This window comes from Leptodactylus fuscus, chromosome 7 (genome assembly GCF_031893055.1).
Source record: "Leptodactylus fuscus isolate aLepFus1 chromosome 7, aLepFus1.hap2, whole genome shotgun sequence".
NCBI lineage: Eukaryota > Metazoa > Chordata > Amphibia > Anura > Leptodactylidae > Leptodactylus > Leptodactylus fuscus.
Genome location: NC_134271.1, coordinates 34,750,325 through 34,894,503, shown reverse-complemented (window position 1 = coordinate 34,894,503; position 144,179 = coordinate 34,750,325). Strand labels below are relative to the sequence as shown.

General features: G+C 44.7%; 1 protein-coding gene across 2 annotated transcripts; it reads right to left on the bottom strand.

Annotated features, from left to right (window-relative positions):
• Nucleotides 1-45,220: 45,220 nt before the first annotated feature.
• On the bottom strand, nt 45,221-136,745 carry CNIH2 (cornichon family AMPA receptor auxiliary protein 2). 2 transcript variants are annotated; one of them, XM_075281606.1, is made up of 7 exons: nt 135,855-136,745; nt 73,941-74,009; nt 73,586-73,633; nt 52,822-52,934; nt 48,625-48,768; nt 46,007-46,058; nt 45,221-45,561 (listed from the first exon to the last, which is right to left on the bottom strand). In XM_075281606.1, the coding sequence occupies exons 1-6, from the start codon at nt 135,933-135,935 to the stop codon at nt 46,025-46,027; spliced, it is 489 nt and encodes a 162-aa protein (XP_075137707.1). In that variant the 5' UTR covers nt 135,936-136,745; the 3' UTR covers nt 45,221-45,561; nt 46,007-46,024. The 2 variants fall into 2 exon arrangements, with proteins under 2 accessions (XP_075137707.1, XP_075137708.1); XM_075281607.1 differs by lacking the exon at nt 46,007-46,058.
• Between the last annotated feature and the right edge of the window lie 7,434 nt (nt 136,746-144,179).

Sequence of the window (144,179 nt, the reverse complement as noted above, 5' to 3'; positions counted from 1 at the left end):
ATTGATTTGCTGCAGGCTCGTCTTTGCTAGTCGGGAGAGCTGGCAGCTTGCGGTTACGAGGGAGCTTACTTTTTATCAGCGCAACTGCAAGCGCCGTGCAATTAAAGCGCACGGACCCCATAGACTATATTGGGGTCCGTGAGCTTTAACTGCACAGCACTCCTCCTAAACACTCTCCTCCTGCTATTCATGGACTTGGTGACTCTCCTTTAGTTGAATAGTGCTTGCCCCTGAAACGAGCATTTTTTTCTGATAGATTATAATGGGATTCGATATTCGGTCGAGTAGTCGAATATTGAGGCTCTACTTGAAACAAATATTGAATCTCGAATATTTCACTGTTCGCTCGTCTCTAATCATCATATACACAGTTACATAGTGGATGAGGTTGGATGAAGACATCAGTCCATCAAGTCCAACCTATAACCCTACAATCCCTACAGTGTTGATCCAGGGGAAGGCGAAAAAAACCCAATTATACAATGTTGTCATGATGCAATAACATGCTAAGATGTTAAACTCAATAAATTAAAGCTGAATACTTTTATCTGTAAATAATTTCATAGAATTTTGCATAGAATTATAGATCAAATAATCCAATACGTTTAGCTCAGTCCCATATTAATGAATATTAATGGTCCATATGTGGCCTGGAAGAGCAAACAATATATACCGGACTCCTGATGCCTAGTAATAGTACTAATATCTTCCATAATTTAGTACAAGTAGGATATGAAGTAAAATGAATGCATTGCTTGTTGGATCTAGCCTAGGTGACAGGTCACATTACATATGTGGTATATACTTTCACTCTATCCAGAAAAGCAGTATACATAAAACATGTGTTTTTCCAGTGGGACCCCATGGGTGATGAATGCCGCTGCATCACATCCATTTCAGGAATCTTTTAAACATCACAGCAATACAATAAACAAACATCATAAACAATGTGAACAGAGTCCTAGTTACCTCCATCTGTCATTTTCCATCTTCCATATCAAGGCCTGGGCTACATTGATATAGCTCTGAATTGTACAAAGATTGTATACAACACAGCCGGGTCTAAGTTTTCCTGACAAATATTTGTTAGGTTAACAACAAGAAGAGCACAGAATAACGGCAATATACCGGTAGTAGTTTTTATGACGCACAGGCAAGATAAGACTGTCATTGTAATTTTATTTAAGGCTATCTGCAAAGTTCCTGAATCACTCTGTGTTCTTGAATTATTATTGTATAAATTGAACTTGCACAGTGGCCTGGTAAACTGCAAAGCACCAGCTTATGAGATAGGACTGTACTGCCTAATGGACTATAACACTAGTTTATATGTCTGTACCTCTAAATGATGGAGGCTCAGATAGTGCTGTCTCCTAGTGCGGTGAATCATGCTTCCCCATTCTAATCATATAGACATTGTAGGGTACCATGTGCAGGGACACAAATACTAATAATTTATACCGTACTATATGTACAATTGTTTTATTGTGCATGAAGTAGTATGGTCTTCTGGTCTTCTCATATCTTATTTAAAATTAATAAAATCTTTAAGCTTGTGATAAATGTAGAAGCTTTTAGTTTTATTTACGCTATATATCAACCATTGCAGTTCATTCACTATCGGAATGTCATCATTTATTATGGTATATATTGCGGATTTATTTATTGATAGATTTTTGTATTTTACTTAAAAGGGCTCTATCAGCAAAATTATGCTGATAGAGCCCAACATATATGTGACTAGCCATTAAAAATGGTGCGGGTGCATGCGCAGTAGCATGCTGCTACTACTACTACTACTGTTACTGCGCATGCACCCATGCCATTTTTAATCAATGGCAGTTCGCGAGCGCAGGAGGAAGACAGGACCCAAGGACATCGCTGGAAGAGGAAGCGTGGCTGAAGATGATGTCGGACCCTGAATGCCCGCCCACGATAGATAAGATTAACATATTCTTTTTTAGGGTTTTTAACGGGGGGTGGGGGGGTAGTTTAATATAACTTTACCGGTGCCTGAATAGCCTTTTTAAAGGCTATTCACGCATATGTGGGACTCTAGCAGCTCCTTTAAACTTATATATTATTATCTGTGTGTTCTCAGTTTTTTTATTTTACGTTTTTATCTCAGTTTTTATATTTTATTAGACTATTAGGGTATGTTCACAATTAATTTTTGCAGGAGGATTTTGAGGTGGAATTTGCCTCAAAATCTGCTTCAAAAAACACCTCCATTCATTTCAATGAGAATTATCAGAATTTTTTTTCCTCTAGCTGTTTTTTCAGCAACCTTCGACACTCCAGATGCTGTGAAACTACAACTCCCAACATGCTCCATTCCCTTCCATGGGAGTACCAACAACAGCAAGTATGCATGCTGAGAGTTGTAGTTTTACAATATCTGGAGTACCGACGGTTGCCAACCCCTGAGCTAAAGGAAAAAAAAAAAAAAAGCAACATGACCTATCTTCAGGTGGATTCCCCATTGAAAACAATGTGAGATGGAAATAACATACTTTTTTCTCGCGGTTTTTGATGTGTTTTTTTCAAGCTGAAATTTCCAGGCCCATACAGTGTGCTGGAGCAAAAAAAAAATATGCATAAAAAAAGCGTCAATAAACGTGTGAAAAACCAGATCGTATTAAAAAATGTATTAAAAAAAAACACATTTCTTATTTTCAGAAGAAGACTTTTTTTCAGCCTGCAAAAAACTCAGTGTGAACATACACTTACCATTTCACTTAGAATGAGTAAAGTTTTCTATCTATCTATCTATCTATCTATCTATCTATCTATCTATCTATCTATCTATCTATCTATCTGATATGTATAATACAAGCAATGAAATAAAACCTTCATTAGCGATCTGATGGCTCATGTATAGTAAATGTGAATGTGCCCACCCTTCACCCCTGTATATGTGCCACTTCCTCTTAGCCTTGTTTTTGCCATATGCCTCTCTTTTGCTTCCTTCGTATTCCCTCGCTGTCTCTCGTTCACACCCACTCTCTCTCTTTCAGTCTCTCTCTGGGTGTCTTCTGTAATTATGTTAATTTCAGGTCATTTTCGCCCCCACACAGCAAAGTGAGAATAATAATAGAGGGAGAGAGTACGAGAAAGCGAGAGAAGGGAGAGACAGGAAAGAGAAAAAAGGGAGAGCATGTGAAAAAGGAAGGTCAGTGAAATTGAAGGAGACGGGAAAGTATGTGAGACTGTCCCTCTAGGATAGAGATCAGTGTCGCAGCTTATGTATCTGTCATCTGTCACCTCCCCCCAAGCAAGAATGTCAAGAAAGGGACACCAGCTGCTCTGTCACATATATTACTATACCAGCAGTTACCAAGACCGTGCCAGCCATCAGCACTCACATACAGCTACACCATGACATGTGCACACAGCACTGGAACAGCTGATGCAGCAAGGTGAAGCATCTTAGCACAAATCCTTGGTCCAGGTACAATGCCGCCAGCTGCCGAACAACACATCTTAGTCTTCTTTATACACACAACAAGCCAACATGAGTCCAGTCTTACCTCTGGTAGATTATAAGGCACAAGACATTTCTGTGACCCTTCCCAGCTCTTTACTCTGTGTGCTTGCCATTGATTTTCTGTCTCAGCCCCCCCACAGTACTTTTCTTATAGCTTTTCAGAATTTGGACCCATGTGTTCTAGTTTCTAGATTATTAATCTGTATCCGGTCACTACAGGCCCCCCAAATATAAGGCTATTTCACATCTGTAACCATATCCTTATACATTGTGCACTATAGCAATTACATACAAAAAGTCAATGCAATGATGTACCGTATATACTCGAGTATAAGCCGACCCGAATATAAGCCGAGGCCCCTAATTTTACCACAAAAAACTGGGAAAACTTATTGACTCGAGCATAAGCCTGGGGGGGGGGGGGGGGATGCAGCAGCTACTGGAAAATTTCAAAAATTAAAATGGTAGGAGTTTTTGGGTGCAGTAGTTGCTGGGTGCTGGGGAAGGAGAGGGGGTGTTTTCGTTGTCTGTCTGCCCCTTCCCTGAGCTTGAGGACTGTTTTTTTTCCCCCCAATTGGAACTCAGTCTGGCTGAATATAGGGTATCTGCAGTGCTCCTATTAACCCCTTCCCGACAGAACAGGAGCTCTGCAGATATATTCAGTAGACCGGGCACTCTCAGACACAGGGATACCTAATGTGTTTCACAGTAATTTTCTACTTTTGCATGTATTCTAGAGAAAGGAGGGATTTAGAACTTAAATTTTTTTTTTCACTATTTTATGGGAGATTCTATACATTAATATTGTGGCTGGTCATAGACACCCCCTCCTAAAAGAAAAAAGAAAGAAAAATTATTTTTTTTGCTGACTCGAGTATAAGCCGAGGGGGGCTTTTTCAGCTCAAAAACTGGGCTGAAAAATTCGGCTTATACTCGAGTATACAGTATACAGTACACGGTAATAAGAGCAAGGCATTTCCTTGTAGAAAATGCGTAGTCACCTATCTGTTAACCTATAAGACACCACTGCAGTTATATAGTGCCAGAGAGGCAATATGAAAAAATGTCATATTAAACAGTAAAAAAACCCATAATACTGAAATGAAAATCTTTGCCCTAAGATCTATTCTTATGTAGTTCTGCGTTTTACTAAAATATATCAGCAACGTATCCGGCTGCACATTTACAGATATTATCGTCATTCACTGTTCTAAATAGTGTTCAGAATGAGAATTCCCTATCAGAATGTCTTTGGAGTGTGGGAGGGAAACTAGGGTACTTGTAGGAAACCCACACAAACATGTGGAGAACATACAAACTCCATGCAGATGTTTATTTATAGCTATTTCTTTCTCTCAAAGAAAAGGAGAAAAAAAACATCTTCAAAGATCTACTATATAGTGTAATTTCTTAGAAGTCACATATATATATATATATATATATATATATATATATATATATATATATATATACAGTATATACGGAGACATAATATGAAATTCTTGGGCACCAGTACAGAATCCCATACAAGTCCCCATGTGCTATCTATAAGACTGATGACTCATGGCTATGTTCACACTACCATTGTTAATGTCTGTTGCTGTTGTCCGTCATTGGATGACAGCAACGGACATTAACTGTAGCAGAGTGATGGACACAAATGGAGCCCCCATTGACTCTAATGTAAATCACATGATGGACACGGCTTTCTTTCTCAGTTTATTTTTTACATTGGGGTGAAAGCAGGTGAACACCCAATAGAGAGGACCGCATTTGTGTCTAAATTAATTTGTGACAAGTGAAAGCAATGGATATTAATAACGATGGTGTGAATCTACCCTTACATTGTAGAGAAGCCTTTGGGCCCCCTCAGGCACTCTCTAAAGCTACGTTTGTGGTAAATATGGATATTATGAAGTAGAAACTGTGATGCATGGAGATGTCAGAGCATGGAGAGCCAGGATCAGCGATGAGCATGGTCAGTCAGGACTAACCTGGAGAATCTTGTTTAAGGCCCATTAATACTGTTGGGTCCAAACTGTACAGAATTTGTCTAGGGAAACATTGTGCGTATAAATTAGTTTTTACATCAAATGGTGGAATTAATACAATGAGTTCACTGAGCCAAATTGGGTGTCTGGTCATTTGTCCAATATTTGGCGATCAGCTACCTTGCTTGGGATAATGGCTTGTGTAGAAAAGGACACAGTTCCCAGGTAGGAGTATATGAGAGCACATGATTAGAGGTGAGCGAGTAGTTAAATACTGGAGATTTGAATATTCGATTTGAGTAGTCCTCAATATTCTACTACTTGATCGAATAACGAATCCCATTATAGTCTATGGGAATCAAATGCTCGTTTCAGGGGAAACCACAATTCGATAAATGGGACTCACCAAGTCCACGAGTAGCAGGAGGAGAGTGTTGAGGAGGAACGAAGGAGAGTTCGGTACTTGGGCAGGAGTGTGGAGTGCGGTACTGGTTCTGCAGGAAGCTCGTCTTTGACGAGGCAGAGTCTAAGTTCAGATACAATGTAGACTGCATATTTAACATTAGAGCAGTCTACATTGAGGTCCGATCTTAGACTCCGCCTCGTTAAAGACGAGCCTGCTGCAGAACCAGCATTGATCTGGGGTTACACGGTGGCTCAGTGGTTAGCACTGCAGCCTTGCAAGTGCAAAAAACCATCTGCAAGGAGTTTGTATGTTCTCCCCATGTTTGCATGGATTTCCATCCCATACTCCAAAAACATACTGATAGGGAAAAATGTACATTGTGAGCTCTGTGTGGGGCTCACAATCTACATAGGAAAAAAAAAAAAGGACCATCATTGATCTAAGATCGGACCACAATGTACAGTGTATAGCATTTGGCCAATTAACGCTGGTTCTGCAGGAGGCTCGTCTTTGACGAGGCGGAGTCTAAGATCGGACTACAATGAAGACTGCATATTTAACATTAGAGCAGTCTACATTGTGGTCCGATCTTAGAATTACACCACCAAGTACCCCTGCCTGAAGTCTACAGGCGAGCTGACTACCTGCTTCAGGTAAGTTCTCTGCTTCATGTAAGCGGCTGTGCGAGCACCACTGGTGTGCAGGGCTCTACACATGGTGGATTAACCCTTCTGTGGCCCTGGGATTTCTGCAGGGATGCCATTGATGCTGAAGTTTTGACTGTCAAAGACGAGCCTCCTGCAGAACCAGTGTTGATTGGCCAAATGCTATACACTGTATAGGATTCAGCCAATCAATGCTGGTTCTGCAGGAGGGATGCTGGGGATTGCTACTCAAAGGTATTATCCTGCGGGTCTATCATTCTCTGTATGTAGGCCCGGACTCCTTCTGCTTTGCTTTTACTCATCCTGCTCCTTCGTCCCCCTGATAAAGCCGTTGGGCGAAATGCGTGTCGGGGCGCAGTACGGGTGGTAGGTGCTTTACACTATAACTATGGTCTTAGGGTTGGTTCTTTACCTTCTATGTATATAATTTTCACATATGTCTCTCTGTTGTGCATTCTTACCTATGGGATATTTTTATCTGCTTTGGAACTGCCACACTTGCAACAACATGTGAACCCTTATTATTTGACTGTGATATACATACTTTTTTCACCCTAGACCTATATACTATTTATTACCACACACCACCAGCCTTTTTGTGAAGCATTTATCCCCTGTTGTTTATGTGTAATTTATGTTTTCATATTTATTATCACTTAATAAAAATTGTCAATTTATTTATTGTGTTGCTTCTGTGCCTTCTTGGACATTGTCATACTCCTAGTGCCATAAGAGTGTCATCCTGCTGCTGGCCCTAATTTAGTGCCCCCAATGCTGTTTTACTATAAAGATACCCCCTGAAAATACTATTACCACACAGATAGTGCCCCCCCCCCCCCACAGTTGTATTATTAAAAAAATATTTTCTTTTCAAATCCACCTTTTTCCTACAGACAACAGGCACCGAAATGAGTTGTAATGTGGCACCGACCTTTGCTGTGACTTTTGTGAATTTTTCGAAGGAACATTTGTGTATAACAATAGTTTGTTAAAGCATGGTTTAGATATAACAATGACATTTTTGTTATTTGGTTGTTGTGTTAACCTAATTCCATCAATATTTGAACTCCTGCCTCTCTACTATTGAATTGTCCTTCAATTATACAGTATTGAGAGCGTAGCATTCCTGGACATTGTGGTTCTAGTAACGCAGAACGGAGTGATATTCAATTTATATGCCAAACCTACCGACAGAAACAGCTTGTTACGTTTTGACAGTTTTCACAACCAAGGCCTTATTAGATCACTCCCTAAATCTCAACTCATGCGGGTCAAAAGAATCATGTTTGATGCCAACTTGGCCCTTACCCACATGACTGAAATGTCCAATTAATTCTAACAGTGAGGTTATCCTAACTGCTTAGGCCTGGTTCACATCTGCGTTCAGTATTCCGTTCAGAATGTCTGCTTGGGGACCCCTCGAATGGAATACCAAATACATTGACGAACAGTGAGCAATGAAAGCAAACGAACCCCATAGACTATAATGGGGTCCGTGTGTTTTCCACACAGTGTCCGCACGAGTCATGTCGAGAGGAAAGTAGTTCATGAAGTACTTTTCTCTCCGCATGTTCCGTATGGACTCTATGCAGAAAATGCACGGACCTCATTATAGCCTTTGGGGTCCATGTGCTTTCCTAAGCTCACCACTTGTCACTGCATTCGGTATTCCATTTGGGGGATCCCCAAGTGGACTCCCCAAACGGAATACCAAACGCAGATGTAAACCAAGCCTATCTTGAGAAATGCGTACGCAAAGTGTCCCAGATTGAACGTCAATCAATGCTACACTCTGTACCTCACAATAAATGTCTTGACCATACAGTATGTATAACCACCTATTCCACTGAAAGTAACATGGTCATAATAAATCACCATTAAAGGGATTCTACCATTAAAAAAAAATTTTTTGTCGTTGACACGTCGAAATAGCCTTAAGAAAGGCTATTCTTCTCCTTCTCTACCTCCTACTCCACATTTACCCTCCCCACAAGAGGTCAGTGTATTGAAATCTGGGGTCACTTCTCATGTGAATCAAGAATGTGATCTACCTTATTAAATGCCCTTGTGGGCTTGGCTATGAGGGGAAAACTACCAAAAAAATAAACCAAAGGATTTCAAAATACAAGTCCACAATCCACAGCAACCTTCCCATCCCAGCCCATTATACCCAACACAACCATTTGATAGTGTTGGGTATATAATGGTTATTGTACATTGATAAATTTTGATCTCTCCCTTCCTATAATGTCTATTATTCTCAATAACTGTTTCATTATCAATTATTATATGCTCCTGTTTTATTTTTTATTTTTTTCCTTTTCATTCTTGCTCATCCTATTCCTTCCCCTTCTTAAGACCCATTTAAGTGTATATTGCCACGACAAACACATAGGTTTCCAATTAGTTCCAGTGGGGAAACGACTGCGCATATGCATATCTGCCGTAACCTTCAGTTGTGGAGCAGCTGTGCATGCGTGAGCTGCGCTTTTCACCCCACTCCTTGACGTCAGGTTATGTGCTTCCATAACCTTAACAGTGCTGGAGAGCTTCTACTATTTAGCATATGCTGCCGTGAATGAGCTCCATGCCACCTTCCAGTCCTACCAAATAGGTAAACCAACTAGGTTTATTTGGGTCAATTGTCTTTTTCTTTCCTCTTGTGTTCTCCTGGACATCTCTTCTATGCCCATTTACCCATCTACCAGTTTTTCAGCCCCTTTAATCCTGCTCTGTTCCCTTTAGCCACCACTCATTGAATTGGTACCTGTTTGTACTATATCTAATGGCCTTCCTCTTTCACATGTTTTTCATGTGACTAATGGCACTCACATCATTCAGTTTTAGTAGTTGTAGTAGCTTCTATTTCATGGTTTGCTGCACAAAGTTAACATAACATATGTTCGTTCTTCCCCAGGCTATTTCCATGATCTGCTACCTATATCCTATGATGCACAACCTCTGGAATAATATGGTATATGTCATGTTTAACAGTAAATATGCTAACTAGTTTGCATTAGCCCTCGTCTTTTGATACATCTGTTCAGAATATCTTCATAAGTTATGTTGAAATTACTGTTATGCATCTTTGACTACGCACCTCTAACATACAGTATATGTGAGTTGTCCTAATACATGAAAATTGATGGAATTTTTCCACTTTATTGCATGTTGATCTTACTTGTACATTTTTCCCCCTCTTTTTGGTTTCCCCCATCCCTATCTTTATGTTGCTTCATCATTTATGGCAAATAGAAACCCCTTTGTAATTGGTCTACATGTTACTGGCAATGTATGAAATCCGGTATTCTATAGAATGCCTAGGCATTGTACATAATGCTGAAAAATGAACCAGCAATGTATGAAACGATTCATCATTTCACACATTTCCTAGGCATTCTATAGAAAGCCGCAATGTATGAAATGGCATCTACAAACGCTTCGTTCCGGCAAGGCACATGACTTTGAACCCGCTGCGCGTCGCCTCAGGCTTAGAGAAAGACTTTGAACCTGCGCAATACCTCAGGCTTAGAATTAGTTGGTTGTTCATGAATGTCCATGAAAATGGTGGGGGAGGAGCAGATGAAACAACGATTCGACGATGAACTGTCCGAAATTCGAATGAATGTTGCCAAAAACAGTATTTTCTTAAGCAATACTACTCACCAGAAGTTAATCAATGATGTCCAAAAAGCCAAACTGACTACTAAGAAGGAAGAGCTGAATCGCTATGATGTGATGATTGTAGGAAACAAAAGTCAACTCATTCATCCTGTTAAAGAAGGCGTCAGTAACTACTATCCAGTATTACGTCACAGAATCCGAGTTATTTCACATACTTCATGAAGCTCATTTGGCTATTGGACATGGAGGACGTGACAGAATGTTGAAAGGACTTTCAACTAAATACAAAAACACCATTACACGTCATCATATTGAACTGTACATCCACCTTTGTGAACCTTCTTGCCAAAAAGAAAAACCACACCAGCAGAAAGGTACTCTCAATCTAGTTTTGTTTTTCATACTTTGCCTAAATAGCATTTGTCATTCTATACAATGCCTAGGCAAAGCATGTAACAATTCTCCCATTTTATACATTGCATAAAAACGCCGGGTATTCTATACAATGTTTAGGTATTCTATAGAATGCCTGCTTTTCATACATTGTCTGTGTTAGAGTTAAGTCCTCCATCTTTGTATTTTGGCAGCCATCTTGTATTCTTTCACATATAAACTGTATAAGTATGTGTTTTTTCTTCTTAAGTCAAGGAGGCCCTTTGTTAGACTTTAAGGAATGTGATAATGAACGTTAATGCATAGGTTGCTAATCCTTATCTCTCAAGGGCCTCATTTTGAGAAGATGCAGCTGACTTTGTATATCTCTTACCTCCTTTACATGATGTATGGACACATAACCAACAAAAGTATTAATCTTATGGTATCTGGGCACTCTGCCATATTTTATGGTTTATGAAGGTCACTTAGAGTGTGTATAGACAGAATCTATGTAGCTCATTGTTAATTAAGTTGGAACATGTCATCTTATTTCTTTTGCCATGATATATACATATAGACAGTCTGGGATGTTAGCTCACACATAAGTATTTTGAATCCTTCTTTGTTTCATGGGAAAGTCCATCCCAGTTTGGAAAGCTATAATAAGATGCAGATTATAATGAGCCTCAGCCAATAGTCACGTGCCAGGCTTATCTTATATCTCTATGACCAATCATGGTATACTAATTAGAATAGCCAAGCCAGCTCTTTGTCTGTAATGTATTTAAACTACCTTTTTCTTACAATAAAATTAGAATGCACTTGGTACACCATCAGCTGTGTGCGTGTGTCTTCTGCAGGCCTGCGATCTAATCTCTAATTAGGACCTCTACAACATACGGAGGGATCCATTGATGTCCCTATCATCTGTAACATATACACTATGTTAACTGTACATGTTTCTTTTACAACTTGATAAAGGGTAGTAACTAGAGATGAGCGAGTAGTATTCGATCGAGTGGGTATTTGATCGAATACTACGGTATTCGAAATACTCGTACTCGATCGATCACTACTAGCTGTTCGAAGTTAGGATTCGATGCAGAACCAGCGTTGATTGGCAGAATGCTATACATTGCCAATCAACGCTAGTTCTTCTCTTACCTTTAGAAGTCTTCTCCCTGCACAGCGTCCCCGCGTCCTCTTCCGGCTCTGAATTCACTCTGCTTAGGCATCGGGCCTGGGTAGGCATGCGCAGTCGGCTCTCCCTAGGCCCGATGCCTAGCAGAGTGAATTCATGGCCGGAAGAGGACGCGGGGACGCTGCGCAGGGAGAAGGATCCAGCCCAACCCTCACTCATGGACTTGGTAAGTAGAATTTGATCGAATGTTGCCTACCCCTGAAACGAGTATTTCTCCCCATAGACTATAATGGGGTTCGAAACCTGTTTGAACAGTCAAACAGTGTGCGGCTGTTCGAATCGGATTTCGAACCTTGAACATTTTAGTGTTCGCTCATCTCTAGTAGTAACGCCCAAAACATTACACCCGGGGAGTCAGTCCCTCTGGAATTGTACAACCCATCTACTATGCAGAGTGTGCTACCCTACTCACTTATTAAAAGAATAGTAGTAACACACATAGTGCCTAGCAAATAATGTACCCCTCAATTGTGCTCATTAGTAAAAGTGGCCCCTGAACGGAATACTGAACTCATTTACAAGTGGTGAGCAATGAAAGCACACAGACCCCATAGAATATAACGGGGTTCATGTGTTTTCTGCATGCTGTCTGCACAAGTCATGTGGAGGGAAAAGTATTTCATGAACTACTTTCCTCTCCACATGACTCATGCGAAGACCGCGCAGAAAACACACAGACCCCATTATAGTCTATGGGGTCTGTGTGCTTTCATTGCTCACCACTTGTCAATGCCTTTGGAATTCCATTTTGGGAGGGTCCCCAGGCAGACTCCCCGAACGGAATACCGAATGCAGATGTGAACCAGGCCTTACAATGCTCCCAAAGTGTGCCTAAGGTTACATTTTTCATCCAGAGATTTTGAGAAATAAAAAAAGATTGGGGGGGTGTCCTATTTTGGCTACATGACTTAACATGGGGCAGTAGCTGCACCACGCAGTATAATGTCCCCTCAGTGGCCCTCTACACAGTATAATGTCGCCTCCAAACACACTACAGTGACCCTTCAGTAGTCTCATACACAGTATAACACCCCAGATTAGTATAATGGCCCTCAGTGGCACCCACACAGTATATTAAACTTCAGTGGCCCCTGCACACTGTATGTAAAAAAAAAAAAAATACTTTGCTCACTATCATTCCCAGCTGCTGCCAGGGATGCAATGTATGCCTCAGTCCTCTTCCATCCATGGTCTGTTGGTTGTGTCACAGCACAGCTCAGACAATGCAATACCTTCATTGTACCAGCAAAGACGGCAGACAGGCGTTGGGCTAGAAATTCTGCATAAATTTTGAAGGATTCTCCAAGCAAGCCATCAGAGCCTGCTGATTTCTCTTTTTGAAGAAAAGGAAGCTATAGCTTCACATATTTTCTCCCCTGTTATATGTCTAGAAATGTCTGACACCCTACAATTGTATTGTACTAAGAAAGTTATAGAGGTGATGGCAGTGGAAGATATTATTTTAGTAATGCGGTGATTGAGATTTCTTGTCCCATTTAATTTGCAGGATACCTGAAGAGTGATCTGATGTGGAGATGGCAGCATAGATATAAAACACCAAGCCTACAGTCATCAAGCCTACAGTCACCCGTAAATTATATGTCCCCCCTCTATCTTTCCCCCAGCTTCATATACACCCTTCATCTGCCCCCAGTTTCATGTCTCCCCTCCATCTCTGCCCCCAGATTCATGTCCCCTCCATCTCTGTCCCCAGATTTATGCCCCCATCTCTGCCCACAGATTCATGTCCCCCCATCTCTGCCCCCAGATTCATGTCCCCTCCATCTCTGCCCCCAGATTCATGCCCCCTCCATCTCTGCCCCCAGATTCATGTCCCCCCATCTCTGCCCCCAGATTCATGTCCCCTCCATCTCTGCCTCCAGATTCATGTCCCCTCCATCTCTGCCCCCAGATTCATGCCCCTCCATCTCTGCCCCCAGATTCATGTCCTCTCCATCTCTGCCCCCAGATTCATGCCCCTCCATCTCTGCCCCCAGATTCATGTCCTCTCCATCTCTGTCCCCAGATTCATGTCCCCTCCATCTCTGCCCCCAGATTCATGTCCCCTCCATCTCTGCCCCCAGATTCATGTCCCCCATCTCTGCCCCCAGATTCATGTCCTTTTCATCTCTGCCCCCAGTTTCATGTCCCCTCCATCTCTGCCCTCAGATTCATGTCCCTCCATCTCTGCCCCCAGATTCATGTCCCTCCAACTCTGCACCCAAATTCATGTCCCTCCGTCTCTGTCCCCAGATTCATGTCCTCTCCATCTCTGCCCCCAGATTCATGTCCCCCCATCTCTGCCCCCAGATTCATGTCCCCTCCATCTCTACCCCCAGATTCATGTCCCCCCATCTCTGCCCCCAGATTCATGTCCCCCCACCTCTGCCCCCAGATTCATGTCCCCTCCATCTCTGCCCCCAGATTCATGTCCCCTCCATCTCTACCCCCAGATTCATGTCCCCCCATCTCTTCCCCCAGATTCATGTCCCCCCATCTGTGCCCCCAGATTCATGTCCCCTCCATCTCTGCCCTCAGATTCATGTCCCCTCCATCTCTGCCTCCAGATTCATGTCCCGTCCATCTCTGCCCCCAGATTCATGCCCCTCCATCTCTGCCCCCAGATTCATGTCCTCTCCACCTCTGCCCCCAGATTCATGTCCTCTCCATCTCTGTCCCCAGATTCATGTCCCCTCCATCTCTGAACCCAGATTCATGTCCCCTCCATCTCTGCCCCCAGATTCATGTCCCCCCATCTCTGCCCCCAGATTCATGTCCTTTTCATCTCTGCCCCAGTTTCATGTCCCCTCCATCTCTGCCCTCAGATTCATGTCCCTCCATCTCTGCCCCCAGATTCATGCCCCGCCATCTCTGCCCCCAGATTCATGCCCCGCCATCTCTGCCCCCAGATTCATGCCCCTCCATCTCTGCCCCCAGATTCATGTCCCTCCATCTTTGCCCCCAGATTCATGTCCCCTCCATCTCTGCCCCCAGATTCATGTCCCCTCCATCTCTGCCCCAGATTCATGTCCCCCCATCTCTGCCCCCAGATTCATGTCCCCCCATCTCTGCCCCCAGATTCATGTCCCCCCATCTCTGTCCCCAGATTCATGTCCCCTCCATCTCTGCCCCCAGATTCATGTCCCCTCCATCTCTGCCTCCAGATTCATGTCCCCTCCATCTCTGCCCCCAGATTCATGCCCCTCCATCTCTGCCCCCAGATTCATGTCCTCTCCATCTCTGCCCCCAGATTCATGCCCCTCCATCTCTGCCCCCAGATTCATGTCCTCTCCATCTCTGTCCCCAGATTCATGTCCCCTCCATCTCTGCCCCCAGATTCATGTCCCCTCCATCTCTGCCCCCAGATTCATGTCCCCCATCTCTGCCACCAGATTCATGTCCTTTTCATCTCTGCCCCCAGTTTCATGTCCCCTCCATCTCTGCCCTCAGATTCATGTCCCTCCATCTCTGCCCCCAGATTCATGTCCCTCCAACTCTGCACCCAAATTCATGTCCCTCCGTCTCTGTCCCCAGATTCATGTCCTCTCCATCTCTGCCCCAGATTCATGTCCCCCCATCTCTGCCCCCAGATTCATGTCCCCTCCATCTCTACCCCCAGATTCATGTCCCCCCATCTCTGCCCCCAGATTCATATCCCCCCACCTCTGCCCCCAGATTCATGTCCCCTCCATCTCTGCCCCCAGATTCATGTCCCCTCCATCACTACCCCCAGATTCATGTCCCCCCATCTCTGCCCCCAGATTCATGTCCCCCCATCTGTGCCCCCAGATTCATGTCCCCTCCATCTCTGCCCTCAGATTCATGTCCCCTCCATCTCTGCCTCCAGATTCATGTCCCGTCCATCTCTGCCCCCAGATTCATGCCCCTCCATCTCTGCCCCCAGATTCATGTCCTCTCCATCTCTGCCCCCAGATTCATGTCCTCTCCATCTCTGTCCCCAGATTCATGTCCCCTCCATCTCTGAACCCAGATTCATGTCCCCTCCATCTCTGCCCCCAGATTCATGTCCCCCATCTCTGCCCCCAGATTCATGTCCTTTTCATCTCTGCCCCCAGTTTCATGTCCCCTCCATCTCTGCCCTCAGATTCATGTCCCTCCATCTCTGCCCCCAGATTCATGTCCTCTCCATCTCTGTCCCCAGATTCATGTCCCCTCCATCTCTGAACCCAGATTCATGTCCCCCATCTCTGCCCCCAGATTCATGTCCTTTTCATCTCTGCCCCCAGTTTCATGTCCCCTCCATCTCTGCCCTCAGATTCATGTCCCTCCATCTCTGTCCCCAGATTCATGTCCCCTCCATCTCTGCCCCCAGATTCATGTCCCCCCATCTCTGCCCCCAGATTCATGTCCTTTTCATCTCTGCCCCCAGTTTCATGTCCCCTCCATCTCTGCCCTCAGATTCATGTCCCTCCATCTCTGTCCCCAGATTCATGCCCCTCCATCTCTGCCCCCAGATTCATGTCCTCTCCATCTCTGTCCCCAGATTCATGTCCCCTCCATCTCTGCCCCCAGATTCATGTCCCTTCCATCTCTGCCCCCAGATTCATGTCCCCCCATCTCTGCCCCCAGATTCATGTCCTCCCATCTCTGCCCCCAGATTCATGTGCCCTCCATCTCTGCCTCCAGATTCATGTCCCCTCCATCTCTGCCCCCAGATTCATGTCCCTCCATCTCTGCCCCCAGATTCATGTCCCCTCCATCTCTTCCCCCAGATTCATGTCCCTCCATCTCTGCCCCCAGATTCATGCCCCTCCATCTCTGCCCCCAGATTCATGTCCTCTCCATCTCTGTCCCCAGATTCATGTCCCCTCCATCTCTGCCTTCAGATTCATGTCCCTCCATCTCTGCCCCCAGATTCATGTCCTCTCCATCTCTGCCCCCAGATTCATGTCCCTCCATCTCTGTCCCCAGATTCATGTCCTCTCCATCTCTGCCCCCAGATTCATGTCCCCCATCTCTGCCCCCAGATTCATGTCCCCTCCATCTCTGTCCCCAGATTCATGTCCCCTCCATCTCTGCCCCCAGATTCATGCCCCTCCATCTCTGCCCCCAGATTCATGTCCTCTCCATCTCTGCCCCAAGATTCATGTCCTCTCCATCTCTGCCTCCAGATTCATGTCCCCCCATCTCTGTCCCCAGATTCATGTCCCCCCATCTCTTCCCCCAGATTCATGTCCCCCCATCTCTGCCCCCAGATTAATTTCCCCTCCATCTCTGCCCCCAGATTCATGTCCCCTCCATCTCTGCCCCCAGATTCATGTCCCCCATCTCTGCCCCCAGATTCATGTCCCCCCATCTCTGCCCCCAGATTCATGTCCCCTCCATCTCTGCCTCCAGATTCATGTCCCCTCCATCTCTGCCCCCAGATTCATGCCCCTCCATCTCTGCCCCCAGATTCATGTCCTCTCCATCTCTGCCCCCAGATTCATGTCCCCTCCATCTCTGCCCCCAGATTCATGTCCCCCCATCTCTGCCCCCAGATTTATGTCATTTTCATCTCTGCCCCCAGTTTCATGTCTCCTCCATCTCTGCCCTCAGATTCATGTCCCTCCATCTCTGCCCCCAGATTCATGTCCCCCCATCTCTGGCCCCAGATTCATGTCCCCTCCATCTCTGCCCCCAGATTCATGTCCCCTCCATCTCTGCCTCCAGATTCATGTCCCCTCCATCTCTGCACCCAGATTCATGTCTCCACATCTCTGCCCCAGATTCATGTCCCTTCCATCTCTGCCCCCAGATTCATGTACCCTCCATCTCTGCCTCCAGATTCATGTCCCCTCCATCTCTGCCCCCAGATTCATGCCCCTCCATCTCTGCCCCCAGATTCATGTCCTCTCCATCTCTGCCCCCAGATTCATGTCCTCTCCATCTCTGTCCCCAGATTCATATCCCCTCCATCTCTGCCTCCAGATTCATGTCCCCTCCATCTCTGTCCCCAGATTCATGTCCCCTCCATCTCTGCCCCCAGATTCATGCCCCTCCATCTCTGCCCCCAGATTCATGTCCTCTCCATCTCTGCCCCAAGATTCATGTCCTCTCCATCTCTGTCCCCAGATTCATGTCCCCTCCATCTCTGCCCCCAGATTCATGTCCCCCCATCTCTGCCCCCAGATTCATGTCCTTTTCATCTCTGCCCCCAGTTTCATGACCCCTCCATCTCTGCCCTCAGATTCATGTCCCTCCATCTCTGTCCCCAGATTCATGCCCCTCCATCTCTGCCCCCAGATTCATGTCCTCTCCATCTCTGTCCCCAGATTCATGTCCCCTCCATCTCTGCCCCCAGATTCATGTCCCTTCCATCTCTGCCCCCAGATTCATGTCCCCCCATCTCTGCCCCCAGATTCATGTCCTCCCATCTCTGCCCCCAGATTCATGTGCCCTCCATCTCTGCCTCCAGATTCATGTCCCCTCCATCTCTGCCCCCAGATTCATGTCCCTCCATCTCTGCCCCCAGATTCATGTCCCCTCCATCTCTTCCCCCAGATTCATGTCCCTCCATCTCTGCCCCCAGATTCATGCCCCTCCATCTCTGCCCCCAGATTCATGTCCTCTCCATCTCTGTCCCCAGATTCATGTCCCCTCCATCTCTGCCTTCAGATTCATGTCCCTCCATCTCTGCCCCCAGATTCATGTCCTCTCCATCTCTGCCCCCAGATTCATGTCCCTCCATCTCTGTCCCCAGATTCATGTCCTCTCCATCTCTGCCCCCAGATTCATGTCCCCCATCTCTGCCCCCAGATTCATGTCCCCTCCATCTCTGTCCCCAGATTCATGTCCCCTCCATCTCTGCCCCCAGATTCATGCCCCTCCATCTCTGCCCCCAGATTCATGTCCTCTCCATCTCTGCCCCAAGATTCATGTCCTCTCCATCTCTGTCCCCAGATTCATGTCCCCTCCATCTCTGCTCCCAGATTCATGTCCCCCCATCTCTGCCCCCAGATTCATGTCCCCTCCATCTCTGCCCCCAGATTCATGTCCCCTCCATCTCTGCCCCCAGTTTCATGTCCCCTCCATCTCTGCCCCCAGATTCATGTCCCTCCATCTCCGCCCCCAGATTCATGTCCCCTCCATCTCTGCCCCCAGTGTCATGCCGTCCTCTCCATCTCTGCCCCCAGATTCATGTCCCCTCCATCTCTGCACCCAGATTCATGTCTCCACATCTCTGCCCCCAGATTCATGTCCCCTCCATCTCTGCCCCCAGATTCATGTCCCCTCCATCTCTGCCTCCAGATTCATGCCCCCTCCATCTCTGCCCCCAGATTCATGCCCCTCCATCTCTGCCCCCAGATTCATGTCCTCTCCATCTCTGCCCCCAGATTCATGTCCTCTCCATCTCTGTCCCCAGATTCATATCCCCTCCATCTCTGCCTCCAGATTCATGTCCCCTCCATCTTTGTCCCCAGATTCATGTCCCCTCCATCTCTGCCCCCAGATTAATGCCCCTCCATCTCTGCCCCCAGATTCATGTCCTCTTTATCTCTGCCCCCAGATTCATGTCCCCTCCATCTCTGCCTCCAGATTCATGCCCCCTCCATCTCTGCCCCCAGATTCATGCCCCTCCATCTCTGCCCCCAGATTCATGTCCTCTCCATCTCTGCCCCCAGATTCATGTCCTCTCCATCTCTGTCCCCAGATTCATATCCCCTCCATCTCTGCCTCCAGATTCATGTCCCCTCCATCTCTGTCCCCAGATTCATGTCCCCTCCATCTCTGCCCCCAGATTAATGCCCCTCCATCTCTGCCCCCAGATTCATGTCCTCTCCATCTCTGCCCCAAGATTCATGTCCTCTCCATCTCTGTCCCCAGATTCATGTCCCCTCCATCTCTGCCCCCAGATTCATGTCCCCTCCATCTCTGCCCCCAGATTCATGTCCTTTTCATCTCTGCCCCCAGTTTCATGTCCCCTCAGATTCATGTCCCTCCATCTCTGTCCCCAGATTCATGTCCCTCCATCTCTGCCCCCAGATTCATGTCCCTCCATCTCTGTCCCCAGATTCATGTCCTCTCCATCTCTGCCCCCAGATTCATGTCCCTCCATCTCTGTCCCCAGATTCATGTCCTGTCCATCTCTGCCCCCAGATTCATGTCCCTCCATCTCTGCCCCCAGATTCATGTCCCATCCATCTCTGCCCCCAGATTCATGTCCCCTCCATCTCTGCCCCCAGTTTCATGTCCCCTCCATCTCTGCCCCCAGATTCATGTCCCTCCATCTCCGCCCCCAGATTCATGTCCCCTCCATCTCTGCCCCCAGTGTCATGCCGTCCTCTCCATCTCTGCCCCCAGATTCATGTCCCCTCCATCTCTGCACCCAGATTCATGTCTCCACATCTCTGCCCCCAGATTCATGTCCCCTCCATCTATGCCCCCAGATTCATGTCCCCTCCATCTCTGCCTCCAGATTCATGTCCCCTCCATCTCTGCCCCCAGATTCATGCCCCTCCATCTCTGCCCCCAGATTCATGTCCTCTCCATCTCTGCCCCCAGATTCATGTCCTCTCCATCTCTGTCCCCAGATTCATGTCCCCTCCATCTCTGCCTCCAGATTCATGTCCTCTCCATCTCGTCCCCAAGATTCATGTCCTCTCCATCTCTGTCCCCAGATTCATGTCCCCACCATCTCTGCCCCCAGATTCATGTCCCCCCATCTCTGCCCCCAGATTCATGTCCTTTTCATCTCTGCCCCCAGTTTCATGTCCCCTCCATCTCTGCCCTCAGATTCATTTCCCTCCATCTCTGTCCCCAGATTCATGTCCCTCCATCTCTGCCTCCAGATTCATGTCCCTCCATCTCTGTCCCCAGATTCATGTCCTCTCCATCTCTGCCCCCAGATTCATGCCCCGCCATCTCTGCCCCCAGATTCATGTCCCTCCATCTCTGTCCCCAGATTCATGTCCTCTCCATCTCTGCCCCCAGATTCATGTCCCCCCATCTCTGCCCCCAGATTCATGTCCCATCCATCTCTGCCCCCAGATTCATGTCCCCTCCATCTCTGCCTCCAGATTCATGTCCCCTCCATCTCTGCCCCCAGATTCATGCCCCTCCATCTCTGCCCCCAGATTCATGTCTTCTCCATCTCTGCCCCCAGATTCATGTCCTCTCCATCTCTGTCCCCAGATTCATGTCCCCTCCATCTCTGCCCCCAGATTCAAGTCCCCTCCATCTCTGCCTCCAGATTCATGTCCCCTCATCTCTGCCCCCAGATTCATGTCCCCCCATCTCTTCCCCCAGATTCATGTCCCCCCATCTCTGCCCCCAGATTCATTTCCCCTCCATCTCTGCCCCCAGATTCATGTCCCCTCCATCTCTGCCCCTAGATTCATGTCCCCCATCTCTGCCCCCAGATTCATGTCCCCTCCATCTCTGCCTCCAGATTCATGTCCCCTCCATCTCTGCCCCCAGATTCATGCCCCTCCATCTCTGCCCCCAGATTCATGCCCCTCCATCTCTGCCCCAAGATTCATGTCCTCTCCATCTCTGTCCCCAGATTCATGTCCCCTCCATCTCTGCCCTCAGATTCATGTCCCCTCCATCTCTGCCCCCAGATTCATGTCCCCCCATCTCTGCCCCCAGATTCATGTCCTTTTCATCTCTGCCCCCAGTTTCATGTCCCCTCCATCTCTGCCCTCAGATTCATGTCCCTCCATCTCTGTCCCCAGATTCATGTCCCTCCATCTCTGCCTCCAGATTCATGTCCCTCCATCTCTGTCCCCAGATTCATGTCCTCTCCATCTCTGCCCCCAGATTCATGTCCCCTCCGTCTCTGCCCCCAGATTCATGTCCTCTCCATCTCTGCCCCCAGTTTCATGTCCCCTCCATCTCTGCCCCCAGATTCATGTCCCCCATCTCTGCCCCCAGATTCATGTCCCCTCCATCTCTGCCTCCAGATTCATGTCCCCTCCATCTCTGCCCCCAGATTCATGCCCCTCCATCTCTGCCCCCAGATTCATGTCCTCTCCATCTCTGCCCCAAGATTCATGTCCTCTCCATCTCTGTCCCCAGATTCATGTCCCCTCCATCTCTGCCCTCAGATTCATGTCCCCTCCATCTCTGCCCCCAGATTCATGTCCCCCCATCTCTGCCCCCAGATTCATGTCCTTTTCATCTCTGCCCCCAGTTTCATGTCCCCTCCATCTCTGCCCTCAGATTCATGTCCCTCCATCTCTGTCCCCAGATTCATGTCCCTCCATCTCTGCCTCCAGATTCATGTCCCTCCATCTCTGTCCCCAGATTCATGTCCTCTCCATCTCTGCCCCCAGATTCATGTCCCCTCCGTCTCTGCCCCCAGATTCATGTCCTCTCCATCTCTGCCCCCAGTTTCATGTCCCCTCCATCTCTGCCCCCAGATTCATGTCCCTCCATCTCTGCCCCCAGATTCATGTCCCCTCCATCTCTGCCCCCAGATTCATGTCCTCTCCATCTCTGCCCCCAGTTTCATGTCCCCTCCATCTCTGCCCCCAGATTCATGTCCCTCCATCTCTGCCCCCAGATTCATGTCCCCTCCATCTCTGCACCCAGATTCATGTCTCCACATCTCTGCCCCCAGATTCATGTCCCCACATCTCTGCCCCCAGTGTCATGCCGTCCTCTCCTTCATCTGCCCCCAGTTTCACATTCCACCTCAGTGTACACGACATTACACTTACCTTCTCCTCCGCTCCCCCGCCGCTCTCTGCGCGCCTCTCTCTCTCGCTGACACAGTTGTCATAACATCACGTCTACACAACCAGTAGCAGCGGAGGCGGTGAAGCAAGGAGCTGAGCTGTAACAGCTCCTTGCTTCTGCCACGTATGTGTTCAACTCAGATCTGCGTCCTCTGGACGCAGATCTGAGTTGAAATAGGACATACAATGACTGCTGCGGGCGCCAGGGGGCCGGCACACGGTGGCGGGCCAAAACCGGGCCCCCCCCCCCCTATTTTTCAATTTGGCCGGGCCCCTGACGCCAGTAGCAGTAGTACTGGCATATCAGCGGCCCTGATCGCGGTCGTAACAACCAGGCATGGAGTGGAGATGGCCGGGGCCCTGGAGCACCATTATAGCGATCGGGAAAGCCGACCACTATACATATTGTTAATTGACCTAGCATTCGCCGGGCTCCTTTATAATAGTAGCCCGCCCAGGGGAGCTGATTAAAAATAAATACTTATACTCACCTTTCCTGGAACTCTGACCATGTCCAGCATAGTCTTTGGGGATCTTCAGGCCTGTGAATAACATCAGCATGCCATTTACAGGCCCCAGGAGTAACCTCTGACCGCATGACCACAGTCGCAGACAGAAGAGAACCAGGGAGGATACTGCAAAAAACCCGAAAGGAGCCAGGATGCCTAGGAGAGGTGAGTTAAAGTGAATATAAGTGTTTTTTTTGTTTTCCCTCACCTCCCCTGGGTGCTGATTATTATTATCTGGGGTCTGAGGTGACCCCAGTGTATAAAAATAGCGCCGAATCTTGCGAATGTTTGTTTAATTTTGTGGGGGTTCGCTTGAAGCGGCTCAAGGGAGACTCTACTCTTGGGAGCATTTACACTGACTGTGTGGGGGTCACTGTGGAGCATATTATACTGTGTGTGGGCCACTGCGGAGCATAAGGTACCATGGGGGGCTACTGTGGTGCATGCTGTATTATGTGGGGGTCACCGTGGAGCATATAATACCGGGGGGGCACTGTGGAGCATATCATACTGTGTGGGGGCCTCTGTCGAACATATTGTACTGTGTAGGGGCCACTGTGTAGCATATTATACTGTGTGTGGGCCACTGTAGAGCATAAGGTACCGTGGGGGGCTACTGTGGTGCATGTTGCATTGTGTCAGGGGGTCACCATGGAGCATATAATACTGTGTGGGGGGCACTGTGGAGCATATTATACTTTGTGGGGCCACTGTGGAACATATTATACTGTGTGTCGGGGGTCACTGTGGCACATATTATACTGTGTAGGGGCCACTGTGGAGCATATTATACTATGTGGGGGCCACTGTGGAGCATTGTACTGTGTGGGTGGCACTGGGGAAGATATAACATTGTGGGAGCCCCCTTCACTATTAACATTACACCCTGTTATATTGCAGACATATGATATTATTACAGGCTGTAATTACATTGCATGGTCAATATAAAACAGATCCTGAGTAATGTAAATAGTGAAGAGGTGAGGGTGCTCAAAAAAGCAACATGGTCCCTTCAAACAGTTGATCAGCAAGAACACTAGCCTTCTCAATTTTGCATGGGATTTCATATACTGAAAGAGTAGGGCTCTTGTTACTTCGTCATTTAAAGTTCTGACATTCCATGTCATGGATCTCAGATGAATTCTCTCACAGTTTGCACTTAGCTACAGTATATTTTGCCTGGTCTTTTAGCCACAGAAACTCTGGGTAAAGTGAAAGATTGGCATTTTGGATGTTTTGGTGTCTAACATCTCTAGTTATACAGACAAAAGCATCTCAGTCTCTGCAGTTAAAGAGGACCTTTCATCAGATCGGGCACATGCAGTTCTATATACTGCTGGAAAGCTGACAGTGCGCTGAATTCAGCGCACTATCGGCTTTCCCGATCTGTGCCCGGTGTAAAGCGCTATCGGTCCCGGTACCGTAGCGCTTTACAGTCAGAAGGGCGTTTCTGACACCTAGCCAGGGACGCCCTTCTTCCCAGCAGTGCCTATCGCGCTGTACAGTGTGAGTGGGGAGGAACGCCCCCTCCCCTCCCTCCCCTCCTGATAATACTCGTCTATGGACGAGCTGTGTGAGCAGAGGGAGGGGGCGTTCCTCCCCGCTCCACAGTACAGCGCGATAGGCACTGCTGGGAAGAAGGGCGTTCCTGGCTAAGTGTCAGAAACGCCCTTCTGACTGTAAAGCGCTACGGTACCGGCACCAATAGCGCTTTACACCGGGCACAGATCGGGAAAGCCGACAGTGCGCTGAATTCAGCGCACTGTCAGCTTTCCAGCAGTATATAAAACTGCCTGTGCCCGGCCTGATGAAAGGTCCTCTTTAAGTACCTTAGCGATAAATGTCCTGGCTGCAGTATACCATTCAATTTGTTAAGAAATGGATTCCACCCAAAATTTCCAAAAGTACCAATACATACAAGGTGCAGTTGTCATGGCAAAAACCAAAAAAACCAACGTGTTCTAGTGTAATACTCACTGACCAGGTCACCCTTTCAGTGTTTTCAATGCTTAAATGCTAATTTTCTTGAAATAATTTTTTGTGCAAGAATGGCCGGCTGTCTACTGTGCTGCTTACATAGTGACAAGCATATTATTAGCATCATGCAGAGGGATGAGTACAGGATTGTCTTGCTTTTAGACTCTCGCTATGAAGCCAACATGGGGGAATTTCCTGACTCCCAAAGTGAGGCGAAATTGGCATATTATTAGGATAGGCTGCATACCCAGCTCGCCAAAGCTTTCAGGGAGACCATGGTGAACCAGAAGTGTTACATCTTGCATCACCCACCAGACCAGACCCACAATAGGCAACTGACACCCACCAACTGCACCAGTAGATACAGTTTTAGCTAGAGTGCTCCAGCAGATAACTCTGACCCCATGGAGTTCTCCCCAATAGGCCACAGTGTTGGCATAAAAATTTTTTTAATTATATTGAAAAAAGTTTTCACATCAAAAAAATCTGTTCCATTGTATTTTTCAGTGCCAACACCATTTTGATTTCATATCTGCTCACAGGAAAGGATACTTTTTGGTGGCTTTTTGTTTTGGACAACAACTTCTTCTTCATCACTTGTCAATCAGGTACACAATTTTTTCTCCAAATAACAAACCTATTGCACATACGAGTCTATTGTAATGGGCTATTTTTTGTATATTATGAGAAGGTGACAGGCAGATTGCTGGAATCACGCTATATCTCCCCCAGGTTTCTGACATATGTGTGGTCCAAAGCGGATCTGGAGTAAGCCTCAGCCCAGGCGTAGGTCCTTGGCTCATTACTTGGCCAGAAATAGGCTGCAGCTCCTGCATTCCAGTACAGATTCAAGGAGTGAGCGGAGGCAGCTGGGTCTGTCCTGAGTCCGGAGAGACAATATTGCGCTTGTTTTGTTCATGTGGCTGGTAGTAAGCTACATGTATAGTTAGATTATCATTTCTGTGTAGTTATTCGCCCAGACGAGCAGGATTTTGTTTTGTTTTTGCCTGAAGTTAAGGCTATATTTTATTTTGCTCCTTTTTTGTGCCTGAAGTTAAGGTTTATTTATTTTCCAGGTTTTTTTTCTAAATAAACTTGTTTGCTGCATATTTTGTGTCCCTGTTTTTGTTTGAGTCCGCACCTTTGCTGCTACCAAAGTACTTCCCTAACGATGTATAAAACCATTAGGCTTAGTTCACACGCAATTCCGCGTGTGCATATTCCGTTGCAGCTGCCGTAACAGAATGCCGATGCAGTGCACGGCATCCCGTCATGACTTTCCGCTGAAGATTAGGCCCAAATGAATGGGCCAAGTCCAGAGCATGCTGCCGCGAGGCAGACGCCGCTGCTGAATCAGGCATTTTTTGGAGCGTTTTTTGGTAAAAACCACCTCAAAAAACGCCATGTCCCTCCCGAACAGTGAATGGACCTTAAAAAACCGCGGTTTCTGCCTCCTGTTCATCTGTATTGACTTTCTGAGGCGGGATCCGCCTCAAGAAAGGTCACGTCGCTTCTTTTTTCCGCTAGCGGCAAAAAAAGTTAACGGAAAAACGAACGCTAGCGGTCTACATAGACCACCATTGTGAGGGGGTGGATTATGATGTGGATTCCGCGCCAAAATCCACCCCCTCCTGCCCCGTGTGAACGGGGCCTTACTCTGAAATATAACCATAATGTGTGTATAAAAAACCACAGACAAACACCTTTCCCCAAAAAAAGTCTTACTTTTGGAGCATTTGAAATGTTAACATTCCTAAAAGTAAGTATAAAAACTTGGGAGTTTGCATTGACTGCTTACTATCTGTTTTCCCATAGACATGCATGTCACTTTCACTTTGACATATCTTTGGCTGTGTTTGCTTCAGAGGCCTATAAAATGACTAGATAGAGTCCTAGGAGCCCTGACAGTGTCATACACTATGTTTTAAGCCATTTTAAGCTCAAACTTATTCGACCTGAAACAAATCTTTGGACCAAACCACCCGAATCCAAAACAAAATAAATGTTTAGAGGTTTGTCTAAGTGTAATGAATAGTTTTACACAGACAAGTTCTTGGAATAACGCCAATGCAGTTTTTATTTCCAAAATCCAGAAATGGATCCAGGAGGAATGAGAAGTAGAATGTTTCCTTTATATTATATCATCAATATATTATATATTATATATCAAAAACTGTCAGAAAAACCTTTAGAAAAAAAATGCCCCGTGGCTTCCCATACACAATTTTTTTTTCATTTTATTTGATTTTCTTCTTATTACACCAAGAGAGTGGCAGTGGCTAGTGGCACTGCCAACTATTGAATTTGAAGAAAAATTTGTGGCATTGTCAGTGGGTTAAAATGGCCCTGATCCCTAAAGCGGCTCCCATCACAGCTCCGGCGATTAATCTTTTCCCCCTCGGTGAGGGGACCCCGCGGCAGGCTAATGACAAGGTACTGCATCCCCCCTTGGAAATCAAGATGGCGGAGACTGCCTCGTGGCGCCCCCACTCCTCTGCTTGCGGCCTAGCTCCTGGGGTACCTCTGCCTGCACACATGCCTTCAGTGTCCCTGCACAGTGGAACACCCCCTGCTGCTGCCCAGCCTTCCTCTCTGGGACCCCCTGCAGCCTCCCTCTCTGTGGCCTCCCTGCCCTCTCCTCTCCATATTTTGGGCACTGCGCAAGGGGGCACCCTGCCCAAGCCTCAGGAGCCTCCCCTGAACCTCCGTTCTTCCCTGCTGGAGACTACCTGCTACCCTAAGGGGGCTTCATCTCAGTCCTCTGAGGCTATGGACCCCGCATCCTCGTCTCTGACACCACAATCCCTTCCTCCAAGGGGTGACTTCCCCCTGGCTGCCTATCAAGCTGACCGAGTTGTGGACTTCTCTGATGCCCTGGCTGCCCTGCGTGCGCCACTTTCTTCAGATTCCTCCGATTCTTCACATGCCTCTCCTTCGTCCCTCCGCTTTAAGCGTCCCAAGCTGTCGGACATTTGGTAGCTTCTCCATTCCATGCCTACTAAATCGGACTTAGAGGCTTTGGTCCGCAGAGTTGAGGAAAGACAGGACAAGATTTTGTCGAGCTTCAAATCTGACCTTCAATCCTTGTCGATTCCACTCAACAGCAGAGAACGGACTCTATTGACCAACGTCTGTCTGCAGTGGAGCAAACCCTGTCTACCCAACGCACGCTTAACCGCCATCTGTTGCTAAAAGTGGATGACCAGGAAAATAGAGGCCGCCGGAATAACATTAAATTGCGTGGTATTCCAGATGCTGTTCCAACTGTGGAACTCCACTCCATTGCCATCTCTGTCCTTAACACAGATCTCTCTAGACCGATGGACAAATGGAGAGGTTAACATTGATAGAATCCAACTGATTTTGGACTCGGGGGCCACGTACCGATGAGGCCACCCCTTTCACCTTCAAGTCCGTCGCAATAGAGCGGTGTTCACTCTTCACTCACCGGATCAGGCGTGGCCCTGGCACAATTCCTGGATGTATCTGATTTGTCTCTGCCGGACTGGTTAGATTATCCACTCCCGACCGCTCCGCCTATTGATCGGTCCTCTTCCTCCCCTTTGCTACGACAGAGGCGTCAAGAGGTGGACTCTCTCTCGACTAGGATTTAGGAAAACCTGCACTCGCAGGGGGTTGGACCCGATGGCCCTTGAGGTCCCTTCCAACTCTACCAAAAAGTAAAAAGTACTACCTGAGGGACTGTATCCTTGTCTGCTAAGTTGCCCTATTTGGGACTCATGTGAACTGTTGTTTATGCCGTGCCTTACTGTCTCTGAGATCTTCCTGTTGCTGAGTTTTTTCTCCTTAGACCTTGTTATTGCCCAGACTTGTGCCCCGCGGGCGGTCGGCGTGGTCCTTACTGGTGGCGTGTTTCGCCACCCTCTCCCTTGCTGGATCAGGGCGCCCCACGGCCTGCTGTCCTCTACCTCCTGTTGTGGTGACCCTGTATTTTTCAGCACCTCGGCTGGGAACGTGGACCGGTGACATGCCTCTGATCTTGGCTGGCCGCAGTGTGCGTCGCTCTGTTTTGGGTTGGGGGGCCCATGGATTGGAAGGTGCTCGTGGCCCGGTCGCCTGTCCCTGGCCTTGACCCCTTCATTCAATTTCTTTACTGCATTTTTTTATTGCTATTCGGGGAATGGGTAGCTTTGGATTTCTGAACTACCATGCCCCCCTGTTGGGTTAGGCTTCACAGCTCTTGGAGCGCACACTGCAGTGTGCCTTCACGACCTGCTTTAGTGGGTTTCCCCACTGTTTGGTGTTGTCCGATCCCGGACTAACTGGGTTTGGAACTGTTTAACTGATTTGTATGTTTCCCTCCCGCCCCTCTTTTTTTTCCATCTTCCTCCTCTTTCTCCTTTCCTCTCCTTCCTTCCCCTTTTTCCCCAGGGTTCCTGTTGCCCGCCTTGGATGCCCTCGTCTTTTCCTCCATCAGTGTTGACTATCCCAACGCTCCTGAAAAGAGACCCCATTGCTCCACCTCCTCTGGGGTGAGAGGCCCTATGTTGCTTTTACTCAGCAGACCCGTTTCCATGCAGGAGCGGCTCTTACCTTTTAGTCTCCTAGGTTTCCTGACTTCCCTCTCCGTTCCTACCAAAAATCCTCCCCACGATGCACGCTTTATGCAGTCAGGGCGTGCTTTGTGGAAACCTTCCAACACCCCTTCCCTTCGTCGACGGATTAGTACATTGGAGGACTTCACGACTATGGGGGATATCACTGCCTCTCTTACTCTCAGAGACGTGTACGTGGCCTATGTAGATGCCTAGTTGCCTTGGCTTCTCTTTCAGGGTACTCTGATGTATAGTGATCTGATCGGCTGAGGCCCGGAGCTGGTCAGGGAGTCTGGTGTGGGCCTCCGGTCCCCTCCCCCCCCTTTTTTTTCTCTCTCTCTCTCTTCCCTTCCCCCCGTTATTGTCTCATTTTTTGTGTGTGTGTGTCTCTGCCTGTAACATTTGTTTTTTTTCATTGTCTTCTTGTTATGTCTGGGGGCATGCTGGGCCATGTGTTCTGCTCCTGCCCTGCCTCGTTTTTGTATTTTGTTGTTGTTCATTTATAAATAAAGAATTTATATAAAAAAAAAAATTAGATTATTGAAAATGAAAGGATTAACAATCCTTTGTCTGTTAATCGGTTGTATAATGTATATGATATACCTATTATCTATTGGCTGAGCGGCTGTCAGCTGATGTCAGATGGATGCCAGAACATTATAGTGACTCCTTTTTCCTGGTCAATACATGTGGTGGCTGCTATTTTCAGCTACAAAAAATGTTTGTGCTGAAAAAAGAATTTTTCAAAAAAATAAATAAATAAAACACAAAAAAAAAAAAAAAACCACGGCATTTTTTACCATATTCCCTCTAAATAAAACACTGTGTCAGACTGGTGCACACTGATGGTCAAAAGGCTGGTGTGAGTTATAATAAATATTTAATTTGTGGAAAGTGGTGAGTGAGGTGTACAAAGGGGGACGTGGCACATCTTTGGTGCAATAAAGGACCTTGTGGCTAGGATGCGCCACATTATCACACATCCATGCCAGAAACCTGATGTAGATGTTTTGATAAATTCTCCCCACTGTGTGCAATTGTTGGGGGCCCCACCCTTCAGAAACTGTGGTGGTTAATCCACTGCAATGCAAAGTAGAAGTATTGTGGATGAGATTCAAACCTACAACCCATTATTTAGAGCAGGGGTAGGGAACGTACGGCTCTCCAGCTGTTGCAAAACTACAACTCCCAGCATGCATACTTGCTTTGCTGTTCTTGGAACTCCCATGAAAGTGAATGGAGCATGCTGGGAGTTGTAGTTTCACAGCAGCTGGAGAGCCGAAGGTTCCCTACCCCTGATTTAGAGCCTGGTCCACCCCAAGTTGTCTGACCAGTATGCATTTATCATTCAGCCCATTAGCCCCTAGCCCTGCGGCCACCTATAACTTTCGTACTTGGAGGCTGGCTCCTAAAACAAGAAATGGATAAAAAAAAAAAAAAACTCTTTTAGGGCCCCTTCACACAGAGGATACGCTGGCTGATTCTGAACGTGTAAACGTTCCGAATCAGCGGCGTTTAAAACAGGTCCCATTGCTTTCTAAGGGAGCTGGCATACGCGCGCTCCCCATAGAAATGAATGGGCTGCTTTCTCCCATTCATTTCTTTGGGGAGCGTGCGTATGCCGGCTCCCATAGAAAGCAATGGGACCTGTTTTAAACGCCGCTGATTCGGAAAGTTTACACGTTCAGAATCAACCAGCGTATCCTCCGTGCGAAGGGGCCCTTAGGCCGTGGCCCCACGTTACGAAAACATAGCATCATGGCTGCAGCATTGGCAAAAAACACTGCGCTTTACATTACCTACAAAGTGGATGGGATTCTGGCTAATCCTATCCACACATTTCTGAAAAAAAACTGCAGTGGAAATGCTGAAATTTGCAAAAACGCAAGTGTTTTTGAAAATCATAGCCTGTCACTTATGCCTACAGAAACGCTGGCGTTTCCATATAGGCATAATAGAAGAAGAAAGTCCGCAGAAGAAAACTCTGCAGACTTTCTCTGAAAAACACTGCTTAAAAAATCCTGATATGTTTCCACCACAGTATTTTCCACAGCAGATTTTGCTGTGGTTTTTTGAGCCAAAGTTATGAACGGCTTAAAGCTGAGGTCCTACAGTGCAGAAACGTTGATATTTTGTAGTGGGTTTTTTTTTTGAGCCAAAGCAAAGAATGGCTACAAAAGGAATGGAAACTCTATAAAAAGTTCTTATACTTCTACCTTTTTCTTAATCCACTACTGGCTTTTCTGTTTTTCGGAAACATGGGGCTTTATTTACCAGCGTTTACCTTATGCTAGGAGAGGGACTCTTAGCATTATAGTTATGTAGGAGCCTCCCAGCATATTGTCAAAATAAGGACCAAAGTAAAGAATCCACGCTTCAACCGAAAAATAAATTTCAACGCATTTCGGGCATTGTGGTTTTCCCTTACCCAAAATACTACACCAGATACAGCTCGGTGCTGTTCTATCTTTTTTTGTTTTCCCTGCATATAGTGTCCTGTACTGATTACAGTGGCTGGGAAATAAGGCGCTCACATCGAGACTCATTAGTGTGAAAGCAGCCTAACGGTGCAGTCACACTTCGGATACGCTGACTGATTCTGAACGTTAAAACACGTTCAGAATCAGCGCGTATAAAGCAGATCCCATACATTTCAATGGGAGCCGGCATACGAGCGCTCCCCATTGAATTGAATGGGCTGCTTTTTTCTCTATGGGCCCTTCACACAGCGTAAGCGCTCGGCTCATTCCGAGCCGTACACACGAGCGCTTCTAAACACTTCCCATTCACTTCAATGGGAGCGCTCGTAGAGAAAAAAGCAGCCCATTCATTTCAATGGGAAGCGCTCGTATGCCGACTCCCATTGAAATGAATGGGATCTGCTTTATACTCGCTGATTCTGAACATGTTTTAACGTTCAGAATCAGTCAGCGTATCTGAAGTGTGAATGCACCCTTAGACTAGACTCAAGATACTCTAATATTTTAGTGTTTCTTACATACTCTAATGTAATGTCCTGGTACTGCTCGTCTCATTCCCTTTAATAGTCCTTGCAGACCGAGATGGTATGGACATTTGCATATAAGGTAAAGAGATTCCTCCCCCTTCATTCCTTCTATATATTTCTATTCTACCGGAGCCAGCACACAAGGGGTCTATTAATGCGCCATCTTGTGGATGTTTTTTGTGAACTACACCTGCCTATACTTTGCCATTGTAATTTGAGTTGTCATTGTGAAGGAGTGTCCATTATGATCAGGTGACCTTCAGGACCAATCAAGCTCCCTTGACTGGCCTGGAGGAGGAGGAGTTACAGCCCCCTCTAGGGGGGTTGGGGACCTTTTGTCTGGTCCTTTGTGTAGACAAGACATGTGGAACGAACAGCACATGGAGAGCTGAAAATGGCAGCCAAGTCTGAAAGCACTTCCAGCAGAGATGGCTTTTCCTCTGTACTCCAGATTCTCCTCAGAGAGTGTTTTCCTCTGAAGCTCCAAGCCTACAAGCACTAAAAGTTGACGGACCTGCTTATCCATACATCTGGGAACCTCACACGTATTTCTCTATTCAAGTAAGTCTTTGGGACAAATCTATATTTAAGAAGCCCATAGCTAGTCTGGCAGAAATTGAGGGTCCCCCGCTGCTGAACTGTATTTCCTCTTCTACATACGTATACCCAGTTTGTGGAGGACTAACCCCCTGGATACAGGCCATCTTTACAAGTATATACAAGTTTAACTACCCAAGCAACTACTAATTAAACTATCCAAAGTATTCCTGCTCCAAACTCTATCACCTGCTAACTGGACACTACCTACAAAGATTGCTGTATTGTATGTGAAGAATTACTCCATATGTACATTTGTATTACCTCGTCCTGCTAGTAAAAAGAGCAACGGCTACCCCCGAGACCTGGTTGTCTGTTGTCATTGTCAGATATCAGAGTGGGGGTGGGTAGTCGGGGACATCAAAAAGGAGATTTTGTGCACATTTGGGACCCAGGGACCCCCTGAAAGCCGGCCACATCTGATATATTACCCGTGATACCAGCCCTGGCCCTCCTGAGTCTTACACTTACAGTACTCTTTTCAAGTTTTCTAAAAAAAAAAAAAAAAACAACCTTTTTCCCATAGGGATTAACACAAAGTTAAGAGTGCAAAGCAATGTCTGCATTTCTAGCAGTGTCACAAATGTCACCTTGTCACAAATGAGAACTGTATGAACTAATTCACTCAAAGAAGCCGCCCACAAAAACTATTCACTGAGATCTGCATACAGGTGACTATAAGAACTAGGACAAAGCAAGGTGCAGCTGTTCTATCTATATCTCATAGACTTAATAAAAAAATCCAAATATTAAATAAATTCTTGAGAAAAACTCCCTGTAACCCACTTCCTAATATAAACAAACCACATCCCATCATGTTAGGCGATATATGAATAAGCATATGTAGGTTTATATGTATTACCTTCAAATTTTAGTTATGAGAGTCGGGAGATTGTAGTGTTTAGAAGATGAGTAAAAGTTGTCATTTATACTCAAAAGATTTTGTAGCCAGCATTGAGATGGATTTCATATATAAATCAATAAACTCCCCGTCGGACACTTTGCCCCCTATTCTGCTCGTACTTCTATAGTAAGATTCAATCTTTTCACAGACTGTTTACTTTCCTTTATCCACTTAGATGGTAAATGGGAGCAAGCAGGTGATAGAGAACTCGCAACGTTTATTTTCCCATTCTTCTCTGTTGTGCCATTGATCACACTCAAACCAATTCTCCATTTATTGTGTCGCTTTGGCCTTGCTCCCATTTTCCAGATAGCCTGCAATAACAAGCGTACACAGAATATCCATTGCTTTGACCCTATTGCTTTGTAACTTCTCTCTCTCCTCTGACTGGGACAATGTGTCCCCTCCTTGTGTCATTTGCCCTATTCTTTTTGTCCTTTAGCGATCTACTTGCTTGCAAATAACTTTTGGAGGTGCCCCCTATGCCTTGCCACCACTTGTACTTTTCGCTCAACAAATTAATTTTCCGCTTGAACCACCCTATTTGCCACCTGAGTCATTATCCCCATGTTAAAAGGGTGGGGGTGATTGGTAACTTACTGTATCATCGACATTGGACGCTGCAGATATTCTGAGAAATAAATGTTTTAATTAACTTCAGTACTTTGTGCAAGTGTCTTAGACAGGTGTGGGAAATTGCTGCAACGTAAGAATGATTTAAATAGAGGAATTCTTAATTTATCTTATGTTAATTAATACAGATGAGTGAACAGTGAAATGTTCGAAGTTCGATTCGAGTAGCCGCTCAATACTCGACTGTTCAATCGAACATCGAACCCCATTATAGTCTATGGGGGAAAGATATTCGTTTAGCGGGAAACCAATGTTCGACTCAGGAGGGTCACCAAGTCCACTATGGCATTTCAACAAATGATGACAACACCTCTGGAATGCAACTGGGACAGCAGGGGAAGCATGTCTGGGGGCATCTAACAAGCCCAAGTCACAGTTTTACCCCAACATCACAGTCCATCAACTACACACTTTCCACACTCAAAAAACCCACTATGAAAGTGGAAAAATACCTGGAAACCTTTTTTCCTCCCCAATTGGATGGACAGAAACCCAAATTTTACTCTAATGAAACCTTAACAAACACCCCTTTAAATCACATTGCCCATGACAACCACAGATGGAATAGGCAATGGGAAATCCAACAGTACCCACCCTGAACTGTCATTGTGGATATGTGTGTGTGTGTGTGTGTGTGTGTGTGTGTGTGTGTGTGTGTGATGTGGTAAGACATTCCTAAATTCACTTTCCTGGCCCTTAACGTGAACCCTTCCAAATTAAGTTAGAGGCCCATAAGCTGAGTTACCAGCAGAGATTCAGGTCCTTCAGGTGACTTCAGCCTCTTACCAGCAGAGTTTTAGGCACTTTAACTTAGTTGAGCCTTGCACCAGCAGTGTTTTTGTCCATTAGGGTTAGTTGAGCCTCTAACCAGCAGAGTTTGGTGGAGTCAGGGTGGATTCAGCCTCTAACCAGCAGAATTTGGGGGAAATCAGGGTGGATTCAGCCTCTAACCTGCAGAGTTTGGGGAAATCAGGGTGGATTCAGCCTCTAACCTGCAGAGTTTGGGGAAATCAGGGTGGATTCAGCCTCTAACCAGCAGAGTTTGGTGAAATCAGGGTGGATTCAGCCTCTAACCAGCAGAGTTTCACAATCTGGATGAAGCGTATATAGCCTGAGAATTAGAATGAATATCCCACTGCTTTGAATGCATCTGACTCTAGGTTCACACCTGCATTTTGGTTTACGTTTTTGGGTCTGCACGGGGACCCAAAAAACAGAAACTCAATCCACTTGAAAAAAGGTTAGCGGTGGAAACGAACTATAGACTATAATGGGGTCCACTGGGTTTCCTCCCAAAAAATGTGGAGAAAAAAGTCCTGCTTTGACGGAATATCCGAATGGAAGTCAATCGCTGGAGTGAACCCAGCTTTATTCTGCAAGTAACTAACAACTGTACTTCTCTAGTAAGGCCCCGGTCACATCTGTGTTCGATATTCCATTCAGGGAGTCTGCTTGGGGACCCCCCCGAACGGAAACCTATATACATTAAAAAGATAATCCTTTAATAATAGTCTCACCATGAGGAAATTCAGTGTGTTACAGTAGCATGGATAATACCGTAATATAATTTAAGAAAGAACACATACAAACTCATAGCAGATAGAAAATATACAGTCCTATGAAAAAGTTTGGGCACCCCTATTAATCTTAATCATTTTTAGTTCTAAATATTTTGGTGTTTGCAACAGCCATTTCAGTTTGATATATCTAATAACTGATGGACACAGTAATATTTCAGGATTGAAATGAGGTTTATTGTACTAACAGAAAATGCGCAATATGCATTAAACCAAAATTTGACCAGTGCAAAAGTATGGGCACCCTTATCATTTTATTGATTTGAATTCCCCTAACTACTTTTTACTGACTTACTGAAGCACAAAATTGGTTTTGTAACCTCAGTGAGCTTTGAACTTCATAGCCAGATGTATCCAATCATAAGAAAAGGTATTTAAGGTGGCCAATTGCAAGTTGATCTCCTATTTGAATCTCCTCTGAAGAGTGGCATCATGGGCTACTCAAAACAACTCTCAAATGATCTGAAAACAAAGATTGTTCAACATAGTTGTTCAGGGGAAGGATACAAAAAGTCGTCTCAGAGATTTAACCTGTCAGTTTCCACTGTGAGGAACATAGTAAGGAAATGGAAGACCACAGGGACAGTTCTTGTTAAGCCCAGAAGTGGCAGGCCAAGAAAAATATCAGAAAGGCAGAGAAGAAGAATGGTGAGAACAGTCAAGGACAATCCACAGACCACCTCCAAAGAGCTGCAGCATCATCTTGCTGCAGATGGTGTCACTGTGCATCGGTCAACTATACAGCGCACTTTGCACAAATAGAAGCTGTATGGGAGAGTGATGAGAAAGAAGCCGTTTCTGCACGTACGCCACAAATAGAGTTGCCTGAGGTATGAAAAAGCACATTTGGACAAGGCAGCTTCATTTTGGAAACAAAAATTGAGTTGTTTGGTTATAAAAAAAAGGCGTTATGCATGGCGTCCAAAAAGAAACAGCATTCCAAGAAAAACACATGCTACCCACTGTAAAATTTGGTGGAGGTTCCATCATGCTTTGGGGCTGTGTGGCCAATGCCGGCATCGGGAATCTTGTTAAAGTTGAGGGTCGCATGGATTCCACTCAGTATCAGCAGATTCTTGAGAATAATGTTCAAGAATCAGTGACAAAGTTGAAGTTACACCGGGGATGGATATTTCAGCAAGACAATGATCCAAAACACCGCTCCAAATCCTCAGGCATTCATGCAGAGGAACAATTACAATGTTCTGGAATGGCCATCCCAGTCCCCAGACCTGAATATCATTGAACATCTGTGGGATGATTTGAAGCGGGCTGTCCATGCTCGGCAACCATCTAACTTAACTGAACTTGAATTGTTTGTCCAAAATACCTTTATCCAGGATCCAGGAACTGATTAAAAGCTACAGGAAGCGACTAGAGGCTGTTATCTTTGCAAAAGGAGGATGTACTAAATATTAATGTCACTTTTCTGTTGAGGTGCCCATACTTTTGCACCGGTCAAATTTTGGTTTAATGCATATTGCGCATTTTCTGTTAGTACAATAAACCTCATTTCAATCCTGAAATATTACTGTGTCCATCAGTTATTAGATATATCAAACTGAAATGGCTGTTGCAAACACCAAAATATTTAGAACTAAAAATGATTAAGATTAATAGGGGTGCCCAAACTTTTTCATAGGACTGTACTAGTCATAGTAACTAAAAAGAAAAAAAGAAAGACTCAGGATCATTTAGTTCTCTGTGCGGAGTGATCATCGCTTAGCCTGATGTTGATTATACAGCCGGACCACAGTTGGGAGGAAGGACCTACGATAGCGCTCCTTCTCACACTTGGGGTGAAGCAGTCAGTCACTGACAGTACTCCCCACTCCAAAGGCCCTCAGCCTCCTGAGAAGGTAGAGCTTGCTGTTTCCCTTTCTGTGCAGCGCCTCCAGGTGATAAGCCCAGTCCAGCTTATTATTGAGGAGCACACCCAGATATTTATAGGTCTTGACTATCTCAATGCCTGTCCCTTGGATGTCAACTGGTTTTGGTGCAAATCTCTGCCTACTATAGTCCATCACCATCTCCTTGGTCTTCCCGGCATTAATCCTGAGGTGGTTCCGCTAGCACCATTCCACAAAGTCCAAGTTTAAGTCTCTGTACTCCCTGTCGTCTCCGTCTGTGATGAGGCCTACTATTGTAGAGTCATCGGAGTACTTTTGTAAGTAACAGCTAGATGAGTTGCACCAAAAGTTAGCAGTGAACAGTGAGAAGAGGAAAGGGGCAAGAACTATACCTTGTGGTGCCCCCGTACTACAGATCACCGTGTCCGATACTTAGCCCTGGGCCCTAACATACTGAGTTTGGTTTGAGATAGTCTAGGATCCAGTTGGAGAGGTGGTGGTCAACTACAGCAAGGTCCAGCTTGTCTCTCAGTAGCCCTGGTTGAATGGTGTTAAAAGCACTGGAGAAATCAAAGAACATTATTCTCACAATGTTCCCTGGTTTCTTCAGGTGAGAAAGAGTTCTGTGAAGACGGTGGATGATGGCATCATTCACCCCAATGACCAGCCGATAGGTGAACTGGAGGGTGTCCATGGCAGGCTTCACTAGAGGCTGAAGATGTTCCAGGACCAGTCTCTCTAGGACTTTCAGCAAAAAGCGGTTAGCTAAGAAATTACACGGAACCCATAGACTATAATGGAGTCTGTGTGGTTTCCGCTTGGTTTCCACACGAAACATGTGGAGAGAAAAGCGCTGCTTGCAGTACTTTTTTCATCCCATGATTCGTGCGGACACCAAGTGGAAAACACTTGGACCCCATTGTAGTCTGTGTGGTTTCTTAGCTAACCGCTTTTTAATGCGTATAAGTTTCTGTTTGGGGGATCCCCAAGCGGACTCCTTGAACGGAATCTCAAACGCAGATTTGAACCGGGGATAACATGCAGTAAACAGCAAATTAGCTAGAAGCAGTTACCTAGAGGCAGCGCCTTTAGGCTGAGGCCCCACATTGCGGAAACGCAGCTTTTTTTGTTGCAGATTTTGTTGCGGTTTTTTGAGCCAAAGCCAAGAGTGGCTACAAATGAAATTGGATATATATAGGAAGTCTTTATACGTCTAACTTCTGCTCAATCTAAGTCCTCAACCGCAACAAAATCTACAACAAAAAAAGCAGCATTTTCGTAAGGTGTGGCCCTGGTCTTAGAGTTTTTTCAGGCAGGAAACAGCAATATTTTTTAATAAGGTAAATTACATTTTGGTGTGACCATTTAAATCTGCCTTAGTATACGAAAGAAGTCAATGGTATAGTATACTTCCTTTATAGTGCATGGTTAGTGTCACGTGTAGAGATGAGCGAACACTAAAATGTTCGAGGTTCGAAATTCGATTCGAACAGCCGCTCACTGTTCGAGTGTTCGAATGGGTTTCGAACCCCATTATAGTCTATGGGGAACATAAACTCGTTAAGGGGGAAACCCAAATTCGTGTCTGGAGGGTCACCAAGTCCACTATGACACCCCAGGAAATGATACCAACACCCTGGAATGACACTGGGACAGCAGGGGAAGCATGTCTGGGGGCATAAAAGTCACTTTATTTCATGGAAATCCCTGTCAGTTTGCGATTTTCGCAAGCTAACTTTTCCCCATAGAAATGCATTGGCCAGTGCTGATTGGCCAGAGTACGGAACTCGACCAATCAGCGCTGGCTCTGCTGGAGGAGGCGGAGTCTAAGATCGCTCCACACCAGTCTCCATTCAGGTCCGACCTTAGACTCCGCCTCCTCCGGCAGAGCCAGCGCTGATTAGCCGAAGGCTGGCCAATGCATTCCTATGCGAATGCAGAGACTTAGTAGTGCTGAGTCAGTTTTGCTCAACTACACATCTGATGCACACTCGGCACTGCTACATCAGATGTAGCAATCTGATGTAGCAGAGCCGAGGGTGCACTAGAACCCCTGTGCAAACTCAGTTCACGCTAATAGAATGCATTGGCCAGCGCTGATTGGCCAATGCATTCTATTAGCCCGATGAAGTAGAGCTGAATGTGTGTGCTAAGCACACACATTCAGCACTGCTTCATCACGCCAATACAATGCATTAGCCAGTGCTGATTGGCCAGAGTACGGAATTCGGCCAATCAGCGCTGGCTCTGCTGGAGGAGGCGGAGTCTAAGGTCGGACCTGAATGGAGACTGGTGTGGAGCGATCTTAGACTCCGCCTCCTCCAGCAGAGCCAGCGCTGATTGGCCGAATTCCGTACTCTGGCCAATCAGCACTGGCTAATGCATTGTATTGGCGTGATGAAGCAGTGCTGAATGTGTGTGCTTAGCACACACATTCAGCTCTACTTCATCGGGCTAATAGAATGCATTGGCCAGCGCTGATTGGCCGAATTCCGTACTCTGGCCAATCAGTGCTGGCCAATGCATTCTATTAGCTTGATGAAGCAGAGTGTGCACAAGGGTTCAAGCGCACCCTCGGCTCTGATGTAGCAGAGCTGAGGGTGCACAAGGGTTCAAGTGCACCTTCGGCTCTCCTACATCAGAGCCGAGGGTGCGCTTGAACCCTTGTGCAGCCTCGGCTCTGCTACATCAGAGCCGAGGGTGCGCTTGAACCCTTGTGCACACTCTGCTTCATCAAGCTAATAGAATGCATTGGCCAGCGCTGATTGGCCAATGTATTCTATTAGCCTGATGAAGTAGAGCTGAATGTGTGTGCTAAGCACACACATTCAGCTCTACTTCATCGGGCTAATAGAATGCATTGGCCAGCGCTGATTGGCCAGAGTACGGAACTCGACCAATCAGCGCTGGCTCTGCTGGAGGAGGCGGAGTCTAAGATCGCTCCACACCAGTCTCCATTCAGGTCCGACCTTAGACTCCGCCTCCTCCAGCAGAGCCAGCGCTGATTGGCCGAATTCCGTACTCTGGCCAATCAGCACTGGCTAATGCATTGTATTGGCGTGATGAAGCAGTGCTGAATGAGTGTGCTTAGCACACACATTCAGCTCTACTTCATCGGGCTAATAGAATGCATTGGCCAATCAGCGCTGGCCAATGCATTCTATTAGCGTGAACTGAGTTTGCACAGGGGTTCTAGTGCACCCTCGGCTCTGCTACATCAGATTGCTACATCTGATGTAGCAGTGCCGAGTGTGCATCAGATGTGTAGTTGAGCAAAACTGACTCAGCACTGCTAAGTCTGCATTCGCATAGGAATGCATTGGCCAGCCTTCGGCCAATCAGCGCTGGCTCTGCCGGAGGAGGCGGAGTCTAAGGTCGGACCTGAATGGAGACTGGTGTGGAGCGATCTTAGACTCCGCCTCCTCCAGCAGAGCCAGCGCTGATTGGTCGAGTTCCGTACTCTGGCCAATCAGCGCTGGCCAATGCATTCTATTAGCCCGATGAAGTAGAGCTGAATGTGTGTGCTTAGCACACACATTCAGCTCTACTTCATCAGGCTAATAGAATACATTGGCCAATCAGCGCTGGCCAATGCATTCTATTAGCTTGATGAAGCAGAGTGTGCACAAGGGTTCAAGCGCACCCTCGGCTCTGATGTAGCAGAGCTGAGGGTGCACAAGGGTTCAAGTGCACCCTCGGCTCTCCTACATCAGAGCCGACGGTGCGCTTGAACCCTTGTGCAGCCTCGGCTCTGCTACATCAGAGCCGAGGGTGCGCTTGAACCCTTGTGCACACTCTGCTTCATCAAGCTAATAGAATGCATTGGCCAGCACTGATTGGCCAGAGTACGGAATTCGGCCAATCAGCGCTGGCCAATGCATCCCTATGGGAAAAAGTTTATCTCACAAAAATCACAATTACACACCCGATAGAGCCCCAAAAAGTTATTTTTAATAACATTCCCCCCTAAATAAAGGTTATCCCTAGCTATCCCTGCCTGTACAGCTATCCCTGTCTCATAGTCACAAAGTTCACATTCTCATATGACCCGGATTTGAAATCCACTATTCGTCTAAAATGGAGGTCACCTGATTTCGGCAGCCAATGACTTTTTCCAATTTTTTTCAATGCCCCCGGTGTCGTAGTTCCTGTCCCACCTCCCCTGCGCTGTTATTGGTGCAAAAAAGGCGCCAGGGAAGGTGGGAGGGGAATCGAATTTTGGCGCACTTTACCACGCGGTGTTCGATTCGATTCGAACATGGCGAACACCCTGATATCCGATCGAACATGTGTTCGATAGAACACTGTTCGCTCATCTCTAGTCACGTGCTGATAAGATGTATACAGTACATACCAGCAAACTAAAAAAAAATGTATAAAATAATATAAAATACTGTACTTAAAAATGGGCAAGAGCAAAAGCTTTATATTATTCACAAGTACATTGTACATGGGAACAAGAGAAAGAATAGATCACATTAGAAAATTGACTATAGAAGTAGACACAGCAGTGTGTGGGAGATTAGTACAGCTAATGTTACCCATAAGAACTTCACTCAGCCAGACACAGAAGTGTGGGAGCAGGAAGCTGGAATATTACATCCTAAGAGAGCTGCAAATAGCCAAGGACTGTAATGTGGGAGAAAGGAACAGAATGTTATAGCAGGGAGAACTAACAGGCAGGCGCTGCAGCAGAGGATTAGCAAACGCTTATGATGAAGTCATAATTTACTGCTGCATTAATTTTTATGTCAGGTTCTGTAATCCTTTCCATTATGGGATATTCAAGCTGTTGATATTTATCGTCTATTCACAGCACAGGTTATGAATGTTGCATTGGTGGGATCTAACTAGTGAGACCGCCACATATTACTAGGAAGGAAGATCTCAGTCCCCTATCCCTAGCCATCGACTCATTCAATAGAATAATGGCCTACAACTCTATAGGAGGTACTAAATCGTGGATATGATGAATTCTAATGGCCTGAATACTCTTTAATGTCTTTGTGTTTCTACCATTCAGACTAGCAGAGCAGTGGGATTATCGCCTGTCTTAGATTATCCAGCCCTCCTGGCTATTTACTGATACAAATCTATTTTATCTTTCATGATTTCCCAGTTGTGTTTTTAGTCAATCATTTAGTCTGTCGGGTCCGTCGCCGCTCATTATTCCAGATTTTAGTCGCAGAAAGAGTTAACCTTAAGCCCACTGGCTGCTCAGCGATTGTAACCTGATGTTTTATGAACTTTTATGACATTTAGTAGGTTTAGAAAGGTCAGTACATCTAACCATAGAGTACAGCAGTTTTGTCATATGAAACAAAATAAAAGTACTTTGTACTTGCATAGAGTAAAGAAATGTATAGTAATAAATACCTGCTTCAAAAGACATGTTCTTTTACTTTACACTAGGGAACATATATCTGCCCCTAAGCTATAATAGATGTATATACGTATATATGATTACATATAGAGATGAGCGAGTAGTACTCGATCGAGTAGGTATTCGATCGAATACTACGGTATTCGAAATACTCGTACTCGATCGAGTACCACTCGCTGTTCGAATGTAAAAGTTCGATGCAGAACCAGCATTGATTGGCCGAATGCTATACAGTCGGCCAATCAACGCTGGTTCTTCTCCTACCTTTAGAAGTCTTCTCCGTGCAGCTTCTCCGCGGCGTTTTCCGGCTCTGAATTCACTCTGCCAGGCATTGGGCCTGGGCAGAACCGACTGTGCATGCCTGCTTGTAGTGCCTGGCAGAGTGAATTCAGAGCCGGAAGACGCCGCGGGGACACTGCACGGAGAAGACTTCTCGGAGGATCCAGCCCGACCCTCACTTGTGGACTTGGTAAGTATAATTTGATCAAACGTTGCCTACCCCTGAAACGAGCATTTTCCCCCATAGACTATAATAGGGTTCGATATTCGATTCGAGTAGTGGAATATTGAGGGGCTACTCAAAACGAATATCGAACCTCAAACATTTTACTGTTCGCTCATCTCTAATTACATATGATATGAGCAGTGTTTTTTAGGCTGGTGACACACGTAGCATAATCCCCATTTGACTTTGACTAACTAGTGATATTTTACATTTGGTACGAACTATGCAGATTGGCATGAGCGTACATCTTGTTATGTTCACATCTTCCTCAGAGGCTCCATTGGGCCATCTAACGCCATGCATCCACTGTTGTTTGTCATTAAACAAATCCATCTTAATGTTTACCCGTTCTTCTGTTCCCTATGGATATTTGGCAGGATTTTTGCTATGTATGGCTTTAAAGGAATTCTATCATTAGAATCCCTTTTTTAGCTAATACCACGTAGGAATAGCCTTAAGAAAGGCTATTCTTCCCCTTCCTTTAGAAATCTTCTCCGTACCGCTGTTCAGTAGATATTCCGTTTTTCTTGATATGCTAATGAGTCTACAGACAGCACAGGGGGAGTTCCTCCATGCTAAAACAGCACTGGGGGTGTCCCCTGTGCTGCTTGAAAACTCTCCTGCGCTGCCTCCATCTTCTACAGCCACGCCTCCCTGCCATGGCTTCTGCGTTGTCTTCTTCTGGCGATCCTGTCTTCGGGATGTAAATCTGGCGCATGCGCAGTCGGCTCTGCCATCGCCATTTTACTGTGGCCGCTTACAGGAACAGTACGCTCAGCCACAGTAAACTGGCCAAACAGACATGTACAGGTGGCTCTGCCTGAAGCCCGATGGGAGAGCCGACTGCGCATGCGCTGGATTTAGATCCTGAAGACAGGATCGACGGAAAAAAACACAGAGGGCATGACTGTAGAAGATGAAGGCGGCGCTGGAGAGTTTTCATGCAGCACAGGGAACACCCCCTGTGCTGTCTGGAGACTCATTAACATACGGAGAAAATCCAGGCTATCTACGGAATGGTGACGCAGAGAAGAATTCTAAAGGTAGGGGAAGAATAGCCTTTCTGAATGCTATTCCTACGTGGTATTAGTTAATAAAGGAATGGGTTAAAAAGAAATATAATCCCACAATGCTGTGCCATGCCTATTCCACCATTTCCTGGGTCCCTACTGAGGATTCGGAGAGGTGAGTAATGCTTTTTTTTTCTTTTACAAGTCATTCTGAGCCTTTCTGAATTATATCCCTGCAGAAAAACCTATTTATCCAAATGTGAATACATAAATGACAAAAGTTTAATTTATATAGATATATCTTTTATTGACAGTAAACGTCGCACAGTTTCTAGAGAAATAAAGTCACAGACTTCAAACAGACGAATAAGAGCTGTAAGCCAGCAGCAGTCTAAAGTAAGGGGTGAAAGAAAAAAAAGACTGGAAAGAGAGGGCAAGAAAGAGAGAGATGGCCAGGGGAAGAGAAATGAATCTACTATAGGCATACTGGAGGGAGTTATGCCTTTCAGGTCTTTTTCATCTGCAGCGATCTCCAACCCTCTCTTACTTTTCAATCCTCTGTCTCCTGAATTCGTATATCCGGACTGGCAAGATTCAAAAAGTGACGAGTGTGTATATCATACTGAAAAGCGGGAACCAGAGGTGGGCGGCCGCCATGCAAGATGGGGCGAAAGACAGTGACATGACAATGACATAAGACAAAGTAGGAGAATTTATAATATGGACACATTAAGACATGGTGGAGCAGTGAGGAACAAGTGGGTAAGGTCAAGTAGTGGGGAGGTAATAGAAAATGAGGAGAAGAGGATGCAACGAGAAAGAAAGAGAAAAAATTGTTAGAATTCAGGAATTCTGCAGAAAAAGACATTGACATTTGAAGGGGAAATTATGGGAATGTATATTAAAAGATATTCTCAGTAGATATGTCAGTATATCATTGGGACTGTGTTTCTCAAGGACAATATATAGGATGGAATACTGAAAAAAAAAACATGCAGAAAGTGGAAGTGCAAAGGAGGAATTCTAGAAGTGGGGGCATTTATAGGGGCTGGGGGCATTTCACTCACCAGAAGAGGCACAGCATCCTACGCGCTGACATAACGTACAGTGGCCCCCACCCTGCGTGCGAGGAAGAAGTGGGATTAGTACAGGATGCTGTTTGTATGCAGGGACGGTATAGGTTGCTGTGTATTTATCATAACAGGTTAACTTTGTCTATTAATGCATTTGATATTTCATGTAACACAAGTGCATGCACTAATAAACCATTGGCTGATCCTCTGAATTCACATACATTGCATACACCAATTTGGTTTTGAACTGTACAAGATGGTATGAGCATACATCCTGCTATTGGAAAAGGATATATTAATGTTAACTGAAAGTTATACGTATGGCTGATGTAGTATACATATATATATATATATATATATATATATATATATATATATATATATATACATATATCTTAACTGAAATAGAAATCTTAACTGTAAAGGTCATTTTTCAGTGGGTCATGAGACTTCTTATGCAGGCCATACATTCATATGCGCGCCGTGGCAAATTTAGCTCCACCCACTTTTATGTTGACTCCGCCCATTCTGATTAATTTTTCATGTGCCCCTACACAGTATAATTCTCCTACAGTCACCCGTAAATTATGTCCCCCCTCTATCTCTCCCCCAGTTTCATATACACCCTTCATCTGTCCCCAGTTTCATGTCCCCCCTCCATCTCTGCCCCCAGTTTAATGTCCCCTCCATCTCTTCCCCCAGATTCATGTCCCCCCCATCTCTACCCCCAGATTCATGCCCCCCATCTCTGCCCACAGTTTCATGTCCCCCATCTCTACCTCCAGTTTCATGCCCCCATCTCTTCCCCAGATTCATGTCCCCACATCTCTGCCCCCAGATTCATGTCCCCTCCATCTCTGCCCCAGATTCAAGTCCCCCATCTCTACCCCCAGATTCATGCCCCCATCTCTGCCCACAGTTTCATGTCCCCCATCTCTACCTCCAGATTCATGCCCCCATCTCTTCCCCAGTTTCATGTCCCCCATCTCTTCCCCCAGAATTATGTCCCCTCCATCTCTGCCCCCAGATTCATGTCCCCATCTCTGCCCCCAGATTCATGTCCCCCATCTTTGCCCCCAGATTCATGTCCCCCCATCTCTGCCTATAGATTCATGTCCCTACATCTCTGCCCCCAGATTCATGTCCCCACATCTCTGCCCCCAGAATCATGTCCCCCCATCTCTGCTCCCAGATTCATGTCCCCCCATCTTTGCCCCCAGATTCATGTCCCCCATCTCTGCCCATAGATTCATGTCCCTACATCTCTGCCCCCAGATTCATGTCCCCTCCATCTCTGCCCCCAGAATCATGTCCCCCATCTCTGCTCCCAGATTCATGTCCCCCCCATCTCTGCCCCCAGATTCATGTCCCCCATCTCTGCCCCCAGATTCATGTCCCCCCATCTTTGCCCCCAGATTCATGTCCCCACATCCCTGCCCACAGATTCATGTCCCCCCATCTCTGCCCCCAGATTCATGTCCCCCCATCTTTGCCCCCAGATTCATGTCCCCCCATCTCTGCTCCCAGAATCATGTCCCCCCATCTCTGCCCCCAGATTCATGTCCCCACCTCTGTCCCCAGATTCATGTCCCCCATCTCTGCCCCCAGTGTCATGCCGTCCTCTCCTTCATCTGCCCCCAGTGTCATGCCATCCTCTCCTTCATCTGCCCCAGTTTCATGTTCCACCTCAATGTCTACACACAAAAACCACTTAAACTCACCTTTTTCTCGCTCCCCCGCCGGTCTCTCTGCAGTCTCACTAACACAGTTGTAGGTGCGATGTGACGTCATCACATCGCGCCTACACAGACACTAGCTCAGATCTGTGTCCTCCAGAGGCAGATCTGAGATGAAATCGGGACATACCTCCCTCCAACTGGGACCGCGGGACACGTCACCGAAATCGTGAATGTCCCGCGGAAATCGGGACGGCTGGGAGGTATACATATGGGATAAGAATGGGCAAATAAGTTCTCCTTGATAGGAAAAGGAAAACCCAAAACAGACCCCTCTGACCTGGCTTTTATCCCACGTCACAAAGTTTCTAGAAAACGTGTCAAATGTCGCACTAGAGCAAGTTTTCCTTTTTATCCACCAAGGAGAACTTCTTTGTATTTTCTTTTTCTACATTTTTGCAGGATAGTAGCAGCAATGTTTCCAGTACCCGTATAGATTGTGGTGGACAAGAAAGAAGATGATTTTTTATTATTATGATTACTATTATTACTACTATTATTGCACAGAAATCATGTAGTTTTCCAATATAATAGCTTTAGTCTTGGCTTGTACCATCTGCTTTCTATCATTCTGCAGCTAACATGCTAGCATTACGTCTGCAGTAAGAGGCCATTCCAAAGGATTCATGGAAGTGATCCTGCTGATGAGAATGACACGGTGATAATTATTTCTACCGGATGTTATGGTGGCAGCAGAAATAAGAGATTATTAAGTTTGATTATGAAGTGTCACTGAGGGTAAATAAAATGTGCCCTCACTTCTAGTCCCCGCATTGCTCTACCCTGTCTTCTATACAAGGCTTGTGGTGTCAGCCTCCTGGTGTATCCTTATTATTCACTATCTTGTTTACGCCAGTGGGATAACCAAGGACTTACCTGTACAGGTAGTAAAAGAAGGACAGCAAATAGAACGCCAGTTTACACCAAGCCTCCTTCTGGCAATAATTCAGAATGTCCACATTCATTATGGACACTGGGTCAAACATAACTTCTGAACCGTCAGCAGGTCGGTGGAAATACCTATAACAAGCCAACCAAATGCATTGTATTAGCTGATCTATTATAGTAATAGGAACTATTTTCTATTGTATCAAAGTTTACAGTCTCCTTTGCAATAATACACAGGATAAGCAGCAATGTCCTTGATGGTGTCTGCTGTCTGTAATGTCTGAATTCTTATTGTGTGGTACTTACAGTAATAAAAATGTCTGTATTCAACTGCACAACAAAAACCTAAAAGGGATGTTCAGGGAATAGCAGACTAATGATTTATGCACATGGCTGCATTACTGTTCTGTACAAGTACTTTTCTCTCCACATGATTTGTGCGGAAACCGGGCGGAAACCACACGGACCCCTTTATAGTCTATGGGGTCTGTGTGGTTTCTTAGCTAATTGCTTTTTAATGTGTATAGATTTCTGTTTGGGGGGTCCCGAATGGAATGCCGAACACAGATATGAACCGGGCCTGACATGGCTGTGCAATAGTCAATGATTGTCTAGGTACTATGGCATGACAACATTTGTACTAGATTTGAGCACTGATCATTTAGGACGTTTTCACATTGTGTGTACCTAAACATCCTGATATGTGGGATATATGATGAGATCCCTTTATAACAGGGGTAGGGAATAGAGATGAGCGAGTAGTATTCAATCGAGTAGGTATTCAATCAAATATTACGGTATTCGGAATACTCGTACTTGGTCGAATACCACGCGGTAAACACAGTAAAAATTCTATTCCCCTCCTACCTTCCCTTGGGCTTTTTTTTTTACACCAATAACTATGCAGGGGAGGTGGGACAGGAACTAGGCCTTAAAAAAAATGTATATAGTATAGATGAGCGAGTAGTGAAATATTCAAAAATTCGATTCCGTAGACCTCAATATTCGACTATTCGATTGAATACCTACTTGATCGAATACTGCTCGCTCATCTCTAGTAAGGAACCTTTGGCTCTCCAACTGTTGCAAAACTACTACTCCCAGCATGCATACTTGCTCTGCTGTTCTTGGAACTCCCATGGAAGTGAATGGAGCATGTTGGGAGTTGTAGATTCACAGCAGCTGGAGAGTCGAAGGTTCCCTACCCCTGCTCTATAGCAGCAAAAATATGGCTCTACACTTTTCATAATGGAAGGCAAATATGGGAATCTCCTTTATACCAGTCACGTATTCAAATAAAGCATATCTGGACTGAATGAAACATTGTTTACAAACAGCCCACAGATTCATAGAATTCGTAGACTGGGTTTATATTTGTGGTCATCTGCTAGAGAAAAAGAATTATGTATCAACAAATCCTATGAGAGTATAGCTCGTCTTATGAAAAATGGTGATTTTCTCACCGAAGTTTACAGCTGATATTAGAAGATGCTGCAGGGCAGGCTGGACATGGTGACAGTCAGACATCTAAAGTTCACAGTTCTTGGGCAGGTGCGAGCTTGCCATAGCAACTATCCTGCACCTCTACCGATGTCAGGTCCAAACTTCGGACGAGAGGACATTAGTTATTTGTAAGTAGTAATCTTTAATGGAATTCTATTTGGATGCAAAGTACATGCAATTCCATTGGTGTTTGTTTATTACCAATAGGTCATGTTCACTACTTCTCAATACCGCTGGGCGCTGGGCCCACTCCTGGTTTGGAATGGATTACAAATAAGGCCAAATACTAACCGAAATTCTGCCATGTTCTTCCCTAAGCAATAACTTATAAGAAAAATAGAAAGGGGGTATTTATGTTGTAATACATCGATCGTATATGGTTACTTACAGATCGGAACTGCCTGTTTATACAGGGCTTGATCCAGGGCTATTAGTAGGCAGGTAGCTGCACATATGTAACGTATGGCTTGTTTGGATATTTTTCAGTCTTAGAGAAGAAATATCACTGGCGAACCAGTGAATAAATGCTGAACACACAGTATGGTGTCATTATGGGAGAAGACCTTAGTGCCATCTGTTAGGCGAGAGTGATAACTACAATATACTCCGAGAAGAATTTTTTGATTGCAAAGCTGCTAAATCAATCATGCTGTCTCTACTTGACTTCTACAGATAAAGAGAGCAGCAGACGTACCCCTGTACACAGTAATATATAGGCCAAGAACAAAAACCTGACATGAAGGAACACAAAATCCATTTCTCCTATTTTCTATTCCAATTATAGCGTCTTGGTATTTGATACGGTATATTTTTATGTAATACAGTCAATGAGAGTGACTATATTGTTATCTTATTCTCCTGTTGTAATTGTTTTTCAGATACTTAAGGAGATGTGAATGAGTTGAAAAAAATATAAAATCTTTATCATATTGTAAGATTGTAAGATGTAAGGTATGGGTCACACTACATCGGTGTCCGCTCAGAAGGTATTTAAAAAAGAAAAACGGACACCTATCATAACGGACATAAGCTGATGGCTATCAGTTACTGCCCATTATATGTCCGTTGCCCCTAGACCTCAATATTAAAAAAAAGGACACTTAGGGTGCATTCACACTACTGATACGCTGCTTGATTCTGAACGTTAAAACACGTTCATAATCAGCGCGTATAAAGCAGATCCCATTCATTTCAATGGGAGCTGGCATACGAGCGCTCCCCATCGAAATGAGTGGGCTGCTTTTTTCACTACGAGCGCTCCCATTGAAGTGAATGGGAAGTGATCGCGTGTACGGCTCGCCGTGTGAAGGGGCCCGGCGCTCAACTCATTCCGAGCCGTATACGCGAGCACTTCCCATTCACTTCAATGGGAGTGCTCGTAGTGAAAAAAGCAGCCCATTCATTTGAACTGGTGGTAAGATAAGTGTTGCATTGGCAATGTGCAAATCTGATATGTGTGAACATATCCAAAGAAAAGCACAGCTGTAATTTTTACCAGTTAAATCCACTCACTGGAGGGAAATTTACCAAGCTTTCTAAGTCAGAAAACTGGCGTAGAAGTGGTACAGAAATTGATCATGGCCCATACCAATGCTATTCCACCCTGCTCACCTCTAAGACTCACTCACCACTCTATTATTGTAAGAAAAAAAAAGGACTTTAAAAAGCTCTGCAGTAGTAAAAATAAAGTAATTTATTAAAAAATATAGTGATAAGCAAGTAGAAGACCTAGACAATGCATTTCAGCAGTGACCAACTGGCTTTGTCAAGCCTATATCGCCTCTTTAAGACAGTGAGTGTAGTAGGCCAGGGACCAAGGCGCGCCAGAGGTGGGATGCCTCAGCTCATCATATCTCCTGTAACTCATACTAGAAAATTGATGTCAGTAATAGTGGAGATGTATAGATGACAGGACCTCGAAACCTTCTAAATATGGCAGAATTATTAAGAAGACTGAGCCTCCTAATAATCCTGGTGCATCTGACACCAGTGGGGGAATAGCTTTGGGAAATCCCAGTCTTAATAAATTCCCTCCATTGATTGGATCTTCTGGTGATACGTAGCGATGCTTGTAGATTGTAACTTCAATGCTGTCGCAAGAACGGCAAAAGTATTGTAACCCTAGGCCGTTGCAGAATGAGGAACTGTAGTTGATCATTTTTCTACAGATTTTTTTTAGTCTGCAAAGTGACTACTTAATATGTGTGAATATGAAAACTTAATTTAACTACTTCCGGACTGCCCATTGGGTACATACGTCCAGATAGTAGCTTCTGTGTTCTGCAAGGATGTACCGGGACGTGCAGCTGCTGAAACGGGGAGCACGCTGCAAATACAGCCGGAGCTCCCTTAGGGCCAGTTCACACGGAGTTAACGGGCGCGCATTCTGGCACGTATACACGTGTCAGAATGTGAGTGCTCAAAACAGAATCACATTCATTTCAATAGGTCGTTACGGGCGTATAGCGCGCTTAATTTTATGGCCGCTGGGTTCTCAGTCTGTTAGAGCTACTGGGTCCTACAGAATCCAGAGCAGCTTTATAGTAATGAGAATGGCTGTATTCCTGCTGCAACTGGGGCTAAACATACCAGCCCCAGATACAGGAGAAATTAGCCGTCCATGAGAGAGTCATTAATGAACAGTTTTAATATATAGTCATTATATACAGCATAACCACTTACCTCCAGAGGTGGTAAAATAGCAGTGGTATATTGAGCCCCAGAGTAACCCATTCAGCAGCACACATAAACATGAGACAGAAGAGGCCATGAATGCAATATTCTGGTACTACGAGCTGGTAGAGAGATAAAAGCAGCATGAGAAACATGATGTAATGGTCAGTGAAAGACATAAAGACACACAAGGACAAAACAGAGGATGACAGAGTGTTTTTACACTTGCTTTTGCATAGATTAACCTTACATTTCAGAAGTAGGACATCTTTCAAATGCCCTATAAAAACTGAACAAGTAGATACAACTAGATTAGACTAGCAAGCACTGTGGATATGGTGTGCTGGGAGATTCTGCAGGGAGAGAGCTTTGTCCAATGCTGTATTCACATGTTGTAGTCATATGACTTTTTTTTTTTTTTTACATATTTTCAAAACCATGATAAGGAGCAGAGGCTCAACTGCTGTGAAAAGAACAATGGGAGAAATTTATCAATTCCTCTACGCCAATTTTTAGGAATGGAGTGGTGATGGTGCCGCACATAAAGCGCTTTCTTATGGCAAACGTGCACCACAAGTCCTGTTCCTCACCTTGCTCATCCCACTGTATGAATGTGAGACCTTGTTCACGTCTGCGTTGGTAATCCGTCAGGGGAGTTTGCATGGGGACCCACCAAACAGCCTACCGAAACGCATTGGTAAGCGGTATGCAGTGAAAGCACACGGACCCCATCCTACTAATATTATAGAGGTGAAAGTTTGTGAGTTTGGATGTTTGTGGGTTTGTGTGTTTGGATGTTTGTTCCTCAATCACAGCCAAATGGCTGAATGGATTTTGGGGAAATTTCACACACACACACACACACACACACACACACACACACACACACACACACACATATTTGCCAGGAAAAGGTAGTAGGCTACTTTGAATGTGGGTCACTCACATCAAATCGCCACCGTGACCCTCCAAACAATCCTCCGGCTCAGCTGCAGCAGCTGGCATTCTGCAAGCGCTGGTCTGTGCACGCACCTCCCATTGGTGCATGGCAGGCTGTGGGCGGGCTCTGGAGCCGGGGCTGCGGCACCATAGGTTGGGGCTGAAGGTGGGCGTGCCGATTCAGCAGGGAAACACTGAGGAAGATGGCGGCAGCCCACATGCAGCGCCGCACCTCCCATGAGGCGACCTGAAGCAACCGCTTCAGGCGGCGCTATGCCAGGGCCCCAGGGAGGGCGTCATTTTTGCTTACCTAAGCCAGTCCATGACAAGCTGTCCTGGACTGGCTTAGTACCGAGCGGTGGATTGGGGAGGCCGCTGGAGCAGCGCTGCTCCAGCGGCCTCACCTCACGCTCAGGCAGAGAGCAGGTCCTCTCCCTGCCTGCGAACGCCTCTAAGCCCTGCCCCCTTTGCTTCGTCCTACCCCCTTCGCTCCACCACGCCCCCTCCGCTCCACCCCCTCCTCCCGGGAGGGGGGGTGGTTTTCTGTCGTCCGCCTCGGGTGGCGAAAAGGGCAGGTTCACCCCTGCCCACATGGTCCCGGCGCCGCAGCTGTCCCAGCCCACCTACACAGCTCTCGGACAGAGGAGCCGGCTGCACCCGACATACCACAGGTAAGTGCAGTGGATACAGGGGGTTGGGGTGTCCCGGAGAGGGGGTGTCCCGGGGGGGCAACCACATTCCCCGGCTTCATGTACCCCCCCCCTTCATTGGCCCCAGTGTAGTTGGACTCACCTTGCCACGCTCCCCCGACGCTCTCTCCGCTCGCTGCACATAGGTGTCCGGCAGCTGGCTGCGTATGGCAGGTACCCTGCAATACAGGCACCGGTATTCGGCAATGCACTGAATGGCAGATGAAGGGGGGACAAGCACCTGGAGGCAGAGATGGGGGGGCAACAAACTGAGGGCAGAGATGAGGGGGAACAAGAAACTGGGGTCAGATGAAAGGGGGACAAGAAACTTGGGGCAGAGATGGGGGGACAAGCAACTGGAGGCAGAGATGGGAGGACAACAAACTGGCGGCAGAGATGGGGGGACAACAAACTGGGGTCAGATGAAGGGAGGGACAAGAAACTGGGGGAAGAGATGGGGACAAGAAACTGGGGGCAGAGATAGGGGGTCAAGAAACTGGGGTCAGATGAAGGGAGGGACAAGAAACTGGGGGAAGAGATGGTGGACAAGAAACTGGAGGAAGAGATGGTGGACAAGAAACTGGGGGCAGAGATAGGGGGACAAGAAACTGGAGGCAGAGATAGGGGGACAAGAAACTGGAGTCAGATGAAGGGAGGGACAAGAAACTGGGGGCAGAGATGGGGGGACAAGAAACTGGGGGCAGAGATAGGGGGACAAGAAACTGGAGGCAGAGATAGGGGGACAAGAAACTGGGGGCAGACATGGGAGAACAAGAAATATAAGGGGTTCAGCGCCACCGCCAACCCCCGGAGGAAGTCGCAGGTAACTGCTAATAGACTATAATGGGGTCCGTGTTCTTTCCGCACAAGTCATATTCCGTTCCATTATAGTCTATGGGGTCCATGTGCTTTCACTGCACACTGCTTGCCAATGCGTCCAGTAGTCCGTTCGGGGAGGGGGGGGTCCCCATGCAGTCTCCCCAGAACAGATTAACGACGCAGATGTGAATGAGGCCTGAGTACAGAAGAGTGGGGAGCAGGACAGGCCGCGGATGCCTCAGCTTGACATATTTATTAATTTTCTTGTGTGAATTGTAATGGAAATCTACACTAACTGGTATAGATCTCCATTCTGGTGCACGAGCGCATTACTGACATGCGTATGTTATTAACAATACAGTAGCCAGATGTCTTTGCAGTGTGGGGAAAAAAATTAGATTGTGGCATTGGGGTCAGTGGTATTCCTTATAAAATTCAATATATGTGTATCTCATGCCTTAGGGTATTACTTCCCACACAATGCAGAATCGCATTGCAGTTTTTGCCACATCGTTTTTCATTTCATTTTCGTAGAGTTTTCCTCTTTGGACTTTCTGCCCTTATTATATCTTTACGGAAACGCCAGGTATAATTGACATGCTGCAATGGTGAACATGCAGCTTTCTCACTGCAGATTTTTCTCTGCAATGTGTGGATGGGTTTAGCCATAATCCCATTCCCTTTGCAGGTACTGTAAAACACTGTGGCAAAAATGCTGCATGTTCGCAACATGGGGCTTAGCCTTAAGAAGGCGAGGGCACATTGCTGTATATTGCTCATAGAGAAACATTGCAGCTGCATTTTGGTTGCAGTAATTCCAGGAATTTTCAGGACATTTCACGGGCCCCCTACTGGTCTCTACTTCTTGGCCCCTCTTGACACACAAGAAAAGACTGAGGCCGATTAATATGTGCAGCCTGTGATCTGTGATTGTCACTTATTTTATTGTTTTCTTTGTTTTTTTTAACGCCAATCTGACCCCTTAAAAATGGCATTTTAAGTATTGTGGTAATGGTATAAATGTTAATTTCATAGTAAACATGTACCGCCAATAACATATACTATACAATATCCACATGTGGACAAAATTGTTGGTTCCCTTCATTTAATGAAAGAAAAGTCCACAATGGTCACAGAAATAACTAGAATCTGACAAAAGTAATAATAGATAAAAATTCTATGAAAATGAACAAATGAAAGCCAGACTTTGCTTTTCGCTTCAACAGAATTTTTTAAAAATAAAAATCATGACACAGGCCTGGACTGAAATGTTGGTTTCCTGAACTTAATATTTTGTTGCACAATCTTTTGAGGCAATCGCTGCAATCAAATGATTCCTGTAACTGTCAATGAGACTTCTGCCCCTCTCAACTGGTATTTTGGGCCACTCCTCATGAGCAAACTGCTCCAGTTGACTCGGGTTTGACAGGTGCCTTTTCCACGCCGTGTTTCAGCTCCTTCCAAAGATGCTCAATAGGATTTAGGTCAGGGCTCATAGAAGGCCACTTCAGAATAGTCCAATGTTTTCCTCTTAGCCATTCTTGGGTGTTTTTAGCTGTGTGTTTTGGGTCATTGTCCTGTTGCAAGACCAATGACCTGCGACTGAGACCAAGCTTTCTGACACTGGGCAGCACATTTCTCTCTAGAATCCCTTGATAATCTTGAGATTTCATTGTACCCTGCACAGATTCAAGACACCCTGTGCCAGATGCAGCAAAGCAGCCCCAGAACATAACAGAGCCTCCTCCATGTTTCACAGTAGGGACATTGTTCTTTTCAAGATAGGCTTCATTTTTCCGTCTGTGAACATAGAGCTGATGTGTCTTGCCAAAAATTTTATTTTGTCTCATCTTTCCATAGGACATTCTCCCAGAAGCTTTGTGGCTTGTCAACATGTAGTTTGGTTATTATTACTTTTGTCAGATTCAAGTTATTTCTATGACCTTTGTGGGTTTTTCTTTCATTATAATAATTTTGTCCACGTGTGTATATTTTTCTAATGGTCCTGTACATATAAATATCATTGTAATATATTATAGTAAGCCTGCACAAAATATTGACAGTGACAATGGTGAATTTCATTAACCTCCACTATTACAGTATTTTATGGTCAATGGCTTATGGCATTAGGGCACAGGTCCTATTTGTAATTTGCACCATCCTAAGCGATCACCAATGTAACAGAAGTCAGAAAAGTCAGCACCTTAAATAGTCAATTCCATAAGGAGAAATAAGTAAGTAGCAAAGAATGGCCTATGGCTATAAGTCTAAGGTCCATTTTCTGCCACATCACCTGCTACTATGTGACAGATCAATAATACATTAGCAGAAGTCATTTTACCATTATAACAGTATCATGAACAAATGGGGTCTTGGTGAATTAGGGTCAAATGTAAATATGTTCATATAAGAAAAGATATTCATGTGCTGAAGAACTGTACAGTATATCATTGGCTTCTAGTACAATGTCTGAAGAGCTGCAGTTTTCACATGAAAATACCTCCTGTACATCCATGGATTACAGATCGCTGTTCTATTGAAAGAAATACAGTATATGCGTTCATCTTGTAACTCCAATTTCACATAAAGAAAGACGGAGTTTTATTTAATTGGTTCATGAGCTAATCTATGCTGTATTATCTTATAGAAGTGTCAATGTTAGGGGAGAATATGGCATCTCACCTCCCTGTAGAACTACATGTGCTCATTTGTCATCTGCACAGCCACAATACAACGTTTACTATTAATATTATTATTGTTGTTATAGCAAGGAAAAATATTTATATATACAGTCCTATGAAAAAGTTTGGGCACCCCTATTAATCTTAATCATTTTTTGTTCTAAATATTTTGGTGTTTGCAACAGCCATTTCAGTTTGATATATCTAATAACTGATGGACACAGTAATATTTCAGGATTGAAATGAGGTTTATTGTACTAACAGAAAATGTGCAATATGCATTAAACCAAAATTTGACCGGTGCAAAAGTATGGGCACCCTTATCATTTTATTGATTTGAATTCCCCTAACTACTTTTTACTGACTTACTGAAGCACAAAATTGGTTTTGTAACCTCAGTGAGCTTTGAACTTCATAGCCAGATGTATCCAATCATAAGAAAAGGTATTTAAGGTGGCCAATTGCAAGTTGATCTCCTATTTGAATCTCCTCTGAAGAGTGGCATCATGGGCTACTCAAAACAACTCTCAAATGATCTGAAAACAAAGATTGTTCAACATAGTTGTTCAGGGGAAGGATACAAAAAGTTGTCTCAGAGATTTAACCTGTCAGTTTCCACTGTGAGGAACATAGTAAGGAAATGGAAGACCACAGGGACAGTTCTTGTTAAGCCCAGAAGTGGCAGGCCAAGAAAAATATCAGAAAGGCAGAGAAGAAGAATGGTGAGAACAGTCAAGGACAATCCACAGACCACCTCCAAAGAGCTGCAGCATCATCTTGCTGCAGATGGTGTCACTGTGCATCGGTCAACTATACAGCGCACTTTGCACAAATAGAAGCTGTATGGGAGAGTGATGAGAAAGAAGCCGTTTCTGCACGTACGCCACAAATAGAGTTGCCTGAGGTATGAAAAAGCACATTTGGACAAGGCAGCTTCATTTTGGAAACAAAAATTGAGTTGTTTGGTTATAAAAAAAGGCATTATGCATGGTGTCCAAAAAGAAACAGCATTCCAAGAAAAACACATGCTACCCACTGTAAAATTTGGTGGAGGTTCCATCATGCTTTGGGGCTGTGTGGCCAATGCCGGCACCGGGAATCTTGTTAAAGTTGAGGGTCGCATGGATTCCACTCAGTATCAGCAGATTCTTGAGAATAATGTTCAAGAATCAGTGACGAAGTTGAAGTTACGCCGGGGATGGATATTTCAGCAAGACAATGATCCAAAACACCGCTCCAAATCCTCAGGCATTCATGCAGAGGAACAATTACAATGTTCTGGAATGGCCATCCCAGTCCCCAGACCTGAATATCATTGAACATCTGTGGGATGATTTGAAGCGGGCTGTCCATGCTCGGCGACCATCTAACTTAACTGAACTTGAATTGTTTGTCCAAAATACCTTTATCCAGGATCCAGGAACTGATTAAAAGCTACAGGAAGCGACTAGAGGCTGTTATCTTTGCAAAAGGAGGATGTACTAAATATTAATGTCACTTTTCTGTTGAGGTGCCCATACTTTTGCACCGGTCAAATTTTGGTTTAATGCATATTGCGCATTTTCTGTTAGTACAATAAACCTCATTTCAATCCTGAAATATTACTGTGTCCATCAGTTATTAGATATATCAAACTGAAATGGCTGTTGCAAATACCAAAATATTTAGAACTAAAAATGATTAAGATTAATAGGGGTGCCCAAACTTTTTCATAGGACTGTATATATATATATATATATATATATATATATTATATTTCCATTTTATTCACTCCTTGTCATGCTAGAAAAAATGCACTGTGTGTACCAGACCCTACTCAGAAAAGGAGAAACAACTTTTAAAGTCTGTCGTTTTATTTTGTTTTATTTTAGGTGTAAGACAAATAATTTTGAGGATTTTGGCAATTTTTTTCATTACAGTGGTCCCTTGATGTTGTCTGGTCCGACCTTCACGGAAGGGCTATACTACGGGTTTTAATATTAATAGGATACTCCGAAGGATACTCCGTTGTTTTTTTGAACACCACGGGTTTTCCAGCGGCCGCTCATCAATATCATCCGAAAAGTTTTGTGTATCTTCTACAATGGTGAGTACCCATATCATTATATATACTGTACTGTACTGTACTGTATGTAGACTATTTTGGATATGAACAGTATTGCAGGACATTCCCTAACATTCCCTAATAGTTACACAATTTCTCCTCAACACAGCAGTACCCCATGTATGGTCATAACATGGCTTTTGGAGGACAGATTTTGCTGGAATAGTTTAAGGTGCCTTATCTCATTTGCAAAGCCCCTAAAATACCAGTAGAATGAAAATAGCTCAAAAGTGACCCCATTTTGGAAGCTACATTCCCTAAAGGAATGTACCAAGATGTATAGTGGCCATTTTGACCATACATGTGTTTCACAGAATCTATTAATAATTAGAGATGAGCGAACACTAAAATGTTCGAGGTTCGAAATTCGATTCGAACAGCCGCTCAATGTTCGTGTGTTCGAATGGGTTTCGAACCCCATTATAGTCTATGGGGAACAGATACTCGTTAAGGGGGAAACCCAAATCCGTGTCTGGAGGGTCACCAAGTCCACTATGACACCCCAGGAAATGATGCCAACACCTCTGGAATGACACTGGGACAGCAGGGGAAGCATGTCTGGGGGCATCTAACACACCAAAGACCCTCTATTACCCCAACATCACAGCCTAACAACTACACACTTTACACACTCAATACCACCTCTCTGACAGTAGGAAAACACCTTGAAACATGTGTATTTGGCACTTGCAGTGAGGAGAGCTTGTCACCAGCAGTGAATTTGGCCCTTGTAGTAAGTTGAGGTTGGCACCAACATTTGTTTTGAAAATCAGGGTGGATTGAGCCTCTAACCAGCAGAGTTTGGGCAAATTCATGGTGGAGGGAGCCTCTAAACACCCCAGTTTGGGCAAATTCATGGTGGAGGGAGCCTCTAAAAACCCCAGTTTGGACCAATTCATGGTGGAGGGAGCCTCTAACCAGCCCAGTGTGGGCAAATTCATGGTGGAGGGAGCCTCTAAAAAACCCAGTTTGGACCAATTCATGGTGGAGGGAGCCTCTAACCAGCCCAGTTTGGGCAAATTCATGGTGGAGGGAGCCTCTAAAAAACCCAGTTTGGACCAATTCATGGTGGAGGGAGCCTCTAAAAAACCCAGTTTGGGCAAATTCATGGTGGAGGGAGCCTCTAAACAGCTCAGTTTGGGCAAATTCATGGTGGAGGGAGCCTCTAAACAGCCCAGTTTGGGCAAATTCATGGTGGAGGGAGCCTCTAACCAGCCCAGTTTGGACCAATTAATGGTGGAGGGAGCCTCTAACCAGCCCAGTTTGGGCAAATTCATGGTGGAGGGAGCCTCTAAACAGCCCAGTTTGGACCAATTCATGGTGGAGGGAGCCTCTAAAAAACCCAGTTTGGACCAATTCATGGTGGAGGGAGCCTCTAAACAGCCCAGTTTGGGCAAATTCATGGTGGAGGGAGCCTCTAACCAGCCCAGTTTGGACCAATTCATGGTGGAGGGAGCCTCTAACCAGCCCAGTTTGGGCAAATTCATGGTGGAGGGAGCCTCTAAACAGCCCAGTTTGGACCAATTCATGGTGGAGGGAGCCTCTAAAAAACCCAGTTTGGACCAATTCATGGTGGAGGGAGCCTCTAACCAGCCCAGTTTGGACCAATTAATGGTGGAGGGAGCCTCTAAACAGCCAAGTTTTGGGAAATTCATGGTGGAGGGAGCCTCTAACCAGCCCAGTTTGGACCAATTCATGGTGGAGGGAGCCTCTAAACAGCCCAGTTTGGGCAAATTCATGGTGGAGGGAGCCTCTAAAAAACCCAGTTTGGACCAATTCATGGTAGAGGGAGCCTCTAACCAGCCCAGTTTGGACCAATTAATGGTGGAGGGAGCCTCTAAACAGCCAAGTTTGGACCAATTCATGGTGGAGGGAGCCTCTAAAAACCCCAGTTTGGACCAATTCATGGTGGAGGGAGCCTCTAACCAGCCCAGTTTGGGCAAATTCATGGTGGAGGGAGCCTCTAACCAGCCCAGTTTGGACCAATTAATGGTGGAGGGAGCCTCTAAACAGCCAAGTTTGGACCAATTCATGGTGGAGGGAGCCTCTAAAACCCCCAGTTTGGACCAATTCATGGTGGAGGGAGCCTCTAACCAGCCCAGTTTGGGCAAATTCATGGTGGAGGGAGCCTCTAAACAGCCCAGTTTGGGCACATTCATGGTGGAGGGAGCCTCTAACCAGCCCAGTTTGGACCAATTAATGGTGGAGGGAGCCGCTAAACAGCCCAGTTTGGACCAATTCATGGTGGAGGGAGCCTCTAAAAACCCCAGTTTGGACCAATTCATGGTGGAGGGAGCCTCTAAAAAACCCAGTTTGGACCAATTCATGGTGGAGGGAGCCTCTAAAAAACCCAGTTTGGACCAATTCATGGTGGAGGGAGCCTCTAACCAGCCCAGTTTGGACCAATTAATGGTGGAGGGAGCCTCTAAACAGCCAAGTTTGGACCAATTCATGGTGGAGGGAGCCTCTAAAAACCCCAGTTTGGACCAATTCATGGTGGAGGGAGCCTCTAACCAGCCCAGTTTGGACCAATTAATGGTGGAGGGAGCCTCTAAACAGCCAAGTTTGGACCAATTCATGGTGGAGGGAGCCTCTAAAAACCCCAGTTTGGACGAATTCATGGTGGAGGGAGCCTCTAACCAGCCCAGTTTGGACCAATTCATGGTGGAGGGAGCCTCTAACCAGCCCAGTTTGGACCAATTAATGGTGGAGGGAGCCTCTAAACAGCCAAGTTTTGGGAAATTCATGGTGGAGGGAGCCTCTAACCAGCCCAGTTTGGACCAATTCATGGTGGAGGGAGCCTCTAAACAGCCCAGTTTGGGCAAATTCATGGTGGAGGGAGCCTCTAAAAAACCCAGTTTGGACCAATTCATGGTGGAGGGAGCCTCTAACCAGCCCAGTTTGGACCAATTAATGGTGGAGGGAGCCTCTAAACAGCCAAGTTTGGACCAATTCATGGTGGAGGGAGCCTCTAAAAACCCCAGTTTGGACCAATTCATGGTGGAGGGAGCCTCTAACCAGCCCAGTTTGGGCAAATTCATGGTGGAGGGAGCCTCTAACCAGCCCAGTTTGGACCAATTAATGGTGGAGGGAGCCTCTAAACAGCCAAGTTTGGACCAATTCATGGTGGAGGGAGCCTCTAAAAACCCCAGTTTGGACCAATTCATGGTGGAGGGAGCCTCTAACCAGCCCAGTTTGGGCAAATTCATGGTGGAGGGAGCCTCTAAACAGCCCAGTTTGGGCACATTCATGGTGGAGGGAGCCTCTAACCAGCCCAGTTTGGACCAATTAATGGTGGAGGGAGCCACTAAACAGCCCAGTTTGGACCAATTCATGGTGGAGGGAGCCTCTAAAAACCCCAGTTTGGACCAATTCATGGTGGAGGGAGCCTCTAAAAAACCCAGTTTGGACCAATTCATGGTGGAGGGAGCCTCTAAAAAACCCAGTTTGGACCAATTCATGGTGGAGGGAGCCTCTAACCAGCCCAGTTTGGACCAATTAATGTTGGAGGGAGCCTCTAAACAGCCAAGTTTGGACCAATTCATGGTGGAGGGAGCCTCTAAAAACCCCAGTTTGGACCAATTCATGGTGGAGGGAGCCTCTAACCAGCCCAGTTTGGACCAATTAATGGTGGAGGGAGCCTCTAACCAGCCCAGTTTGGGCAAATTCATGGTGGAGGGAGCCTCTAAACAGCCCAGTTTGGACCAATTCATGGTGGAGGGAGCCTCTAAAAAACCCAGTTTGGACCAATTCATGGTGGAGGGAGCCTCTAACCAGCCCAGTTTGGACCAATTAATGGTGGAGGGAGCCTCTAAACAGCCAAGTTTTGGGAAATTCATGGTGGAGGGAGCCTCTAACCAGCCCAGTTTGGACCAATTCATGGTGGAGGGAGCCTCTAAACAGCCCAGTTTGGGCAAATTCATGGTGGAGGGAGCCTCTAAAAAACCCAGTTTGGACCAATTCATGGTGGAGGGAGCCTCTAACCAGCCCAGTTTGGACCAATTAATGGTGGAGGGAGCCTCTAAACAGCTAAGTTTGGACCAATTCATGGTGGAGGGAGCCTCTAAAAACCCCAGTTTGGACCAATTCATGGTGGAGGGAGCCTCTAACCAGCCCAGTTTGGGCAAATTCATGGTGGAGGGAGCCTCTAACCAGCCCAGTTTGGACCAATTAATGGTGGAGGGAGCCTCTAAACAGCCAAGTTTGGACCAATTCATGGTGGAGGGAGCCTCTAAAAACCCCAGTTTGGACCAATTCATGGTGGAGGGAGCCTCTAACCAGCCCAGTTTGGGCAAATTCATGGTGGAGGGAGCCTCTAAACAGCCCAGTTTGGGCACATTCATGGTGGAGGGAGCCTCTAACCAGCCCAGTTTGGACCAATTAATGGTGGAGGGAGCCGCTAAACAGCCCAGTTTGGACCAATTCATGGTGGAGGGAGCCTCTAAAAACCCCAGTTTGGACCAATTCATGGTGGAGGGAGCCTCTAAAAAACCCAGTTTGGACCAATTCATGGTGGAGGGAGCCTCTAAAAAACCCAGTTTGGACCAATTCATGGTGGAGGGAGCCTCTAACCAGCCCAGTTTGGACCAATTAATGGTGGAGGGAGCCTCTAAACAGCCAAGTTTGGACCAATTCATGGTGGAGGGAGCCTCTAAAAACCCCAGTTTGGACCAATTCATGGTGGAGGGAGCCTCTAACCAGCCCAGTTTGGGCAAATTCATGGTGGAGGGAGCCTCTAACCAGCCCAGTTTGGACCAATTAATGGTGGAGGGAGCCGCTAAACAGCCCAGTTTGGACCAATTCATGGTGGAGGGAGCCTCTAAAAACCCCAGTTTGGACCAATTCATGGTGGAGGGAGCCTCTAACCAGCCCAGTTTGGGCAAATTCATGGTGGAGGGAGCCTCTAACCAGCCCAGTTTGGACCAATTAATGGTGGAGGGAGCCTCTAAACAGCCAAGTTTGGACCAATTAATGGTGGAGGGAGCCTCTAAACAGCCAAGTTTTGGGAAATTCATGGTGGAGGGAGCCTCTAACCAGCCCAGTTTGGACCAATTCATGGTGGAGGGAGCCTCTAAACAGCCCAGTTTGGGCAAATTCATGGTGGAGGGAGCCTCTAAAAAACCCAGTTTGGACCAATTCATGGTGGAGGGAGCCTCTAACCAGCCCAGTTTGGACCAATTAATGGTGGAGGGAGCCTCTAAACAGCCAAGTTTGGACCAATTCATGGTGGAGGGAGCCTCTAAAAACCCCAGTTTGGACCAATTCATGGTGGAGGGAGCCTCTAACCAGCCCAGTTTGGGCAAATTCATGGTGGAGGGAGCCTCTAACCAGCCCAGTTTGGACCAATTAATGGTGGAGGGAGCCTCTAAACAGCCAAGTTTGGACCAATTCATGGTGGAGGGAGCCTCTAAAAACCCCAGTTTGGACCAATTCATGGTGGAGGGAGCCTCTAACCAGCCCAGTTTGGGCAAATTCATGGTGGAGGGAGCCTCTAAACAGCCCAGTTTGGGCACATTCATGGTGAAGGGAGCCTCTAACCAGCCCAGTTTGGACCAATTAATGGTGGAGGGAGCCGCTAAACAGCCCAGTTTGGACCAATTCATGGTGGAGGGAGCCTCTAAAAACCCCAGTTTGGACCAATTCATGGTGGAGGGAGCCTCTAAAAAACCCAGTTTGGACCAATTCATGGTGGAGGGAGCCTCTAACCAGCCCAGTTTGGGCAAATTCATGGTGGAGGGAGCCTCTAAACAGCCCAGTTTGGGCAAATTCATGGTGGAGGGAGCCTCTAACCAGCCCAGTTTGGACCAATTAATGGTGGAGGGAGCCGCTAAACAGCCCAGTTTGGACCAATTCATGGTGGAGGGAGCCTCTAAAAACCCCAGTTTGGACCAATTCATGGTGGAGGGAGCCTCTAAACAGCCCAGTTTGGGCAAATTCATGGTGGAGGGAGCCTCTAACCAGCAGAGTTGGTGGAAATCAGGGTGGAGGGAGCCTCTAACCAGCAGAATTGGGGGAAATCAGGGTGGAGGGAGCCTAGTATTAGCAGAATTGTGCAACGCTTATGGTGGATGAGTATGAGGATGCGGAGGAATTGGAGAGGTTGAGTACAGACATGGAGTTTCATGTTGGGGTGCTTTACACAGGTGGGCACAAAAATGACGGCTCTACCCAGTGGTGGTTCATTTTTATCAAAGTGAGCCGGTCGGCACTCTCAGCTGACAGACGGGTGCGCTTGTCAGTGATGATGCCACCGGCTGCACTGAACACCCTCTCAGATAGGACGCTGGCGGCAGGACAGGACAGCACCTCCAAGGCATATAGGGCAAGTTCAAGCCACAGGTCCAACTTCGACACCCAATACGTGTAGGGCGCAGAGGGGTCGGAGAGGACAGGGCTGTGGTCGGAAAGGTATTCCCGCAACATGCGCCTATACTTCTCACGCCTGGTGACACTAGGACCCTCCGTGGCGGCACTTTGGCGAGGGGGTGCCATCAAGGTGTCCCAGACCTTAGACAGTGTGCCCCTCGTTTGTGTGGACCGGTGAGAACTTGGTTGCCTACTGGAGGAACTGCCCTCCCTGCCGCCAACGTCACATGCTGGAAACATCTCCATCATATTCTGCACCAATTGCCTGTGGCAAGCATTGATGCGATTGGCCCTCCCCTCTACCGGAATAAAAGACGAGATGTTGTTTTTATACCGGGGGTCAAGGATAGCAAAGATCCAGTACTGGTTGTCCTCCATGATTTTGACAATACGCTTGTCGGTTGTAAAGCACCCCAACATGAACTCAGCCATGTCTGCCACAGTGTTAGTTGGCATGACTCCTCTGGCCCCACCGGAAAGTTCAATCTCCATTTCCTCCTCATCCTCCATGTCTACCCATCCGCGCTGCAACAATGGGACGATTCGAAGTTGCCCGGAAGCCTCCTGTATCACCATCACATCATCGGACAACTCTTCTTCCTCCTCCTCCTCCTCCTCCTCCATTAAACGCAGTGAAGCGGACAGATGTGTGGACCTACTCTCCAGCTGTGACGGATCGGATGCTATCCCTAACTCCTCTGTGTGATCTGAGTTATCCCTGATGTCAATCAGGGATTCTCTCAGAACACACAAGAGCGGGATTGTAAGGCTCACCATCGCATCCTCAGAGCTCACCCTCCTTGTGGACTCCTCAAAGACCCGTAGGATGTCACAAAGGTCTCTCATCCATGGCCACTCATGGATGTGAAACTGAGGCAGCTGACTTTGTGGCACCCTAGGGTTTTGTAGCTGGTATTCCATCAAAGGTCTCTGCTGCTCAACCACTCTATTCAACATCTGAAACGTTGAGTTCCAGCGTGTGGGGACGTCGCACAAAAGCCGGTGTTGTGGCACATGCAGGCGTTGCTGGAGAGATTTTAAGCTAGCAGCGGCTACTGTCGACTTGCGAAAGTGGGCGCACATGCGCCGCACTTTCACCAATAGCTCTGGAACATTGGGGTAGCTCTTTAGGAAACGTTGCACCACTAGGTTGAAGACGTGGGCCAGGCATGGAACATGTTGGAGTCCGGCAAGCTCCAGAGCTGCTACCAGGTTCCGGCCGTTATCACAAACGACCATGCCAGGGCCCAGGTGCAGCGGCTCAAACCATATTGCCGTCTCATCGAGGAGGGCATCCCTCACCTCGGAGGCAGTGTGCTGTCTGTCCCCCAAGCTGATCAGCTTCAGCACAGCCTGCTGACGTCTACCAACGCCAGTGCTGCAACGTTTCCAACTCGTAGCTGGGGTCAATCTAACAGCGGAGGAGGAGGCGGTGGCGGAGGAGGAGGCGGTGGCGGAGGAGGAGGCGGTAGAGGAGGAGGAGGAGGGGGGTGTTCTTCTCGTGTCCCTGCCAGGAATGTTAGGCGGGGAGACGAGGTACACCGGGCCAGTTTGGGAAGCAGTCCCAGCCTCAACTACATTCACCCAGTGTGCCGTCAGTGAAATGTAGCGTCCCTGTCCGCATGCACTTGTCCACGCGTCGGTGGTCAAGTGGACCTTTGTGCAAAGCGCGGAACTAAGGGCCCGCCTGATGTTGAGTGACACGTGCTGGTGCAAGGCGGGGACGGCACACCGGGAGAAGTAGTGACGGCTAGGGACGGCATAGCGAGGTGCCGCAGTTGCCATCAGGTCCAGGAAGGCGGGAGTTTCAACAAGCCGGAACGCCAACATCTCCTGGGCCAGCAGTTTAGCGATGTTGGCGTTCAAGGCTTGCGCGTGTGGGTGGTTAGCAGTGTATTTCTGCCGCCGCTCCAATGTCTGAGAGATGGTGGGTTGTTGTAAAGAAACGCCTGATGGTGCCTTTGATGGTGCAGGAGAAGGAGATAAGACAGGACCAGGGGAGGATGAGGTAGAAGTCAACAAAGTGGCGGAGGCAGATGAAGTGGTGTCCTGGCTCGTCCTCTGGAGTGCATCGCCAGCACAGTCAGCAGTGGCAGTGGCAGAGGCAGAGGCAGTGGCAGAGGCAGTGGCAGTGGCGTGAACGGCAGGCGGCCTTTGTCCTGCCGTTGCTGCCTGCCACTGATTCCAGTGCTTGGATTCCAAATGACGGCGCATTGAAGTGGTGGACAGGTTGCTCTTCTCAGAGCCCCTAATCAATTTCGAGAGGCAAATTGTGCAGACAACACTATATCTGTCCTCGGCGCATTCCTTGAAAAAACTCCACACCTTCGAGAAACGTGCCCTCGAGGTGGGAGTTTTTCGGGGCTGGGTACGAACTGGAACATCTTGGGAGATTCCGGGTGTGGCCTGGCTTCGCCTAAGCTGCTGACCTCTGCCTCTGCCTCTAGCTACCCTTTTTGGTGCTGCACCTGCCTCAACATCCACACTACTTTCCCCGCTTGACATCCCCCCTGTCCAGGTCGGGTCAGTGTCCTCATCATCCACCACTTCCTCTTCTCCAACTCCTGTCTCATCTCCTCCTCCCGCACAATGCGCCGGTCAACTGGATGCCCTGACAGCAACTGCGTCACATCATCGTCGATGAGGGTGGGTTGCTGGTCATCCACCACCAAATCGAACGGAGATGGAGGAGACTCTAGTGTTTGAGCATCTGGACACAGATGCTCCTCTGTTAGGTTCGTGGAATCGTGACGTGGAGAGGCAGGTTGAGGGACAATGAAAGGAGCGGAGAACAGCTCTGGGGAGCAGGGACAGTTTGGGTTATTGTTCTGTAAAGCTTCGGAATTTTGGGAGGAAGGAAGACAAGACTGTTGGGTAATAGGAGGAGAGGAGGCAGAGTCTGACTGGCTGCTGGACAATGTGCTGTAAGCGTTCTCTGACAGCCATTGCAAGACCTGTTCCTGGTTCTCGGGCCTACTAAGGTTTGTACCCTGCAGTTTAGTTAATGTGGCAAGCAACCCTGGCACTGTGGAGTGGCACAATGCTTGCTGCCCCACAGGAGTAGGCACGGGACGCCCTGTGGCTTCACTGCTACCTTGCTCCCCAGAACCATTCCCCCGACCTCGCCCACGGCCTCGTCCACGTCCCTTTCCGGGAGCCTTGCGCATTTTGAATTCCTAGTTAGAAATTGGCACTGTATACCAGTAGTAAAAATTGTGGGTGCACGTAACCCCAATATATTCTTTGAATTCCCAGTCAGACACTGGCACTATATGGCAGTAGCAAGAAATGAGGGTATTTGTATTCCCAATATATTCTTTGAATTCCCAGTCAGACAATGGCACTGTATACCAGTAGTAAAAATTGTGGGTGCACGTAACCACAATATATTCTTTGAATTACCAGTCAGAAACTGGCACTATATGGCAGTAGCAAGAAATGAGGGTATTTATAACCCCAATATATTCTTTGAATTCCCAGTCAGACAATGGCACTGTATACCAGTAGTAAAAATTGTGGGTGCACGTAACCCCAATATATTCTTTGAATTACCAGTCAGAAACTGGCACTATATGGCAGTAGCAAGAAATGAGGGTATTTGTATTCCCAATATATTCTTTGAATTCCCAGTCAGACAATGGCACTGTATACCAGTAGTAAAAATTGTGGGTGCACGTAACCCCAATATATTCTTTGAATTCCCAGTCAGACACTGGCACTATATGGCAGTAGCAAGAAATGAGGGTATTTGTATTCCCAATATATTCTTTGAATTCCCAGTCAGACAATGGCACTGTATACCAGTAGTAAAAATTGTGGGTGCACGTAACCCCAATATATTCTTTGAATTCCCAGTCAGACACTGGCACTATATGGCAGTAGCAAGAAATGAGGGTATTTGTATTCCCAATATATTCTTTGAATTCCCAGTCAGACAATGGCACTGTATACCAGTAGTAAAAATTGTGGGTGCACGTAACCCCAATATATTCTTTGAATTCCCAGTCAGACACTGGCACTATATGGCAGTAGCAAGAAATGAGGGTATTTGTATTCCCAATATATTCTTTGAATTCCCAGTCAGACAATGGCACTGTATACCAGTAGTAAAAATTGTGGGTGTATATAGCCCCAATTCTATTGCTAGGGGACTTGCAGGGTATTTCTGGGGTGAAGGTGGGGGGGCACACCGTTGGAACGGGTATCGGGGTATATATCGGGTATACGGGAATACACTGACAGTGTATTCCATTCAGGATCCTGGGAAAGCTGGGTTGCGGCGATTGAGCCCGTCAGTGCCACGTTACACTGACAAGCTTCTCCCTGGAATTTAGCTCTTATAAGAGCTGTTGGTTGTCTTCTCCTTCCTATCCTAGCCTGTCCCTGCCTACCCAGAATCTAAGCCCTAGCTAGCTGGACGGAAACCTCCGTCCTCGGTGAATTGCAAGCTCAGAATGACGCGAAGCTGGGCGGCGCTGTTCTTTTAAATTAGAGGTCACATGTTTTCGGCAGCCAATGGGTTTTGCCTACTTTTTTCAACGTCACCGGTGTCGTAGTTCCTGTCCCACCTACCCTGCGCTGTTATTGGAGCAAAAAAGGCGCCAGGGAAGGTGGGAGGGGAATCGAGTAATGGCGCACTTTACCACGCGGTGTTCGATTCGATTCGAACATGCCGAACAGCCTAATATCCGATCGAACATGAGTTCGATAGAACACTGTTCGCTCATCTCTATTAATAATGGGCCGTGAAAATGAAAAATTCATTTTTTTGCAATAAAATGTTACTTTGGCCCTAAAACAATTTTCATGTTCACAAAGGGTTGAAAAAAGTAAAATGCGCCTCAGAATTTGTTATGCAAATACCCCACATGTGAACGCCAGTGCCCACAATGTTCTGCCCCTTTGTGTCAACAGAAACAAGTACTCCTAAAATTTTAAACAGTAGTATGTAAAATCCAGCTCCAGTTGTAGTCGGACAAATCACGTACCGTGGTAGAATAAAATTTAACTTTTATTGTATCAAAATAATAAAACCGTCACACATAGTGACATAGGAGTCAAATTTTAAGTGAGTTATCTTGGGTACAAACAAGTTGTATATGTGGGTGTAAACTACTCTTTGGGCACACAACAGGGCTCAGAAGGAAAGGAACATTGTGCTTTTTAGCTTTTGGAGTGTAGATTTAAAAGGATTGGTTCTTGGATGCCATGTCACATTTGCAGAGCCCTGAAGGTGACAGTAAAGTGGCATTTCCCAAGAAGAGACTCCATTTTGTAATGGAGTCAAGCAAATTATCAAGGGAAATTATCAAGGGGCATAGTGAGCATTTTAGTTTCAAGAAATAATGAAAATTATAAAATTTCTATTTTTCCAGACATACACCATTTCAGTGCCCAACATGTTGTACCCAGCTTGTGCCAGCAGAGACATGCACTCCAAAACTCCATAGTGTGTTATCTTGGATACAAGAGCTCTTGGAGTATTCATCTCTGACACAAGTGAGGCACAATTTATTGTTCACTGAAATTACGTATTTCTGGAAAAATTGCAATTTTCACTTTCCAACAACAGTTGTGCATTCATTTCTGGACAATAAATGAATGCAGTCTAATAATAACAGTCTAATTCTGTACTTTACTGTACCCTACTGGGTACCTAAACAACAGTACCCCTACATGACGTTAATCAGTACTACAATGTCATATATGTTGGAGACAGGATTGTTAAAAGAGAGGCCTCAGGCAAACCTGGTGCAGTGGATTTGCCATCAGGCTGCCATGACCATGGCTTGGCACCTCCTGAACATGCTGTGGGTGTTATAGGTGGGGGTCAGCTATATCTTACAACTGACACCCACTCTCGATGGCACTAGCTCTGCTCCTGAAAGGATGTCATTGCCATGACATGGAAAGTTACACAGCTCCATTATGTACTATTAAATCATGGTAAGGGATGGGGTTGATAGGCGCCACTTCACTGATTCTGGTGCAGTTAAATTTTTTTCTATATCCCTTTATCTATACCACCTCCAACTCCTGGTTTGACTCTCAGGGTGCATTCACACGGAGTAACGTGCCGCATGACCTGGCACGTATACGCTGTGTGAGATTTTGAGCACCGTATACGCTCCCATTGATTTCAATGGGAGCCTGGATCGCATACGCCGCGTTATTTTGCGGCTTTAAAATGACGGCCGCAAAATAACGCGGCGTATACGAGAATAACTCCCATTGAAATCAATGGGAGCGTATACGGCGCTCAAAATCTCACACGGCGTATACGTGCCAGGTCCCGCAGTACACATGAATAGTTTCAGTAACAAGCTAGTGAATGGATTCCTATGAAGGTAGATATGGAACAAACTATGTATCTAATTAATTATACAATTTCAATAATTATGGAATATAATTAAAAAATAATTAACCATTTTAAGTTGGTAACTTTTTTACCGAATGCAGTGTCAGAGCTTAGAATCTCACCCTCTTGTTTGCTGTAGGGTCCTCTATAATGTCACATTAATATCCTCCTGATGTGCTAGTTTTATTGCTAAGAATAGTTGGTTGCATCTGACCGTACCCTTGTGAGCCCTTTACACTGAGGCGACATAGAGGTCGCGTGGCACATTCCCTGGAGCTCTGACTACTTACATTAGTTGATTCACTTTTACTCACTAGTTTAGCTGGGATAAGACGCCATATAGAAGCTGCAACCTAAAGAGACCAGTTGACAGTTTCCTTGCAGCAGATAATATGACGTTACATTTTACATATACAGAACCTTCGAATGGTTGCAAGGTGTGCTGTAACCAAGTGACAAGATTTAAAGACTGCGTATACCTTTGCATCAATTTTTTAAAAATGGAAATATAATTATTTTGCTAAATTAAATAACAACATTAATGAAATATTTAGCTTTCGCTTCTATACGTTGCATTATAGCAGCACAGATACCAGTCTGTTGGTACATGTCTATAAGGTCAGGGCCCCGCATGGCATAAAGGCTGCGCCAAAAACCAATGTATTTTACAGTGGCTGCAAAGTGGAAGGAATTCTAGTGATTTGTATTCTTTTTTTATGTGCTTCTTTAATGCGGTGTCACTTACACATACAGCACAAGATACATCTGATAATATCTAACAACGCACAAAGTACAATACAATACACATGTATCTGACCTTTCTGAGCAAACAGCAAATCCGTTCCACGTTCTTAACCCTTTCTCTCTGCAGAAACGTTAAGCGAGGTAGAAAAAGAGAATGGAAAAATAGAGGACAGGTTTAAGAGCAGAGAAAAGTTATGACACGGACAAAGCAATAGAAAAGGGCAAGTAAAGGCAAAGATGAGAAGACAAGGAGAGGTGTATTATAAAGGGTAAGGGGTAGAGAGACGCATGACAAGCAGGAAGATACATAGAGGTTAATGAAACGTTACATTGGCCCCCTTGCACTGCCCCACAGCTGTTCATGAGAATCCCGCTCTGCAAATCAAAAGCAGGAATATAACATCTGCAAGGAGTTCACAGTCACTTACTGCTCGGGATGGATTTCCCTGTTCGATAGGATTCTTAAAATCTGTTCGAAGTTCATCAAAGGCAATAATCTGCAGCGAGAGAGAAAAGCATATTAGCAAATAGCACAGCAGGTGCACAAGGAAAGTAAACTACAAAGAGAAAGATGCTACTGCCACGGACGTGGAAGGAATACACATGAAAAAAAGCCTGGTCAGGAAAGGTAATTTATACAGAGAAAACCTCGGGTGGCAGATGTGTATGGAATTAGCATTAGTCTTATGCCTGTGCTACTGTATATATTTGGATTACTCATCACCACCAGTGTATATTGAGTTTGGAATTGCATCATATCCTTTATCACCATATCATTTTACTACTTTGCTGTCATAAAACCTTTTGTGAAGATTGATTTTGCGAATATAGTTGCCAAGGATCCATAATGTAGGTGGGTGTGTGGAGAGATGGTACGCTCAGTAATGGTGCCCTACACTTGGGGAGATAGGAAGCCCAGTGCAACTGTATTCCAAGGACACACACAATGGCAAACACAAGCAGTACAGTTTATGGGCCCCTTTATATTCCATATCTTATCATCGATCACCACTCTTATATCTCTCTGACAATGTATTAGTAATTGTTAGAAATTCAATAGTTCAGGTATTTATGTTATATAATACACCAGGGGTCCTCAAACTTTTTAAACAGCAGGCCAGTTCGCTGTCCCTCAGAACACTGGAGGGCCAAAATATAGTTTAAAAAGAATTAAGATTATGTGCTCCACAGTACTTCCTACCACAGTATTATACCCTCCACAGCAGGCCCTCCCACAGTATTATATGCTCCACAGTATGCCCCCCCCCACAGTATTATGTGCTCCTCAGTACGCCCCCAACACAGTATTATCTGCTCCTCAATACACCCCCCTACACTGTATTATATGCTCCTCAGTATTCCCCCCCATACACACAGTATTATATGCTCCTCAATACGCCCCCCAACACAGTATTATATGCTCCTCAATACACCCCCTACACTGTATTATATGCTACTCAGTATTCCCCCCCCCATACACACAGTATTATATGCTCCTCAATACGCCCCCCAACACACACAGTATTATGTGCTCTTCAGTACACACATACCCCCCCCCCCCCAACCAACACACACACAGTATTATATTTACCCATGAAGAACTGCCGAGCGTCGTCCTTCTTCTGATTGCAGGAGGTGATGACTTACACCATGCTCCTTTGTTGGGGTAGAGGTCACACTCTGCAGTCAGTGTAGGCCTACACTGACTGCTTTCAGCTGCATGTGCATTTGCACATACAACTGAAAGCAGTGACCGCTCACTAACGGGGTACCCGGATACCCTGCTAGTGAGCTATCCGGGTGACGGATGCCCAAGGGCCATAGTTTGAGGACCCCTGTAATAGACAGTAAGAAAATGATTTAAGATGACAGTGGGCCTCCTCACCTGCTGGGCCCCTGTGCAGCTCCACAGGTTGTATTAATGGTACGTCCACCCCTGGGCCCTCATATATTTGGACACAGACCTGATCCAGTACATACAGTCCTATGAAAAAGTTTGGGCACCCCTATTAATCTTAATCATTTTTAGTTCTAAATATTTTGGTGTTTATAACAGCCATTTCAGTTTGATATATCTAATAACTGATGGACACAGTAATATTTCAGGATTGAAATGAGGTTTATTGTACTAACAGAAAATGTGCAATATGCATTAAACCAAAATTTGACCGGTGCAAAAGTATGGGCACCTCAACAGAAAAGTGACATTAATATTTAGTAGATCCTCCTTTTGCAAAGATAACAGCCTCTAGTCGCTTCCTGTAGCTTTTAATCAGTTCCTGGATCCTGGATAAAGGTATTTTGGACAAACAATTCAAGTTCAGTTAAGTTAGATGGTCGCCGAGCATGGACAGCCCGCTTCAAATCATCCCACAGATGTTCAATGATATTCAGGTCTGGGGACTGGGATGGCCATTCCAGAACATTGTAATTGTTCCTCTGCATAAATGCCTGAGGATTTGGAGCGGTGTTTTGGATCATTGTCTTGCTGAAATATCCATCCCCGGCGTAACTTCAACTTCGTCACTGATTCTTGAACATTATTCTCAAGAATCTGCTGATACTGAGTGGAATCCATGCGACTCTCAACTTTAACAAGATTCCCGATGCCGGCATTGGCCACACAGCCCCAAAGCATGATGGAACCTCCACCAAATTTTACAGTGGGTAGCATGTGTTTTTCTTGGAATGCTGTTTCTTTTTGGACGCCATGCATAACGCCTTTTTTTATAACCAAACAACTCAATTTTTGTTTCCAAAATGAAGCTGCCTTGTCCAAATGTGCTTTTTCATACCTCAGGCAACTCTATTTGTGGCGTACGTGCAGAAACGGCTTCTTTCTCATCACTCTCCCATACAGCTTCTATTTGTGCAAAGTGCGCTGTATAGTTGACCGATGCACAGTGACACCATCTGCAGCAAGATGATGCTGCAGCTCTTTGGAGGTGGTCTGTGGATTGTCCTTGACTGTTCTCACCATTCTTCTTCTCTGCCTTTCTGATATTTTTCTTGGCCTGCCACTTCTGGGCTTAACAAGAACTGTCCCTGTGGTCTTCCATTTCCTTACTATGTTCCTCACAGTGGAAACTGACAGGTTAAATCTCTGAGACAACTTTTTGCATGCTTCCCCTGAACAACTATGTTGAACAATCTTTGTTTTCAGATCATTTGAGAGTTGTTTTGAGTAGCCCATGATGCCACTCTTCAGAGGAGATTCAAATAGGAGATCAACTTGCAATTGGCCACCTTAAATACCTTTTCTTATGATTGGATACATCTGGCTATGAAGTTCAAAGCTCACTGAGGTTACAAAACCAATTTTGTGCTTCAGTAAGTCAGTAAAAAGTAGTTAGGGGAATTCAAATCAATAAAATGATAAGGGTGCCCATACTTTTGCACCGGTCAAATTTTGGTTTAATGCATATTGCACATTTTCTGTTAGTACAATAAACCTCATTTCAATCCTGAAATATTACTGTGTCCATCAGTTATTAGATATATCAAACTGAAATGGCTGTTGCAAACACCAAAATATTTAGAACAAAAAATGATTAAGATTAATAGGGGTGCCCCAACTTTTTCATAGGACTGTATTTATTTGTAAATGTGGTTAGAATAAAAAGATCAGGGTAGGTGACTAGGAGGTTATCATTCCTGTACCTTCTCAGTAGGTCTATCAGAAAAATACAATCTGATACCATAAGAGTAAGGTGAGGGTCGTTCACACCTTGGAAAATAATGCTGAATTTGTCAGACAGAAAATTTCGGCTTCAGGAATTTGTAGTAGATTGCAGATTTTGATGCAGATTCTGAAAATGTGCTCCAAAATCTGCTTCAAAAACAGCTCCAAAATCTGCCTCCCATTCATTCCAATTGGAGTATCAGGCAGATTCTCTTTGAAGAATGAACAGAATGCTTCTTTTTTCCGCTTGCTGATTTTTTTCAGCTATTAAAATCTGCTTTTACCTCCCATTGAAATGAATGGGAGGCAGATTTCAGACGGAATTTGGAGAAGATTTTAAGGCAGACAAATTCCTATGTGTACCCTTAATAGGTCAAAAGTGGATGCAAAGTCACAGTGTCTAAGAATACCACAAAGGTCGTAAAGCATATGACAAAACAGGAAAAGGTAATGACATCCGATCAGATGAAGAACAATCTGAAAGTTTTATTCAGCCTCAACATCTACACCCAAAACACCTATAACTAAAAGCTAAAAGCTAGGACAGTTCCATCCAAGCAAGTTGTGACAATTTTACAGCCTTATTTCCTGGGCTGACCACAGATCTATGAACTCCAATTCCTAGCATCACAAAAAGCTACTGTGGTTAGGGTTGAGCGATCGTGTTCGGAAAAGATTGGATTCCGATCGGCGATCGAGAAAATTTCACGATCGCCATCGGAATTCCGAACACGATCTTTTTATGTGGGATCGAGATCGGTGATTTTTCCCACAATGCTTTGCTTAGCCTTCACACTGAGTATACGATGTATATTCAGTGTGAAGGCTCCGCTGCAGTTCCATAGGAATAAATGGAAGCAGCCGACACACAGCCTTAACCCCCTGCGCGCCGGCTGCCTCCATTCGAATGGAAGGCTAAACTAAATCTCTAGCAGCTACTTACCTCTAGAGATGGCTGCTCCAGTGCCCTCCTTCTTCTTGCCTCGCTGCCCCGCCTCCCAGGTTAGTGTTTAAAGTGCTAGGTAGGCGGGGCTTGTGGTTTAGAGTGTGGGCGGGTACAGGGCGGGGAGACATGACGTCTCCCCTCCCAGTACCCGCCCACACTCTCCTAACCTAACCTAACCTGGCAGGGAGGGGGCAGCGAAGGAAGAAAAGCAGCGTGGAGCGGCAGCGAGGCGAAGAATTAAGGCACGGGGCACAGGACCAGCCATCTCTGGAGGTAAGTGGACACCAGGGGGTAGGATTGCTTTTAAAATCCGATCTCCGATTAATAAAAAAAATCCCATTGACTTGCATTGGGATCGGAATTGGGATCGAGATCGGGTTCGAATGAAAAATGATCGGAAATCGGATTTTAAAATCGATCCTGAAAAGTCAAGATCGGCTCAACCCTAACTGTGGTCCATAATACAAGTGCAAAAATGTACCTTTAGGCTAAGGCCCCACATATTGGGCTGCAGCAAAAAAAAAACGCTACAGGAAAAAACGCAGCAGCACGATTTTTCTTGCATTGCTTTTTCCAGAAAATCCATACTGTTTTTGAAAATTGCTGCGTGTCTGCTGCGCATATTTGATTTTGCAGGAGAGCTTACGCATGGGGGCCTCAACCTTAATATGTTTATGGGTAATAGTCCTAAGGCTGAGGCCCCTGAGGCAGCTTTTTTATTACCTTTTTTTTTATTACAGATTTTGCTAAGTTTTTTTTTGAACCAAAGCCAAGAATGGCTACAAATGGAATGGGAAATGCATAGGAAGTCCTTATACTTCAGCCTTCTGCAAAATCTACTGGTGGCTTTGGTTAAAAAAAAAAAAAAAAACAGTAGCAAAATCTGAAACAATAAAAAAAAGCTGTTTCCACATTGTGGAGCAGCAACCAGAAAACGTTTTTCACAGAGACTCCACAGAGTTTTCCACTGCGGACTTTCTGCCTCTATAATACCTATTTGGAAAACAGTAGTGTTTCCGTAGGTTCAATTGCCATGCATTTTCGCTGCAGATTTTTTGCAACGCCGTGTTTTCGCAACTTAGGCCCTGGACTTAGGGCCCGTGCACACAGAGTTAACGCAAGTGTATTTTTGCATACTACATGTGTATAGAATACACGTCTAAAAATAACACTCCCATTGACTTCAATGAAAATCTTTTACACGTACAAAAAAGCACCAAAAAACGCGTTCTTTAATTGAAGTCAATGGGAGTGTTATTTTTACACATGTATTCTATACACGTGTAAAATGCTAAAATACACTCGCGTTAACCCCGTGTGCACGGGCCCTTAGAGTGAGTTTCAGAGCCAGGTTAAGTACATAGTTTGACATTGTCAGCACTTATTTGACAAAGTGAGGCCATTTTGTGGTTGCAAAAACACAGAGCTTTAACATATAAGTTTTGCACCTGCAGATGTCAGAAATGTTGAGTCCATGGTTGATCTGTTTTTCATTTCTTTGAAAAACAGGAGACATTTTTTAAAGCTATTTTCAACATTTTTCATTGTATAAGAATCATTGATTATGATGTTAATCTGCTTTCCCTTAGTCCTAAAAGCAGCACAATATGGGGTATTTTTGAGCCTAAGTGATGGTAGGACAGGCGGAATATTCAATTGACATAATATAAATATACATGACTATGTCACCCTTTAAGAGGGCAAAGAGACCTCCCCCCGTGTTAATAATAAAGTAAAACAAAAACCTTCTTAGGGAAGCTTGTGCTGCTGTTAGGACTAAGGGAAAACAGATTAACATCATAATCTATGACTCCCTTATGTCCTATCACCAGCACAATACTGAGATGTAGCAAGTAATTCTCCTAGGGAGGGTTTCCTCGCTCTACAGAACTTAAGACAATGTCTAAAGGTGGTTGCCTTTGAACAACAACCTATAGTGCTTCACAAAGGTCAGTTGAGATGACCAAGAAGCGACTTAGAAAATTTGGTCAAAGGGCACTGCACTCAGCCCAAGACGTAGACACAGTCCTGTTAGAATGGGCTGTAAAAAATTCAGGGGGAGGTAGCCCCTGAGAAGAAAAAAAGCTTTGATGGCTTCTTTAATCCCTTGAGCCTACCATACATATTAATAAGGAGGTTCTCAGATCTCCTGAAAGGTCGAGTGAAAGGTAAATCCGCAGGCACCTCCAAAGGCTCAAAGAAAGGACCACAAAGACCTGAGAGAACTGACGCTATATCCCACTGGGGGATCTGGGATGAACTCACCGATCTAAGCCTCATAATCCCCTTAAGAAAATTAATCACCAGGGGATCTTGAGACAAACGTGTGCCCAAACAGGTGGACAAAGCTGACACCTGTACCTTGAGAGTGGCTGAGGAAAGGCCTCTATCCAAACCGTCCTGAAGAAACTTAGAATCACCCCAACAGAAGTTTTGAAAATGCTACTGATCCTAAGGTAGCTCTTGTTAGTAGACTCTGCCCTGGCGCAGGAAAGTGTCTTCAGGACAGCTTCTGACAGTCCACTAGATCTCCATAGGGACTGGTTAACTTCCAGGCTGCCAGGTTGAATCTCCTCACATCCTGGCACGTCTGTTCCTTGGGAAATCAGGTTCTGAGTTGGGGGAAGCCTCCAATGGATCCCTCAAGGCATGAGCTGGCAAACCAATCCATGCTACTGGAAGTAGGCCACGATGGTGCAGCTGAAAATCAGTGCCACAGAACCCCAGAACACCTAAAGGGTTCCAGGGAACTAAAGTGTACTCCGTCACTTCTGGAACCACAGACAATGCCAGCTCCCGAGCTGCCTACTTGATGTAGGCTTCAAGTTTGATAGGGCTTAGCAGAAGATGCTTGGTACACAGTAGTCTCATGCATTGAGAAAGGAAGGAAGGAAGGAAGGAAGGAAGGAAGGAAGGAAGGAAGGAAGGAAGGAAGGAAGGAAGGAAGGAAGAAAAGCACTGAAATCAGCCCAGGAAGGTAAGAAAATCTTTTGAAAAACCATATGGGAGGACAAAAAGACCTCCCTCCACCTGTCCCATCAAACAGGACAGAAAAAAACATGGGGGGGGGGTCTCTGTCTCCCTCTTATAGAATGACACACTCATGGATATTTATATTATGTTAATTAAAAATTCTGCCTGTCCTACCAACACACAGGAGCAGAAATACCCCGTATTGTTCTGCTGGTAGGACGTAAGGGAATTGTATTTTAACCTTTTCTCCTATGTGCCTGAGAGTTACATACTGAGATAAGAACTGTTTCAGCCCTTACGAGGGCTCAGCACCTAAAGGCACTTTCCAGAACTATTGGCTGATGTGGCTGAGAACTGGTACTGAGAGATCAGACCACTGCAGCTAGATAGTCATCTGATATCTAGGCAACAAACTGTCAATACTGACAACATATTTATTCTTTTTTATCTGTATAGCGCCAACATATTCCACAGCGCTTTACAGACATTGCTAGTCACTGTCCCATTTAGGGCTCACAATCTAAATTCCCTAGAAGTATTAACCTGTATCTGAAAAATAGAGCAAGATAGATAGAGCATAGCATTGGATAAAACAAAAGTTTAATTATGATCCTGAAGATGGAAATATAAATATAAATATTTATGGAGAGGTTATTAAAAATGATGCTTACTTGGACAAATGACGCAAACTTTGCTATATGTTTAATAAACCTATATATAAGATAAGATATTCCTTTAATAGTCCCACAATGGGGAAATTTCAGTTATACAGTTTCATAGATGGTACAGTAGTATATAACAAGAGAGAAACACATACAAGCTCATGGCAGACAGAGAAATCCTAGGAATCATAGCAACTAAAAAGAAAAACACAGACACACTGCAGGATCATTTAGTCCTCTGTGTGAAGTGATGTTAATAATACAGCCGAATGTGGTTGGAGGACACAAGGAGGGGGGTCACAGCATGTAGATATAACAAGCAGAAAAACATTTTTTGAGGTGGGGGACATATGCAGCTATCATGATAACATGTGGTAGTTCTTTGGTACGTAGTGAGATCTCCTGCTCACAGCTGATAGTTCGGTATCTTGCATCAGCGCTATTGTCCATTAACCACAAAAAATTGCCCCAAATATCTTTCATCACAAGCCCTCCTCTTCCTTACCACTGTGTTCTACTTCCCCAAAGAAGTCTGAAGCCATCCAGGTATACATGGTGCTGTTCTCTTGCCAAGCTTCCATAACTCCTGGGGTAGGTGGGTGATGGTAGGTTCCCAGGTTGTAACAGAGTCCCACGTGTCCACAGTAATAGAAAGCAATACCAGTCAGCTGTAGGCATCTTCACACATCAGCAATAGACGCCAAAAATCATCTCCTTGAACGAAGAAGTCCACACTTCCATGTAGGTTTTCCTCCATGCCGCATGGTGTCCTGGGGGGATGGTAATAGGCACATGTGTAGACACAGGAAGCTGAACGAAGTCTTGAGTCCATGTTTTACAATAGAAACAAAAGGAACAAAAAAAAAACTCCACAGGGTCTTCCATTCGATTTATAGTTGCTAATTCATAGTGCTAGTTTTCTTGGTTACAGGATTTTTGAAGATACAGAGAAAAAGAGTGAGAAAGGAAAGATAAGGTTGCCCCCAGCTTGGAGCCCTGTATCGAGGCAGCCACTAAGGGCGCCAGGAAGAGTGTACAGGGGGTGTCCGGCACACATGCATGCTCGGCTATATAACTACTACATAAATATTTCTCTCGCTTCCTTCTGTCCTATTCTGTGCATCCAAATAAGAAAGATACAGAAAGAGTAACTGTAATTTCCAGCTGTAATTCTGTATCTCATTACTCTGACAGCCAATTACAGCTGTGAGCAGGCAATGAGTAGCAATGGAGGATTTGGGACCCCATTCTAGAGATCAATGGGGGTCACAGAAGTAAGGACCTTATCAATCTACTGTCTCTTGTCTATCTCCAGAATTTTTATTGCTATTATTGCTAAATGTTGCTATTACATCAATCTACAAAAGGTGCTCAAGGTTAGATACTTTAATTTGTAACTAAGGACTCCTGTATATGGATGTCCTAGATGTATAATTGAATAGATGGACATAAAGAACATGCTGGCACAATATAAATAATTAAAATATTGTTATTATTATTGTAGCACCTATGTTTCTAGGGGACAATGTCTCTGTAATAGGTCACTATACAGCCACATATGGAGCATCTACATCTCTTTAGCACAGAGTCGCTAGGACTCCATGTACTTCCCTCCAACCTTGGTGCTGAGATCTTTAAAGGGATTCTATCATTAAAATGCAATTTTTTTTTGTCCCTAACATGTAGGAATAGCCTTAAGAAAGGCTATTCTTCTCCTACCTTTAGATGTCTTTTCCACGCTGCCATTCAGTAGATATCCCGGTTTTCTTCTGTATGCAAATGAGTTCTCTCACAGCACTGGGGGCGTTCCCCAGTGCTCAATCGGGCCTCAGATAGAGCCGACTGCACATGCTTAGAAGTTTGAAGCCAGCGCCGGAAGAAGATGCAGGGAGAGGCCGTTCCAGGCTAAGATGGGGGAGGCACTGGAGAGTTCTCCCAGCCCCAGTGCTGCGAGAGAACTCATTTGCATACTGACAAAAAACGGGATTTCAACCGAATGGCGGCGCGGAGAAGACATCTAAAGGTAGGAGAAGAATAGACTTTCTTAAGGCTATTCCTATGTGTTAGGGACAAAAAAATAGCATTTTTTTTGTAGATTGTGAGCCCCATATAGGGCTCACAATGTAAATTTTTTCCTATCAGTATGTCTTTGGTGTATGGGAGGAAATCCATGCAAACATGGGGAGAACATACAAACTCCTTGCAGATGTTGACCTTGGCAGGATTTGAACCAGGGCTCCAGTGCTATAAGGCTGCAGTGCTAACCACTGAGCCACCTTGTTGCAACCCAAAAATATCATTTTAATGATAGAATCCCTTTAACAATGTAAAATGAATGCCTTATGTTTTATCTTGACATATATTTTCAAAGCAATGTATTCCAAATGTCAGTATTTTTTGTATTTATTTTCCGGATGAGGATAATAGGAGATGGTAGGAAGTGGACAGGAAAAGCTGTTAATCTTAACTGTACTCTTCAGCTTGTGTTTCCTTGGCGATTGCCCATTATGATGTCACAACATAATGATGCTATACAGAAGCAGGCACAGTTCTTTATTTTTGGATTATCCACAGTTCTTTTGTTTTGTTTTTTTGTAGACTTTTCCATGATTTTCTGTATACTAAAGCTATGCATGTGTTGGTAGGTAAATGAAAGTGCTTCAGTGTCTACATTGATTTTCCTCTTCTTATATTAACATTAATAGTAATGCATTCATGCAACAGTAATGCCAAATACATTGTGAATTTTATCATTCCCCAGTAAACATCTCCATATAGAAAAGCATATTATACTCTATTCTCCCTTCTTTGAACTTACCACTCCTACACAGATAATTCTTATTACTAGCAGTTTTCATGAGGCAATATGGAGTTTTTACGTTTTACAGTATTAGGCTATAGGCCTAGAAAGAGAGCCTAGTGTATTAGTGCATTAATAATTAAGATCCAATAACTTGCAATAGCAAATACATAGTTATTGCACATAGTCAGTGGCGTAACTACCGCCATAGCAGCAGAGGGAGCTGCCACAGGGCCCGGGACATTAGGCCAGGTTCACACGATGAATTTTGGCACGTAACGTGGCACGTAGACGCCGCGGGAGATTTTGAGGGCTGTATACGCTCCCATTGTTTTCAATGGGAGCCGGTACCGTATACGCGGCGCTATTTTGCAGCTGTGATTTTGCGGCGGCTGCAAAATAGCGCTGCGTATACGGTAAATAGGAAATAAAATACAGTAAGATAGTAAATTAAATAAGTAAATATTTCTAAAGATACTATTGACATGAAATTTTCTCCAGATGTTGGTAACAACCCATCCAATCCATACTGGCAAAGAAACCAAACCATAGATGTCTATAAAGTAAGTTATGTGTAATAATGAGAAATGACACAGGAAAATAATATTGAACACATGAAGAAAGAGAGAAGCAAAAAGCCATGGAAAGTCAGGACACCGACTGAAATCTACCAGGAATTAGAAAGCAATCCTGCTGCTTAGTGACATATAATATCAGGTCGTTCATGTGATGGCCTATAAAAGGTGTCTTATTACTAAGGTGCCACACAAGAAATATCTCATGATGGGTAAAACCAGTGACGCTGGGTTCACACCTGCGTTCATGTCTCCGTACTATGGTTTCCGTCTTCTGCATGGCAGAAGACGGAAACCATAGACCGGGTCCGGCCGTGCGCGGCGGTGAGCGTTTTAGGCTCTCCGCCGCGAAACCGGATTTTTTTTATCCGGACACAGAGTACTGCATGTCCGACTCTGTGTCTGGATTATGAAACCCGGTTTCGCGGCGGAGAGCGCAAAACGCTCACTGCCGTGCACGGCTGGACAGCTTTCTCACCCATTCAAATGAATGGGTGAGAAAGTCTCCTGCAGGCTTCCGTCTCCTGCATCTGTTTTATGCAGGAAACGGAAACCTGCAATAAGGACCGATGAACGCAGATGTGAACGAGCCCTGAGCTGTCTCAAGACCTTCACAACCTTGTTGTTGCAAACATACTGATGGAATTGCATATAGAACAATTTCTAAACTATGAAAGGTTACAGTGAGGACTGGTGGGGCCATTATCCAGAAGTGAAAAGAACATAATTTCAACATAAGCCAGCTGCGCCCAGGTGCAAGATTTCAGACACAGGAGTGAAAAGAATTATCAGAAGAATTGTCCAAGAGCCAAGGACCACCTGTGGACAGCTACAGAAGGACCTGGAATGAACAGGTACAATTGTGTAAAAGAAAACAACATCCTCCATGGCCTGTACTCATGTGCATCACAAGACTCCATTGCTGAACAAAAAGCATGTTGAAGCGCTCAAACAACATTTAGACAAGTCTGTGAAATACTGTGTAAATATGGTCTGATTGATAAGACCAAAACTGAACTCTTTGGATGCCATGATACACAATATATTTGGAGTCCAAAAGGCACTGGCAAACTTCATATATCTGAAGGAAGAATGAATGGATAAATGTACCATGAGACACTCATGATAAAAATCTCATGACAACTTCCAAGATGATGAAGATGAGATAAGGGTGGATATTTCAGCAAGACAATGATCCCAAACACACAGCCAAGGAAACTCTCAATTGGTTTCAGAGAAAGAAAATAAACCTACTAGAATAACCTAACCTGAATCCAATATAAGGAAAAATATATCTTTGTATATCTTTCTCCACTGGCTAATATGCTTTATATTTCTGAATCCGATAGAAAATCTATGGAAGGAACTAAAGCCAGTTTTTTGTGATAAAATTAGGGGTCTCGGCTTATATTCGGGTCGGCTTATACTCGAATATATACAGTACTTTACGGACATATATGGTTTGGTTTCTTTACCTGTGTGGATTGGATGGTTTGTTACCAACACCTGGTGAGAAATTCATGTCAATAGCAGCTTTAGAAATATATTTACATAGCAAATGAGTGACTTGTTCAATACTTATTTCATCTACTGTGTTCTTCTCTATACAGTTATATGAGATTTGTAATTTATTATACTCTGCAACTAATCTTTTGAAACTACTGGAGTATCACCGTATATCACTGAATACCAACATGTTCTGTACTGACGTCTCTACTTTTACAGACTGTATCAGACACATGCTTTCTTTGCATTGGGATATTCAATAAAGCAAGTTAAAAAAAAACATGAAGGGACGCTGAAAATGAACGTCAGATCAGATAAACATTGTGATACAAAGGTCATACGCTCTTCAACACAGGCGATCTTAAGAAAGTTTATACAGTATATATTAAATTGCCTCATTGTGTTCTTATCATGCTGTTTCTCTGCTCCCCTTCATCTGCTAAAATGACTTGCACTCCTGTTCTATCCATCTCCAGGCCGACTGCAGGTCAAATGACTCATCTCTGAATAGGTCTATGAAGGGGGGCAGGAGTGAGAGGAGATACAAGAGGCAAAGGCAGACTTAAGCTGATGTTGGAGCTAAATAGAAATGTTCTTTCACAACCAAAGTGATTTTTTCTTCACATCAGTACAGTACAGTACTTCTCTATAGATGTCCTGCATAGCCCTGAGATACAGAAAGTTATAAAGCAGATTCTCCTCTACTTACTGTGAGCAGTGTATGACAGCTAGTCTTCACCCACTAGTTCAGAGAAGAATGAAAACTACAGAGTGTTAAACTACTAAAAACTGGAGAATTTTAATCATAATTAAATCATAATTGGTCAGATATTGTGATACTTTTCATGCATACATATAACCTCATCTCTTGAAATGCTAAAAAAGGGTGTGTGGAAAATAAAAACAGGATTTAATAAATAAAATAAAAATGTTGGTGCATTCCCCTTACAGTCCTTGTGCCTAGCAGCTGATTGTAATTTGGGTTCATATTTCACTGATCTAAATATGTCATTAATGTGTATAGTTTCTATGTGTATTAATATACTTGTCCTGAATCTTGTTGTGGGGTCTTGGTTAGTGAGATTAGTTGCATTTATATCAATATGACATTGTTGCAGATATAGGTATCCTTTAGCCAACTCCTATGTCCTATGTATGATGGGTTGTTTTACATAAAGGGGTTTTCTGAGCTTACAGATTGATGGCCAATCCTTAATATAGGTCTTCTATTAAAGAGCTGTTGGGGACAACACATGGGAGCCCTATTTGAAGAGACCACAGCTTTTGGGTGACTTTTGGGTGAAATACAAGCACACCCTTGTAAATTGTATACCTGGGTTTTGCTTCTCAGTCCCATTCACTTGAATGAGACTGAAAAACTTACAGGTCATGTGATGAATGGATAAGAAGTGAGGTGAAATGAATGTGATGAAAGGAGAACTACTGATGCTTCAAACATTGATCAGCAGGAGTCCGGGGTGTCAGACTCCCAATGATCTTGGGTTGATGACTTATCATAAGAATAATTCATTATGGGGAATCCTGTAGTACGATTTATGAGTACATGTAAAGTATAGACGGTTATAAGAAGTCTTGTAAAGAGAAATGCTTATTATACTCTTATCAAGCTACTGCTCTCTCTCCACCTACAAAAATGAATTTAATAAATTAAATATGAAAAGTGATCACACAATCTTTATTAGCGTTCCAAAAAATTTGCCCCAGTCCAAACTATAGGAATTACATAGTAACCATAATAATACCAATAATAATAGTAAACCATAATAAAACCAATAATAATAGTAACCATAATAATATTCCTCCCAAAGTACATGTATAAATACGGGTACTTAGAAAACACCAACATAACTTGTGGCTGATTTATCACTGGTATATAGTAAGTCAATGCGGGTCCATCAGAAGCCAAAGAAAAACAACCAGTGTTGTGAAGATATTTATACTCACAGTATATATGGATAGTAGGATAACCCCCAACTAACCCCCAACAATACCACCCACAATGGCCACTCCATACGTTCCATCATACAACTATTAGCCATCCATATGGATTGGCAACCTCTCTTCCCCCTCTTTCCATTGCAAATAATTGTGAAGTTTACATGTCATGTTTCTACCTCGGCTGCTGTTACTGGGGGCGCTATTTACCTATGTTTGTATGGATGGTCAGGCTTGCATTCTATAGGACCTGGTCAGACATCCTTGTACGATCCAATGTAATCTTTGGTGTGGAATACTGTGGGTTGCCATATTTCACAGATGTAGAAGGATCTCCATAGTGGGTTAATCTAGTGAGCTATATGAGTCTTGCTGTCGATGTCTACTCCCTCGATGCTGTAGCTGGGTGAAGCAAGTATATTTTAGTCTTTGGGAAGTAAAAGGTATTGTGCTAGATGGATGCTGCCGGAGCTGTCACAGTTGCCATTTATTTTGCAGAAAGATGGTGCGTGCAGGAACATGGACTGCTGATTGGGAACAAAGAAGAATGTGAACTAACTGGAGGCTCCTTCTATTTCAGCCGTTTCAAGGATTTCCACCCAAGACAATTTTCATTCTAATAGAAAATTATGAGTTAGGCTATTAGACAAAATCTGATATTTACATTTTATTTAGCTACAGTTTTTACTTTAGCCGCCATCTTTACATATAACAGAAAATTCCATCATAATAGTTGTCACTTTTGATTTAGGTTTCTATAAGCTGATGGTAAAATTGTTATTTAACCAGCAACAAAGTGACAACGTACCATCAGTTTCTCAGAGCTAACTCAAAGGTGTGCTCCCTCCTGACACGCTGCAAAATAGATTTGCTGCGACTGAACAGAAAAATATATAAAAATATCTCTACAAGTAAAAAGAATAATATTATCAGACTTGGGCTGCTGCTTTAACTGGTGATGTACTAACCCATGGCTAATGGGACATGTAGGGTGGCAATCTTCCTTAATGTGATTATCAGCCTGTCATTTAGATTTCAAGCAGCCTGATCCTTTGTGTTCCCAGGAGATAAGTGTCACCAGATGTGTCTGGCAGGGGATAGTCTCTTGTACCTATTAAAATTATATGGATCCTGTTAGTTATGGGGGAGTCGGGTAATATCTAAGCTATGCTAGTTCACTGTAGCCTACAGATAGACACACAAAGGGGGACATGACTTTAGGACGGGGAACCAATAATTCCTACAACTTCATCTTTGTAACTGTAACTCCTTACTAATCGGTCTTCCCCTCACTAAACTCTCCCCTCTACAATCTATTCTAAATGCAGCGGCCAGGCTCATCTACCAGGCTAGACGCTACAGCGATGCCTCTGGTCTGTGCCAGTCGTTACATTGGCTGCCTATTCATTATAGAATAAAATATAAAGTTATCACTCTCATCCACAAGGCTGTCCATAATGCCGCACCTCCATACATTTTCCCCCTCATCTCTGTCTACCGCCCAACCCGTGTTCTCCGTTCACTCAATGACCTAACATTTACATCCTCTATTATCAGAACTTCCCACGCTCCTATACAAGACTTCTCCTGAGCTGCACCACTTCTCTGCAATGCTCTACCCCGGACAATCAGATTAACTCCCAATTTCTACAGTTTCAAACGCAAACTAAAGATGCATCTTTTCAGACAAGCTGTTAGGGAATAGCCAGATGATAATTCCCCAGAAGCTGCTGGTGAACCCTGAAGGGAGGGGCACAAGGGACAGTGAGCCCTAAACTGAAGCCCCCCGCTTGCCCTTCCTATTGCCAGACCCTATCCTAAGTAATAGGCGACAACCACGAAGACAATCCCTCCCTGAATACGTGAAACACAAAACGCAGACAAGACGTACAACAACAAAGGGAGGTCAGGTAGCCAGGGTTCGGTAACAAGAGAGCGATGCAATGCCAAATCGGAGTCAAGAGAATAGTCAGTAGGAAAGCCAGAGGTCAAGGATTAGAGTACAAGTAATATAACAGCAAGAAAAAACAGAAAGCTAGGGCAATAACCGGCACCAGTGTGACTGTGAGCCAAGACTAAATAGGGAAGGAAGAACCCGCCCAGAACTTGACAGGAGAAAAAGCTGTCAATCACAGGCAAGACAGATTAACCACTTAATGAACAGAGGCAACCTTGGCAGAAGACGGGTGTGGTGCAAATCCAATTAAGGACTAGAGCCGTGTTCACACAGTGCAACTAAAAACCTTAAGCAGATTGTCAAACTGCACACGCCTCCGGCGCCGCAGCATGCGAGCAGAGGGTGGCGCAGAGGCCCGAACAGGCAGAGATGTTACACAAGCCTATCACAATGTCTAACATAAACCCTTAACCCTCCTCTGTCCCCGCTCCCACATTTCCCCACATGATATGATGTCATCTCATGCTAACTTTATAGGTCCAAGCTCCATCCACATGTTAAAGGACACGACTGGTGACGGCTCATAAAGTTTTATGTTTGTGTAATGACAGTAACCTCTATGACAAAAGTGTCTGACCTCTGCATAAGCAATGCCGCCCCTGCTACCTCTTGTGTCACCCCCTCTACCTCATAGATTGTAAGCTCTTGCGAGCAGGGCCCTCAGTCTTATTGTGTGAAATGACTGTATTTGTAATGTATCTTTCTGTCTGTATTTGAACCCTACAAATTGTCCAGCGCTGCAGAATATGTTGGCGCTATATAAATAAAAATTTTATTATTATTATTATTATTATTATTATTATTATCTGTGTGCAGTTTTTGTATACAGTAGATTTGTATAGGGTAGTTCAGCTTTAGGAATATGGGTTACTGTAGGGAGGCAGGAGTTTAGGAATGGATATAATATCCTGGTTTATCTCTCTCTTCCTCTTTCTCTCACCACAAGGATAAAATCCTAGAAGTCCCAAGTGTGAATGGTGCAGTAATGTGCATGAGTAACAACGCCTCCATTCACTTCTATGGGACTGAGGGGGGCACTATACTGGGTTACCTCAGTCAATCCCGTAATATTGCATGTACACTGCTGCTTCATTTACAAAGGGAACTCAGGGACCCCCATTCTTAAAATGGGCAGGAGTTCCCAACAGCTCCTAGCGATCATCTTATGGATATATTTTATTTGTGGGTAAACATCATTAATAATAACTAGACATTCTGTAGACAAGTGTAATGATGTCATCTATGCAGACACTGCAAAGCTTCATTTTAATGCAAGCAGGGTCGAAACATGAATCCAACTGGGAGTCTATGTCTTATACTCAGCTCTGCGGCATTAATTGTTCTGGTGTCCTGATTCCAAGTGGTGGTGACCTTAATAAGACAGAATACTGTAACTTCATATGGTGTTATGTGAAAATAATAAGTGACAGGTGAATAGATTTATTATTAGACAACATATATAGGTTAGTGCTGTATATTTGCTATACATAAGTTTGTGTAAGATGTCATGAATTTTGGTCCATAACGAAATACAGACTTGACAAAAATACAAGATTAGAGTTTTAGCATAGTAGCAATGTAGCATATTGTCTTTCACTGCCTATGTACATCCCTCACCAATGATATAAAATGCAAATAGGGGCACCCGGAGCCCAGTGCTAGCCAATACTCCCACAAGCCGGTACATCATGAGGCATATATTACAAGAATAGCCTATTTTCAGCAAATTACGTTTTTTCCCTTATAGAAGCGCTTACAAAGTGGCTTACTATATGCAGCACATTCATTAAGATCTTACACACTTTCTGACCTCATCTTATAGGATGGGGCTTGTCGGGAGAGGGACGGATAAGATGTGACAGTGTGAACAGAATTGTGCTCATTTCTGCTGCAAATTTCTGTCACAAAATAAGCCAACTAATAGATGGTATAAAAGTTGCTAGTGGATGGGGAGTGCATGCAGTACCGCTGCTATTCCAGTAATGGGAACCATTGGTAGGCAGTGGATGTGGCTTCTGTGCCGCTACTATTACTTGAATAGGAGCGGTGCTGCTGGTACTCCCCATCTATTAGCAGCTTCTAGCACCCGGAGGCTGCTACAACAGCTGATCTGTGCAGGGTCCAGGTACTGATGACCTACCCAGGGGTGAGCCTGCTCCTTTCGCCGCCCAAGGCTAACTGCAGAAAGCCGCCTCCCCCCCCCCTGCCGGGAGGAGGGGGCGGATCGGGGGCGTGGCCGGGTGGATCGGGGGCGTGGCCGAGTGAAGGGGCGGGGTTTAGCGCCGTTCGCCGGCAGAGAGTAGGCCCGGAGACTGCCTGCTCTCTGCCTGAGCGTGAGGGGAGGCTGCTGGAGCAGCGCTGCTCCAGTGGCCTCCCCAAACCACCGCTCTGTGCTAAGCCAGTCCAGGACAGCTTGTCCTGGACTGGCTTAGGTTAGCAAAAATGCCGCCCTCCCTGAGGCCCTGGCATAGTGCCGCCTGAAGCGCTCGCTTCAGGTCACCTCATGGGAGGTGCGGCACCTACCCTATGGTGCTTGAGCAATTTATCGGTCCATAGCATTGCTTGATCCTATAAAGGCTTTCTGTCTTTCCTGCATCTACAGTTTACCCATGACTCTTGTAATGACTTTTGGCTTTTTTTCCTGGCTCTCCATCTGTCTGCACATCATACTTTTTCTGATACCTTTTACCAACTTTACATTGCCCTGACTCTCCATCTGTGTGTTCATTCTAATCTGTCTAAAGCCTGTTGCTGATGTTAGCTGTGCACTGGAGTCAGTCTGGTCCCTGATCAGCTGCCATTTGTACCAGGACCATTGTGAGAGGTAGCAACCTGGTAGTCTCCCTACTGCAAGAAACCTGGACTGCATCGGACATGAACAGTATAGTTTTTAGAGACGAAATCAGGTTTTCTTTGAAATCCAACAGTCAGGTTCGAGGTTGGAAGTGTTCAATCCTACTTTTCCTGTGCAGCATCAAACTGCCCCAACTATTGGTGTGATGAGCTGGAAGCCCTAGCACATAACAGCCTTTGATATGAGGGACACTATATGTGCAGGTTATCCCGCAGCCACGATTGTTTGCCCAAACACAGCAAGATGTCCCAGAAATGTCTATGTCAGATTGCAACACCTCCTCGGCCTGCCAGATTTATCACCAGGAGAGTATTTATGAGAGCAGCTAGAATACCAGTTTTGGCAATCTACATGTGTGCATGATTTACAGGCCCGGCTACAACATAATTACATAGTTAGTACATAGTACAGTTATAATTAGAGATGAGCGAACAGTGTTCTATCGAACACATGTTCGATCGGATATCAGGGTGTTCGCCATGTTCGAATCGAATCGAACACCACGTGGTAAAGTGCGCCAAAATTCGATTCCCCTCCCACCTTCCCTGGCGCCTTTTTTGCACCAATAACAGCGCAGGGGAGGTGGGACAGGAACTACGACACTGGGGGCATTGAAAAAAATTGGAAAAAGTCATTGGCTGCCGAAATCAGGTGACCTCCATTTTAGACGAATAGTGGATTTCAAATCCGGGTCATATGAGAATGTGAACTTTGTGACTATGAGACAGGGATAGCTGTACAGGCAGGGATAGCTAGGGATAACCTTTATTTAGGGGGGAATGTTATTAAAAATAACTTTTTGGGGCTCTATCGGGTGTGTAATTGTGATTTTTGTGAGATAAACTTTTTCCCATAGGGATGCATTGGCCAGCGCTGATTGGCCGAATTCCGTACTCTGGCCAATCAGTGCTGGCCAATGCATTCTATTAGCTTGATGAAGCAGAGTGTGCACAAGGGTTCAAGCGCACCCTCGGCTCTGATGTAGCAGAGCCGAGGCTGCACAAGGGTTCAAGCGCACCCTCGGCTCTGATGTAGGAGAGCCGAGGGTGCACTTGAACCCTTGTGCACCCTCAGCTCTGCTACATCAGAGCCGAGGGTGCGCTTGAACCCTTGTGCACACTCTGCTTCATCAAGCTAATAGAATGCATTGGCCAGCGCTGATTGGCCAATGTATTCTATTAGCCTGATGAAGTAGAGCTGAATGTGTGTGCTAAGCACACACATTCAGCTCTACTTCATCGGGCTAATAGAATGCATTGGCCAGCGCTGATTGGCCAGAGTACGGAACTCGACCAATCAGCGCTGGCTCTGCTGGAGGAGGCGGAGTCTAAGATCGCTCCACACCAGTCTCCATTCAGGTCCGACCTTAGACTCCGCCTCCTCCGGCAGAGCCAGCGCTGATTGGCCGAAGGCTGGCCAATGCATTCCTATGCGAATGCAGAGACTTAGCAGTGCTGAGTCAGTTTTGCTCAACTACACATCTGATGCACACTCGGCACTGCTACATCAGATGTAGCAATCTGATGTAGCAGAGCCGAGGGTGCACTAGAACCCCTGTGCAAACTCAGTTCACGCTAATAGAATGCATTGGCCAGCGCTGATTGGCCAATGCATTCTATTAGCCCGATGAAGTAGAGCTGAATGTGTGTGCTAAGCACACACATTCAGCACTGCTTCATCACGCCAATACAATGCATTAGCCAGTGCTGATTGGCCAGAGTACGGAATTCGGCCAATCAGCGCTGGCTCTGCTGGAGGAGGCGGAGTCTAAGGTCGGACCTGAATGGAGACTGGTGTGGAGCGATCTTAGACTCCGCCTCCTCCAGCAGAGCCAGCGCTGATTGGTCGAGTTCCGTACTCTGGCCAATCAGCGCTGGCCAATGCATTCTATTAGCCCGATGAAGTAGAGCTGAATGTGTGTGCTTAGCACACACATTCAGCTCTACTTCATCAGGCTAATAGAATACATTGGCCAATCAGCGCTGGCCAATGCATTCTATTAGCTTGATGAAGCAGAGTGTGCACAAGGGTTCAAGCGCACCCTCGGCTCTGATGTAGCAGAGCCGAGGCTGCACAAGGGTTCAAGTGCACCCTCGGCTCTCCTACATCAGAGCCGAGGGTGCGCTTGAACCCTTGTGCAGCCTCGGCTCTGCTACATCAGAGCCGAGGGTGCGCTTGAACCCTTGTGCACACTCTGCTTCATCAAGCTAATAGAATGCATTGGCCAGCACTGATTGGCCAGAGTACGGAATTCGGCCAATCAGCGCTGGCCAATGCATTCTATTAGCCCGATGAAGTAGAGCTGAATGTGTGTGCTTAGCACACACATTCAGCTCTACTTCATCAGGCTAATAGAATACATTGGCCAATCAGCGCTGGCCAATGCATTCTATTAGCTTGATGAAGCAGAGTGTGCACAAGGGTTCAAGCGCACCCTCGGCTCTGATGTAGCAGAGCCGAGGCTGCACAAGGGTTCAAGTGCACCCTCGGCTCTCCTACATCAGAGCCGAGGGTGCGCTTGAACCCTTGTGCAGCCTCGGCTCTGCTACATCAGAGCCGAGGGTGCGCTTGAACCCTTGTGCACACTCTGCTTCATCAAGCTAATAGAATGCATTGGCCAGCACTGATTGGCCAGAGTACGGAATTCGGCCAATCAGCGCTGGCCAATGCATTCTATTAGCCCGATGAAGTAGAGCTGAATGTGTGTGCTTAGCACACACATTCAGCTCTACTTCATCAGGCTAATAGAATACATTGGCCAATCAGCGCTGGCCAATGCATTCTATTAGCTTGATGAAGCAGAGTGTGCACAAGGGTTCAAGCGCACCCTCGGCTCTGATGTAGCAGAGCCGAGGCTGCACAAGGGTTCAAGTGCACCCTCGGCTCTCCTACATCAGAGCCGAGGGTGCGCTTGAACCCTTGTGCAGCCTCGGCTCTGCTACATCAGAGCCGAGGGTGCGCTTGAACCCTTGTGCACACTCTGCTTCATCACGCCAATACAATGCATTAGCCAGTGCTGATTGGCCAGAGTACGGAATTCGGCCAATCAGCGCTGGCTCTGCTGGAGGAGGCGGAGTCTAAGATCGCTCCACACCAGTCTCCATTCAGGTCCGACCTTAGACTCCGCCTCCTCCAGCAGAGCCAGCGCTGATTGGCCGAATTCCGTACTCTGGCCAATCAGCACTGGCTAATGCATTGTATTGGCTTGATGAAGCAGTGCTGAATGTGTGTGCTTAGCACACACATTCAGCTCTACTTCATCGGGCTAATAGAATGCATTGGCCAATCAGCGCTGGCCAATGCATTCTATTAGCGTGAACTGAGTTTGCACAGGGGTTCTAGTGCACCCTCGGCTCTGCTACATCAGATTGCTACATCTGATGTAGCAGTGCCGAGTGTGCATCAGATGTGTAGTTGAGCAAAACTGACTCAGCACTGCTAAGTCTGCATTCGCATAGGAATGCATTGGCCAGCCTTCGGCCAATCAGCGCTGGCTCTGCCGGAGGAGGCGGAGTCTAAGGTCGGACCTGAATGGAGACTGGTGTGGAGCGATCTTAGACTCCGCCTCCTCCAGCAGAGCCAGCGCTGATTGGCCGAATTCCGTACTCTGGCCAATCAGCACTGGCTAATGCATTGTATTGGCTTGATGAAGCAGTGCTGAATGTGTGTGCTTAGCACACACATTCAGCTCTACTTCATCGGGCTAATAGAATGCATTGGCCAGCGCTGATTGGCCGAATTCCGTACTCTGGCCAATCAGCACTGGCTAATGCATTGTATTGGCTTGATGAAGCAGTGCTGAATGTGTGTGCTTAGCACACACATTCAGCTCTACTTCATCGGGCTAATAGAATGCATTGGCCAATCAGCGCTGGCCAATGCATTCTATTAGCGTGAACTGAGTTTGCACAGGGGTTCTAGTGCACCCTCGGCTCTGCTACATCAGATTGCTACATCTGATGTAGCAGTGCCGAGTGTGCATCAGATGTGTAGTTGAGCAAAACTGACTCAGCACTGCTAAGTCTGCATTCGCATAGGAATGCATTGGCCAGCCTTCGGCCAATCAGCGCTGGCTCTGCCGGAGGAGGCGGAGTCTAAGGTCGGACCTGAATGGAGACTGGTGTGGAGCTATCTTAGACTCCGCCTCCTCCAGCAGAGCCAGCGCTGATTGGTCGAGTTCCGTACTCTGGCCAATCAGCACTGGCCAATGCATTTCTATGGGGAAAAGTTAGCTTGCGAAAATCGCAAACTGACAGGGATTTCCATGAAATAAAGTGACTTTTATGCCCCCAGACATGCTTCCCCTGCTGTCCCAGTGTCATTCCAGGGTGTTGGTATCATTTCCTGGGGTGTCATAGTGGACTTGGTGACCCTCCAGACACGAATTTGGGTTTCCCCCTTAACGAGTTTATGTTCCCCATAGACTATAATGGGGTTCGAAACCCATTCGAACACTCGAACAGTGAGCGGCTGTTCGAATCGAATTTCGAACCTCGAACATTTTAGTGTTCGCTCATCTCTAGTTATAATATCTATAGGCAAATGTGCTGCAAGATACTATATGGAACTTACAGTATATGCCTCCATGTCCAATCTTATCTCATCTTGAATGCGCCCCAAAGGCAGCCCAATTTATCCTTAAGGTATCCTTTTTCTCTATTATTGCAATCACTTACAGTGGCTTGCAAAAGTATTCATACGCCTTGAACTTTTTCACATTCTCTCACCTTACAACCACAAACTTAAATATATTTTATTGCGATTTTAAGTGATAGACCAACATAAAGTAGCAGATAATTGTGAAGTGGAAGGAAAATGATACATGGTTTTCACAATTTTAATCAAATAAAAATCTGAAAAGTGCGAAGTGCAAAAAGTATTCAGCCCCTTGTACTCCGATACCTCTAAATAAAATCCAGTGCACAATTGTCTGCAGAAGTCACTTAATGAATTAATAGAGTCCAGCTATGCGTAATTTAATCTCAGCATATACACTCACCGGCCACTTTATTAGGTACACCTGTCCAACTGCTCGTTAACACTTAATTTCTAATCAGCCAATCACATGGCGGCAACTCAGTGCATTTAGGCATGTAGACATGGTCAAGACAATCTCCTGCAGTTCAAACCGAGCATCAGTATGGGGAAGAAAGGTGATTTGAGTGCCTTTGAACGTGGCATGGTTGTTGGTGCCAGAAGGGCTGGTCTGAGTATTTCAGAAACTGCTGATCTACTGGGATTTTCATGCACAACCATCTCTAGGGTTTACAGAGAATGGTCCGAAAAAGAAAAAACATCCAGTGAGCGGCAGTTCTGTGGGCGGAAATGCGTTGTTGATGCCAGAGGTCAGAGGAGAATGGCCAGACTGGTTCGAGCTGATAGAAAGGCAACAGTGACTCAAATAGCCACCCGTTACAACCAAGGTAGCCAGAAGAGCATCTCTGAACGCACAGTACGTCGAACTTTGAGGCAGATGGGCTACAGCAGCAGAAGACCACACCGGGTGCCACTCCTTTCAGCTAAGAACAGGAAACTGAGGCTACAATTTGCACAAGCTCATCGAAATTGGACAATTGAAGATTGGAAAAACGTTGCCTGGTCTGATGAGTCTCGATTTCTGCTGCGACATTCGGATGGTAGGGTCAGAATTTGGCGTCAACAACATGAAAGCATGGATCCATCCTGCCTTGTATCAACGGTTCAGGCTGGTGGTGGTGGTGTCATGGTGTGGGGAATATTTTCTTGGCACTCTTTGGGCCCCTTGGTACCAATTGAGCATCGTTGCAATGCCAAAGCCTACCTGAGTATTGTTCCTGACCATGTCCATCCCTTTATGACCACAATGTACCCAACATCTGATGGCTACTTTCAGCAGGATAATGCGCCATGTCATAAAGCTGGAATCATCTCAGACTGGTTTCTTGAACATGACAATGAGTTCACTGTACTCCAATGGCCTCCACAGTCACCAGATCTCAATCCAATAGAGCATCTTTGGGATGTGGTGGAACGGGAGATTCGCATCATGGATGTGCAGCCGACAAATCTGCGGCAACTGTGTGATGCCATCATGTCAATATGGACCAAAATCTCTGAGGAATGCTTCCAGCACCTTGTTGAATCTATGCCACGAAGAATTGAGGCAGTTCTGAAGGCAAAAGGGGGTCCAACCCGTTACTAGCATGGTGTACCTAATAAAGTGGCCGGTGAGTGTATATACCTGTTCTGTGAAGGTCTCAGTGGTTTGTTAGAGATCACTAGTGAACAAACAGCATCATGAAGACCAAGGAACTCAACAGACAGGTCAGAAATAAAGTTGCGGAGAAGTTTAAAGCAGGGTTAGGTTATAAAAACATTTCCCAAGGTTTGAGCATCCCAAGGAGGACTGTTCAAACCTTCATCCAAAAATGGATAAAGTATTCTACAATTTCAAACCTACCAAGACATGGCCGTCCACCTAAACTGACAGATCGAGCAAGTAGAGCACTGGTCAGAGAAGCAGCCAAGAGGCCCATGGTCACTGGAGGAGCTGCAGAAATTCACAGCTCAGGTGGGAGATTCTGTCCACAGGACAACTATAAGTCGTATATTCCACAAATCTGTCCCTTATGGAAGAGTGGCAAGAAATAAATTATTGTTGAAAGAAAGACATAAGAAGGGCCTTTTGCGGTTTGCCACAACCCATATAGGGGACAAAGCAAACATGTGGAAGAAGGTGCTCTGGTCAGAAGAGACCAAAGTTAAACTTTTTGGCCTAAATGTAAAGCACTTTGTGTGGTGAAAAAGTAAGCTCATCCCCCTGAACACACCATCCCCGCTGTGACACATAGGGGGCAGCATCATGCTGGGGGAGGCTTTTCTTCAGCAGGGACCAGGAAGCTGGTCAGAGTTAATGGGAAGATGGATGGAGCTAAATACAGGGCAATCCTGGAGGAAAACCTGTTGGAGGCTGCAAAAGACTTGGAACTGGGAAGGAGATTCACCTTCCAGCAAGACAACGACCCTAAACATACAGCCAGAGCTACATGGGAACGGTTTAGATCAAAGAATATTCATGTGTTAGAATAGCCCAGGCACAGTCCAGACCTAAATCCCACTGAGCATCTGGGGCAAAACATGAAAATTGCTGTTCACAGACGTCTCCATCCAATCTGGCTGAGCTTGAGCTATTTTGGAGAGAAGAATGGGCAAAGATCTCAGTCTCTAGATGTACAAAGCCGATAGAGACAGACCCCAAAAGAGTTGCAGTTGTAACTGCAGTGAAAGGTGGGGCTACAAAGTATTGATATAGGGGGCTGAATACATTTGCACGTCACACTTTTCAAATTTTTATTTGATTACAATATTGAAATCCATGTAACGTTTTCCTTCCACTTCACAATTATCGGCTATTTTGTGTCGGTCGATCATTTAAATTCTCAATAAAAAAACATTTAGGTTTGTGGTTGTAAGTGACAAAATGTGAAAAAGTTCAAAGGTATGAATACTTTTGCAAGGCACTGTACATATACCATCATTATATTCACAAATATAAAGTTTCATTCATTTCCAACAACTCTATCACAGCATTCTGTTTTTGTCAATGAGTGTAAATGAGGCAAACACAGCTAACTTTGCTGTACAGTGAGAGAACCTCAGCGAACAGCTCTCTATATGTCATTGTCCTTGATCCCAAACGCAGCTTGTGTCTGAGCAGTTCTGGGTTTGCAGGTCATGTTGTGAATGCCATTAGGCATTATGTAGTCTGTTAGCCAAGCCGTTCCATGTGATTATTTATTATTTTTTTACATACTTTTATTATTTCCATCATAAAAAAAATACCTCATTGCCTGGATCTGTCTCCTAAAATAACTTCACATTAAAAGTGAAGTTCACAGGAAGACCCCATGACCTGATCTTTCTCTAGCCATAACATATCATTGTGGCATAAAGGCTAACCCCTCGTTCACATATGCGTTGGTAATCCATTCGGGGAGTCCGCATGGGGACCCCACCGAATGGAATACCAAACGCAATGTCAAGCGGTGTGCAGTGAAAGCACATGGACCCCTAGACTATAATGGGCTCAACATGCTGCTCGCACAAATCATGCGGACATGAAAGTAGATCACGAAGTACTTTTCTGTCTGCATGTTCCATGCGGACACCGTCCAGAGAGCACACGGACCTCATTATAGTCTATGGGGTCCATGTCCCCATGCGGACTCCCCGAACGGATTACCAAATGTAGATGTGAATGAGGGGTAAAGCCCCACATAGTGTCCCGAAGAGCTTTTCACAGAGTTTTCCTCTGTGGACTTTCTGCTTCATTATACCTATAGGGAATCCACCAGCATTTCCGTAGATATAATTGATATGCCGCACCGTTTTTGGAAATTGTTATCCGTTGCGCGTATTCTCTCGCACTGTGGGGATGGGATTCGCTAGAATCCTGTCCAATACACAGTGACTGTAAAACGCCGCATAGTTTTTTCCATGGCGTTTACACCATGGGCAATCTGCGCCGTTTCCGCCACATGGGGCCCTAGCCTCAAGCAGCTTAATACTGCAGTGTGCTTATATCGGTTATTAAAAATCAGAAACAATGTACAAAGTAAATTCATAAAATGAAATATTTAATATTTGTTATTTCTGCAGTTCGTTCTGGAAAAAAAGAGTCAGTTCGTCCAAATAATGTTATTTAGCACTTATTATATAAACGACCCTGAGCGTTGAGAGAACGGCTGACGTTTTAGGCAATTTGTGAGTGCAATTTTTGCTGCCTTAGCTTTGTGTCCAACAAGGGTCTAATTTACTGCACAATGGAAAGTGCTGTTTCACTCCCATGTTCTAGATGCCATGCTGATTCAAGGTGGTTTAGGGGGATGCTGTGGGAATTTTCAGTAGTAACACGTCTACAGAGCCTAATTTGTTAACTCTTACATGGCTCCAGCTCTGCCTCATGGGCATGTGGTATACTGTAGGATACTGCGCCGCTTATATTTAACTGCTCCTCACGTGCCTTTGCTGCGCCGATCCCTCGCTGAGCTACTGTTTATCGTGCTGATTAAAGAATATAGCAGACAGTAGCAGCTCATCAACCGCAAGGCCTATTTACATGTACTAATTACCCTTACAATTAGTATGTTTCCGAGCAATCGCAACATTAATTGCTCAGTGTAAATGCATAAAGTGAGCAATGATAAAAGTATTGCAACTGTTTCTCATACACGGAAATGATCATTTGTCATCATAGTCAACAGTGAAAAATCTAGAACAATGCCATTCTCTTCCCATGTGTCATTGTACTATTGCAATACAGAATAGAAGGACCCTTGTGCCTCCTCGGGTACCAGGGCCTGTGTACAACTGTTGTCGCCTAAAGTTATGCCGCTGTATGCCTACCGTCAATCTACACTGCTAACATGGATTTGTGGTCAATGTCCCTATATGTAAAACAATTGTAATCAGTCTGCCTTTTAGTGAATCCGATGCTTGAAGCTTTTTTGCGTCTCTATTTTGGGTTAGAAAAAACCGCTAGCATGAATTATATCTGAACTCTACACCAGTTACAGACTGGGACTTCAGTTATGGGAGTGCACCTGAACTAGTTCAGAGTCCTGTTCCAGCAGAAAGGATTAAGGGTAAGTTCACACAGGGTTTTTTGGACTGTAACCTGAGGCGGAGGCCAGTGCAGTTGTGCACTCTGGATTAGGCCCAAATGAATGGGCCTAGTCGGGAGGGAGTGTCTTCAAGTGGATGTCGCGAGGTGAATACGCCTGAAAGAATGACCAGCTCCCATTGATTTCAATGGGAGCCATCTTTTTGGTCAAGATATTGAGGCGGTTACGGCCTCAAAATCCTGACCAAAAAAAACCGTGTGAACTTACCTTTAGACTGGTGTAAAATCTTAATAAAATATGATGGGGTAAATTTAGAATCAATAGTTGTTTAACAGCATTGACTAGGCTATTGTCACATCTTAGCCCGTCTGGGCTTTGGCGTCATCATCCGGCCGCATGCTGCGGCACAGGAGGCATGTTCAGCTGTGATTTCTTCTTTTGGGTTCTTCTCGCATTGTCTGAACACTGTCCTATTCTTTCACCTTGGTAATTGATTTCCCACCACACCCATCTCCTTCGCCTTCATTTCCCTCTGCTCGTCTAATAGTTAATTTTAGCCTTGCTCTGTGATTGACAGCCTGCCTTCCTATCAGGTCCAGGGCGGGTTCATCTTCCCTATTTATTCTTGGCTCACATTCACATTAGTGCTTGCTATTGCCTTGTGCGTGCCGGCTTTTCTCTTGCTGTTTCTTCTTGTATTCTGTATCTTGACCTCTGGCTTTCCCTATAGTCTACTCTTTTGGATATCGATTTTGACACTGCATTGCTCGACTGTTACAGACCCCTGGCTAGCTGACCTCCCTTGTTGCTGTTTGTCTTGTCCGCGATTTGTTTGTCACATATTTAGGAAGGGTTTTGTCATCCAGTTATTGCCTATTACCTAGGATAGGACCAGCAAGCAGGAAGGGACAATGGGAGGTTTCAGACCAGGGCTCACTGTCTCTTGTGCCCCTTCCTCCAGGGTTCATCTACAGCACTGGGGAACTGCTATCTGGCACTTCCCCTAAAAACATGCTCCAACCATTGTTCAGTTGGTAAGAATTTCTCACTGAATAGAAAAGTGTAGCTGAAAGTTTGAATACAGGGCATCTAAACAAAGGTGTCTACCACATGGTATGGAGTTTAATGAGAGTCACTGGGAGAGATTTATCAAGCAGAATGTGCCAGAATATTAGCAAAATGTGCGCCAAAAACTGTCTAACAAGCTGAGCACCACATTTATCAAGTGTTGTAGACACTTTTCTGACTTATACTACAAGGGGGATGGCCTAAGTTGTGTCACTGCATGCCAAAAATGCACCAACATTGTTTAAGCCAGCTAATAATTGGTGTAAAGTTAGACTAGACAGCCTAACAATATGCACAGTTGTATATTCAGATGAACGTTTATGCAAAAAATTTTCATGGTCCTTTTGCCTCTACGAATGCCCGTTTTCATTTATCCCTCATACCTTTCAGTTAAAAAGGACTGTCAAAAAATGGGTCATGTCATAGCCCCATTCACATACAGTGAACTTGAGATGTGAGCTTTATGTTGGGCGTTCAAAAATTATCTGTTACGCCATTTTCACTGTTGTGTAAGATTTACAGAGTCTAAAATCTAAAGGGATTGTCCAGGAGTAAAGATTAGCTTACTTTATCTGTCTCTTGATAATGGACCCTTCCTCCTTTCTTCCCTGTGGTATGGATGCTGGTTGACTATAGTAAAGCCAGCCCCATGGCATAGGTAACTCACCTGTGAGATCAAGTGCGGTTTTGGTCACGTGACCCAAGTGTCAAAACCAGGCCAGAATCCTCGGATTCATTATTAATAGAGATGAGCGAGTAGTATTCGATCGAGTAGGTATTCGATCGAATACTACGGTATTCGAAATACTCGTACTCGATCGAGTACCACTCGCTATTCGAATGTAAAAGTTCAATGCAGAACCAGCATTGATTGGCCGAATGCTATACAGTCGGCCAATCAACGCTGGTTCATCTCCTACCTTTAGAAGTCTTCTCCGCGCAGCTTCCCCGCGGCATCTTCCCCGATGCCTGGCAGAATGAATGAAGAGCCGGAAGATGGCGCGGGGACGCTGCAAGGAAAAGACTGCTCGGAGGATCCAGCCCGACCCTCACTCGTGGACTTGGTAAGTATAATTTAATCGAACGTTGCCTACCCCTGAGACGAGCATTTTCCCCCCATAGACTATAATAGGGTTCGATATTCAATTTGAGAAGTCGAATATTGAGGGGCTACTCGAAACGAATATCGAACCTCGAACATTTTACTATTCACTCATCTCTAATTATTAAGATTCCGCTGGATCCAGTAAGCTAACTGCCCAGACAACTCTTTTAAAGTCTTTATTAGTGAATCTCCCTCAGTGGGTGCTGGTATGAAGTTCAGTGTATCTGCCAAACATTAAAATAAAAAAGGGTCTGAACACGGCTTTGCAAGCACAGTACAAATCGCACAGAGATGCACTGTATGAACATTCCCTCTCTAGGTTACACTTGTGATTTTACACGTGTTCTCAATAATGACCATATTCTTCAAAGTAGCTTTCTGTGCACTAATTGAAAAGCTCAGCAGATCAACCTGCTATCAGAAGTAGCTATATATTACCAACAGCTGCGCTCTCATTATTTGAGTAACTCCGTCATTATTTCTCTGAATGGATTACATGCTCTTGTAATCTCCTATGCCCTCCAAAATCAAAAGAAATGTCTGAGGATAATTAATTTGCTTTATTTTAGCCAACAGTGGGAATCAATGTCCAAAAGTGTAAGCTGGGAAGAATAATGCATCAAGGCGACTTGTGCAAGATCATTTGGCATTTCCTTCATTTACAGGCTGCCATATCTCATTTGTCGTTAATGCTTAGAGACGAGTATAACAATCTGAAACGCAGAACTTCTCAGGAAATGTTCTAGTGATGCCGCAGGTTTGTATTAATATATAACATACGGAAAACATTCCCGTATTCTGGGATATTGCTTCTGCTGTTCTACGTAGCGAAATACTTTACATTCATTTAACCAGCAGGTGACAAGTGACATTTCTGATCAATGTACAAAAGCATCACAAGCAATCCTGGATAAATACTGGGCAGAAAGAGATGCGTACTGAGGATACCTGCGCGCAAGCAGGTTATTTTTATCTGGAGGAAACCAAATCTAGGCATTTTATGAGCACTACATTTTCAAAGTAGATTTTTGCAGCCTCTATCTGAACATAGGACCACAAATTCAAGTCATACATAGAAAAGAGTGGACGCCACAACAAGCATAGAAGAACTGCTGACAGAAGATAAAGCTTGAATGCCTAATAGTAGGATCACAACTACTATCAGAAAAACGTATGTACCCTGATAATACAAAAGGAAGGTCGAGCATGATGTTAAAGGGAGCAGCCTCTATTGGGCTATATCACTGAGATTCTGTCTTCCTATTTACATCAGGGAAGACAGGCTTGCACATTCCAGTGAGCGCCCTCTATTGGTTTGCAATACTGAGGCAGCTGACTTCCTAATTACATCATGGAAGACAGATTTGCATATTCTTCCCATGGTCCCTTGCACAGTGGAGTGCTAAAGGCTTAATAAGTCTCCACACACCTAAATGGTGGTCTCTCCCCAAGGAGTGACAATATCCCCCTAACCCTGTCTAAGCCTCTCACCTCTACCAGGTTAGTCTTCTCTACACCGGGCTGACAAGATGCAATAACATCGAAACGGCCGTCCTCGGTTGAGAGACTATACCTGATAATAATCCCAGCATCATTGCAAAACAAAGGCCTCTTGGAAGGTCGAGCATGATGTTAAAGGGAGCAGCCCCTATTGGGCTATATCACTGAGATTCTGTCTTCCTATTTACATCAGGGAAGACAGGCTTGCACATTCCAGTGAGTGCCCTCTATTGGTTTGCAACACTGAGGCACCTGACTTCCTAATTACATCATGGAAGACAGATTTGCATATTCTTCCCATAATACAAAACAGTCACTTTTTATTGAAGTCAATACAACAAATGGCCACGGACATCTGCTTTTGCAGCTGAATCTCATTTTCTCAATAGCTAAGGGGACCTTCACACTACCATTGTTAATGTCTGTTGCTGTCTTCCGTCATAGGATGACAGCAACAGACATTAAACTGTTGCAGAGAACGATCAAAGACTGATTCTGCGTCTGTTCCCATTGACCTTAATGTAAACAACATGATGGAAGCTACCTTCGTCATGTATGTTTACTTATACAACGGAAGATGCAGGCAACTTGTTGCAGTCTGTCAAAAATTGGATGTAGGACATTTTCCTCCACTGCTTTAAGTTTAGAAACAAGGGAGACCTGACGGACTCCATTACAGCCAATGGGTCTGCTGGATTTCATGTGTAAGTGCTGTCTCTGTTGTTTGGGTCCCCCAACAGACCTAACCAGTGCTAGTGCGAACCTATCGTCACAGGCCTGTTAAGAAGTGACGCTCACTAGTGGCAACGTCAAACAGCTGATTTGTGAGTGTGCGGAGTCTGATTTTTCCCAATCTAAGATTGATGACTAGGATCGATTATCATTTTTATAGTCCTGAAAAAACACCATGAGGCCTGGGCCCCACGTTGGCTAATCCCATCCACACATTGCAGAAAAAAATCTGCAGCGGAAATGTTGCAATTTCAAAAATGTTTGTGTTTTTTGAAAATCGTACCATGTCAATTATACTTATGGAAACATTGGCATTTTCCATATAGTGTAATAGAAGAACAGAGGAAGAAAGTCTTCAGACTGTCTGTGAAAAATGCTGCTGAAAAGACTGTGATGTGTTTCCGTGCGGTCTTAGCCTATTTAATGGTTTTTCACATGCGGCAGATTTTATTTCATGTTTTGTTTTGCAAATATCCCTTTTCATAGTACTAAGGACGGGGTCAGTCAGACCTGACATTATCTTCAGTCACTTTATATGATCACACAACTGAATAGGATTCAATAGTTTTCTTTGAATTTGTAAAAGATGTTGTTAACTCTGTACCGGAAGAGAATATATCATCTGTAGATAATGGAATCAGGTATGAGCTGCTAGTCTCTCGGATAGCAAAAATATGCCATAGCCAGGGTCAGACAGCCAGGTTTTAGTTGAAAGATGAAATGAGCCGGAAGAGAATCTGCTGTTCATCTACTGGAACTAGGGTAATAATGTAAAGCTTTAAACGTATTCATGTGCACCAAACCTCCCCAGTGCGGCCTACATATAACCGCAGCGCGCACCGTCAAACACCTTTCCCGTATGTAGTCACAGGAGAGCTCTGGTGTTCCCATCCAATCTATCAAGCCTACTATCCACCTGCAAACATCCATAGACTGTCTGCCTTATACAACGCCTTATTGGTCATTAGATAACATGGAAGCAGTTAACCCTTTCAGTCCATTTACTAGTAAATTAAAGATTCTAAAAAAGGGACTCCTCTCTATTGATTCAACAATAGTGTTTAGATTCTTTTTTCCTGAACCATCTCTATACGTTTCTATGGGAGAACTATTTCTTTTAGCATTCATCATAATTCTGAATCCTGCTCTAGGCTATAATAAATACAGTCATTCTGGACCAATGTATTATTTTATATAAGTTTGCTTATATATTTACTTACACCAAACAGGCCAGTACAATTCCCTTGTTTCTTTCATTTTTTAAGTGTTTAAAGTCTCATTGGGTTTTCTTATTAAAGTCAGTGCAACTACCATTACATTTAGATTGTGATCTCTAGTGGGGACTGATGTGGCATTTTCTTTTTTTGAATGTAGATTGTGAGCCCCATATAGGGATCACAATATACATTTTTTCTTTCCTATCAGTATGTCTTTGTAGAATGGGAGGAAATCCACGCAAACACGGGGAGAACATACAAACTCCTTGCAGATGTTGTCCCTGGTGGGATTTGAACCCAGGACTACAGCGCTGCAAGGCTACAGTGCTAACCACTGAGCCACTGTGTTGCCCCTAATGTGGTATTCTCTGTACAGTGCTGCAGAACATGTATGCACTATATAATCAGTAACATAAATAAATAAAATACATTACAATTGACCACAGGCTCAGAATGAGTCTTAGGTTAAAAATAAAGGGACATAGTGCCATGGACTCGCATTCTAACTATCTGGAACATCACAATGCACAAACTTCAAAGGATGACTTTTAGGTTAAAGCCCCATGTATTAGGCCTCCCAGCGAATACTCTCGCCCCCTCCAGTCCACCTTAAACTGTGCTGCTCGCTTAATACACCTCTCCCCCCGTTCTTCATCAGCTGCTCAACTCTGCCAATGCCAGTATAAAAGAAAAACAGCCAATTCATGCCTAAATGGGTTTTGCTGATTAAAACCACATAGTCAATGTATAAAGTAAAATGCTGGACATTCCCTGGGGCCGGTAAAGTTTTATCTTGCTATTGATTGATACAAGTAAACTACATGTCAAGATTCACAAATTCTTTTCTTTTCAATGAACAGTCATATTGCAAGTATATATAGTGGTGCGGACTACAACAGACAAGACAGGGACACAAAATATGCAGCAAGCTGGTTTATTTAGAAAAAAAAGGAAATAAATAAACCTTGATTTTAGGTATAAAATGAGCAAAACAAAATACAGTCTTAACTTCAGGCAAAAACAAAATAAAATCCTACTAACTAACTAACAGTAATGTTAACCTAACCATACGTGTGGCTTACTAGCAGCCACTCAAAAAAAACAAGCGCAATATAGTCTCATCGGACTCAGGGTTACAGGACAGACCCAGACACCTCCTTTCACCTCATGGAACGCCACACAATGCAGGATCTGCAGTCTTTTTCTGGCCCACTAATGAGCCCAGGATCTACACCTGGGCTGAGGCCTACTCCAGATCCACCCTGGACCACACATATGTCATAAACCTGGGGGAGATATGGCGAAATTCCAGCACTCTGCCTGTCACCTTCTCACAATATATACAGGTAAAAATAAAAAGTCTAACCAAATCTGTACCCGTCAACCTTGTCTGAATGGAGAGGAATAAGGCAGGACGGCGCTCACAGGTCCAATAGATTTTATTAATAAGAAGAATTGCACTTCTTCTTATTAATAAAATCTATTGGACCTGTGAGCGCCGTCCTGCCTTATTCCTCTGCTGTTTCCCCGGTTGACACAACTGGTGCCTTTGAGACGTGCTGCTCCCCATACCTGGTATCATATACACCTTAGTACGGAGTTGTGAATGCTGTCACAACCAAACCAGGTGAGAGGCCACCAGGTCTGATACATTCATTACAATTATCTAAAAAGGTGAATAGACTATCTACACTATAAAGTGTGCTCGGTGTTTTTCTATCTTTTACAAACCTTGTCTGAATGATCTGCTGGAGTGGTCAGTATTCTGCATTAGTATTAATAAGAGAATGTCAGACAAGGAACATCAAAAGTGGTAGTTTCTGCTGTAGATCAGTCTGCTCAGAAAGGCTGATCTACAGCCAAAACACGTCACAAGCACCTTGCATGTGAATAAATCACTGAATTATTTGCATTAAAGGGGTATTCCCATAACTGTTGTTCTGCAGCCTGAAGGCTCTGTACTGTCTTCACTTCCTGGATTTCTCACACATTGGTGGGCGGGGGTTCACTTGCTCTGCTATCTGCTATGATCCACAGTATGACGCTGATGTGGAAACTGATGTAGCAGAGCTGGATTTGAGTCAGTTTGCATTACATACAGAGGTAACAGTCTCCTTATCTCAGCCCTTATCAGCCAAATTCAATTAAACCGGTTGATAAGAAAAGCTGAAGATAGACAGCACAGTAATCCTGGAGCTCTCACCTTCCCCCTCTCCTATATGAGGAGCTCCATTGCTTGTCAGACCCTCCCTCCCCCCCTGAGAGTAGCCAGCTACTTCACTGGACAAATGAGCAGATAATCCCAAGGGCCAGTGTCAACAATGAAGTGAATAAATTAAGATAGCGGCCAAAGAAAGCAGTTTTGATAAAGCAATGTATTTAGGAAAAGTCTTATATCCACATAAACTAGCAGTATAGATAGGATCCTTGTTATGGGACAACCCCTTTAAGTGCCAGTCTGTTGCTTCCTTTTGGATTTCCGTGTGACTGCCAACCCTAAGCATGTGCACCATACTCTCTTCTCAAGAGACTTCCATCCTTACTTCTAAGCAGTGAAGCCTACTTGAAGATAAATGCGTAATGAAAAGACTTGCACCTGGTGTGTTTTGATCAAAAGCATCCTTAAAAATAAATTTATTTTAAAATTTAATAAAATTGCATACAAGCTATTGACAAGTTTCAAGCTTCACAGAGCTCTTAGTCATAGCATCACGAACTAAAAAACAACTTTTATAGAATGACTAAGAGCTCCATGAAGCTTGAAACGTGTCAACGAAATTTTATCAAGTGTTAAAATAAACCAGTTTTATGGATAGATGTAGAGCTGGGTGTCTTCCACTGTATTACGGATGCGCTCCCATCTGATCTAAAGGAATTCTGGGCAAGAGATGGACTACAGGCTTCTGCCAGTTATAGGCAACATGTTCTTCTTTGTTTTGCATCCCTGCTTGGTTTTGAGTTACAAATATTGATGAAAAATACTGACCAAAATGTGGAAATGTAGCGTAGCCTAACATCTCATACATATTAGCATATTTCAGGTCTCTTTCACTTAGGTCTTAGGCTTGGTTCATACCGCTGAATTCTGAATTATGAAGGTGTCCATTAAAAAAAAAAAAAAAAAAAAAAAAAAATAGACACCTTTCATAACAGACAGGCCATACTGCCGCTGCTGTCTGCCTCAGGGTGTCTGTGGCAAACCCCGGGGGAACCGAACAGCAGACGGCTTGCGAGCGGTCAGCTTTAAAAGGTGACCGCCCGTGAGCGTTTTCAGCCTCTCCGCCTGTTGTCAGCAGACAAAAGTCCTCCATCACTTGTGTCAGTTAGGCTGGGTTCACACCAGCGCCCGATCTCCGTTTCCAGGTTTCCGTCTTCTGCCGACAGAAGACGGAAACCTGGCAGACAGTGTCTGGCCGTGAGCGCCGGTGAGCGTTTTGTGCTCTCTGCGGCGAAACTGTTTTTTTTTAACCAGACACAAAATCCTGTATGTCCGACTTTGTGTCTGGTTTAAAAAAACGGTTTCGCCGCGGAGAGCACAAAACGCTCACCGGCGCTCACAGCCGGACACTTTCCAAACCGATTGGGGTTTGAAAAATGACTGCACGTTTCCGTCTCCTGTCCAGTTTCGGGCAGGAAACAGAAACCTGCAAAACGGAGACCGGGGTGCAGATGTGAACGAGCCCTTAGTGTCTGTTTTTTATACTGTCTGTTTTTTATACTGTCTGTTTTTTTAAAAAAAAATTGTTTCTGCTTTTTGAGCATGTGCAGGAAAAAACGGACACAAAATTACGGACAATAACTGATGGCTATCAGATACTGTCCGTTATAAGTCCGTTGCCCATAGACTTTAATGTTAAAAAAAATAACAGACACTTGATGTCCGTTTTTTCTAATGGACACAAAACTCTTGCATGTAGGATTTTTGCCTGCTGGAAAAAAACAGACTTCTGAAGGATTGTGTGTAAACAGACACTAACGGATACAATATAAAATCCCATTGAAGTGAATAGAAATTTTAATGGATTTCTAAAATCTTGTAATGAAAAATAGCTACGGACACTGCTGATGGTCACCAACGGTAGTGTGAATGCAGCCTTAAATGTGTTGTAAAACCATTGTAACCGGGCAAGCTACATCACTGTATACACCCATATGAACAGATTATTTTATGCGGATACTGCATAATAAAATTGCCCCAGGCTTCTTTGGATGTCTTATATTGGAATGACTTCACCCTGTAAGCACTAAAGTCATTGCTTGTAGATTTGTGAAATGGAACCTCACACGGAAACTAAGCGGCTACAATACCCTGCACAGTATGCATGTCTGATAAGACACGCATATGCGAGCAGCCAAGATCCCTGAGATGTTTGCTTAGGAACGGAATATAAATGAGAAAGTTTCAGAATTTCCAGTGAAGAATAACATTACAGCTATTTCAATAGACCAATCATTTAACCTCATGTGTTGGCATATAAAGGAATATTTTACTAAATATAGACCCAGTTTTTTATGAGTTTGAGATATCGGACAAAAGAAAAAAAAAATAATTCCGTTTCGTGCATATATGTGGGGTAATAAAATAGACCTTGCAGATAAGTTATGGTTATAAATCTTAAGTCTATGCTAAACTGAAAAGTAGGACACAGAATTTTGTAGGCACATTTGACCATTACTGTTTCTCTAAATATGTATCCCCCTTGAATAAGCAGAACAGAGTTAATAAAGGCTGCAAATTTAATGATTCGACTGCAGCCAGCATCTCAATGCAGGAACCAATCCAGCAGTCTGCCGAGAGGATTTTCCCTGTTGCTAGGAAAACCATATATTCCAAAAACTGTGGGCGGGTAGAAGAAATCAAAGTAATTAGACAATGCTGGTAATAATGGCATTTTACAAAGTGCTGGGAGAATTACTTCTTTTATGTTCGTGTATCATCAGGATGAAAGAGAAAAACCATCTATAAGATCCATGAAAATGCAAAATATCTAGTCTCACATTTTCATTGCTTTTTCTTTCTTCAGTACAGAATCATTTCCATACAAAATTTCAAAACAAAATTCTTAACAATTGTGATCTGTGTATAGAGAATTGTTAAATAGCAATGCTGTAATATAAGATAAGATAAGATAATCCTTTAATAGTCACACAATGGGGAAATTTCAGTGATACAGTTTCATCGATGGTACAATTAGTATATAACAAGAGAGAAAAACATATACAAGCTCATGGCAGATAGAAAAATCCTAGGAATCATAGCAACTAAAAAGAAAGAAACACAGACACACTGCAGGATCATTTAGTTCTCTGTGTGAAGTGATGTTAATAATACAGCCGACCGTGGATGGAGGACACGAGGAGGGGTCACAGCATGTAGATATAACAGGCAGAAACGTTTTTTGCAGAGGTTGGGGACATATGCAGCTATCATGATAACATGTGGTAGTTCCTGTTAGAGTTAAGTCCTCCATCTTTGTATTTTGTGAGCCATCTTGTGACCTTTTTCATATAAATTGTATACGTATGTCTGTTTAAAGTCCAAGAGGCCCTTTTGGGTGGTTAAGGAATGCTGTGTGGATGAATCCTTATCTTTGTCTATCTCAAGGGTCTCATCTTTTGAAGATGCAGCTGACTATTTGTATATCTCTTATCTCTTTTATTCGATGTATAAACTTAGAGTGTGTAGAGTGTATATACTTAGAGTTTATGTAGCCTATTCGTTATCTTCAAGGTTGGAATTGATTGGCACCAACATGTAATCTTCTCTATCTTGCCATGATATATACATATAGACATAGTGTGAGATGTTAGTTCACACATAAGTATTTTGAAACTTTCTGTGTTTAAGGACAAAGTCCATCCTAGTTTGGAAAGTTATAATGAGATGCAAATTACATTAAGCCTTTAGCCAATAGTCATGTGCCACACCTTATGTTATAACCAATCATGTCATTGGAACCTGCTTTTGTCTGTATAAATACTACCTCTCTGTAACAATAAATCAGAACTCATTTGATACACCACCATCTGTGTCTTAATCAGTTCTCCAGGCCTAAAAGGATGGCTGCAGTCTTATCCAGGCCTGTTATTTAATTTGGAGCTCTGCAACATACTCTATTATGGGGACCGCTTGATGTCTCTAATATTCCTTTAGTAGGTAGTGAGATCTCATGCTCACAGCTGATAGTTCGGTATCTTGGGGCAGATTTAGTATTGCCTTGTATGCCAGGTATAAAAGTTAGGGCAGGTTCACTACTGCACCCGGTCTCAGCTTTGTGGGTTTCCATCTTCTGCCCAAGGAACTGAACAGGAGACGGAAACCCGGCAGTCAGTGTCCGCCCATTAGCGCCTGTGAGTGTCTTCTGGTCTCCGCCGTGGAGACCAGAAGATGCTTATGGGCGGACACTTAGCAAGCCCATTCAATTGAATGGGTTTGAAAACTGACTGCCGGTTTCCATCTCCTGTCCAGTTTGTCGGGCAGAAGACGGAAACCTGCATAGCAGGGACCGGGGCGCAGATGTGAACCCGCCTTACACATTTTTTCTACAAATTGTTTACTTTTTTTTGTGCTGGCCTTGCCTCTTTCCCAAAAAGGTATTATGCTAAGGCCATGCAGGGGGGATAACCACGGGCTCCACCATATTTATTACCATATATACCAGAAATCTAGAGTAAATGATGCTGGAAATCTACGCCAACTCATAGCTGGCGTAGATTTCCCTCCAGGAAATTCTCTCTTCTGTCGGCCCAGAGTAGAGTGCGCCTCCCACTCTCATAGTAGGGTCCAAATTAAAGCTGCAACACCCAGACCCCCACTTTGTTTGGATTGTCAGTATTAACCCCTTTCAGCCCACATTATTTAATGGAAGTCTATCACCTCCTCCAAGCATATTTTCTGTCATCATTTTACACAGCACATTATCTTTGTATATAGGATTGAACAAAAGCAAATTTGAAGTTACTTTTTTGGCTACTTTGACAGTTTTCCATAAGTTTTCTAGAAAGTGACCATGCTGTGGGCAAAAATTGCAGCGTGTGCTACTAATCTGTCAATATGCAGTCTGAAACGTCGTACTAACAACACACAGAGCTGTGTACGTTTTGGGGTTTTTTGTCGTCCACGTTTTTAAGAGGTGCCACAGACAATAAAAATAACAATTGTGGGAATAAGCTCTTAAGGAAGGAGATGAATGTTAATGCTAAAATGCTTTGTCTTGTGCTATAGCAAATTCATGTCTATCCCAATGTATTCAATACATGATATCACTGCTTTAGTACTCCTGACATGTCCACTTTAGTTGTATTTATAGTTGTACTGTTTCTCTGTTCTGCCTGTTAGAAATGTATGGCTGGGGTCACAGTCTTTAAGGCTAAGACCCTACGTTGCGGAAATGCAGCTTCTTTTATTGCAGACTTTGGTGTGTTTTTTTGAGCCAAAGCTAAAAGTGGCTACAAGAGGAATGAGAAATATACACTCACCGGCCACTTTATTAGGTACACCATGCTAGTAACGGGATGGACCCCCTTTTGCCTTCAGAAGTGCCTCAATTCTTCGTGGCATAGATTCAACAAGGTGTTGGAAGCATTCCTCAGAGATTTTGGTCCATATTGACATGATGGCATCACACAGTTGCCGCAGATTTGTCGGCTGCACATCCATGATGCGAATCTCCCGTTCCACCACATCCCAAAGATGCTCTATTGGATTGAGATCTGGTGACTGTGGAGGCCATTGGAGTACAGTGAACTCATTGTCATGTTCAAGAAACCAGTCTGAGATGATTCCAGCTTTATGACATGGCGCATTATCCTGCTGAAAGTAGCCATCAGATGTTGGGTACATTGTGGTCATAAAGGGATGGACATGGTCAGCAACAATACTCAGGTAGGCTTTGGCGTTGCAACGATGCTCAATTGGTACCAAGGGGCCCAAAGAGTGCCAAGAAAATATTCCCCACACCATGACACCACCACCACCAGCCTGAACCGTTGATACAAGGCAGGATGGATCCATGCTTTCATGTTGTTGACGCCAAATTCTGACCCTACCATCCGAATGTCGCAGCAGAAATCGAGACTCATCAGACCAGGCAACGTTTTTCCAATCTTCAATTGTCCAATTTCGATGAGCTTGTGCAAATTGTAGCCTCAGTTTCCTGTTCTTAGCTGAAAGGAGTGGCACCCGGTGTGGTCTTCTGCTGCTGTAGCCCATCTGCCTCAAAGTTCGACGTACTGTGCGTTCAGAGATGCTCTTCTGGCTACCTTGGTTGTAACGGGTGGCTATTTGAGTCACTGTTGCCTTTCTATCAGCTCGAACCAGTCTGGCCATTCTCCTCTGACCTCTGGCATCAACAACGCATTTCCGCCCACAGAACTGCCGCTCACTGGATGTTTTTTCTTTTTCGGACCATTCTCTGTAAACCCTAGAGATGGTTGTGCGTGAAAATCCCAGTAGATCAGCAGTTTCTGAAATACTCAGACCAGCCCTTCTGGCACCAACAACCATGCCACGTTCAAAGGCACTCAAATCACCTTTCTTCCCCATACTGATGCTCGGTTTGAACTGCAGGAGATTGTCTTGACCATGTCTACATGCCTAAATGCACTGAGTTGCCGCCATGTGATTGGCTGATTAGAAATTAAGTGTTAACGAGCAGTTGGACAGGTGTACCTAATAAAGTGGCCGGTGAGTGTATAGGAAGTTCTTATACTTCTCCTTTCTGCTCAATCCACTCCTGGCTTCGGCTCAAAAAAAACCACAACAAAATCTGCAACAAAAAAAGCTGCCTTTCTTAAAGTGGGGATTCAACCTAAGTCCCAGTTTTTGCTGCAGTTTTGTGAGCCAAAGACATAAGTGGGTTTAATGCTGACGTTGCAGAAATGCAGTTTCTTTTATTGTGGTTTTTTGAGCCGAAGTCAGGAGTGGATTCAGCAGAAAAGAGAAGTATAAGAAGCATCCTATATATTTCCCATTCCCTCTGTACCATTCCTGGCATTGGCTCAAAAAAACACAGCAAAATCTGCAACAAAAGAAGCTGCGTTTCTGCAACGTGGGGCCTTAGCCTAAAGGAAATGGGAAATATAAAGGAAGGATGTAATTATATTCCTGATGGATCCTAAACTGAAGCAAAAAACTGTAACACCAGCCTATGAATAAGTTGACAACTGGGTGTTACCAGTTAGGGGTGTGCCCCTTACTGTCTGACATTATCCAACTGCTACTGACAAACTAAGGCTGTGTAGGGACACCCCTATAACAAGGGCAGTGATAACACAGGGCTGTCAATCAACGCTGGCTCTGCATCGAATCTTAACTTCGAACAGCTAGTAGTACTCGATCGCGTACAAGTATTTTGAATACCATAGTATTCGATCGAATACCTACTCGATCGAGTACTACTCGCTCATCTCTAATAATAATAATAATAAATTTTATTTATATAGTGCCAACATATTCCGCAGCGCTGTACAATTTGTAGGGTTCAAATACAGACAGAAAGATACATTGCAAAGAAAGTCATTTCACAGTATTCATTACATTAGATCTGCCAATAGTGCTGACGGTTCCTCTTTAAAACAAGGCATGAAAATAATGAAGAAAATGTTTATTTTTTCTCCGTTTCTGACACTTTTTTCCTAAAAGAGAAGCCCCATGCGTCATTGTAAAAGAAACAACACATTTGCTGCTACACTGAGAAATAAACAGTAAATTAACTATTCAGCATTTCAGAAGATGAAGACAACTCTTTTAGACCGGGGCCCCATGTTGTGAAAACGCAGCATTTTGGCCAGAGCGGAAACGCAGTAGAAAAAATGCTGTGTTTTACATTACCTGCAAAGCAGAACGTCAATTATTCCTACATAAACGCTGGCGTCTTCTGTATAGGTATGATCGGGGCAGAAAGTCCGCACTGCCGGAAATAAAGCACTGCAGGAAAAACCGTAACATGTTGTCACCGTGGTTTTTCCTGCAATGCTTTTTTGCTGTTGCCTACTACATGGGGTTAGCTGTGGCAGAATCACTTACTTCTAACCCACTGCAATGTATAGTAGCAGTGTAGTGAAAGGGATTTTCTGTAGTGGATTTACTCTGAATTGCCATGGTTTTGTGATCTGGCTTTTAGGGTCCATTCACAAGGATTCTGGCGCGAAACTCGCGTCACAATCAGCACTGAAAAATAAGCCTCCCATTGACTTCAATGGGTTCCATCTTCTGCGCGGAACCCATTGAAATCATGGGGAAAAAAAGCCTCCCATTGATTTCAATGGGTTCCATGCGGAAAACGGAACCCATTGAAGTCAATGGGAGTCTTTTTTTTCAGTGCTGATTCTGACATGGATTCCACACCCGAATCAGTGCCAGCTTCCTCCGTGTGAATGGACCCTAACCCATACAACTTGTAAAGTTGGGAAAAATTGCATCTCAAATTTTTTTTTTTTTTTTAAATGTAGATTGTGAGCCCCACATAGAGCTCACAATGTACATTTTTCCCTATCAGTATGTCTTTTTTTTGGAATATGGGATGGAAATCCATGCAAACACGGGGAGAACATACAAACTCCTTGCAGATGGTTTTTTGCCCTTGGTGGGATTTGAACACCAGGACTCCAGCGCTGCAATGCTAACCACTGAGCCACCGTGTGGCCCCTAGAAATTGCATCTCAAATTTGTTACAATTTACCCTTATTCTGATTTTATTTTCTCCCACCTTTGTGATCAATTCCTATATTGAAAGCAACATTGCGGAAAAACTTGACTGACAGATGAGATAAAGCCTTTTCTGTAGGTGTCAGGCAATATGATTGCCAACGAGCGGACCACAACAGCCGGATACATTGATTTAGTCCACATTTAGACAGCCTTAATGCAAATGTATTCTAGCATTTGTATTACAGCTGCAAAACCCAGGTCAATTTTATCCTGATAGTTCGGGCCATAAACCTACAGTGGGGTTGGGACTTGCGCGTACTATTACACAGCTACTGTTTTACTCGCGTTAATACGAGTTATTTGAAACTAGAGATGAGCGAGTACTGTTCAGAACAGCCGATGCAAACAGCACGCTCCATAGAAATGAATGGATGCACCTGGTACTTCCGCTTTGACGGCGGCCGGCCGCTTAACCCCCCGCGTGCCGGCTACGTCCATTCATTTCTATGCGAGCGTGCTGTTCGGATCGGCTGATCCGAACAGTACTCGCTCATCTCTATTAGAAACCACACGTGTTATGCATTTTGGATCAGTGTAAGTAATTTTCCTTGGTTTAGAAAAAAATAACATATGCATCAATGTAAGCAAAGGCAGCATATGTAATAGTGCCCTATTAGGGCTGTCTGAATGAGGCATTACGATTGAGGCACCCTTCCATTTCCAATGTATAATGTATGCCTTTCCAATTACCATATTCTATGTGGACAGATAAAAGGTAAAAATTATATGAAAGCTTCAGAATTGTGAGGCTCCTGAAATGAGTCCATATTAAAATTCACAATTATGATTTAAAATATTCCCAGACATTATCAGAATTAAAGGGGTTGTCCCATCACAAGGATCCTATCTATACTGCTAGTTTATGTGGATTTAAGACTTTTCCTAAATGCATTGCTTTAACAAAACTGCTTTGTTTGGCCGCAATCTTAATTTATTCACTTCATTGTTTACACTCTGTTTCTATGGCCCTTGGGATTATCTGCTCATTTGTCAAGTGATGTAGCTGCCTACTCTCAGGGGGGGAGGGGCTGGGAGCAGCTCTGAGCTGTTTGAGAAGCTCCACTACTTAAATGACACAGATAGGGGAGGTGAGAGCTCCAGGATTTCTGAGCTCTTATCAGTCGGTTTAATTGAATTTGGCTGATAAGGGCTGAGATAGGGAGTCCGTTACCTCTGTATGTAATGCAAACTGACTCCAGCTCTGCTACATCAGCTTCACACTGTGGTAATTCATTTACAACCAATCCCGTGGAAGTGAAACCCCGCCCACCTATGTACTGAGAAAAGCAGGAAGTGAAGAGAGCACAACAGCCTGCAGGTTAGTGAACAAGCATCATGGGAATACCCATTTAAGTATATTTAATATATAGTAATGGTTGGACAGGCCTTCCTTTGTAGCAGTTTTTCATGCTATTTTTTTCAAACAAACACAAATGTGGATATAAAAGGGAGAAGTACTGATTGGTTATTTAGGTTTTAACTTTTTATTGGATCAATGTTCGGATTTGGCTAAAAACATTGTCACTGCCAGAGATTTTCTAAACCATTAGGAGGGCTTCCCCAGAACACTGCAGCAGTAAGACCGCTCAATGTTACAGAAGAAAGGCAAAATGATTTCTGCCTGCTCAAAGATGCTTTACAAAGCAGTTAATATATCTTGTCTATAACACAGTATCGGATAAATATGAGAAAATCCTTCACATGCCCTTAAACTAATGGGATGAGCATCCCCAAGAGTAGCTATGTGTTGAGGGTAAACCCATAGGAGATGCGCTCCCTGATGATGAAACCACTAGTAGAGTTACACTTTATGGTGGGTCCTGATTAGATCCTCAGGCTTTCCAGGTCCCACTCCAGGTTTTCCCGCAGGAAGGTAATTGTATGGTCTTAGGACCTGGGTCGCCAATCCCCGGGTTTTATGACCATCACTGTTGAACAGCAAATAGGTAAAGGGATAACGACTGGAAGAAACCCCAGGAGGCGTGATTCCCAAAGCCACAAGTCCAAGGGGAAGTGAACCACAATTTCTTTATTGATAACGCGTTTCAAAGTTATTCGCGCTTTTCAAAAAGCACAACTCCTTCTTCAGATCTATGTGTTTTACTTTCACTTTACTGTAGCTTCCTCTCCTTTCCCACAGGTACAGGAGCCCAAGAGTAGAAATATTTTAGGGGCAGCATGGTTTAGTTTAGTGGTTAGTATTGTTGTCTTGCAGCATTGGCGTCCTGGGTTTAAATCCAACCAAGGGTAACACCAGTGGCGTAACTAGGAATGGCGAACTTTTGACATGGGGCCCCCCCTCCCCAAACCGATGCCGAAGACCTCGACTGACCCCCTCCTCCGCACTCTATTATGTCCCTTAGTAAGCCCTGCACACAGTATTATGTCCATTAGTGGCCCCTGCACACAGTATTATCCCCAATAGTGTCCCCTGCACACACAGTATTAACCCCTATAGTGTCCAATGCACACAGTATTAACCCCTATAGTGTCCCCTGCACACACAGTATTAACCCCTATAGGGTCCAATGCACACAGTATTATCCCCTATAGTGTCCCCTGCACACACAGTATTATTAACCCCTATAGTGTCCAATGCACACAGTATTATCCCCCATAGTGTCCCCTACACACAGTATTAACCCCTATAGTGTCCCCTGCACACACAGTATTATCCCCAATAGTGTCCCCATATGTCCCACTGTGGACACCTATAAACATTTATTATACTCTGGGGTCTGAAAAGACCCCAGTGTATAATAATCGGAGACCCGGGGGATTAAAACCATTAAAAGAACAGAGACAGATGCTTACCTGTTCCTGCCGGCTGCCGCTCTTGTCCAGCTTTAATGACATCAGACGTCACATGACCCGGGAAGCTGGCCTGGGTCATGTGACGTCAGAGACGTCAGACACGAATGACGGAGGCCTGGCAGGATCGTGGAGAGGTAAGTAACACTGTTTTTTATATTACCTTACCTCTCCGGTCCGCCGATCATTATACTCGGGGGTCTGCAAAGACCCCCGAGTATAATGATAGCCTCTGTGGGCCCCGCGGTGTCACTTGCCGATCCCGGCCCAGCCAGGATCGGCAAGTGAATAGGGCCCGTAACGGACTTTAAAAAAAAAACAAAAAACGTAGCGGTAGCGGCTGTCACCGGGCCCCCTAATGGCCCAGGCCCTGTGGCAGCTGCTACTGCTGCTACCACGGTAGTTACGCCCCTGGGTAACACTTGTATGGAGCCTTCATGTACTTCCCACGTTTGCATGGGTTTCCTCCCACACTCTAAAGACATAATAGGGAATTTAGATTTTGATCCCTCCTTGGGACAGTGAGGGAGTGTGAGGGACAGTGAGACAATATCTATAAAGTGCAGTTAAATATTTTGGCACCGTGTAAGGGCTCGTTCACATCTGCGCCCCGCTCTCCGTTCTGCAGGTTTCCGTTTCCTGCATAAAACAGAGGCAGGATACGGAAACCTGCAGGACTCTTTTTCACCCATTCATTTGAATGGGTGAGAGAGATGTCCGGCCGTGAGCGACGATGAGCGTTTTATGCTCTCCGCCACGAAACCGGGTTTTTTAGTCCGGACACAGAGTCGGACATGCAGTACTCTGTGTCCGGTTTAAATATAAACGGTTTCTCGGCAGAGAGCATAAAACGCTCACCGCCGCTCACAGCCGGACCTGGTTCTGTGGTTTCCGTCTTCTTGCATGCAGAAGACGGAAACCACAGAACGGAGACCCGAACGCAGATGTGTACCTAGCGTAAGTAAATAAGGTAAAATAAGTAAATAGGTTCCTGTTCAGTAATATGTCTTGAATTGTTGCATTAGGTCCCACCAAAGCTAATGGGCATACCCGCTTTTAGACTACAATGCAGTTTTGTGAGTCTCTAAATCAAATTCTTAAATTCATCCAAATTTAAGGAAACTATAAAAGAAAGATTGATACTTTTTTTCTCTTTTGTATCTTCTCATTCCCTCTTGTTCTAAAGATACCAATGTACTCAATACATGAATGTGAACTAGCCATAGAATAAAACGCGTCAGACTTCATTATTCCAATAGACAATGGAAAACTTTTTTTTAAGTTTTAAAATTTTGTACATTTTACACATTCTGAAATGAACAAAATATTCAGCAGATTTTGTATTTACTGACAAAAGCTTTGCATGAAAGCGATAAAATTGTAAGAAATCAATAAGAAAGAAAGAAATGTAAGAAAACATCCAAACAGGACTTTCTTTTCCCCTCCGCCATTGAAGGGCTTGCCAAGGCCATGGCACCACAAAGCACACAGCCGCTCCTCTTGCATATAATGCCGGCATAGATATGATTTTAATTCACATGTTATTTAATAAAAAGTAGCATGGAAGTCACCTGATACACTGACAACTAATCAGAATTATGGAGAATGAAGCAGTTTGCCGAGATCTGTTCAGCCAATCAGCACGTAAGTTTCCATGGCAACTGCATTCCCGGACTTTCAATAAAACAGGCTTGAATCTATATTTCTGGCGTGACTTAATGCTTGGTTTGGGAATGAGAAATCACAAGAAGCACAGCTGACTTATTCCATACAGACCTAAAAGCTTGTTTGTATATGGCATATCATATAAAGAGCTTGTAGGATTGGTATATATACATGCAAACATGTATATGACATATAGGAACTAGGGAACCATGGTAGTATGTATATATAGACAAATAGAACTATATGTATATGGTAACATTTATATTGCACTTACATTGTTGTAACGGATATACAACTAGTGCCCTCTGGATATACTGTATATATATAGGGGGATCTAGTTTTGCATCAATGGCAACATTGAGATCACATAAAAGCTAAAGAGCTCTGGTTATAACTGGTAAAATATACATGGCTGTTATCAGGGGAACAAGGAACAATCAAATAATGGTTAATAATCTAAAGCTCCATTCAGACCTTGTATTTTATATCCGTTAAGCAGATCTATGTGACTGTTTACATAGAGATCAATGTTAAATGGGTCAAAGATGGAGATCAAAAGAAATGCATCCATTTCCATTTGTTTTTATTGAACAGACGCAAAAGTATGGGCTCAATTTTTCATAGTTTACGTATGTATTTTTGCATCTTTTCAATCGATCTGCTAAATGTATCATCTGAATGGAGCCATAGAGAACATAGTGGCGTCCATCACGCATGGGATTCAGATTTGCATGAATCCCATCCACTTTGCAGTTACTGTGTTTCCAGCCTGTGGTGCCTCGGCCTTGGAGGGTTTTTTTTAACTGCCTATAAGACTATAATAAACTTTTCTCAACTTTCAACTGTCACTGCAGTACCAACATCTGATGTCCATTTCCATCCCCCTGGACTGTAGCTGATGATAATGTTGCTGAAATGTCCGGACATTTAGGCTGAAGCCTCACTTTGGAGAAACACCATTTTTTTGTTGCAGATTTTGCTGTTTTTTGAGCTAAAGTCAGAAGTTAATTGAGCAGAAGGTACTTCCTATATATTTCCCATTCCTTATGTAGTCATTCTTGGCTTTGGCTCAAAAAACCGCAACAAAATCTACAACAAAAAAAACGTGGGACCTCAGCCTTAGAAAGTAGGTACAGGGTTGTTTTTTTATAACTTTGTAGGGTTTTCCACTGAGAGACTAAGGTCCCACAAACAAAAAGGCAGCTAAAAATGCATTTTTTAGGGGTTTTGTGCTACCACAGCATCTAAAATGTTGCATTTCCAGAACGTGGCCATCTTTTTAAGAACCTCAGTAAACTGAAAGGCAAGAATAATAGTATCACTATTCTTGCTATATAAAGTACCAGAACTCTGATAGACCCCTCTATAAGTTGGGACCCTACTCAGCTCTGTGGGACACATGATAATGCCAGAAAGCATCAGTTTCCTTGTCAGCTGTTCTGTCATCATCATATTTTTAACAGGACCCATCATCATTAGAGATAAGCGAACAGTGAAATATTCGAGGTTCGAACAGGCTGTTGCGCTCTCTTCACTTCCTGCTTTACTCGGCACATAGGTGGGCAGGGTTTCACTTGCACGGGATTGGTTGTAAATGAATTACCACAGTGTGAAGCTGGTTCTGCCGGAGGCTCGTCTGTGAGGAGGGGGATTCTAATATTGGACCAGAATGGAGACTGCTGTGGACCGATCTTAGACTCCGCCTCCTCCAGCAGAACCAGCATTGATTGGCCAAATGCTGTACTCTGTATGGCATTCGGTCAATCAACGCTGGTCAATGCATTCCTATGCCGAAATGTAGCACTGCTAGCCGTGTGTTCAGCTCGGCTACACCGGAGATGCAGCCAAGCTGAGCGCACGGCCAGCACTGCTATACCGGAGATGTGAACCCTGCTGCACACTCAACTCTGCTGTATCAGAGATGCGCTGAACCTTGCTGCACACTCAGCCTTGCTGCATCAGAGATGTAGCAGAGCTGAGTGTGCAGCAGGGTTCAGCACACATTCAGCTCTGCTACATCTCCAGTGTAGCAGTGCTGAGCGCACGACCAGCACTGCTACATCTCGGCATAGGAATGCATTGACCACTGGCTATTTTTCACCAGTGATACGCTAAGTCAGCTGTTGCAGTTACTTCATGTACATGGACTGGAGGTTTTAAGGATGAAACAATAAAAGTTGAAGATTTTTATACATTACATCCGGAAAGTGCTAGAGTTTTCTTCGTATATTGACCAGCGTTGATTGGCCGAATGCCATACAGAGTACAGCATTCGGCCAATCAACGCTGGTTCTGCTGGAGGAGGCGGAGTCTAAGATCGGTCCACAGCAGTCTCCATTCTGGTCCGATATTAGACTCCGCCTCCTCACAGACAAGCCTCCGGCAGAACCAGCGTTGATTGGCCAAATGCTGTACTCTGTGTACTCTGTATGGCATTCGGCTAATCAACGCTGGTCAATGCATTCCTATGGGAAAAAGTCAGCTCGCGCATATCACAAGCTGACAGGGATCCCAACCAGATAGAGCCCCAAAGAGCTGTGTGAGTGACATTCCCACCTAAATAAAGGTAATCCCCAGCTAACCCTGCCTGTACATCTATCCCTGTCTCACAGTCACATAGTTCACAGTCTCATATGAACCGGATATTAAATCCACTGTTCGTATAAATTGGAGGTCACCTGAATTAGCCAGCCAATTACTTTTTATGATTTTTTTTCGATGCCTCCATTGTCGAAGTTCCTGTCCCACCTCCCCTGCGCAGTTATTGGTGCAAAAAAGCACCAGGGAAGGTGGGAGGGGAATCGAATATTTAGTGAGTTTGACACCTGGTGTTCGATTTGAATCGAACATCTCGAACAGCCTGATATCCGATCGAACATGTACTCGATCGAACGCTGTTCGCTCATCTCTAATCATCATCCATTTTCTGTTCATTAAAGTAAGTGAATAATGAATTTAATGGTTAAATTGTAGAGAATAAACAACGCTATATAAATGCATGCTTGATACAGTACCGTAGGATAGGCATATTATATATGTGGCGAGTCATAGATCTTATATATGAGTAATGGTTTTACCCAATTTTGTGTGGTTTAGCATCAGTTTTAGAATAAGACCCACTCCCTCAGTCTTTTATAGGGAATGAGTCACCTGAAAATTACCTATTTTTGAAATCACGTTTTTATGTTATGCATATAATCTAAGAATATTTAAGATTTTATTTAAAATTTTTCATGTCACTATGTATAATATAACATATTACAAAATGTACTACATATTGCAATTTTCACTCTGACCAGTCACTGGCCTAAGTGGTCACATGTTGGGTATCACTGACATCATTGCTAATACATCACCACTACCAACCATGTGACCTCTGAGGCCAGTGATTGGGTGCAGAGGTTACCTGAGCTGCTTCACCTCCAGGCCCAGGCAATGCCAGCATGAAATTAATCCAGGGACCCGACCCCAGAACTGAGGACTGGGGAGAAGTATAGCTTTGTTTTTTCATTTTATCCCATTGCTGGACCCCCTAGATTTTACAGTTTGCCTAGAGAACCCCTTTAATTTTGCCCTAGAAAACAAGCTATTCATCCTCCCCTCCCCCAGCTATATTCATGCTAGCATTCATAAAAGTATCCCTAGAGTTGTTTATCCAGGCTCAGTAACACTAATGACGATGTATTATGGCACGTAATGTGGTACGTAGACGGCGCGGGAGCTTTTGCGGGCCGTATACGCTCCCATTGTTTTCAATGGGAGCCGGTACCGTATACGCAGTGCTATTTTGCGGCCGTGATTTTGCGGCGGCCGAAATATAAAGATAACTAATTCCTTTAAACCTTTTGTCTCTTTGTGATCCACTATGGGTATGGCTACAAAACTGTGATAGGCCTGGTTCATATCTGCGTCAGTAATGCAGACTACCGAACAGACTACCGATGTTAGGAGTATTTAGGTTCATTGCTTTCTTTCCTGGTTGATTAGTCTGTCCTCCCATTTGCACCTGGGAGGAGTGGTCTCTACTCGGTATTTAAACCCATGCCTCCCATGGTTCTGTGCTGAGTGTCGCTTTTACAGAGCTAGGCCTTAGCAGGAGGAGTAGGTGGTTATCTTGGATAGAGGAAGTTCCGTGGTTGGTTTTTGGGAGGTTTTGGGTGAACAAGTTGGTGTGTGTGTTTTCCCTTCTGTGTTCACCAATCCTCCCTCTGTGTATAATTGACTGTGTGAGTGAATTGCCTTATCCTTTGATTTCTACTCAGTTTCCCTGTGTTTGTTTCCTAGTGTAAAGTTCCTTCCCATATTGGTTTGGGGAATTCCTTTCCTACATGTTTCCTGTGTGCTGCTTGTGTTGTTAGTCAGCGCACACCCTTGTCAGTCCCTGTCAGTAGCAGCTTCACTTGTTCGTTAGGGGTGACCCCCTTTAGTCTCCAGTCCCTAGAGATCTTATAGGGCATTCCTTCTCCCACTTCCCTCTAGGCCTACGGTGTCAGTGAGAGAGGAGCTGTCGGGGTCAGGCTTAGCCTGAGAACAGCCGACCTACACCCGTGAGGCAGGGACCGGGTTAGCTAGTGGGAGTAGTGCAGGGCGAGATTCCCTACTGCTATCCCTTAGCCCCGTTGCAGCTACCAGGACTGACATAACAGTACACTCAGCCGGTAAAAAAAAAAAAAAGGTTCGTTTGTATTATGACGGACCTGAAACAGTTGTACCAGGCGGTGCAGCAGATCTCCACTGAGATGGAGGGGATCAAGCTACGAATGGATGCCATCCAAGCTTCTGGCGTATCTCAAGTACAGCAGTTGGCTCAACACACAGCCTCTCAGGTGGAGGGCATACAGAGGCAGGTGAGTAGCGCCCCTGTGGGTCGGCCTCTGGAGCCAAAAGTCAGCTTACCTGAACCCTTCCGAGGTAAGAGGTCAGATTTTTTCCGATTTCAAAAGGACTGTCTTTTGTATTTCCGGCTACGGCCGTTTTCCTCCGGTTCTGAGGTACAGAGAGTTGGGATTATTATTACTTTATTGAGAGATGATCCCCTCATCTGGGCACATTCGTTACCAGCCGACTCAGCTTGCTTACTAACTGTAGAGGCGTTTTTCTCCACAATGGGGTTACTGTATGACGACCCAGACAGGGTACGCACGGCTGAGTATAACCTACGACGTGTGGTGCAAGGGGATCATGCTATAGAGAAATATTGCACAGAGTTTCGTAGGTGGGCAGCAGAAGTACACTGGAATGACCCCGCTCTACTTAGTCAGTTTGAGACAGGGCTCTCGGACCAGGTTAAAGACCATCTAGTTTCTCACCCTGTTCCGGGAGATCTAGATGAGGCCATGCAGCTGGCAATTAGAGTTGGACGGCGCCTCCGGGAGCGTGGAGACAAGAGTCCTGGGGGGCTTAACCCTCCTCAATTCTCCGTTTTTAGAGAGGACCCGGGGGACCAACCCATGCAGATTGGGGCCACTGTGCGAAGTGCTAGACCCAAGAGTGAAGGGTCCCGCACAGTACGCTGTTTTGTGTGTGGAGGGATGGGACATGTAGCAAGGGTATGCCCCTCCAGAGAATGGTTCGCCAAGGAGAGTAATAACCCCAGGTCTATTGAGGGTAAAGGGAGAAAACCTACTAAGGAGGGAGGTGTGCATATTTCCTGTACTCAGACTGCCGGGTTGACCCTTGAAGGATGGGTAAATGGGCAGAAGTGCCGGATTTTGGTTGATTGTGGTTCGGCAGTCAACCTTATTGACTCAGAGTTTTGTGAGCAATTAAGGGTGAGTCCTTTGGTCTTGAAGTCTCAGATACCGGTGTGGGCTATTGATAAGACCCCTCTACAGCAAGCTGTCATCTCCAAACAGGTGGAGGGTCTGGAGTTTGTTGTGGGTGGCCACCGGGAAGAGATTGACTTGTTCTTGTTGTCTAAATTACCAGCACAAGTAGTGTTGGGGTGGCCCTGGCTGAAGCAGCATAACCCTATTATCAACTGGGAGACCGAGTCAGTAGTTTCTTGGGGGCAGGGGTGTAATGGTCGATGTCTGCCCATATCCGTTATGTCTTTGTCTATAGACAATTTGCCTCAAGAAATATGTGAGTTTAGGGAGGTCTTTGAGGAAAGGGCAGCCAAGACATTACCACCACATCGCACCTATGATTGCTCGATTAAATTCATACCAAATGCAGTGCTACCCAAGACACGGTTGTACAATCTCACTATTCCGGAGAGAGAGGCGCTCAAAGAGTATATTGAGGGGAGTCTAGAGGTGGGGCATATTCGCCCATCTAAGTCCCCAGTAGCAGTGGGGTTTTTCTTTGTAAAGAAGAAAGATGGAGGGTTGCGCCCTTGTTTGGATTTTAGGGAGATTAACAAAATCACGGTGCGGAATCCCTATCCCATTCCGTTGATCTCGGATCTATTCAGCCAGATTACGGGAGCCCGCTGGTTTAGTAAAATAGATTTACGTGGGGCATATAACTTGCTGAGAATCAAGAAGGGGGATGAGTGGAAAACAGCGTTTAACACACCCCTAGGACACTTTGAGAATCTTGTGATGCCTTTTGGTCTAACCAATGCGCCTGCGTTTTTTCAGAATTTTATTAATGATGTACTAAGTGCCGTCATAGGGAGGGGGGTTGTGGTCTATCTGGACGATATACTCATTTACACCCCGGATTTGGAGACTCATTGGGAGAGAGTGAGAGAGGTTTTAGATCTCATGAGGGTTAACCAATTAAGTGCTAAGCTGGAGAAATGTGTGTTCGCGGTCAATAAATTATGTTTCCTTGGCTATATCCTATCGGACAAGGGGTTTGAGATGGACCCTGAGAAGGTCAGGGCAGTCTTGGAGTGGCCGCGACCCGAGAACCTAAAGGCGGTCCAACGGTTCTTGGGGTTCTCCAACTATTATCGCCAGTTTATCAAGGGATTTTCTGAGGTTGTGAAACCTATCTCGGACTTGACTAAGAAGGGGGCTGACTGTGCTAAGTGGTCGCCAGAGGCGCTAGCTGCGTTTGAAGAACTGAAGAAGCGATTCTCGTCCGCTCCCATTTTGAGACAGCCGGATGAGAGGTTGGCCTTCCGAGTGGAGGTGGATGCCTCCTCGGTGGGGGTGGGAGCAGTACTTTCTCAGGAGTTCGAGGAGGGTACGCATCCCTGTGCCTTCTTTTCTAAGAAATTCTCTGCCTCTGAACGGAATTATGACATCGGAGACCGGGAACTACTGGCAATAAAACTTGCGTTCGAACATTGGCGTCATTTCCTGGAGGGGGCCAGAAGGCCAGTCCAGGTATTTACTGACCACAAGAATTTGGTTTATCTTGGGTCGGCGAAGAGATTAAATGCACGGCAGGCCAGATGGGCTCTATTTTTTGCGCGGTTCCATTTTACCGTGACTTATGTGCCGGGTTCAAAGAATGTTAAGGCTGATGCTTTATCCCGGTATATGTCGACTGAGGAGGAACGAGAGGCGCCTGCCACTATTCTTGGGGATGGAGTGGTGGTAGCAGTATTGGGCGCGAAATTGGAGAAGGCCTTGATCGAAGCGCAACACGCTGCACCTTCCAAGATACCTAGAAACAAGCTTTTTGTTCCAACTACTCTCCGACAAAGTCTCCTGAGGGAGTGTCACGAGTCGGTTCTTGCTGGTCACCCGGGGGTTTCAGAGACCATGAGATTGGTGTCTAGGAATTTTTGGTGGCCAGGGTGGAGTAAGGATGTCTTACAGTTTGTTCAAAATTGTTCGGTCTGTGCAAGAGCCAAGGCGTCGCATACCCGTCCCCACGGTCTTCTACATCCATTGGAACCTCCTAAGGCACCTTGGACTCATCTGTCTATGGATTTCATCACGGGCCTTCCGGTGTCTAAGGGTTTCACGGTCATTTGGGTAGTCGTTGACCGCTTCACGAAAATGTGCCATTTGATCCCGTTTTCCAGGCTGCCATGTGCCAAGACACTATCTGAGGCGTTTATTAAAGAAATTGTAAGGTTGCATGGTCTTCCTGAGGATATCGTTTCGGACAGGGGACCGCAATTTGTGGCTAAATTCTGGCGGGCTTTTTGCAGCAGGTTGGGAGTTACACTGTCGTTTTCCTCCGGGTTTCACCCAGAGTCTAACGGACAAACAGAGAGGAAGAATCAGGATGTGGAACAGTTTTTGAGGTGTTTTGTTCGAGAGAACCAGAATAATTGGGCTGCCTTTCTCCCCCTGGCAGAATTTTCCCTAAACAACCATGATTCCAATGCCACAGGTACCACACCTTTTTTTTGCTCCGGTGGTAGACATCCTGTTTTCGGAGTATTTTCTTCCATTTCTTCCCCAGTTCCGGAGGAGGAGCTATTTTCTAAAAAGCTGCAAGGGGTATGGTCCCGTATCCGAGAGAATCTGGTGCGGGCGTCGCACCAGGCTAAGGTCCAGGCGGATCGGAAGAGAGGAGAGTTGCAGTTCTTCCCTGGTGAGATGGTTTGGTTGTCCACCAAGAATATCAGGTTGAAGGTTCCTTGCAAGAAGCTGGGTCCCAGGTTTGTGGGTCCTTTTAAGATCATCAAGATGGTAAATGAAGTGGCGGCGCAGCTGCAACTACCTAAAAGGTGGAAGATAAACCGGGTGTTCCATGTCTCCTTGTTAAAGAAGGCCAAGAAGGGAACGTCTCCTGTTAAGGTTCCACCAGTTTCTGAGTCCGGGGAGTATGAGATATCCCGAGTTCTGGATAGCAAATATGTTCGGGGGAAGCTACGGTATCTGGTGGCATGGAAGGGATACGGTCCTGAGGATAATTCTTGGGTTCTGGAGTCGGATATGTCAGCCCCCAGACTCGTGGAGAAATTCCACAAGGAGTTCCCGAAGAAGGATGCTCCTAGAGAATCCGGAGTCTTCTCCTTGAGGGGAGGATCCTGTTAGGAGTATTTAGGTTCATTGCTTTCTTTCCTGGTTGATTAGTCTGTCCTCCCATTTGCACCTGGGAGGAGTGGTCTCTACTCGGTATTTAAACCCATGCCTCCCATGGTTCTGTGCTGAGTGTCGCTTTTACAGAGCTAGGCCTTAGCAGGAGGAGTAGGTGGTTATCTTGGATAGAGGAAGTTCCGTGGTTGGTTTTTGGGAGGTTTTGGGTGAACAAGTTGGTGTGTGTGTTTTCCCTTCTGTGTTCACCAATCCTCCCTCTGTGTATAATTGACTGTGTGAGTGAATTGCCTTATCCTTTGATTTCTACTCAGTTTCCCTGTGTTTGTTTCCTAGTGTAAAGTTCCTTCCCATATTGGTTTGGGGAATTCCTTTCCTACATGTTTCCTGTGTGCTGCTTGTGTTGTTAGTCAGCGCACACCCTTGTCAGTCCCTGTCAGTAGCAGCTTCACTTGTTCGTTAGGGGTGACCCCCTTTAGTCTCCAGTCCCTAGAGATCTTATAGGGCATTCCTTCTCCCACTTCCCTCTAGGCCTACGGTGTCAGTGAGAGAGGAGCTGTCGGGGTCAGGCTTAGCCTGAGAACAGCCGACCTACACCCGTGAGGCAGGGACCGGGTTAGCTAGTGGGAGTAGTGCAGGGCGAGATTCCCTACTGCTATCCCTTAGCCCCGTTGCAGCTACCAGGACTGACATAACAACCGAATGCATTGGCAAGCAGTGTGCAGTGAAAGCACACAGACCCCATAGACTATAATGGGGTCTGTGTGCTTTCCGCACGGTCTCCTCACAAGTCATGTGGACAGGAAAGTAGATCGTGAAAGCACATGGACCCCATTATAGTCTATGGGGTCTGTGTGCTTTCACTGTACACCACTTGTCAATGCGTTTGGTAGTCCATTCGGGGGAGTCCCCATGCGGACTCCCCGAATGGATTAACGATGAAGATGTGAACCAGGCCTCACTCTATCATTAAAGGGGAGGACAGGGTCAGATTATAGGCATTATTGAAATATTAGGTAAGTATTTGATGGGCATCGTATCAGTAGGAGATCAGGGACAAGAAATCACATACAGGTTCTGGCTCAATATACATTAAATAGAGGGGCGGACATATCATATGTGCAATATGTGCAGCTGCACAGGGGCCCACGAGGTAAGGGGGCCGACTGCTCACCAAAACCAGCTTCCTATTGTTTTATTACATTGCATGAATTGGACTTAGCGAGCAAATCACACAGCCTACAATTAATAATAGGTTGTTAAGAGTGACTGGAGTGGGGCCCTATGGGAATGCAGGGGGCCCATACATGTTTGCACAGGGGCCTCTGCTATCTCAGCCCGCCCTTTCTGTATATAACCCATCGAGGCAATATGGCTGCAGGAACAAATTTATTCAACTATAACCCAAACTGATTCCATCTATACGTCACCTACATTGAATCAGATGGCTTTATGAATCTTCACATCCTAATGAATTCCATATTCACATTCACCGTGAATGAAGGCATGAAACATTCTTACTAATATGAAATAGAAAATTCACATTTTTTCTTAAATTTGCAAACTGGGAAAAAATATCAGCAGAGAATATCTTCTTCTCCTTGATACATGTTACAATGTATCCATGCTTCCTGTATGCTGACATGTATGAGCTAGTCCATGGGAAGGAAAAACCGAAATATGGAGGCAACAGGAGACCCAAAAGGAAGTCAGTGACAGAAAGTAGAAGGAGATGTGATGGAAAACAATGAGAGTAAAGGGGAGGTGCAGTAATGACAGATCTACTCTATAAAGTACACTGCAATTGTACAGTACATGAGGCATGCCTACTTCTCTGGGTACCACTTTATAAACATATGCAGTTTCCATGGATTCCAGATCAGTCTCCACAGCAACAGAGAGAAGCAGAAACATAAAGGATGGACACATGGGGGAGGGTGGGGGCTCAGAAAATGTGGCACATACAATTATACACACATTGTGATACAATATCCCTATGTATATTAATAGAGAATCAGTCCATATGCATGTATGGATCAACATACAGATCAGCACTTAGGCTCTACAGAATATCACAAGTTTGGCACCATTGCTATCAGGCGAATCAGTATAACAATGGGATTAGCTATACAGAAGAACCCATGTCATATCCTTATCACAACACCACATACAAATATAGGCCAATTATAAATGAAATACGGCAACCACAGCCTATAGGTAAGACACAACGTATGTACATAAGATGTAACGCAATATCAGCTGGCAATGAAACATACTACTATCCAAAGCTCAGGCATATACATTTATTTCATTGCGCCCATATTAGATTTCTTTAGATGCTTTTACTCCTATTTCTTGTTCAAACTACTGAAAAAGATAAATCTATGCACAATTGGGTCTCCCTATCCAGCAGATCTAAGCAGATATGTTATAAGACATTCATGCAATATTAACCTCTTAGATAAAGTTAGCTCTGTTATATACATAGTTAGAAGAGATGCGCAAATCTTTAAAAAATACTCTTCTCCATTGATTCTTTAAAATGTGAACCACTCTTATCTGGAACCTGGAAAATCGATTGTAATAGTTGTGTATGGTTCTACAGCGAAACTGCTCTCAGAATGGAAGCAAATGTGAAGGACTGAAAATAAGTGAGACATAGTGTAAAGGACTTGATGGAGCACAAGAACAGCTGTGACTTGGGCAGTGAACTGCAGAGATGTACACCTGAGACCTGCACACATTATATACATATCTGCACACAAAGAACAAGCCTTAGGTCCATACAGGAGAAACGTGCTGAATCCAGAGCTGAGAGGACTCCTCAACTGTACCTAGATGAAGTGCGATGCTCCCACCCTAGATTCCCACACTATAGGTGCCTGGATTTCCCTTTGCCACAGGCCAGAGCTGCTCTTTATCTATTGTCTATGGTCACAGTACTTTCTCCTAATCCTGTTTAATCCATATCTACCCCTGGCCGCTCTTACCACTATTGGTTTCATTTATTTGCTCATAGTGGACTAATGATCATTGCACCCTTATTGGGCAAGTAGTTCCATCACAGCTCTGAACTAATGCCCCTTGCATTACATCCCCCCATAACACCCATCCAGCTGATAAACTCACGTGCCAGATGATGAAAAAGATGAGAGAAGCACAGAGGACGAGTGTCAGCATGTAACAGAACGCTGCAAAGGTAAACGCCATCGCTGCTTGAGAGACTGCTGGAAGCAAGACTGTTCTGAGAGATTACTCTTTAAAGCAGGCTGGAAAAGACTATTCACACAGACTACTTCTCCAATATGTCAGCCAAGGGGGTTTCAGGAGAATCCCTTGAAATAGTCCAAACACTGTGGATAAAAGTCCATCTGATCAGCAGGAGGTGGCAGGGTAACCTCTGGGTGTGTGGGCTTCGAGAATATCCTGCTCCAATGAGTTGAGCACTTACACGCCGCTGCAGACCCACTTTTTCGTCAGTCTTTAAAATATTTTTATTGTACCAAAAAAATGTAAAAACAGCCAAGGTGACTGCAGGTTAGAAAGTTCCAGTTATAAAATCGAGAGGGTGTGAGCACAGTGATGACTGTATTTGGCCTATTCCGCTGCTTGATAGATGGAGACGTTAATTAGAAAGCGAGATGTCAATGTTGTGAGAAATAGCTCCTCATCTCCGCCATGTACAGTATTCTCATTGTGTGGGTGTGTGGCACTTGACTTGTAAGTAAACATCAATGTGTCTTCATTTGTGAATGTAATACAGTTATCTTCTCGGTGTCCTTCCTCCTCGTTGTCGTTTTTGCCTGTCACAAAGTCTCTCACCTCTTTGTTGTGGCCGGGGATCTTTGCTGTCTTTGTTCTGTACCCCTTTCTGTGCTGTGAGCAGAGGGGGTACGCCACCTAAGATCTCAGCTGACAGGAGCACATCTTGAGCACACTCGGATCCTTGGTCAGCACTCTTATTCTTCCTTGCTGCTAATTCTCTCCAATACCTTGGACCCCTTGTCTTGCCTGCTTTGTTTCTCCCTCCCTCTCAAGTTCATTCTCTACCTCCTTCCCTCCGTCACACCTCCTCCTTTTGCTCTCCAATTCCCTCTTTCTCTTTCATCAAATTCCAATTCTGTTTTTCAGTGACTATCTATCTATCTATCTATCTATCTATCTATCTATCTATCTATCGCTCTATCTATCACTCTATCTACCTAATCTATCATTTGTTTTTGTGTCTTCTATCCTCTACCTATACATTCATTTATCTTCGATTTTTTTTTTATTTAACCCATGACCATTCTTAATATTTCATATTCGGTTTTTAGTCTTTATCGTTGTGAGCGTATGTTTTTAAGTAAACACTTAATAGTTTCAGAAAGCCGTGTATATGTTACGGTTAACATTGGGAATCACAGCCTATTCCAGTCTGAAGTGTGACAGAATCTGCCTCTATGGAGTGTTATCACAGCTTCCAGGTAATTAGGAAGTGCAAGGCAAATAGAATGACTGTGACATCTAGTGGTGAGGATTGGTCATTACATGTGTCAGCTGTAAAGGTGATTGACAAAACCAGAACTTCTGAGTGATATCCTCCCACATAATATTACACACAGATGGGAATGATCTTTGCTTCTGTCAGTTTGCATCCTGCTACGAGCATATGGACTTTACAAATATAGGACACGTCAGGCGATATCTGCAGAGTGCTGACAAGAGAATGTGAAATATACACAAACTTGGTTTAAAGGGAACCTTTCACTACCTCCACCAATTCAAGTTCTTAGCATCTGTTAATAGTCGCTGCTCTATGTCCCCTTTAAAAGAAATGTATTGTCTGGTTTATTTTCTTTAAAAAAAATTGCAAAATACATCACTTTATTCTGATCTGTTTTTACTTCCGGATTGTAGACTTTTCATTCTATTTTCTGTACATGACTATGGAGCCTGCCATCTTGCCTGAGCTTTTCTTTGCTTTTCTTTGTTACTTTGCTCAAGTAACAGCATTTAGTGATATGCTTTACAGCATAGCCATGGCAGCAATAGTCTGCTGGAGTCGACTCACTGATGTCTATAAGAAAGTATCAGTCTGTTATGATTATTCCTATTCTTAATAAGATATAGTACTTTAAAATACAGATGGTGACTTGGAAAGTTAAAAAATAATGTAACAAAAATTCTTTAAAATATGTTTAACCTAATAACTAGGTCATTTCCTGGCAATTCCCTTTAAAACACAAATGCATATTTATAGCATACCTCCCAAGTGTTCTGGATTCAGTGGGATGGTCCCGGATTCCAGGTCCAGTCGTGCCGTCCCTGTCAGTGGGAAGTATGTCCCAGTTTTAAAGAAGACCTTTCATGGGTTTGGGCACATATGCGGTGTTATATACTGCTGGAAAGACGACAGTGTGCTGAATTGAGCGCACTATCAGCTTTCCCGATCTGTGCCCCGGGTGAAGAGCTATTGGTGCCGATACTGTAGCTCTTCACAGTCAGAAGGGCGTTTCTGACAGTCCCCATAGACTATAATGGGGTTCGATGTTCAATCGAACAGTCGAGTATTGAACGGCTACTCAAATCGAACATTTCGCTGTTCGCTCATCTCTAATAATGACCAAAATTTACCACCAACATAAAGTAGAAGGTGTCACAAAAAAACAATCTTGGAATCACCTGGATAGGTAAATGCATTATGAAGCTATCCTCACATAAAGTAAAAGATGTCATATTTGCAAAACAGGGTCTGAGCCTTAAGGCCCAAAGTATCCTGCGTCCTTAAGGGGTTAAACAGATATACAATACCAGTGGACAGTTGAAGAATAAGAACAACTGCACACCACTTGAGTAAGTACGACTCTTTCCGTGGACAAATCAAGGTCGCTTCAACTGGATCTGGAAGACGGGCAAAAAGAAAGAAAGGGAAGGAAGGGGGAGGGAGGATGTGAGAAAACAGTAAAATAACAACAACCGCAACAACATAATAGAAATAACACTTATCTACGTCCAACTCAGCTTCACAGCATATAAAATTTAAATCTCGGTCAAGAGAATAAGGAGGTGCCCAGCGGTACAGTCACCACTAACTCAATTAAGAAAAGCTGCTATCAGGGAGCTCCAGCGGAAGGAGGCAAAATCCGGGGTTGGGAGTCCCTTTTGTTCCTTACATAAGAAGACCAAAGGGTCTGTTTGGTCTAAAATTTAGAAAAAGTGTGCCCTTTACTGGCCAGCATATGCAAGCAATCAGTATACTTGTGTATTCAATGTATTTTTCTGATTGCATGCAGCATAAAGAAGCATCCATGTGAGGAGCATACCCAACTGGAAGCTTTCTCCAAGAAAAAAGTCCTGGTAGTAAGTGACATTGCCACATTGTACACACCTTTTTATATTTTATTGATTATTTTTATTTCTAATCTGATATGCATGAGTAAATCACATTATGTCCTACTCCTGCACAGAGGGAGGGGACTGATACCTATAATTCATACCTGGGGGCCCATTGTAAGACAGTGCACTCCTCAACTTTCTAGAACATTGAGGGGACATTAGAAAAAGGGGCAGTTGAACTGAAGCTAAAAATGGTTGACTCCATCCTGTATTTTTATTTTATACTTATTTTATTTAAACTTTCTTCCTTAGAATTTGGACATGAATACATTTCACCTGTGGGGTGCTAATACATAGATGGTCTACGTACACATTGTGTCTAAGGTCAGGGAATCACCATCCTGCTAGACCTTCATGTCATGGCAAGTCCTAAATGCATCAACATCATAGGAAAGCCCATTATAATGGAGGCAACATCCTCTACTCATTCCCAAAATATTGAAGGGTCACTTAAAGAAAAAGGTAATCTAGCTGAAGCAGCAGACAGTTGTCTCCATTCTATGTTTTTTTTAAAATTCACATCCTAATTAAACTTTCTTCCAATGCTTTCCAATAATATACTTACTCTACAATAACAAATTACTAATACTTGAAAAAAAATGTAGATAAGAGGCCAGTCTTTTAGTTTGGTTGGAGTAGCTAATGTACAAGTGATTACCCTAAATTCAATCTGCCCAAGAGGAGTCCACACCAGGTCTGGGTTCATGGCCCAACTGCATTAACATTATAAAGAGGCACTTTCTAATAGAGACAATGTCCTCCACCTATTTCTAAAACAATGAGGGGCCACTCAAAGAAAGGGGCAGTCGAGCCAAAGCTGCAGACCGCTGACTCTATCCTGTGCTTTTATTTTCACAGCATTAGAATTTTTGCCCATTTCCAGTGCTTACTATCAGAATATGTACCACCCCAATGAGTTAATGTATCAAACCATAACAGCATTTCAGTAACATGTAGGGTATGCTAAGCTACATAGAAGGGCAGTGGCGTTACTACCGTGGTAGCAGCAGTAGCAGCTACCACAGGGCCCGGGCCATTAGGGGGCCCGGTGACAGCCGCTGCCGCTGCGTTTTTTTTTAAATAGGCTGTTACGGGCCCTATTCACTTGCCGATCCTGGCTGGGCCGGGATCGGCAAGTGACACCGCGGGCCCCTCAGGGGCTATCATTATACTCGGGGGTCTTTTCGGACCCCGGAGTATAATGACCGGCGGATCGGGAGAGGTAATAAACATAAAAAACTGTTACTTACCTCTCCGCGATCCTGCCAGGCCTCCGTCCTACTGTTGTCTGACGTTTCTGACGTCACATGAACCCGGCATGCTTCCCGGGTCATGTGACGTCCGACGTCATTAACGAAGGACGCGAGCGGTGGTCAGCACAGGAGGACAGCACAGCACAGGAGCCGGGGAACAGGTAAGAAGCAACAGTGGGTTTTTTTTTTAATGTTTTTATTCCCCGGGTCTCCGATTATTATACTCTGGGGTCTGAAAAGACCCCAGAGTATAATAATTGTTTATGGGTGTCCACAGAGGGACACTATTGGGGTTAATACTGTGTGCAGGGGCCACTATTGGGGTTAATACTGTGTGCAGGGGCCACTATTGGGGTTAATACTGTGTGCAGGGGCCACTATTGGGGTTAATACTGTGTGCAGGGGCCACTATTGGGGTTAATACTGTGTGCAGGGGACACTATTGGGGTTAATACTGTGTGCAGGGGACACTATTGGGGTTAATACTGTGTGCAGGGGCCAGTAAGGGACATAATAGAGTGCGGAGGAGGGGGTCGGTCGAGGTCTTCGGCGTCAGTTGGGATGGGGGGGGGGCCCATGTCAAAAGTTCGCCACGGGGCCCCGCCATTCCTAGTTACGCCACTGTAGAAGGGGATTCGTTACAGAGAGAACAGTGAGACTATGGAACTCTCTGCCCCAGGAAGTGGTGATGGCGGATTCATTGAGCAAGTTCAAAGAGGGCCTGGATGCCTTTCTTGAAAATAAAAATATTTTAAGGACACCTTGATCCAGGGTTTTTATACTGACTGTCATATTGGAAGGAATTTTTTTCTCTTAAATGGGGCAATTGGCATGAGCCTCATGTTTTTTTTTTGCCTTTCTCTGGATCAACACTGGATCAACAACTGGATTGTAGGGTTATAAGTTGGACTTGATGGACTGATGTCTTCAACCAACCTCATCTACTATGTAACTATGTAACCCTTAGACAATGACTTAATAATACACAGAATTTGATGTCAACCATTAGTATAAAACGTCAGGTGGTGAAACTCCAATGAAGAACTAGTCCACTGCAGAGTATCAGGAGTCTGGCTTTGGTGAATGTAACTGGCAACAAATTGTAGACCTGTGCACCAAAATCGGTTTGACTTTCAGCCACCTCTAAGAGTGTTGTCTAAACATACACCCAGGGATTCAACTTTTAACCCGCATACAGGGATCTGGACTTCTCTGCAGTAAGTCTGCTAGGTTGCTACCTTCGGAGGTCGTCCTCGTATTAGTAGAAGTTGGCTGGGGAGGTCAGATACTTTTGTACTGTACATGACAGAATCAGGACAGGAATTCAGCATGGCTCACAGCTGCAGTAAATAAGGAACAGGCCAGAATATCTAGATAACAAAGGCCAGATTTTCAACAGAAATTCAAAGCTGGACATTAGAACATGCACCAGAAGAACAGAGACCACAGGACAATCAGACATAATGGAAAGACATATGTGTCTACAGTACACTTAAGCAGAAATGGACAGATAGCAGAAACCCAAAGTTCTATCATACATAATGGAAGGACTTATGCATTCACATGAACAGGGATAAAATACAGAAGCACCAACTAAGTATCAATGTGTAAATAGCACAAAAAAATTTTTTTTTTGGTTTTAAATCTAATTTTATTATTACAATTTTTTTTAATGCAAAGAATATTGGTATCAGGAAAACACAAACACATAAAAACATTTAAAAACAACAGATGTCAAACAACAAGAGTGGAGGTCGCATTGGACTGAGCAGCTCCAGCAGGTGCATAATCTGTTAGAAAAAAGCCTCACTTGTGGTGTAGAGGATGAAAACAGCCACAATTAATGTGTGTATAGAAGGGCCCTGTATTTTGTATATATAAATGTAAATAGGCTCCTATTGCCCACAATATCACAAGATCAGGGCACTTAATTGAAAAGTATCTGTAGCATTGCAAAAATCATACTCACATCACCACTATATAGTTAGAGCATATAAGGTAACAGAAACAATGTAAAGTTACACACACATGCCAATATTACATGAGCCAGCCTACATAGGACAAAAGATGTAAAGCATATACATAAACCACTGCTCACCAGTTGCGACCTCCACTCTGAGCCCCGACGGACCGTTTCGCCTCTGCTTCTTCAGGGGGCTACAGAAATACAGAAGGACAAATGCATCCACAGAATTACAGAAAAACAGAAATATACGTCAAATATACATGTGTCCAAACAACAGATCTGTTAGGATTCTCAGCATGCATTCTTCCACTACTGTTGTTTTAACCCCTTACCAACATCTGCTGTGTTAGCACGGTGGATGGCGGGTGTTTAAACATGGCAGCCGCTCGGGAGCTGGGTGTCTGCCATAGCCGCCAGGTGTCTGCTGTTTTATACAGCAGACACCCAGCGCTAATGCCCACGATCAGTGCCTTGACCGAGGCGCCATTTTCCCGGCGGCGCCTGGGCCCCGCCATTTTCCCACCAAGCTCTGGGGCCGGGATCCTGTTGGCATCACAGCAGGGAGCCTTGTGAAGGCTTCTCAGCCTGTCATTCAATGGATTCTATTGCAGGCTACTCTATTGTATTATGAGCAACTTCAAGGTCAATCTCTCTAAAAGTGAAGCCTTGAATTGTTATCCTGTCTCCTTCAGAGGTTGCCCATCTAGCTACTGAGTTCCCTTTGAAGTGGAAGTCCCACTTCATTAAATATTTGGGAATCCAGATTACCTCTGATCCCAGGACAAAGTAATACAAATGTACATATACGTAATTCTTCACATGCTTGATTTGAGCTTGATTAGTCCTGAAGGTCACCTGATCATAATGGACACACCTTCACATTGGCAACTCAAATTACAATGACAAGTATAGGCAGGTGTAGTTCACAAAAACATCCACAAGATGGCACATTAATAGACCCCCTGTGTGCTGGCTCTGGTAATATATAGAAGGAATGAAGGGGGAGGAAACTCTTTACCTTATATGCAAATGTCCATACCATCTCGGTATGCAAGGAATATTAAAGGGAATGGAATGAGCAGTACCGGGACATTACAATTATCAAAGGCTGGGCCTTTCCTATTTCGGTCGTATTAATGTGTTAAAGATGGATGTTGTCCCCTGTTTCTTGTTTCAGGCTCTGCGAATTCCTTCTTCACTAGGCTTTAGACGGTATTCAGCCGTTTTGTCTGGGTCTCTGCTTGCAATCAACTACGCTTCCACATGCTCACTATCGGACATATCAGACATTTGTCCCTCTCTGAGCATTTCAACTCAGGATGGCGCATATGTTACGGAGCCAGTATAGCTAGGGTCCCTGGACCCATGAGCCCGCTGTTCCACAATCCGATGTTTCCTCCTGGCTGCTCCTCCTGTTGACTCTTGTTCTGGTATGACTGGGACAATGTGAGACTGCATAGTGTACTGGGGTTGGGCCCTTTACCTTTTCTTGATCAGCTGAGTATAAGGAAAATGTTCGTTCTTGTACCGTGTTAGCCAGTGGGTTGGAAATATAAAAAAACAAAAAAACTTGATAGTCTTCAGTAGTTGATACCTTTTTAATGGCTATCTCATAATGATGACAAATTACTGACGTTTCGGAACCCCTTTCTCACACCCTATGTGCCTCCTCTGTATATAAATGTGCATCCTTCAGAAATGTTTTAAATTTACTTTGATAAAGGACCCTAGAGGTTCCGAAACGTCAGTAATTTGTCATCATTATGAGTTAGCCATTAAAAAGGTATCAACTACTGAAGACTATCAAGTTTTTTTGTTTCATTGATCAGCTGAGTATATCCAATCTGAACCTCATTT

Bases quoted from the DNA above. Each gene is read 5' to 3' on its own strand.
- CNIH2 (XM_075281606.1), bottom strand. From the start codon at position 135,935: ATGGCGTTTACCTTTGCAGCGTTCTGTTACATGCTGACACTCGTCCTC. The intron at 73,634-73,940 runs GTAAGTGACTGT...ACGTTTCTGCAG, and splicing joins AGGGAAATCCATCCCGAGCA to AGAGAAAGGGTTAAGAACGT. The intron at 48,769-52,821 runs GTAAGTGGTTAT...GGCTTGTTATAG, and splicing joins CTATTTTACCACCTCTGGAG to GTATTTCCACCGACCTGCTG.